This window comes from Physella acuta, unplaced genomic scaffold, assembly GCF_028476545.2.
Source record: "Physella acuta isolate Inbredline_101_S28 unplaced genomic scaffold, ASM2847654v3 ptg000648l, whole genome shotgun sequence".
In the NCBI taxonomy this organism is placed as follows: Eukaryota; Metazoa; Mollusca; class Gastropoda; family Physidae; genus Physella; species Physella acuta.
This window is the reverse complement of record NW_026732167.1, coordinates 148,386-292,564: the sequence shown is the minus strand read 5'-3', so window position 1 is coordinate 292,564 and position 144,179 is coordinate 148,386. Positions and strand designations below refer to the sequence as shown.

At 33.9% G+C, this 144,179-nt stretch overlaps 9 protein-coding genes and 1 long non-coding RNA gene across 10 annotated transcripts in view; 5 read left to right on the top strand and 5 right to left on the bottom strand.

The window, feature by feature from the left end:
* Nucleotides 1-716, top strand: part of LOC131948534 (ficolin-1-like) — a 1,641-nt gene extending 925 nt beyond the window's left edge. The window contains exon 2 of the mRNA XM_059310094.1: nt 40-716. Coding sequence (XP_059166077.1) covers nt 40-710 — 671 coding nt within the window. The 3' untranslated portion in view covers nt 711-716. The remainder of the gene's footprint in view (nt 1-39) is intronic.
* Nucleotides 717-1,852: 1,136 nt separating this feature from the next.
* LOC131948532 (ficolin-1-like) lies at nt 1,853-8,481 on the bottom strand. The gene is made up of 2 exons (XM_059310092.1): nt 8,391-8,481; nt 1,853-3,074 (listed from the first exon to the last, which is right to left on the bottom strand). Exons 1-2 carry the CDS (start codon nt 8,461-8,463, stop codon nt 2,407-2,409), a joined length of 741 nt encoding a protein of 246 aa, XP_059166075.1. The 5' UTR covers nt 8,464-8,481; the 3' UTR covers nt 1,853-2,406.
* Nucleotides 8,482-24,253: 15,772 nt separating this feature from the next.
* On the bottom strand, nt 24,254-26,807 carry LOC131948530 (ficolin-2-like). The gene is made up of 2 exons (XM_059310090.1): nt 26,660-26,807; nt 24,254-24,924 (listed from the first exon to the last, which is right to left on the bottom strand). Exons 1-2 carry the CDS (start codon nt 26,730-26,732, stop codon nt 24,254-24,256), a joined length of 744 nt encoding a protein of 247 aa, XP_059166073.1. The 5' UTR covers nt 26,733-26,807.
* A 6,768-nt stretch (nt 26,808-33,575) lies between these two features.
* Nucleotides 33,576-36,088, top strand: LOC131948529 (ficolin-2-like). Its single transcript, XM_059310088.1, has 3 exons — nt 33,576-33,655; nt 33,782-33,843; nt 35,345-36,088. The coding sequence occupies exons 1-3, from the start codon at nt 33,642-33,644 to the stop codon at nt 36,013-36,015; spliced, it is 747 nt and encodes a 248-aa protein (XP_059166071.1). The 5' UTR covers nt 33,576-33,641; the 3' UTR covers nt 36,016-36,088.
* A 2,320-nt stretch (nt 36,089-38,408) lies between these two features.
* On the bottom strand, nt 38,409-40,224 carry LOC131948537 (uncharacterized). Its single transcript, XR_009388019.1, has 2 exons — nt 40,115-40,224; nt 38,409-40,034 (listed from the first exon to the last, which is right to left on the bottom strand). It is a non-coding gene; the product is annotated as an uncharacterized LOC131948537 (long non-coding RNA).
* A 9,058-nt stretch (nt 40,225-49,282) lies between these two features.
* On the bottom strand, nt 49,283-52,156 carry LOC131948531 (ficolin-1-like). Its single transcript, XM_059310091.1, has 2 exons — nt 52,015-52,156; nt 49,283-50,586 (listed from the first exon to the last, which is right to left on the bottom strand). Exons 1-2 carry the CDS (start codon nt 52,085-52,087, stop codon nt 49,919-49,921), a joined length of 741 nt encoding a protein of 246 aa, XP_059166074.1. The 5' UTR covers nt 52,088-52,156; the 3' UTR covers nt 49,283-49,918.
* Nucleotides 52,157-52,400: 244 nt separating this feature from the next.
* LOC131948556 (uncharacterized) lies at nt 52,401-88,017 on the top strand. Its single transcript, XM_059310145.1, has 9 exons — nt 52,401-52,457; nt 69,962-70,105; nt 72,267-72,358; nt 72,607-72,808; nt 72,933-73,040; nt 73,699-73,710; nt 74,052-74,122; nt 86,192-86,423; nt 87,509-88,017. Exons 1-9 carry the CDS (start codon nt 52,455-52,457, stop codon nt 87,614-87,616), a joined length of 972 nt encoding a protein of 323 aa, XP_059166128.1. The 5' UTR covers nt 52,401-52,454; the 3' UTR covers nt 87,617-88,017.
* On the bottom strand, nt 60,896-62,150 carry LOC131948533 (ficolin-2). The gene is made up of 2 exons (XM_059310093.1): nt 62,058-62,150; nt 60,896-61,608 (listed from the first exon to the last, which is right to left on the bottom strand). Exons 1-2 carry the CDS (start codon nt 62,128-62,130, stop codon nt 60,944-60,946), a joined length of 738 nt encoding a protein of 245 aa, XP_059166076.1. The 5' UTR covers nt 62,131-62,150; the 3' UTR covers nt 60,896-60,943.
* LOC131948554 (32 kDa beta-galactoside-binding lectin-like) lies at nt 69,088-140,923 on the top strand. The gene is made up of 8 exons (XM_059310143.1): nt 69,088-69,291; nt 126,436-126,579; nt 131,358-131,449; nt 131,667-131,868; nt 131,990-132,097; nt 132,781-132,857; nt 134,649-134,871; nt 140,694-140,923. Exons 2-8 carry the CDS (start codon nt 126,448-126,450, stop codon nt 140,799-140,801), a joined length of 942 nt encoding a protein of 313 aa, XP_059166126.1. The 5' UTR covers nt 69,088-69,291; nt 126,436-126,447; the 3' UTR covers nt 140,802-140,923.
* On the top strand, nt 98,494-101,717 carry LOC131948555 (uncharacterized). The gene is made up of 5 exons (XM_059310144.1): nt 98,494-98,598; nt 99,260-99,403; nt 100,937-101,028; nt 101,262-101,463; nt 101,589-101,717. The coding sequence occupies exons 2-5, from the start codon at nt 99,272-99,274 to the stop codon at nt 101,715-101,717; spliced, it is 555 nt and encodes a 184-aa protein (XP_059166127.1). The 5' UTR covers nt 98,494-98,598; nt 99,260-99,271.
* Nucleotides 140,924-144,179: the final 3,256 nt, after the last annotated feature.

Genomic DNA, 144,179 nt, shown 5'->3' with positions numbered 1-144,179 from the left:
ATGTTATCTTAAGCACACATGTTTTTCAATCTTTTGTAGCCACTGGCGAAAATAATAGTTCAACAAGTGCAGCTTTAAAACCATCATGCCATAATACATCCGACACATGCAGGGATGTGGTCAGTTCTACACCCAGACCAGTGGTCATCATGTCAAGTGGACTTGAGGTGATGTGTGACACACAGACAGACGGGGGAGGATGGACGGTGATACAGAGAAGATTCAACGGACAAACAGATTTCTATCGGGGGTGGGAGGAGTACAAGTATGGGTTTGGAGATGTGGATGTCGGAGAATTTTGGCTGGGCAACGAGAACATTCACCGTCTGACGTCACAAAGACGATACGAGCTGAGGGTCGATTTTAAATTTAACAACACGGACTACTTCGCTAAATATTCAAGGTTTCGTGTATATGGAGAGGTGGAAAGTTATAGGCTAAAGGTCAGCGGTTATTCTGGCAACGCTGTGGATTCTTTGTTGAAAGGACACAACAATCAGAAGTTTAGCACACTCGACAGGGACAACGAACTTGACAGAAGAAACTGCGCCCAAAATTTTCACGGCGCCTGGTGGTACTACTTGTGTCACTGGTCAAATCTGAACGGACTTTGGAGAAGCTCTGAATTCGGTAAGGGACTCAACTGGTACTCAACAACAGGCCATTTTGCCTCTGCTACATTTACTGAAATAAAAATGAGGCCGATTTAATGTTTCATTTTGTCACTTACCTTCATTTAAATCACATTTACACATTGATTTAAACTTTTTAACGTATATTAAAATATTTTTAAATACATATTAAAATGTGTTTCTTTAAAAAACATAGTTTTGCAATCTTGTACGTATGTCTGTGTGTATATGTATGTGTATGTGTCCGTAAACACGATAAATTGATTTCCGTTGCAGCTAGGTTGATGAAATTTCATATATAAGTATTATATCAAATTTGTTGATCTGTATCAAATGGAACTTTTTCTACATTCAATTTTTTTAAAAGCCTATAACTTGAGTAATATTTCAGATAGATAAATACAATGTTATATGTAAGTAAAAGTTCTAATTGTCTGCCTCCTGTCAAATTTTGAGTAATTTCCATTGACCGGAAGTAGTAATTTACGCAATTTCCGATTTCACAAAAAACGCATGTGAATTTATAAAGTACTAATAATATTCCGCACTTTTATACACAGCTTGCTTGGCTTTCGTTTGGTGTGCAATTCTTTTTGTACGAGATTCTATTCTATTTTTTTAAAGTAATTAAAAATGGATTAAAAATCATGTTTATACCCCGATGTGTTATTCCCTATAGTGTTATATACGAATATATGAGAAAGTTTAGAGGAGATCACTCCATATTGTTGTTTTTTTTTTTACTTTACTGTATTTAGAGTATACGGGAAGTATTATAATCGTGCAAAAAATGTGTGTCTGTTTGTATGTCTGTGTGTCTTTCTGTGTGGCTGTTTGTGTGTCTGTCTGTGTGTTTGTCTGTGACAACTTGAGTACCGTAATAGCTAAGTTTACGAAATTTCATATATAAATATCATATCAAGTATTATATCAAATTTGTAGTTCAGTATCAACTTTTCAGCGATAAACAAAAGTGCAACTTATTCTTTTTCTAATTTATAACTATGAATTCTTAACCTCAATGTTTTTCCCAGAAGAAAAAAAATTAACTCGATTTAAAGAATATAAAATATGTACTAGCGACCCGAAAATTCCTTCACGCTCCCCCCCTCCCCTCCCCTCCCCTATCTCTTCCCCCAAAATTGTAATGGGTCAGACGAGTTTGAAACATATTCACAGCGACCAAAAAACACAAGAAAAAAAATTGCAACACACGCTAGTCAATATTCTATATGTTTAATAAAAAAATATATCATTGTAATGGATACATTTATTCAATTTTAATTTTAACGTTGAGGCAAGACGAGTTTGATGTTAGGCTTCAGTTTTCGGGTTTGTTTTTCACTATTGGTGGTTACAGCAACAAGAATTTAAAAATTGTACACGTGAGGCTAACTGTATGTATATGATTATATCTGTTTATCTTCTGTGTAAAAAAAACGTACATTATAAAAAGAAACAATAGGCAGCATCTTATACTTTATGTTTTTCTATTGCCTTAATTAACGAAAATAGTTTCGTTTTATTTCGAAATGAACGTTCTTAAGTAAATTATTTATTTCACATTGCGTTTCTTTAGGTAAAAATAAAATAGTAATAAGAATACATTGATTACATTGATATAAACAAATTGTAACTGTATCATAATATAACATTTTGAAAGGTGTTTTTTAAATGTAATTCATTTGCAAAATAGATATTTTATTACACATGTATTGTATAAATTCTGTTAAACAACACATACATTTTTAAAGATCCTTAACACTTTTCCTAACTAAATCGGTCTAATCTTTATCTCTACGGATGTTGCAGTCGCGTAGTAATTTGTTGTTGTGAACCAGGTCAGTCCCTTGCCGTACTCATTGTTTCCCCACAGTCCGTTCAGATTTGAGTGTTGACATCCGCTGTACCACCAGGCACCGTGGAAGACCTCCGCGCAGTTTTTGGTATGGGTGTCGCTGTCTCTGTCGAACGTGCTAAACTTCTGGTTGTTATGTGCGCTTATCAGAGAATCCCCGGCGTTACCTGAGTAACCACTGACCTTTAGCCTATAGCCTTCCAATTCTCCATACACGCTAAACCTTGAATATTTAGCGAAGTAGTCCGTGTTGTTAAATTTAAAATCGACCCTCAGCTCGTATCGTCTTTGTGACGTCAGACGGTGAATGTTCTCGTTGCCCAGCCAAAATTCTCCGACATCCACATCTCCAAACCCATACTTGTACTCCTCCCACCCCCGATAGAAATCTGTTTGTCCGTTGAATCTTCTCTGTATCACCATCCATCCTCCCCCGTCTGTCTGTGTGTCACACATCACCTCAAGTCTACTTGACAGGATGACCACTGGTCTGGGTGAAGAACTGACCACATCCCGGCACGTGTCTGGTGCAGTTGGGATGGACAAAGCTAGAGTTGCCTGCACTGTTTTGTTGTTTGTATATTCTGAAAACATATGAGAAACATTTTAAAGATACAGCAGATTGCTGTACATTAACATAAAAAAACAATTACAAAAAATCACTTTTTAAAGCACTTTTTAATGCAATTATTACATTCAATTTTTTTTTTATCTTTTTTTTAAAATTAAATAAACCATTGTGGAGTTTCAGTTAACAGAGTACATTAAAGCACAATTAAATTTCTAACGGTAAAGACACATTTTCTTGTATAATTTCTAAATGTTACATGCAAATCTAGTGGTAGCATGAAACATTTTTTAAATACATTTTATTAAATTTCTAAAATGATCAATATATTTCTCTCTTACTTTAATTCTTATTTTTTTAATTCCACTTCAGTTTGATGTTTGTCGGTAGTTCGTGTGGAGTTATGTAATATAACCTTTTACAGGTAAATGTAGCGTTGGCAGAACTAGAGAAGTACCCCCCCCCCCCCCCTTTGCAAAAAGAAATTAATCCATATCTTAATTTAATGAATTTAATAGTGAGACAACAAATACCCCAAAAATATGCTCAAACTCATATCGGGCCTTTTAATCCTGTTTTAATTTCGTATTTATTTCATACATACCCGTCAAAAATGGGGAAAAGAGCAACTTCATATCTGGCAAACCGGTTAAAAGTATTCATACACGGAGGCTTGTTAGGTGTTATGGTTTCCCGTGTTCGTTTCATTCTTATGTGTTGGGTTTTTTTTTTTTTTGCATTTATATTAATTGTTTTGAATACATTCGTTTTTATGGATGTGTTTTTTTTTGGCATGCTTACCTTAAATATTAATTAAGAAAATAAATTACATTTTGATTTGCTTAGTACAAAACTATTCAAATGAGCTTTGCCTATCTTTCGCACATTACATTGTAGTTTGTTGTGTCTATGCAACAGTGTTTTTCAGTTACTGTAGCACAAATACTGCTGTAGAAGATTTTTTTCACAAAACCACTGGTCTATTAAGATTTTTTGGCGGATTTGGACCCCTAAACGACCTGGACAACACGGGTGGTGTGTTAAATCCGCCCCTGACTTGTATTCGTTCCTAGTTTGTAGATTAGTTAGATTAGGCTCCGTGTTATTTATTGAATTAGTTCCTATTATTGATTAGTACAACAAGCCTTGGTATTTATCTAAAATTATTTGATTAGCGTAAGCTTATATTTAGTATGTATTTTCTGTTTATTTAATTGTTTGTAGTGATTTGTTTTTATGCAACGTTTTTTTAACTTACCGGACTCGTTCGACTTTAATGACAATGCAAGAATATCACATCTCATTTTAAATTTAAATAAATACTAAATAATCATTTACAAACTGATATAAAGATTACATTATGCAATAGGAAAAGGGGAGAAAACAACAAATTTAATCTCAAGCAATCAGCCTTTTTACCACGGTGTACTGTTTATGAAAGAGGCATTATGCAAAGGCAGATAATTGTCTTTTAGAGATCGCACGTTACTGATCGATTTTAAAGGAAATAATTTTAGTCGTATGTAGTGTCAATTTTATTAAGAAACAAATGACCAAAAAGCCAGCAAAAAATATTTTTTTTAATTTAAAATAATAAAATGTTAAATTCACTTTAAAATAAAAATGATAAAACGTGCTTTCTTGGCCGCTAAAATAGGTGAGCGATTTTATGAGTGACCCTGCTTTTATTACAGAAATCGAGTTCGTTTTATTTTCTTATTTTCAGTGAATTTAAAAAGATTATTATTATAAATGTATTTATATTTTCTAATTTTCTAGGCTGTAAGCATTGTTTGTTTTTTCCAGTGTTTCACACTATTACACTGTCTGAAGTTTGACCTTTTAATTCCAGTATGCTACCGGATTTCATTAGACATTTCGAATATAAAAATATAACATGTAAGGTAGATTGGCCGCTAGAAAATGTATCTGTGTCTGTGCCGCAGGCAAGTAGTTGGTTTTAGTGTTCAGAAAATCGCACTACAAAAAAATTCACTTTAGCTGAAAAACGAAAACTCGACACTAATATAATAGTAGCCTACTTTATACATAATTTTCATGGCATTTTCAATGGATCTTAAGTTACGTGTCAAGTTTTGAATAAATGTGTCGTTAAAAGTGAGTTTCACCCCAGACAAGACGAATCGTGTTGGTATAGTTAAGTTCAAACTTCTTCGCATTTAAATGTAATATTGCTGTGGATTTCCTCCAACACAATGAAGTATTACATGTCAACCTGCTTTGCACCATTGACATTGATGTATCCTTCTCTTTTTGGATGATTTGGATTTTAGAGTTCTCTCTCGTAGATGGATTGCTGTCTCCAGCTATCGACCCAGATAGTCCGGGGGTTCGAGCTCAGGACAGTTCGGTTTAGCAACCATGAGCTTTACCGAACCGATCACAAAGGGTGTAAAAAAATCTTGCACAATCCGAAACAATGAATATCTTCACTACTATTTAGGCAGTGACTCATATTTCATATATATATATATATATATATATATATATATATATATATATATATATATATATATATATATATACAGTGGCGTAGCGAGGTCGGGTGTCACCCGGTGCGGCACTTAATGGTGTCACCCCCCAGAGGCGCAACGACCCTTCCCCGGGACAAACTTTCAATTTTCGATTTACACCCCCCCCCCCCCCCTCAAACTTTCGATTTGCACCCCCCCCCCCCTAAAACCTTCGATTTGCATCCCCCCCACACCTCTTAAAAGGCTATTTAACACTCTAATTAATCACTCTATTAAGTGGAATTATCATTTTTCTCTATATATTTTGCTATTTTTTGCCTTGGTGTCACCCCCCTAAATGGTGTCACCCGGTGCGGTCCGCACCCCCCGCACCCCCCTCGCTACGCCACTGTATATATATATATATATATATATATATATATATATATATATATATATATATATATATATATATATATATATATATATATATATATATATATATATATATAATTGCGATGGCCTCAGTCGCGAATTTTCTGACTCGAAAACATTCAACTTTCTGTTTTTTTAGTCAATCAAAAGCCAGTACAATTACCCATAAAGCCTGAATGATTAAGAATGATTATCGAGATATAATTATTTCAACAAACAGACTATTATTTTTAGTGCTAAAAATCTCGGCGCAAAACAATTCACGCGATATCTCACAGTACACTTTTAATTAGCAACGCAATCGCACGCTGCAATCACACGATTTTAAACACCAAAGCATTCAAAGTCTAGATCTAGATACCAAGTTTAAAAATAGCATTCTAAATCATATATCCACTAGCTTGTGAATAAAAAATAGTTATTTTTTAATTCATTACAAAATGTTTGTCCTACATGTTATTAAACAACAAAATTAGACTTCTTTAAACTTTAATTAAAATGCAAATCGTAGCCTACTTAATTACTTTGACTGTCTTATATTTAGTTGAATGAGTTTTGTTTGATGTATTTTTAAATGTAATTTTGTATACTTATTTCACAGACAATAAAGTCATCCTAAATTATTGTTATATTATAACTCAAGTTACAATTCTTCATGTTAAGTTATCTTCAGGCAAGACTTTTAGGATTATTTGCTGTTGTTTTTGTTTTTTTTGTGTGGATCAAACAGTAATTAATTTTTTATGAATTAATTAAAATTTTCTTAAATGAGTAGGTAGTCCTATCTTACTATTCCGCATTATTATACGCACGTTATCATGTCTGTTCGGTGAGTTTTTATTCATGCAAGTCAATTGTATAATAAATTTTAAAGTACTTAAACTGCATAAAAACGCTGAATAACCAGCTTTTATGTAATAACTAGGCATGCTGCCCAGCTTCGCTTAGGCTTTCGAAAACATTGAGAATTTGAATGCTTAATTAATTCGCCCGAAGGTCGGTCTACGACCTCAAGAGTTATGAAGAGGTTCCTCCGTGGACATTTTTTTTTCGATTTATAGCTCATATAAGGTACCGGTCAGTCGAGGTCAGTTTTGACCCCCACATCGTAGACTTTTCGGCCAACCGGCCCCCGTGTTCTGTCGCACCAAGGCAAGATCATGCCAAATTTGAAGCGCCTGCGGCGCCGGGAAGTGCCCTATCGGACACCCGACAATCTAGATCTAGAATTTTTTTTTAAGTTTAGCCCGAGCATAATAAAAAAGAATACATTAACCAAGTTGACTTGCTGTGTCTCGAACCCGCACCACCTGCGTGGTTTAATGTACACTAACTTCTCCGCTATTTATAAAATACGGAGAATGAAACACGTATTTTAAAATCTTAACTTACGCGAATATGCCTATTCTTTCAAATTAATTTTTTATCCCAAATTAGCCAGTTCCAAACAAAGATTTTGTATAAAATAAATAAGTCTTGAAATAGTTTAGTCCTAATATAGAAATGTATTTTTGGAATTGGTTTTAGAGAAGTTAGAGTCTAAATCTAGATCTTAGCGTCTACGTCTAGATCTAGTTATTGCGTAGATTTAGATTTAGATTTAGTCTAGATCTAGAATCTCTAGATCTAGAATCCAAATACATAAAATAAATTTTATTAGTTTAGACCGGAAAAATTGTAGTGTATACATTTCATAGTGTACGTAGATCTAAATCAAATTTGAATGAAATAGTTCATTTCTTTTCATTCTAAACACGGCAGATGACGTCATTAGTTAATGTATAAGCAATAGTGACGTCACAGTTTTATGCGTTCTTTTTCACATATATTAATGCTTTTCCGGTTGCATAAATAATACTGTTTCTCTACATTCGAATACGCCTTTAATTTTTATTTTTCTTCTTTAACTAAAATTGTGGTTATACATTTAAAACATCTAACATATTATTTTCAACAAAAGTCCGTAAAAAGTTCTTCATATATCGCTGCCGATTCTGACGTGATGTCCGGCGAAAATATTTTGCGGACAGACAGAGAGAGAGAGAGAGAGAGATGTGCGAACGTGGGGATTTATATATTAGGATGCACTAAAAAGAATAAAATAAGCTATTTTCTTTAAATATATTATAATACACTACTATTTAAATTACTATACAGAAAAAGCGTGGTAATAGCTTTAATGTGCGCACAGTTCATATTAAGAAAGTTTATCTATAGACGCTTGATGTAGCATGTAGGGCCTAATCACTAATCAAAATACTAAAAGCATTTTTCTTCTAAGTTTTGCAATTGTTTGTTTTCCATGTCAAGACGCCTTTCAGATTCTAAAATTAATTTTGGAGAACCTCTGTCCAGAAGAAAGCAGACTCAAATATATATGCGTGTGTTAAAGTAAAAACAAAAAATTATCAAGAAATACATACCAATGGCATTGGCTGCATGAATGTTTTGAAAAACTGTGACCAGGCAGCAGATGAAACAAACTTGGAACAACATTTTCAATTTGCCAGTAGCTGGTAGGATCGAGGAGTGCTGTATTGCCAGACTATCGTCACGTTTTATAAGAAAGACCCGGATGTATTTTGCAGCACTGGAAAATACGCGGATGCACTTTATTTAAGCAATTGACGTTTTCTTTAGAGTCATCTTAATATATTAAAACCCAGTAGCGTGCGTGGGGGGGGGGGGGCAATAGGAGCGGCTGCTCCACTTAAAACCATTTTAAGGATAGTGGCGCCTTTTTTGGAGATCAATTAAATACAATTTAAAACAAGTACTGCGACACACAAATAAGAAACAGAGGAAAAAACAACAGCAAACACATTACTGAGACTACGAATTAAAAGCTGTCATGATATGTACCCTAAATATATCATTTTTAATAACTCATCGCAGGTATATCTATAGCCAACTTCTTGGCTTACTTATGGGCGCCTATCTCAGCGTCAGGCATGTGCGTGGCGCTTTTTAATCACAAGTTCTGTCCACTTTAGCGCCAGTAGGTCTGCTGTTTTAGCTATTCCTGCAGGATATAGACCGTCAACAACCTACAGATCGATCTTCATACGATTTTGCTTATCTTTGATATGTCAATACTAGCAGGAAAGGAAACTGCCGGTCCTTTGTCCGTCAGCTTATCTAGAACATTTTCTAAAGGCATCTTGTACAGATGCATATTTTTATAAGTCAATTGTGCTAAAAACTCTATGTAACCATATGTGGTGAGGGGGTGTGAGAAAGCTGAATAAATGTACAGAAAAATAAACACATTCTCAAGTAACTTGAAGCAAGATGATCAGCACGCACACATGCACTTTAATTAACATATACTTAAATACTTCGTGTAAATTTAGTTAAAACAATTTAATATCACTGTGGATAAGAGTAATAATGCCTCCAAAAGATGAATAACCAAATTTTAAATAAAGAATAACTATAGTTGTTTATTTTACAATCAGCATTATAACTTTTGAAACTTATAAAATTCAGTGAATATTGTTTGTTTAGAAATACTAGTAAGAGATGGCTAAGCAATACGGAGATCTAACCTATACCTTATTATTATGTTAAATAATCTCTCAAGAACACAAAAAGCAGTAGTTAATTCAAAAATATAAAGATCTGTATTGCAAGATCAACGATTTAGTCTAAGGATAAAGTTACTGTGGAGCATTATTCAGAACGTTCCACCTGTTAGATTTAGTCTTAAAATCGTTTGAGAAGCGTGATTTTATATAAATTTGTCTTTCACAAAATGTATGATAAAATTATTATTTTTTCTGTTCGTAGACAACATTTTTTGTAAAAAAAAAACAATAGTAATAAGTTACTATATTAAATAGTAGAGTAATTATTCATCTGGTTGAACTTTAAAATTACAGTTAAATCTTTAGGTCTACACTTGTCTCTATAAAGAGAGCGATTATTTCCCCTACTATTGTTCGCTTGTCTTAATTATTATTTCATAATGTCAATTTTTTTTTACAAGATTACAAAACATACTGTGTTACGTTTATTGTTTATGTTTGTACTTTGTGAGTTTTTCTTTCTGATATACGAAATATAGATGGAGTATTGTAAGAGTGCAAAAAACCGAGATTTTTACAAATCTCGACATTTTACACATCACTGTGACGAAAAAACATAGTTTTGCAAATTTTTCTCTATGTCTGTGTGTATGTGTGTGTATATATGTGTCTGTGGACACGATAACTTGAGTACCGTTACAGCTAAGTTGATGAAATTTCGCATATAAGTATTATATGAAATGTGTAGTTCTGTATCAGATTTTCAGCGATTTCCGATAAACGGAAGTGGAACTTATTCTGCTTTCAATTTTTCAAAAGCCTATAACGTGTGTACTGTTTCAGATACATAAATGAAATTTCACAAGTAAGTAAATAATCTCTGCCTTTTGTACAATTTTGAGTAATTTCCGTTGCACGGAAGTAGTAATTTACGCTATTTCCGATTTATCAAAAAAAAAAACGCATGTGAATTTACAAAGTACTAATAATATTCCGCACTATTATACACATATTGCTTGGCGTTCACTAGGTGCGCAATTCTTTTTCTACTAGATTCTATAGAGTTCTTGCATATGACGTCACGGATCGTTCAGTATGTAAACATCCGCCATCGCGGTGTACAGGTCCTGATTCAAAATGGCGATCTGTGCTGTGGAAGGTTGTGATACTCGAATTGGCAGATCTAAAGGGATTCCTTTTTTTCGACTGCCAAGGGTTATATTAAACCAAGGTGATAGAGATCGGCAATCAACAGAACGTAGACATTGTTAATTTTTAGCCAATAGGCCTATTTATCGAAGCAGTGTGAGTGAAGCAGCGGCAAATAAAGGTAAAGACAGTAAACAATAAACTTCATTTCAATTAACTATTAATAAAACACGTATGCTCGGCCTTCATAAATACTAATTGCAATCGACCTAAGGCAAAAGTAATAATAAAATTTGATTGGAATATTTATTTAATATTTAGATCTAGATCTAATGATATTGTAAACGAAATTAAATCTAGATTTAGAGAGACTGGCTACGCTAGGTAGACAGAATCTAGAATCTACCTATTTAATTACATTTAATTACAAAATTAATTTAATTTAACTAGGCCTACAAAATTTACTTCATATTCGTTTAATCGGCCTTATTCGATTCATAATACACTAATTTATTATGAAGTTTCAAATTTTGGATCCGGTTTGAAAAAAAAATTGTGAAATTTAGTGGTCTTAAATTTAAATCATATGCGAATGTACCTTTTAAAAAGCTGTATTGAAAAAAAAAATGTGTGCTCTCTATTATTAAAAAATGTTGTTTTTTTTTAAACCGGAGCCTACCCCTTTAAATATGTTTACACATAAGGGTTGACAATACCTGGCATTAATTGCTTCTGAGAAGGCTTTCGATGGCACACACAGAAAGAACCTTTAGAAATTTTTACGGCGACATCATTTTCTAAAGAAATTCTTGAATACCAGCAATAAGGAAGTTTTGAACAAAAGTTTCCAGTAATTTGTGGTAAGCATTTTGCTGATTCACTTGGGGTTATGGCAGTAGTTTAAAAAATGATGTTTTTTTTTCCCTCTATAGTTGGTAATTGACTGGCTGGCAAAAACAAACTACAGCTGCGTTTTTTTAAATACGTATTACATCGAACACTATCACTTATACCACTAGGTTAGATTACCATGGTTTCGACATAACACAATTAGCTAGAAAATATCAAAATTAAACTAACCTTATGTGTTGTCTTTGTCGAATGCGACTCAAAAAGCATCTTTAAAATAAACAACACACACAGTGCATTTGTTAAAGTACATTGAGTTTCTTACAGATCCAAAGTGTTTGTTACAAGTACCGTGTATTATTTGTTACGGGGATAAAGTATTTATTGCGGGGCTAGAGTATTTGTTACGGGGATAGAGTATTTGTTACGGGGACATAGTATTTGTTACGGGGATAGAGTATTTGTTACGGGGATAGAGTATTTTTTACGGAGATAGAGCATTTGTTACCGGGATAGAGTATTTATTATGGGGATAGAGTATTTGTTACGGTGATATAGTATTTGTTACGGGGATATAGTATTCGTTACGGGATAGAGTATTTATTGCGGGGATATAGTATTTGTTACGGGGACATAGTATTTGTTTCGGGGATAGAGTATTTGTTACGGGGACATAGTATTTGTCACGGGGATAGAGCATTTGTTACGGGGATAGTGTATTCCTAATGGGGACATAGTATTTGTTACCAGTTGATAGACCACTTGTGATCAAAGACCCTCTGCTGAGAAAACACATGTGGTCAAACCCCCTATGGTCAAACCCCCTATGATCAAACCCCCTATGGTCAAAGCACCGCTATGGTCAAAGGTCCGCTGTGGTCAAACCCCCTATGGTCAAAGCCCCTATGGTCAAAGCTCCGCTGTGGTCAAACCCCCTATGGTCAAAGCACCTGTGGTCAAAGGTCTGCGCACCTTTGTTACGGGGACAGTGTATTTGTAACGGGGACAGAGTATTTATTACGATAGAGTGTATTTGTTATGGGGGCAGTGTATTTGTTACAGGGAGAGTATTAGTTATTGAGCCAAAGTGTTTGTTCCAGTTTTTGTTCTGTAAACGGACCTTTGGTAAGGAAAATCGTCTTCTAGTGTTAAGGATTTTATCCGTTTCAAAGCAGAAAAATGATTCGATCATGTGTGGCTTCAACAAAATGAAATCACAATAGTAAATAGTTAATCTGACTGATATGATGGGGTTTTTTATGTGTTAATTACTTCATGGAAATGTGTTGCAAGATAAAGACAATTAACAAATCAAGTATGTATTTGTGATTTAAATGTATTACACACATGCGCACATACACACACTCACAGACGCACATTTAAATATATATATATATATATATATATATATATATATATATATATATATATATATATATATATATATATATATGCTTTATATAGGCTTTATATATGCTTTATATATGCTTTATATATGCTTTATAAATATATATATATTCTCTTCTTGGAGACCCTAGAAAACACCAAGCTGTAAGCGCGCTCCTTACCACCCCCACCCCTATATGGTCTGGTGGCATGTGGTTCACGCTAAATGTTTACAATCGTGACGGCTTTTAGGGGCAGATAATTTAGTTTGAAAGGATTTTAAACTTAGGGGAGGTAACTAAGAGGATCCTGCTGTCACAACGGGGGGGGGGGGGGGGGGTGGGGAAAGGAGGGGAGGGGTTTATCGTCCTTAACGAGCTACTGAAAGTGTTTTAAAGCAAATATATTCAGTGTAAGCATTGGTACTGTCGAATTTGCAAATTATGAATAACTGAAAAGTAGAAAATAAAACAATTAAATAGCGGCGTATGATACGCCGCGGGTCGGCTCTTATAATATAATTTATATATGAAAATTTATTTAATTTTTATCGGAGATTTTTTACAAGCTTTTATTTAACTCGCTTCCTCTGTCGACAGTCTGTCGTCAGTCTGTCTAGATCGAAACGCCGGAGTAAAAATTCTGACACTTCTACTTGACCGTTACGATTCACAGTTAGCACGTGGGTCAAGACATGAAGACAGTGCAATCTGAAATAAAATTTGACTTAATTGGATGCCTAATTAATTTTTTATGAATTAATTAAAATTTGGACCGAATTAGTAGGTATGTCTATCCAACCACACCACACGCGTCATCATGTTCAATTGCTGCGCCATCACGCAGAGGCGTAGCGACCCTTCCCGGCGCCCGGGGCGAACTTTCAATTTGGCGCCCCCCCCCCCCGCTTATATATATATATATATATATATATATATATATATATATATATATATATATATATATATATATATATATATATATATATATATATATATATATATACATGTGTGTGTATATATAAGTATGTGTGTGTGATAGTGTGTTTATATATAAGCTTGTGTGTGGGTAAGAGTGTATTTGTGTGTGTAAGCGTGTGTGTAAGCGTGTATGCTACAGTCCGGACAAGGTTTAATAATTACATTGTATGATTTTCATTCCTTAAAACTTTACGACAATTTAATTCCCATTAAGATGCGTTTAATTTTTTTTGCGAAAGATTAGTAATGTCAGTAAAAAAAAATAAGCCTGATCTGTGTTAGAGGGTAGTTTGTAGCTAACGCTAATATGTTTAAACCAGCCTTTTATGTTCTAGTTTTGGAACGATCTCTGTTGTGATATGGTACATAGTTGGATTCGAAGTTTGTTAGATTAAGGACACACAAGTGACATACAAGAAGAAGTTATCAGAAATATTTATTGTTCACATTGGAATACGACATGGGTATTTCGTTGATTGGTTGATGGTATGACAAAACAAGCTAGAGAAAACAAACTGGAATCCAACGGATGTTAACAGCTCGTAGTCTTGGATTTCGCAGATTTGCCCTGCCTTCTCGCACACAGAGTTTCTTCCAGGCATCTCTTCGGGGGGGGGGGGGGGCGAAGCCCCCCGAAATTTTTTTACCCCCCCCCCCCCCCTCGAACGAAATGAAATTTATATAATTTATATATAGAAAATATATACGTTTAACAGTGTCCGCCCTCCCCCCGAAGAAAGTCTACCGCCCCCCCCCCCCCCTCGAAAATTTCAAGTGACCCCCCCGGAGAAAAAAGGTCTGGAAGAAACACTGCTCGCACAACGTCAACAACAAATGCAGAACTAATTGTATTGATTGAAGAAGCAGTAACAATCAATTTAATGATAGCCCATGACTTCTGATTATAATCAGCAGCAATAAAACGCGTTTTAACACTCTAAGAAAATGTGGAATTCAAATGCATTGTCAAAAAAAATTTAATCTATAACTAAATGTGGTCTCTTTTACTGTATGGCTTGGAGCTAGATTACAGACAGTGGAGAATGAAATACGAGCATGGAAAAAAGTGGTGGTTAGTGGCTTAGGGATTCAAGAATCCGTGATATTTAGTTCTCTTTAATATAGTTCAGTGATCCAGGTAAGATGTAATGCAATCAATCAAAAGTATCTGATCTCTCACGTTGAAGTTGAGAGAATCGTAAGAGTCTTACAAAGAACTAGTCGCGTCTTTTTTTTAAACAAAACTGGCTATTGAAATTGTACATTACGCGTTAATACACTTGGTTTCTTTACTAAGTGTTATTATAGTTATCTACTCACCAATCCAGTACAAATACTTGCGATTTTTGTTAGCGAAAAAAGCGCCCCCCCCCCCACCCCCACACACACTCATCACAACCATCTTGGACAGAGTTTGTAGAGCGGTTTTTAACGTAACTAACTTTTTTTTAAAAATGTTACACAATTATACAATGCACAGTACAATTCGTTTCTTTCTGAGAGCTAAAGGTTGTTTACTCAGAATCCTGTGTAATTTTGCTATTTTATTTAGCCTAAAAGCGCCCCCCTGCACCATCTTGATAAAAGTCACTAATGTATTTTACAGTTCAACAATCGTAGAATATGTTTTAATACAATTGGTTTCTTTTAATAGCGGTAACGTTTATCGACTCAACAATCTAGTGTAAATTCTTCCGTTTTAAGTCTCGAAAAAGCGCCCCCCCCCCATCTAGGAAAAGTTTCAAAGCGGTTTTGCCGGTCACTGTTTCTTAAGAGTATATGTTTTACATTAAGAAATCAAGGTAGAAAACAGTTAAATCAGTATGTAAAGGCGTGTAGCCATTACATTTCTTAACTTAGACAGTTTATAATTCAAAACTGCAGCATAAAATCAGCTTTAAAAATTTTTTCCCACCCCTTTGGGCGCCCCCATAGGGTCGGCGCCCGGGGCGGCCGCCCCCCCCCCGCCCCCCCCCCCCCCTAGCTACGCCTCTGCCATCACGTTCAGTAGGCGCGCAATGGTTTTTAGTCATTTTTAACTCTATTGTAAATAAAACATTGCAAAGTACTGGAGAAAAAATTTCATAAAAAACGTTTTAATAACAAGCTTTTATGTAATAATGCACTAAAAATGCACTAGAAAATAAATTATAGACTATTTAAATAACTATAAAGAAAAGCGTGGGCGTCTTCCTTAACATTAGTAAAGGTATCCAATAGTTACTAAAGTGACCCACGCTTTTCTTTATAGTTATTTAAATAGTAGTCTTTAATTTATTTTCTACTTTTTAGTGCATTATTACATAAAAGCTTGTTATTAAAACGTTTTTTTTGTGAATTTTTTTTTATATTTTGATTTGGAATCAATGGAGACACGGGGAATTTTTCGTGTGAGTACATGATTAGGAAGGAGAAGTCATAGAAACTACCATAGGTCAAGTAAGAAAATACATGAATGGAAGGTAAGATATAACTCGCACATATGATGTCAGTTAAGAAACGCAGGTTAATGTAACTGATACGATAAGTGAAGATTTACCAGTGTATATCTACCTACATCAACCACCCGAAGTTTTGATGCGAAGTTAAAGATTGCGCTCTAATAATTTTATTTAAAACGAGTAACGTGTGAACCAGGATGTGGCGTAAGGCACGATTCTCTTTGTGTAGACTTGCTGTGTCACGATGTCCATTCAGAGAGAACTATAGCAACATTAGTAAGAACTCTTCAGCTTTATCTGTTTTCGGGAAGAAAAAAAAACAAGCAAGGTTTAAAGCCAGGTTTGTTGTTAAAGATTGCGCTCTGATAATTTTATTTAAAACGAGTAACGTGTGAACCAGGATGTGGCGTAAGGCACGATTCTCTTTGTGTAGACTTGCCGTGCCACGATGTCCATTCAGAGAGAACTATAGCAACATTACTAAGAACTCTTCAGCTTTATCTGTTTTCCAGAAGAAAAAAACAAGCCAGGTTTAAAGAAAAAAAAAATGTATGGGTTGTAAGAAATAACGACCCATAACTTCCTCCACCCCCCCCCCTCCACACACACACACACACACACACAAAATAATAATAGGCTTGAAAATTCTATGTAATCAAACTAAAAATAATTAATCTTTAAAAAAATTAAATATGGCAAGCGATAAAGTACAGTTAGATTTGTAAAAATTAACTCTGTTTGGGAACCATTGATTACACCCGTTTGCATATTCCGTATTGAATATTTGCAGTTAAAAAATTTTATCAATTCAATTTAAAAAAAAAAAAAACGTCCTCAACTCCACCTTGAAGTCAACCGTAGTGGTCAGGGAAAGAAAAACAATAAAAGTCACAACAATCATTTTCCATAATAAAATACACAATAGCGCTCAATGGGGTATCGACCACGCCATCCCACAATCATACACATTTATTCCTAATCATGTTAATCAAAAAATGTAACCACGCCAATGCAGTCGCATTAATATAATGGAACAGTTCACTATCATCTAGTGGCCAGTGGCGTAGATAGGATTTGTTATGCTGAAGAATTTTATATATATATATATATATATATATATATATATATATATATATATATATATATATATATATATGTATGTGTGTGTGTGTGCGTGTGTGTGCGTGTGTGTGTGTATGTAAGGGGAGAACCGAGAGGTAATCTTATTTACTCATCCGTGCGCCTTCGTGTGAACGAAGGAGTTTTCTAAACCTAAACAAACCAACCTAATCTAGACTAGGTAAATAAAAAATTAAAGTCAAGAATACCTAAGATATACTTTATTTGGTCGTTAAAAACTCCGCCTAAAACTTTAAACTAAAAGATGGAAAACTTCACAAAAATTAAACCCCAGATGTAGCCATTATAAAACACTCCAAAACATAACTACAAAAAACTAAGAAAAATATGACTACAAAAAATGGCTTAAAAATCGATAAAAACTGCTAAAAAAACACCGCTAAAAATAGCAGCTAAAAATACCCAGCCAAAAAGTGCCGACTACAAACAACAGTTTTTCGAGAATTTGACACTTACACAAAATCTATCAAGATTCCTATTTGAACACAATACTGGCTTCCACAATACACACCGAAATTGAAAATGTATTATAAGCAGAAACCTCCCCAGGAATATTGTCAACATATTCCCAGAGTTTCATGGCGATCATGTGAACGGTGTCACTGCAATTCAGTTTTATTAATTTTTATATACCGTATAAAGAGAAAAATCGCACCCTCCCGTGGCGCCGACCTTGCGAAATTAAAAATGATTTTTTTTTTACAGAACCAGTCCCCAGAGTGTCCTAATTAACTTCCCAAATGCTCATGGCGATCGGATGAACGCTGTCAAACCAAAATCGACTTTTATTTTTATATACCGTATATAGAGAGAAAAACAAATCGCGCCCTGCCGGGGCGCCACACCTTCGAATTTGAAATATTTTTTTTCCCAGAAACCTCACCAGGAATATTTTAAACAACTTTCCAAAATTTCACGGCAATGTGATGAGAGCTTTAGTGATGCATAAAAGACACACACACACACACACACACACATACAGACACACCGACACACAGACATACATTGCTTTTTATATATATAGATTATTATATTGTGTGGGAAACAGTGCGTGAATGGCCCACTGGACAGCGGCTACGGGGTTTCCCTTTCCGCTCAGAATCTTTCTTTTGGCCCGAGGCGATAATGTAGGTCGGGTCAGTTTTCTGTGGACGCACCTCGAGCGTGGAGGTATTTGTTTTTTTTTTTACATGTTTAATTTTCTATGTGTGATTTTTATGAATGCGACTGCCGATGTTTCTCGTTTTCTTTCATTTTCGTCTAAAACGAGATAGTGAGCATCGGCATGTCTGGTACACATGTGGTGTGATCTTTTTTAAATATAATTTTATATTTCCTAAACCCGTGGTGTGTGTTTTTGGACCACGTGGTTTAGGTCGTTATGTTTATGAGGGTTTCCTAAACTGTGTGTAAAATTTACTTGATTATTTTACTTTATTATGTGTATATATTTTACATGCATTTTATTTGTTTTCTTTATTCGTTTCTTTCCCCCCCCCCTTCCAGTGAGGTTGCTTGTGCAACTTGGTTGGGTGTTTTGTATATAGTGTTTTGTACATATTGTTCTCTACGTAATGTTTTCTGCGTAACGTATTGTACGTAGTGGTTGTACGTAGTGGTTGTAAGTAGTGTTTTGTTTGGTGTGGACTTTTGGATGTCGAGAACGGATGAAGGGAGGTTTCTGTGTGTCAGGACCTGGACCATCCTAGACATCATAAGTCGGTGCAGCACCATCAAATAGTCAAACATAATGTTTTGTACGTAATGTTTTTTTCGTAATGTATTGTAAGTAGTGGTTGTACGTAGTGTTTGTTTGGTGTGGACTTTTGGATGTCGAGAACGGATGAAGGGAGGTTTCTGTGTGTCAGGACCTGGACCATCCTAGACATCATAAGTCGGTGCAACACCATCAAATAGTCGAACGTAATGTTTTGTATATATTGTTTTGTCACGTTAAAGTCTGTTTTGTTTAGTCGTGTCTGGAGTTTTTTTAAATCCTTTTTTTAATTTATTCTTTTTCATTTGGTTTTAACATTGGTTCCATGTGTACAATAAATTTAATAAATTGTTCAAGTTTGTTTTTTTATTTAGATTAAGGTTAAGGATAAGATTTAACCACCGTGGGTTTCACCACGGTTCCACTGACCAGATTAGTTAGATAAGCCTAGAAGGGTAGTAGAATATTTATCTCCCATAGCAGCGCTTACATATACAGTCAAAATAAAGAATGTTGACTACTACTTGACGTTACGGACTTATTGAATTGTTCTCTACATCAATTGTGAGACACCAAAATTAAAAGGCAATGTGATGTAATGAAAAAAATTCATTAAAAAACGTTTTAATAACAAGCTTTTATTACTAATGCACTAAAAAGTAGAAAATAAATTATACACTACTATTTAAATTACTATAAAGAAAAGCATGGGTCACTTTAGTACTTTAGTACCTATTGGATACCTTTACTAATATTTGAGAAGAGACCCACGCTTTTCTTTATAGTAATTTAAATAGTAGTGTATAATTTATTTTCTACTTTTTAGTGCATTAGTAATAAAAGCTTGTTATTAAAACGTTTTTTAATGAATTTTTTTTCAGTACTTTACATGTTTTATTTACAATAGTGTTACATGACTAAAAACCATTGCGCGTCTATTGAACGTGATGGCGCAGCTATTAAACCTGATGGCGCAGCTATTGAACGTGATAACGCGTGTGGTGTGGTTGGATAGACATGCCTATTGATTCGGTCCAAATTTTAATTAATTAATAAAAAATTAATTAGGTATCCAATTAAGTCAAATTTAGTTTCAGATTGCATTGTCTTCATGTCTTGACCCACGTGCCAAATGTGAATCGTATCGGTCAAGTAGAACTGTCCGAATTTTCACTCCAGCGTTTCTATCTAGACTGACGACTGACGACAGACTGACGAGGAAGTGAGTTAAATAAAAGCTTGTAATAAAAAAGCGCCCCGATCTTCCCAAATGTTGAAGGAAGGGGGGGGGGGCGCATTTTCACAAACGCGGATAGCTACATATAGACCTAATTTGAGGAGGGGACGCAAAATTAATAGTTAGTTCTGTACATCGAAATAGATCACTACGCCTTTGAATTTTACCCTGTCTATAGTTTATTTAATATATAAAAAGTTATTAATTATTAGATACTTTGTAATAATGGCGATTACACACTTTTGCTCCCCCTACGGAGAGTGCCCCGGGCGACCGACTAGTTCGCCTTATAGGTAGCGCCAGGCCAGAAACGCATTGATGAAACCAACTGAAAATAGTCCGTCAGACTTTTCTTTAACTCAGCGGCAACGAGCGGGGACGGGCACGCTGGTATATATAAGCGTGTTTATGAACGTTTTCAGTTGATGCTAATCATTCTCTGTAATATGGAGGAAGAACACAGCGACAGCCAATGTGTTTGGGGGCTCCAAAAATTTTAATCAAATTTTTAATATCCCCAGAAAATTTTCCGAAATTATTATCAACAACCTTCCAAATTTTTATGTGAATGGGATGAAAAGTGTAGTAATGTAAGATGGTCAACATTAAAAAATACAAACATTCAAGCAACTTTACTGTACAGATCTAAAATGAAGTCGCACCTTAGCTTACATGGTTTTGTGTTTAAAAAAACATCACTTTCCTTTTATAATATTTTCTGAGCTGGAACTTAATGTGCATAAAAAAATAATAAATTATTGAAGCTAACGTCAAATTAATAACAAAGAATTAGAATCACTCGGTTCCGTACATATTTCCCTCTTGCTTTGTGGGAAAATTACAATTTAAAAATTCAAATGAATGCCTTGGTTCCGTGCCAATGTCACTTGACAGGCTGGCTAGCAAGCTTTGGTCTCGGCCAGGACGTCACATACACTTTTGGTTAAAATACTTCGTAAGAATTTTGAAAGAAGCCCAAACTTAACCATAAAGTAAATAAATTTTAGCCTTATTTTAAAATCATATCCTAATTAAACCTATTCCATTGCTAAAATACAAAGTTTGATTTACAATATTTAAAGGCCTGAAATAGTTCACTAAAACTAAACAAGTTAATTAAAAAGTCTAGTGACAATTTTAGCGCAATTTCCTTATGTTATCTAAAAATAGCTCCGTCGTAGCGTAAATCAAGAGCAGGGTTAGTAAAACCATTGGTTAGTTATTAAAACGTTTTTTATTAAAAAAAAAATTTCAGTATTTTACATGTTTTATTTACAATAGAGTTACATGACTAAAAACCATTGCGCGCCTAGCTATTGAACGTGATGACGCGTGTGGTGTGGTTGGAAAAAATGCCTACTAATTCGGTCCAAATTTTAATTAATTCAAAAAAAATTTTGTGACCGAACGAAAGGATATTTTTGAAAACTTTCTTCGGCAATATTGTTTTAAATTATGGCAGGAATCGATTGGTACATGTTTCAAGTCGCTAAGTGGTCTGGTTGCCGAGATATGGGCCAAACACTGCATTTTTTCGAGGTTTTTTGGCTTTTCCGGGAAATCCATGAAAGAAACCCGGAATTTTTATGGCCTATGTTCATCCTCGTAACTTGCTTAACAAAATTGCTTTTGGAACTAGTCACCGATATTGCTTCGTTGAGGAGGAGATACGACTTAAAGCTGCGGACACACATCCATCCATCCATCCATTCATTCATACATTCATACATCCAGAAATGACGGGTTAATAAACGCAATTCTCCAGAATGGAAATTGCGCTAAAAAATTCCTTGTGTTTTATACTTCTTTTTGCTTGTAACAAAGTAGTTTTAGCTTCATTCTATTTTCTTCTGTATTTTTGTATTGATATAAGCAGTTGAAAGGACGTTTGGAATTATTTTATCAATTCAAATAGGCCTACTTAAAATCAAACACCCTCAACCTCTTCATGAAGTTAAATGGAATGGCCAGGGAGAATAAAACAATAAAAGTCACAACAATTGTTTCCCATGATAAAATATATAATAGCGGTCAATGGTGTATAGCCTAGGATTGTATTTTATTAAATAACTAGCCGTCCCGGCCAGGCCCTGCACTGGCCTCTGAAAAACCTATCTGTAAAAAAACACGCATGTGTGTTTAGTAATCAGCATATACCCGGCATTGCCCACCGTAGCCACAACCAACCTAACGAAAACACACAAAAATGCAAACATAACGCAAACACAAACGCAAACACAAATAAACACAAACGAAAAAGCAAGTGAAAAGAAACCAATTTCAAACGCAAACCCAACCATAAACGCAAACCCAACCCAAGCACAAAGAAAACACAAACGCAAACATAAACGCAAAGTGCTCACAGTCTACTATGAGTTTAATATTTCTGGCTAAGATCTAGGTCTACTTCACCAAAGAGCATTTTTCAAGTTGCCGAGTTTTTAACCACATTGCCAGATGGCTGCCATCTTTTTAAAAGAGCTGCGTTCAAAAGGTAGGGTATATTCTTCAGCTAAAAAACATTCAGTTTTCATGTTATTTTGTTATCTCATAGAACGAATGCAACCGGTGTAGGCTGTTCGTTATTTCTACGAGTTGTTCGTCCACCTAAACACTATTTACCGTATCCAGGTAGATGAGGCTCGATAACTGGGGGCAGCAACACATCTAAGAAAAAACTCCAAAATCAAACAACTGCTGCCTTGTAGATTGTTCTTTGGCGGACAAAGTCTATGTAAGCAAATCATAAAAAAAATTCATAAAAAAACGTTTTAATAACAAGCTTTTATGTAATAGTGCACTAAAAAGTAGAAAATAAATTATAGACTACTATTTAAATAACTAGAAAGAAAAGCGTGGGTCACTTTAGTATCTATTGGATACCTTTACTAATGTTAAGGAAGACACCCACGCTTTTCTTTCTAGTTATTTAAATAGTAGTCTATAATTTATTTTCTACTTTTTAGTGCACTATTACATAAAAGCTTGTTATTAAAACGTTTTTTTATGAATTTTTTTCAGTACTTTACATGTTTTATTTAGAATAGATTTATATGACTAAAAACCATTGCGCGCCTACTGAACGTGATGTCGCAGCCATTGAACGTGATGGCGCAGCTATTGAACGTGATGACGCGTGTGGTGTGGTTGGATAGACATGCCTACTAATTCGGTCCAAATTTTAATTGATTCATAAAAAATTAATTAGGCATCCAATTAAGTCAAATTTAATTTCAGATTGCATTGTCTTCATGTCTTGACCCACGTGTTAAGTGTGAATCGTATCGATCAAGTAGAAGTTTCCGAATTTTCACTCCGGCGTTTCGGTGTAGACAGACAGACAGACTGTCGAGGAAGTGAGTTAAATAAAAGCTTGTAAAAAAACAGGATGAAGTGGGAGTCAACGGCCATAATTGGCGCATTACTGCTGTTATATCGAGGAAAAAAGGAACGCGGGCTTTGAGACACTGTTGATTTTGTTCCAGGGGTGATTTGTTTTTAATTTTCAGTCAAGGTAATTTATTTAATGTTTGATTGTATAGTGTAGTATTTTATTGTCGATATATTATTTTTAAGATACCAGATAACCATCCGAATTACAATATAAATAGTAATGTTATAACCCGAGAATCTGGCTTAATTTAATGAGTAACGTTACTTTAAGCTAAATATTTTGCAACATACTTGACCAAATTATGTTGTAATCCCAGTGTATAAGAAAAAAAATTCTTCTCAAAGAAAGAGGTAAAAAATACATTATTTTTAACATTAAAGATTTTGAGCACATAACTATATTTAAATGATAATTATGTAACTATTTTAACATTAAACTTCTTGAAATTTTATTGATTAAAAATATTTTATTTAACTGGTCGTATCTTCATTTCAGTGAAAGTAGCAGACGCTCTCCAGAATGTCGTTGGGTGCCAGTTAAGGCCCACACCGAATTCAGAACTTCCCCATTGTCCGTTCAGGTTTGAGACGTGACATCCATTGTACCACCAGGCGCCGTGGTAGGTTTCAGCGCAGTTTCCGCGGTCTGGATCATTGTCCTTGTCGAACGTGCTGAACTTCATGTTGTTGTGTACAAAAATGAGGGCATCCCCAGCGTTGCCAGAATAACCGCTGACCTTTAGCCTATAACCTTCCAATTCTCCATACACGCTAAACCTGGAATATTTAGCGAAGTAGTCCGTGTTGTTAAATTTAAAATCGACCCTCAGCTCGTATCGTCTTTGTGAGGTCAGACGGTGAATGTTCTCGTTGCCCAGCCAAAATTCTCCGACATCCACATCTCCAAACCCATACTTGTACTCCTCCCACCCCCGATAGAAATCTGTTTGTCCGTTGAATCTTCTCTGTATCATCATCCATCCTCCCCCTTCTGTCTGTGTGTCACACATCACCTCAAGTCCACTTGATAGGATGACCACTGGTCTGGGTAGAGAACTGACCACATCCCTGCATGTGTCTGGTGTAGTTTGGCAGTTAAGGTCAAGAGTGGCTCTCGTTGAAGTTTTATTGCCACTGCCTAGATAACAATACAAAAAAGCGATATATATATATATATATATATATATATATATATATATATATATATATATATATATATATATATATATATATATATATATATATATATATATATATATATATATATATATCATCCAATCTAAGAGACACCAATAAGCGGGTTCCAGAGTGTATTCTAACTATTGTAACAGAAATATAGTTTATATCTACACGTTTATTGAAATGTCTTTGAGGTTAAGTTTTAGCTCCGGACAATTATAATATTTATAACATCATGATGATTAAAATTGTTTGGGCAATACCAGTGTATTATGCATCAATTTTTACAAGCTTTTATTTAACTCACTTCCTCGTCATTCTGTCTGTCGTCAGTTGTCAGTCTAGATAGAAACGCAGGAGTGAAAATTCGGACAGTTCTACTTGACCGATACGATTCACAGTTGGCACGTGGGTCAAGACATGAAGACAAGGCAATCTGAAACTAAATTTGACTTAATTGGATGCCTAATTAATTTTTTATTAATTAATTAAAATTTGGACCGAATCAATAGGCATGTCTATCCAACCACACCACACGCGTCATCACGTTCCATAGCTGCGCCATCAGGTTGAATAGCTGCGCCATCACGTTCAATAGACGCGCAATGGTTTTTAGTCATGTAACACTATTGTAAATAAAACATGTAAAGTACTGAAAAAAATTCATAAAAAAACGTTTTAATAACAAGCTTTTATGTACTAATGCACTAAAAAGTAGAAAATAAATTATAGACTACTATTTAAATAACTATAAAGAAAAGCGTGGGTCTCTTCTCAAATATTAGTAAAGGTATAAGATAGGTACTAAAGTACTAAAGTGACCCACGCTTTTCTTTATAGTTATTTAAATAGTAGTCTATAATTTATTTTCTACTTTTTAGTGCATTAGTACATAAAAGCTTGTTATTAAAACGTTTTTTTATGAATTTTTTTTATTGCTTCCGAAAACTCTCGCCAAAGTTCGAGATTTGTGAATGTTTTGACTTGTGTGAAGTTTAGAATTGTTCAAATAAGTTTAAAAAACTGGGTTTAAAAAATTGTATTAGATGTCTCCGTTTGAGGCGCAAGATATTTTGCTTTGTGATAGCATACGTTATAACGCTTATTTTAAAAACTGCTGTTGTGATTAGCCCACAAATTCTCCCGATTTTTACTTTCTTTGTTTTAGCTATTTTAGATTATGATATTATCGAATTAATTGCACTTTGAGTTTGAAAAAGATCAATCATCCTGTTTTACAAAATGTATCCTAATTTATAAATTATTTTGTATAAGAGTGTGAGCCGTGTGCATGAAACAAATGCCAGGTTATCAGATAAGTTCGTGTAGTTTTCTCAATTGTCACTTCTCTGTTGGCTTGATAATGATTCACGTAAAGAATCCACGATGAAGATATGTTGAAATCAGGCATCACATCTTCATCGTTTAAACTATCGGATCTGGCGATCCTTGAAGAAGTTGAAGTAGAGCTCACTGCAATGGCGTGACTACACTTTAGCTCTACTTATCAGAATTATAGAGACCACATACAGCTGGGTATCAGTACCGCGAAATGCACATTAGCGTGATAAGAAAACAAATGTTGATCTGAAAACATTTAGACTAAGTAGGCGGTGACGTTAAATATGCCCAATCGAAAGCATAGTAACACTTATAAAACAGTTTATTCAAATGTCAATAAAAACCCAACTTACTTTGTGCAACCACACTACAAGCACATAATAGCAGAGCAAAGAGTCTCACGATGTTCCAAACGCTTTTCAACATTTGCAGAAAGTTATGCTAGTAACGAGGTAGTTTTTTTCTGAAAATTTTTTTTTAATTAAAAGTCCGCTTTCAAGTAAAGCAAGTTGTGTTGAAAAGGTTTCATTTAATCTGCCTTTATTTATACCTGCCCGGACACCCTTGTTTACATCAAATTACGTTAAACAAATAGTGTCTTGTATGAAAAGTAACAGCTCTGTTAACTGAACACATAAAATATGCGACTTGTTAATTTATAAAAGATCACTTGACACTGTTGCAAGTCATAAGATAAAGCGAAACATATCATCTGGAACTGCATTTTGACATCCACGTATTTAACGGCCTGACGTAGCCTATATAAGGTCACATATAATGTTTGAAATAAGTTTCCATTCAAGTACCTAAATAAATATGACATACAGCTGGAAGAACTGATAAGTAGCCGGTTGGTAATTATAATCATTAAATACACCACCGTTTATTGGTCTAGCGACTCAATTCTCGTGGTAGATTCATGAAAAGATATGAAACATTTTACAAACTGTGAAGCACTTTTGTTATCTTGAAGTTGTTAAAATAATTGATATAAACAAAACGGCGTAGTTACAATTAATATGGTTATAAAATCCTGCATGTCTGGTTTTTTTCGGACTTTACTTAAGATTTGATGTATCTGATGTTTTTAATATTTTCGGTAACTAAATAAAAATTTAAAAAAAGCAAAAACAATTTGGTTTTCACGTGTAATGGCGACATAAACAATGGCATCCTACTATTCGATAGTCTGCAGTAAATTGTATTGTACACATTGTAAGCTAAAAATAGAAAAACTAGGGCATTGTGTTTAAATTTGCATTGTTATTTAAAAACTTGGTCTGCAAAGTTTTGTAATCAAATAGTTATCGATCACTAAGTTACTGTACAGCCAATCAATATTTGTCTTATGAAAGTGAAACATCCGGTTATAACTTAGGCTTGATGAAAATAAATAGAAATTTAGCCTTAAACTCAACAAATTATTTTCAAGTTCTCTGGATTTACAACTTTTATAGCATTTATTCTAAAAATATAAAATTTCTAAATTAATTTTAGGCTTAAGTTTTTTTTTTTTTTTTTACGGTCTAAATCTAAAAAGCACGTTTTTATTCCATGTCAACAACATTATGGAAGGATTCTCAGTCAACTCGCTGGTGTCCATTAGGAAGAAGACAGCACCCTAGAAATCAAAACAGACATCTCTAAAGCCATAGAATCATTTTAAAACATGCTAAATAAACCCGGAGTGATCTCCACTACACTTTCTCGAATATTCTTAAATAAAACAACAGGGGATGGCAAATCGGAAAATAGACAATATTTTAAATCCATTTTTAATTACTTAAACTTTTTAAAATAGAATAGAATCTCGTAGAAATAAAGAATTGCGCACCAAGTGAAAGCAAAACAAAATGTGTATAATAGTGCGGAATATTATTAGTACTTTATAAATTCACATGCGGTTTTTTTTTTTTGAGAAATCGGAAATAGCGTAAATAACGACGGAAATTACTAACAGTTTGACAGAAGGCAGAGAATTAGATCTTTTATTTATATGTGAAATTTCCTTTATCTATCTGAAATAGTACTCAAGTTATAGTCTTTTGAAAAATTCAAAGTATAATTAGTTCCACTTCTGGTTACCTGAAATCGCTGAAAAGTTGACTCAAAACTACAAATTTGATATAATCCTTATATATGAAATTTCATCAACCTAGCTGTAACGGTACTCAAGTTATCATGTTCACTGACACACATACACAAACACAACACAGACATAAGGAAAAGATTGCAAATTTATGTCTTTCCGAGTCAGGGAGTCGTAAAACGTCGAGATTTGCAAAAATCTCGGTATACGAGAAAGTAAAAGCAACATTTTTCATATTTAAACGATGGCATTCATCTGTCAGGCTTTGGAAAATTTTCTGTAAGGTTGAATAGTTGTATCTTATTAAAAAATGCTTACGTTTTCTAGGCTATAGGGTATTGTATCACCTTGAACATTTTATTAATTGGAAATCAGGATAATACTAGCTAGGAGTAATTTTAACAAAATGTGTTTTTAAAACAATAAGGTAAGTGGTACATTAAAAAAAGGTTAGGTTTCAATGTGTGTGTAATTAATGATTGAAATAGAGTTGGGATGGACATGATGAGAGAGAGTTATGTGGCGTAAAATAATCTGTCTGTATTAAACTCAATTAGTTTGCAAAATCAAAAGGAGTTTAATTTTACAATATATATATATATATATATATATATATATATATATATATATATATATATATATATATATATATATATATATATATATATATATATATATATAAATTACATGTAGTATGTCAAACTTTGTATTTCTAGCTTTCAAACCCAAGTGAGACCGCGTGGTCAAATGGTAGAGCATTTTGGCTAACCCGAAAGTCTAGAGTTCGGATCTCGCTTCGGACTTGTGACTTTTGGACCTCCTTGAGTCCACCCAGCTGTGACGGCAACACGTCTTGTATATTGAGGTCATGAAACATTTGAACTCTACCTAATCTTTTCACATCCATAGCTAAATACCTGGATGGCAATGAAACTGGGGTTTGATATTGTCGACTTTTATGAGTTTAATATATCTGGCTAAGATCTAGGTCTTACTTCACCAAAGAGCATTTTTCAAGTTGCCGAGTAGGCCCTACTTAACCACATTGCCAGATGGCTGCCATCATTTTAAAAGACCTGCGTTCAAAAGGTAGGGTATATTCTTCAGCTAAAAAACATTCAGTTTTCATGTTATTTTGTTCTCTCATAGAACGAATGTAACCTATGTATGCTGTTATTTCTTTCTACGAGTTGTTCGTCCTCCTAAAAACTATTTACCCTATCCAGGTAGATGAGGCTCGATAACTGGGGGCAGCAACACATCTAAGAAAAAACTCCAAAATCAAACAACTGCTGCTTTGTAGATTGTTCTTTGGCGGACAAAGTCTATGTAAGCAAATCATAAAAAAACAGGATGAAGTGGGTGTCAATGGCCATAATTGGCTCATTACTGCTGTTATATCGAGGAAAAAAGGAACGCGGGCTTTGAGACACTGTTGATTTTGTTCCAGGGGTGATTTGTTTTTAATTTTCAGCCAAGGTAATTTATTTAATGTTTGATTGTATAGTGTAGAATTTTATTGTCGATATATTTTTTTAAGATACCAGATCTTGTTTATATTTTGTATCTGATTTTGTTGAGTTTGTTGAGCACCTTGAGTTTGCAACCTAGTATGAGCTGCTGACCTGTTGTTCATGATTTTTTGTTTATTGTGACATAATCTGCAAGTAATGTTCGCTCTGTACTCCCGTCTGCTTCATTAGCTATTTCGAAAATTCCATGAACATAATTGTTACAGGATCCACAAGAATGGGCTGCACTGCATTATTTTTCACAAACTACACATAATCTGTTGACCTATTTATTGTCACGCAACTGGTCAGGACGTTTCGCCATGTTAGCTGAGGATGTTGTTGCATTTATGACAACCTCCATTTCTTGTTCAATGTTCTCAAGATCTTCCTCAGTAACTAAATTATCGAGAGCCTGTCTTGGCATATTTTTGTTTGGCACCTAAACAAGGATTCATATGGCGATTGTTGGATTCCTTACAAGGGTAGCATCAAACATTCTGTCTTGCTGCACGTGGCCGGTGAGGCTATCACACACAGTAGTAGCCCATACAGGGAAACTAACAAGGGTTTAGATTTATTCTGCTAGGTCTGTCTCTTGGTCTGACGGCTCTTTTGGTCTATGGCGCATTGCATATAGAATGCTATACAAACAAGAGCCAAACAATACGTTACTCATAATGAAACCGCACCCTGGATAATAAAAACGTGATCACAACTTAGTCTAGATAGGACATTGGCCATGACATCCCGCCAGTGCGCGCATATGCCGGCCAATATATGAAATACGTTCTTAGTGCTAAGCTTTTCGGGCTTTGGCCAAGAGAGCCGGCCAATGCGCACATTGGCCAGCCAGTGCGTGCTTTGGCCGCACTTGGGGCTTTGACCGTAACATATATATAAAGAAAAGCGTGGGTCACTTTAGTATCTATTGGATACTGTGATGGGGGGTTTATATAACTTTAACTTCTCTATATATTCTGATCTACTACTATTCATACGGCTACTATTATACTCGTGAGGAGGACGGGAATCGCTCTTATTTTCCGCAGACACTTAGACTAATTAGCAATGTCAACAACTTCGTTATGAAATAACAATAACTTTATTAACACACACCTATAGATCATTAGCACAATATAAAAGAATACGTCAGTCTTCTACTATAGCTAACCCCCAACTAACTTCACTGCTGCGTCTTACGTCTTCGGTACATTGTCGCGTCATGCTCACGTCACACTCGCGCCACAAATATTTTATTGAACACGCGCACAATACTCTCGCACCAAATCGTCTACCGTCAAGTTCGTACCGTCCTCCGTAACCTCTACTAGTCTAGTCTAATTCTATATATCTACGCTATGACAGATACCTTTACTAATATTGAGGAAGAGACCAACGCTTTTCTTTATATTTTTAAATGGTAGTGTATAATGTATTTTCTACTTTTTAGTGCAAATAGTGCCAATGTACTGTCCAGATCGGAACGCCAGAGCGAAATGGCAGGCACTTCAAACTGACAGATACGGTTCGTAGTTGGTACGTGGGGTCAAGACATGAAGACAATGCAACATGACATTAAATTTGACTTAATGGTTGCCTGATTAATTTTTGATGAATTTATTAAAATTTTGTCCAAATTAGTAGGCTGTCTCATCAAACTATTCCGCGCTATTAGACATGCGTTCACGTTCAATAGGTGAGCAATGGTTTTTAGTAATGCAACTATATTGTAAATAAAACATGTAAAGTACTAAAAAAAATGTCATAAAAACATTTAATAACAAGCTTTTATGTAATAATGCACTAAAAAGCAGAAAATAAATGATACACTATATTTAAATTACTACAAAGAAAAGCGTGGGCCACTTTAGTATCTAGTACCTTTACTAATATTTAGGAAGAGACCCACGCTTTTCTTTATAGTAATTTAAATAGTTGTGTATAATTTATTTTCTACTTTTTAGAGCATTATTACATAAAAGCTTGTTATTAAAACGTTTTTTATGAAATTTTTAGCAATGGAATCGGTTCAATTGTGATATAATTTAATTCAAAATAATATTTGGCTTGATTTTACTTTCTTTTGGAGGCTAAGTAAAATAATATAATTTCTCTAAAAATGTATCTGGCGGCCTGTCAGAGTCGACAGCATGTCAGACATTTTTTACAACTTTTTATTTAACTCGCTATCTCTGTCTTTCTCTTACAGTGGCGTAGCGAGGTCGGGTGTCACCCGGTGCGGCACTTAATGGTGTCACCCCCCCAGAGGCATAGAGACCCTTCCCAGGGACAAACTTTCAAATTTTCGATTTGCACACCCCCCCCCCCCCTCAAACTTTTGATTTGCACCCCCCTCGAGTTTTTCTCTATATATTTTGCTATTTTTTGCCTTGGTGTCACCCCCCTAAATGGTGTCACCCGCACCCCCCGCCCCCCCCCCCCCCCTCGCTACGCCCCTGTTCTCTTATAAACGTACACAACAACCACAAATTTAGCACGTTCGACAGGAACAACTATTTACGGAGGTAACTGAGCTCAGTTTTTCACGGAGCCTGGTGGTTTTATACGTGTCACAACTTAAATCTAAACCGTGATTGATTTATCTGACATTGAAAATATTCAACAGAAATTTTTCCCCTCTTTAAATTTAGCAGTTAGTGTCATTTCCCCCCACCCCCTTCCCATGTACGCATGTAATAGAAACGATGTTTATTTATACTTATAGTCGGTTAGTAAATCACCTGAATGCAGAATTGTTTTCTTTATAGTTAGAATGCTACTTCGGCATTGTCAACATGTACTTAAAAGACTAATTCACTTTTAATCGTTGATTCAACATGCCAAAAGCATTTTCTTCGCTAAGTTTTGCAATTTTTGTCTTGGTGTGCCCCCCCCCCCCCCCCCCAATGGTGTCTACCGATGCGGTTCGTACCTCACTGTTGCGAAGTGTGTTTCGGTACAGGGTCGACGCTGAACGTGACGAACGAGTTATAGATCGAATATAGATGAGACAAGGTGGCTTGATCCATTTCTATAATTTTATTACATTAATACATACAGCTACATCAACAGCAGACACAGAACGAAGACTTCCTAACACAACCTCACATGACGACGACAAGACGCAGACTGCCTTCTAACTATCCTCATAACAACCAAAACATTCTCTCTTACGTCACATCCTTCTTTATTCACGCATTCATAATCTTTTATTAATACAACTACACACATACTCTCAAACCATCCACAACTTTATTAACTCCATTCAACTACACACCTACTCTCAAACTCATTCCATACACTTAAGTCCATTCACAACACCCACCCCTGCCACTTGTACGCTTCTGCGTACACGTACAGTTAACGGAAATATATACCATTCAATTCAACCTCGCAATTAAAAAAAAAACAGTAGTGGGATAGAAAATAAGATGTGTCAATAGTGTCATTGTTTTTCTGAACTCTCAACGGAGCACTTTATCACGAAATTTTAATTTTAGGTACATCAATAAACTTTGGATGTCAAAACAGCTATAAAGTTATAAATTAGATATGTTGCTCGTGACTTTATGGCGTGGCAGCATTGTAAATTGGCCTTATTCCAAACAAACAAGTCGTATATTTTATGAGTTCATTTATCAAGAGATAGCAGAGATGTGACTAAAACTACAACATAATATTTGTTTAAAGTAATTGGGTGGATACTTTTGTGTGAATCAAACATATTTGATCATGTATAAATTGAGGTAGATAAAGTAATATCACTTCATTTTTACTTTCTATGGTTGAAAACCGACTTTGAACTTAAATATAACTTCCATTAGAAAATCTTTATCTCGTTTTTAACTTAGCCTGTTGCAAATGTTTATCAGATTTTGGAACATCAAGAGACTCTTTGCTTTGCTAATGTGTGCTTACAGTGTGATAGGACAAAGTAAGTTGTGTTTTGATAGACATTTTTATTTACTTTTAATGGGAATTATTACGAATTCCTTTCCAGTAAATTTGCCGACACCATTTACCTAGTTTAAATATTTCCAGAGCAACAAGTATTTTCTTTTTATGCAAGTAATATTTCTTGATATGTATACACCCTCCTTAGCTATTTCTAGGTTTTTTTTAAAGTAGTAAGCCTTTCGTGTAATGAAATTGACAACAGATATATTTTACAGTAGGCTTCGCCTGCTCCTGTGAACTCGATTTATGAAGGGATGTGTACAGCTTATTTTTACATTCTCTTCACGTGAGTCAGGTACCCATAAAAAAATTAGATTTACTTCACTCTATCAGGTACCCACGACGTCACAGTGAGCTCTACGTTGATTTCCCAAAGATCGCCATTTCCAATAGTGAAATTTACTAAACAAATTCATTAAAACGTTTTAATAACAAGCTTTTATGTAATAATGCACTAAAAAGTAGAAAATAAATTATACACTACTATTTAAATAGCTAAAAAGAAAAGCGTGGGTCACTTTAGTATCTATTGGATACCTTTACCAATATTTGAGAAGAGACCCACTCTTTTCTTTATAGTAATTTAAATAGTAGTGTATCATTTATTTTCTACTTTTTAGTGCATTAATACATAAAAGCTTGTTATTAAAACGTTTTTTTATGAAAAAATTTTGTACTTTACATGTTTTTATTTACAATAGAGTTTCATGACTAAAAACCATGGCGCACATATTGAACGTGGTGACGCGCTCTTGAACGTGATGACGCGTGTGGAGTAGTTGGATAGAACTACCTACTAATTCGGTCAAAATTTTAATTAATTCATAAAAAATTAATTAAGCACCCAATTAAGTCAACTTTAGCGTCATGATGCATTGTCTTCATGTCTTGACCCAGGTACCAACTACGAACTTTATCTGTCAGTTAGAAGTTCCTGCAATTTCGCTCGGCCGTTTCGATCTAGACAGACTGACGACAGACTGACGACAGACGACGACAGACTGACGACAGGCAGAGGAAGTAAGTTTTATAAAAGCTTGTAAAAACCAACGAATTGAAAATCGGGTGAATCATTTGGGCTAATCATCACTAGAACTGTTTGTAAAATCTGCGTCTCACTTCTCCAAAAACATATCTTGCCGCCTCTCCAGACATCTTTTTTATAGATCTAATTATTATTTAAACCAAGTGTATATACTTATTAGAACAGTTCAAACCGTGCACATAGCTAATTGTACATGGGGATAATTTATTAAGAAAGCTATAAAGAAATGGATACATCTGATTATTGAATTAAAAAAAAAAATTTAACCATCGCGATCTTACAATTGTTTTAATTATCAAATATTAAAATATGCTTATTGATATATACTATTTCTGTTACAATTTCTAGTCCATCCCTCTACAGCCCGTTTCTTGCTATCTATCAGTTTCAAATAAATATATAAAAAGATTTTTTATTTTTGAATTTTTTTTAGGAAATGGCAACAATAAAACTTTTGCCAGTGCCACTCTTGACCTTACCTGTCAAACTACACCAGACACATGCAGGGATGTGGTCAGTTCTCTGCCTAGACCAGTGGTTATCCTGTCAAGTGGACTTGAGGTGATGTGTGACACGCAGACAGACGGGGGAGGATGGACGGTGATACAGAGAAGATTCAACGGACAAACAGATTTCTATCGGGGGTGGGAGGAGTACAAGTATGGGTTTGGAGATGTGGATGTCGGAGAATTTTGGCTGGGCAACGAGAACATTCACCGTCTGACGTCACAAAGACGATACGAGCTGAGGGTCGATTTTAAATTTAACAACACGGACTATTTCGCTAAATATTCAAGGTTTCGGGTGTACGGAGAGGTGGAGGGATACAGGTTAAAGGTCAGCGGTTACTCAGGCAACGCTGGGGATTCCTTTGCTTGGGCACACAACAATCAGAAGTTCAGCACATTCGATAAAGACAACGACGCTGGTACTGGAAACTGCGCAGAAATCTACCATAGCGCTTGGTGGTTCATTTATTGTCTTGTTGCAAATCTGAATGGAGTTTGGGGAAGTACTGAACAGGCCAAAGGTTTAATCTGGTGGCACACGACTAAAGATTTTGCATCAGCAACCTTCACTGAAATGAAGATAAGACCAATTTAGACATATATTAGGAAAATAAATAAATTTCAGTCAGATCTATTAAGAAAATAAATAAATTTCATTCAGATCCATATTCCCTTAGTTTTTTTTTCTGTGACATATATACCTCGAGTAACTATTTCATTGTTGTGATTAATTAGATTCCCTGTAATTATCAAAGGTGTATAATAAACTGGTAAAGAAGGGTTTAAAAACATGTAGCTAAAACAGTATTCGCCACGGTCCAATTCACACTAAATATATATATATATATATATATATATATATATATATATATATATATATATATATATATATATATATATATATATATATATATATATATATATATATATATATATATAGTTACTATAGTAAACTAAACAAAAAAATATATTGCCAAATATTTATGCAACCACCAATACAATACAATATCTTTAAATACTAAATAAATTACAGGCAAATGTAATATTATTGCCGTTTTCGGCATTTTAGAGAAACCCAAAGCCATAAAAATGTATCGACAATACTTATATATTATACTAATATTTATTTTACATGCTTTTATTTAACTTGCTTCCTCGTGCAGTCTGTGATCAGTATGTCATAATAGATCGAATCGCTCGAGCGAAATTTCGGGCACTTCTAACTGACAGATTCGTTTCTAAATTGGCACGTGGATCAAAGCATGTAAACAATGCAATTTGACATTAAATTTGACTTAATTGGATGACTAATTGATTTTTTGTGAATTAATTAAAATTTTGTCTAAATTAGTAGGCAGGCTTATCCAACCACTATTATACGAGCGTTGTCATGTTTATTAGGTGCGCAAAAGTTTTTAGTCATGCAACTCTATAGAAAATAAAACATTTTTGTTATAGTTATACTTACCTGAACTCCCATGGGTGTGTTATGTCTTTCGTGACCTCCCGTGGTATATGTTGCTTGACCTCCAGTGGGTGTTATGTCTTACCTGACTTCTCATAGTTTCTATGATTTCACGTTCCTGAAGGTGTTCTCACAAAAATACTCCACAGGACACAATTTTACTAATATGTAAAATTTCGACTATATAACTGAAAAAGTACTTAATTTATAGACTTTAAAAAGCCGAAAGCAGAATAAGTTGATACGGAACTACAACTGAAACGGTACTCAAGTTTATGTGTTCAGAGAAAGACACACGGCAGACACACAGATATACAGACGAATTTGCAAAACTAGGTTTTTCCAACTAAGGGCAGAGGCGAAGCGACCCCTCCTGGCGCACAGAACGAACTTATAATTTGGCGCCCCCCCCCCATATTATGTATATATATATATATATATATATATATATGTGTGTGTGTATCTATCTATACACACATATATATATATATATATATATATATATATATATATATATATATATATATATATATATATATATATATATATATATATATATATATATATATGCCTTATTTATTCATGTGTGTATTAATAAATGGTCTAAGGAAATTACCCGGGTCAGTTACATTCCCCCAGTCATTACCATGTGTGTCACTACCCACAGCCAGGTGAAAACCTCACAGATATTACCCAGTCAATTACCTCCCACCTCACCACATGCCCTGCCCCCATGATGAATGCCCCCCCCCCCCCCCATCTATCGAGAACACGTATCATGTTAAAATACATCAGCAAACATCCAGTCCGCTCATGAAAATGTATTTGTTCCTGTTAGCTTTCTCGACCCGGGTATTTTGTAAACGGAAACATTTTTCCCTCAGACAAAGCACTTATCTGATTTTTTGTAATCGTTGCGTCTATAAAAAAACAAATTGGTTTAACAGTGAGGCGATGGTTATGTTCTGATGCGGTCGGTGGAAAAGTTGAGTAGAGCAGTGTTTCTACCAGACTTTTTTCCGGGGGGGGGTGGGGGGGGAGGACACTGCTAAAAGAATATATTTTCTATATAAATTCCAATTCGTTCGGGGGGGGGGAGGGGAGGTAGAATTTCGTCAGGCTCTGCCCCCTCCCCAAGATATGCCTGGAAGAAACCATAGGCGTGTTATGTCTTACTTAACCTCCCATGGGCGTGTTATGTCTTACTTGCCCGCCCATGGGTATGTTATGTCTTACTTGCCCGCCCATGGGTATGTTATGTCTTACTTGACCTCCCATGGGCGTGTTATGTCTTACTTGCCCGCCCATGGGTATGTTTTGTCTTACTTGACTTCCCATGGGCGTGTTATGTCTTACTTGAACTCCGTAGGCGTGTTATGTCTTACTTGCCCGCCCTTGGGTGTGTTATGTCTTACTTGCCCTACCTTCCGCTTTCAGATAAGCTTTCGCAACAATTCCATTTATAAAATATAATTTCACTGACCAGTTTTCTTTCTTGAAATTAATACAAAAAAAAAACCCCGCAGAATTATTATAATTTATTTCAACTAAATTAAAAAATATTCTTGGATTACACAAGCTACAAAGATTGAATATCTAAGTTCACCTCTTTAAGCAATCACTCAACAACAATAATCAAAATAAACATTACACAGCCTTTAAGGAAACTGTTTCTCCATACAACCAAACCTAGTTCATTGGAAATAGTTGGCAAGGCACTAAAAAAAAGAAATGTTTCACCTACACTACATCACATTACAGAATTTTAACATTTAAACTTGGAAGTAATAACACCTAACAGTAAGAAATTTATTTAATGTTATGAATAATTTTTGGGAGCAAGAAAATAATTTTAGATGAAAAAGTATTGAATATATCTGATATTATATAGCATATACAACATTAATTTTTAAAAGGGTTATTATATGATTAATTTAATTTAACATACAGTACAAATAAGTATAAAGGAAAACATTATCTGAAGACCGTGTAGGAGAATAGTATAGTTGACATGGAGTAGAACATTTGAGCACACATTGAGCTTCTAATGGTTGGATTAAATAGAACAAAAGCATTGAATAAATGTGATTGTAGCAAAAATAGACAAACAAATAAATGTAAAAAGATGAGAATCACAATTGTTGAAGATTTCACTTATATCAATAAATTATTTTTAAAAACTAAGCCTTAGTCAAAATTTGTATTTAAAAAAAATTATGTATGCGCTTCCTTGCTTTCTATCCATTACTTTAATTAAATGGATTTTTTTTTTTTTTGCATTGTTCATCAAATGTTGGTTAGTTAAGTTATACGAAAATATCAGGAAATAATTTGAAATTGTAAACGAAGAGGGATACTCAATCTAATAAAATACACTGCAACTCCCTTGAGATCTTGGATTAAAAAACACTCCCAGCTTAGCCAACTGTTATTGGTTGGCTTGAAGGAGATCTACCATTGTTAAACTTGTGACCCTGCCATTCTAGATCCTTCCAGCTGCTAAACCCTGGTAGCCAACTGTCATTGGTTGGCTTCAAGAAGTTCTACCATTGTTAACACTTGTGACCCTGCCATTCTAGATCATTCCAGCTGCTAAACCCAGCTAGCCAAGTAAGATATGTTGCAAGGTTCAAGGTAGATAACTATGTTAAAAAAAAATTTTCCCAATTTCTACCAACAATAATTGTGATGATAATTTTAATCATTTTAAAAATAATTTTTTAAAATGTCTACAGGCAACAAAAACATAATTCATCATTATCATCTCTGCCCTATCTTTCTCAAGTAAAATATAATTATAAAATTAGTTAGCAAATTAAAAAAATAGCCAAATAAAGTTACATCTAATGTTACAAAAAAAATTTGATGACACCATAATTAAAACAACGAAACATTTATTACCATACAGAATCTACGCATGGATTAAACAAACTCAGAAATTTGCATATATGAAAATATAGATTAAAAACTGGTAAATAAAGTTCACTTGTATAATTGTGTTGGCATTCTTCAACGAAAATGCTCCAGTCAAAATGATTAAAAAAAACCCTTCTAGACTCTGATGATCTATTTTCTTTGCAGCCTGACATCGATTAATGAGGGGTGATTAAAGCCAGCATCAACATACGGTAGTCTCCAGACACGTCACCCTAAAAGAGAAAGAGCCGTTTAGTGAGGAGTTATTAGCGCCAGCATCAAGAGACAGTAGTCACCAGAAACATCAACCTACAAGAGAAACTTCCGTTAGTGAGGGGTGATTAGAGCCAGCATCAATGTGCGGTAGTCACCAGATAGATCACCCTAAAAGAGAAATAATTAGTGAGGTTACATCAGAAAAAGGGGAGGTGAGGGGGATTTATAGACAAAAATGAAATACAGGACAATTAATTTTAAGAAAACAGAATATTGTGTGCTTTGTCTAATACATTTCTATTCTACTCACTAAAGAAATATATATATATATATATATATATATATATATATATATATATATATATATATATATATATATATATATATATGGAGAGAGGGATCGATAGACAAACATACATGTACACTTTTATACACTAACGCATCTCCACACACATCACATACACACAACTAACACCTACGCACAAAGACAAGCACAACTACTTTGGAACTCATACACGATCACTAAGTGAAATCAAATGGATACAAACATAATACTAAATTGTTGTTTTATTTTGATTTTAGCCAATGATGTTTCGCTTTAACGATCAACTTGAAGTAAAAAGAATCATAATAATTGCCACTCCAAATTCTAATTATAGGTGAGTTCGAACACATCAAAATTCCTAAGTCAAATCGATCGTTACTTGTTTATGTAAGACCTAACATGAGACTGGAGTGGGGTGGGATGGGGGTATAATTACAAATTACCTCTTAGGACTATCATAAAATTGGATGTTAGTGCAAGCTGTTCAACTCCTATTCCTAACCTAAAATAAAAGATAATCAACTTTCACATTTTATTAAATGATATACAAAACACTGAACAATTTGAAAACCTTATACGTTACACATAAATACAATTGATACTAAACGTAAGGTCACTGCACATTCAAAACATAGCGCAACAAACTAACAAAACACCCATTTATGTTACACAACATAACCTGAAAGATAAATGATAATTACAATTCATAAAGAAAAATGCAAATTAAAATATATAAATACTAGCTGTTATCAGCTACTCGTTACTCCAGCCATATTATATTGCCATGTTCAAATGGTACCGTTAATGCACATATATTTGTTTGTTTACCAAATGTTTTAAGGACAATTAAAGTGCATTGCATAATGCTACGCTAAAAAAAACCACAAGCGCGTGATTCTAAAAATTAATCTTCACATCAGCTTCTATGCCCCGATGTAAATTTTGTTACACAAGTACACCTACAATAAGAGTCAAACCATTAAACAGAAAACTTTTTATTACATACTTTCCCTCTCCTAGTGAGCAACAATCCCATACGATACAATTAAAATATTTAAGAAATATCAGAGAAATATCAAGTAAGATTATATTGCTTTTTATTGCTTTTTACACAGTAAAAGCAAACAATTGCTAATTGTAACATTAATGAAAAATAAACCGGGAGTGATCTCCCCTAAACTTTCACGAATATTCTTATATAACACTACAGAGGATGGTGATTCGGGATATTAACACGATTTTTAAATAAATCGGGAGTGATCTCCCCTAAACTTTCTCGAATATTCTTAAATAACACTACCGGGGAGATCACTCCCGCTATATTATTTCGGATCTTTAACGTTATAACGGCATTTAACTCATTTTAAATTTACCATGCGATGTAAGAAACGGATGTTTATTTCAAGTAAAAAAATATTTTTATTTCACTAAATTAGTTTAAGATGTATTAAGCTAAAACAATTTCACAATGGAATATTATATACAATAAGGAATTAGAAAAAAGACCACCCTTCTACCACACCTTATTAACCTTAAAGGACATGGCAGGAGAGAGCCACCTTTTAAAAAAAATTAAAATGAAAGCCTGACACGACCTTAGACGTTTTAGAACGCTTCAGTGTGATAATAGATCAATACTAACATTTAATATACAGACTCTATGTAAGGTCAATTTAAAAACATTTAATATACAGACTCTATGTAAGGTCAATTTAAAAAAAATTAAAATGCAATTGTTATCAAAAATTATTTACCAATGCCTGATAGTCTTTCAACCAAACGTTTCTATTGTTTTAAGTATTGTGGAAACCTTTGTGCAAAATAAATATATATACATACAAATATGTATTTATTTATCAATAATTTTTTGGTGTGTGACGTAGATGTCTATACGAAAGTGTGTAGGCATGGATAGAGTGTGTGTGAGAGTGGCCTCCCCTTGGAAGTGGTGTGCGAGCGTTTAAACAAGTGTGTGAACGAGGGAGTGTGTAAGCAGTGTGATGAAGCGTCAACACAGTGTACCCAGTCGTCAGTTTTTTCTTCGAGTAAATGTTTTTCTTGTAATTGGTGAAAATTATACTTCAATGTTACAAATTCACTTTGTGGATTGTTTTTTTTTATTATTGTTACACCTAGCCCAAACGAGCCAAAAATATTAGAAAGCCGAGTGTAACAATTTATTTATGTATTTGTTTATTTTATTTCATTTATTTATATATTGATCAATTTATTTATTTTTATTCATTTATTTATTTTTAATTCATATATATATATATATATATATATATATATATATATATATATATATATATATGTAAGCCCTGCTAGGGGGGGGGATACCTATAAAATCTACCCTTCTAGGCTTAACTAACTAATCTACTGTCCGGTCAGTGCAACCGTGGTAGAACCCACAGTGGTTAAACCCTAACCTTAGTCTAAATAATAAGCTACTAAAATAAAACAAAAACTTTTACAGTTAATAAAATTTATTTACCAAGAATGACTAGCATAAAATTTATTCAACAAAATATGGAACCAAAAGTTATAAAAAAAGAATAGGTAAAAACTGACACAAAACAGAACCAAACGAAACAAACTTTTTACATCAAACAAAACACCCAATTTCGGACTTCGTCCAGGACTATGACGAACACAAACACACAAAATAAATAAGGCTGGATGGTGCGAATTTGCTATTCTTTTCACTCGATGACCAGAGAGACTGCCTGCTCTCTTCACCGCTGCTTTCCACACAAAAGACAGAGTTGAACAAGCCGGAAACCGACTTCCACACACCTCACACACTACACGTAAACAAATAGTCCCTAATTCACGGATAACAAACCAAACACGACGAAACATGCAACAGAATATTATAAAAAGACACTTAATATAAACAATGACAACAATATAAACGAAATATATATAAACTAGCTATAACCAGGAACATAAACAGTGAGACAGCGGCGCCATAATACGGGACTACACAACTAAAACGACGAACAATTTACGACATGAAACGAAACGATACATTCGCCTTCTAAGTTACAAATAATAAAAATACACTCCAGCCGCTCACATACACGCCCCTTAAAGCTTGCGGTCACCGCAAGCTAACAAACTTGAAAAAAACAGCCCACAGGGCATAATCATAAATGTAACAAAAAAACAAAACTTTGCAGGAAGAACTTGCAAAAAAAGCCCACCGGGCACAATCATAAATTTTACAAAAAAACAATCTTTGCCAGAAAATCAGCCCACAGGGCATAATCATATATGTTACAAAAAAACAAAAAACTTTGCAAAAGAACTTGCAAAAAAATCAGCCCACAGGGCACAATCGTAAATTTTACAAAAAAACATTGTCAAAAAAAATCAGCCCACAGGGCACAATCACAAGTCTAGCCTACTAGGGACTCTGCGCTCCCTGACCGACCTACGCAGAGGTATGTCAGGTACTGTGGGGTTACCGGCTGCTCTGGTCCCCGGCAATTGGACCTTATAAATTATGTGGCTGTAGCCTGGAGTAGCCGGCGGTATCACTTTGACCGGCCTTGGGGAGGGTGGTTGAGCCCGGGGAGGCACATATCTCCTGATCTGGGTGCTGGCCACCCGGCGGGTGCCAGAAGGGCCATCTTTCTTTTTAATGGCGTAACACCCGCCGGTGATCGGAGGTACTTCGACCACGACGTAAACTGTCGGGTCGTCCAGGTCTGCCATTTTGCGTCTGCCTAGTGGGGGTTGTCTCAGAAGGACCAGATCGCCTATGGCCAGTTCAGCTACAGGTGCCTTTTTGACCTGCTTGTCCTTCTTGCTCGACTCTGTCTGGGGGCATCCCCCAGCACCACCACCCGGTGCCTTAATTAAGGATGGGTTAGGTGGAACCATTGCCTCTAGTTCCTCAGATTGGTCCACCTTTATACTGGTTATGCTGGCGCGTAGGCAGGATGTTGGGCCTGATACCACTGACGGATCTGAGTGAAAAGGTTGGTCTAATGGCTGTACCACCTTGTCGTCCTTCATTCTGGGGTCTCCTTCCGTCGCCTGAATGGTTGGTACACCCTTGGCAGGCACCAGAGTCCTTTCGTGGGGGCGTAGGACCTTGTCCCCTCGCCATACCTTCGGTGTCACTTGATTCCCTTTGGGCACATATTTCTTTGCCATATGGCAATGACGGGCGAGGTGACCCCTCTGGTGACAGTTATAGCAGACCTTTGATTGGACCTCCGTGCGCTTGCGAGGTGCTTGGCGCACATTGGACAATTTGGTGTCCCGCGTAAAGTGCTTCAGCAGAGCAGCAAGCTGCTCGGTGAGCCTGTTGACTTTGTCCTCCAGCTTGGACCTGAACGAACATTTTTCAATGGGCCTGGCATTCATTGCTGCCACATAGGCAGGTTCAGCAAGAGGGACCTCGTCTCCAGACCATCGAATGGCCGCATCCCGTATGGCCAGGAAGGGGATCTTAGGGTCCCGGAAAATCAGCTCCTGCAGATGGCGTCTGACTGTGGCCTGGCTCAGGTTTTCCACAAACTGGTCTCGAAGAAACCCTGCATCAGTCTGTGGGACCTGCAGGGCACTCTGCCTCGTAACCAGGGTCTTGAAGGCCCTGTGCAGTCGGTGCGAGTAGGCCCTCACCGACTCGTGTTGGCCCTGTACAACCATCTGAAACTGGGCCATGAGCTGCGGTACTCTCCTCTTCTCGCCGTACACCTCTCTGAGGAGCCTGAGGGTGGCTTCTGGGTCATGCTGCAGGTCAATACCCCTGCAGCTCAGCTCCTCTCTCACCGCTTCCCCCAGGTACTGCCAGAGGAGGCCCTTCCTCTCTTCTACTGAGAGGTCTCCCCTGGCCCTCCAGAGGGACTGGACCTCTTTGATGAACCGGTCCACCTCATAGCCATGGCTGTCCCCATGAAACTTCCTGATGAGGATCTCCCTGGGTGGAACGATGATGATGGTTGGTGCCACCTCCGCCATCTCGTCCGAATTGGGTGTTTTAAACAACAAACGGTTCCTACACTAAACAAAAACTAAACACAAATGGTTCCATAAAGGGCCTATCAAGAAAAAAATTTATCTAAGCTACACTAGCCCTAGAAAAACAAAAATTTAACTAGACTAAAGCACTGACCCCACTCGTGCTACCAATTTGTAAGCCCTGCTAGGGGGGGATACCTAAAATCTACCTTACCCTTCCCTAGGCTTATCTAACTAACTACTGTCCGGTCAGTGCAAGCCCGGATAAACCCAGACTGGTTAATAACCTAACCTTAGTCTAAATAAAATACTAAAATAAGACAAAAGCTTTAACAATAATATAAAATTTATTTAACAAAATAATAAATATGGAACCAAAAGTTATTATAAACAAAACTAGAATCTAGATAAAATAAAACACTCAAGACATACAAAAAAAAACAGAACTCAACGAAACAAAACACCCAATTTCGGACCACCGTCCATACACCACATAAACGTGACACAGAAACTCTTCAACACACAGGCCTCGACATTCCAGCAGAATGTCCCTCCATGTCGACACACCACATTCACGAACAAAGAAACCAATACTACGAACAAAGAAACCAATGCTACGCACAAGAAAATAGTCCCTAATACAATAATAAGTAACATTCAGGACATAAAGCAAAGTGGAGCAACAATCCAAAACAAAGTTTGCATAAATAATAACAAAATATAAACAAGACACAATAACCAGGCTACAAACCATTGTAAAATCGAAATCATATCAGCGACATAATAGCGGACTACTTAACTAAAAACCACAACAATCCTCAAAGGAACATAAAAAGCGACATTCGCCTTCTTAGTTATAAATAATTATAATCACAGATAAACACACTCCAGCCGCTCACATATCTAAAGAAGAACTAGCAACTTAAAAATAACGTGTAAACAAATTCATCGTGGAACCAATCTTTCCTACACAAGGAGCAGCCCGAAGCCATTGGTCTACATAAACAATATCCATATTGATAACATTAAAGTTAACGCACTCCGCTAAGGCCCCAATGAAGGCAGACACAAAGCAAGCGATACTCAACATGACGTTGCACGAAACAGAACACACATTAATTTTAAACAACCTAAAAACTCGAGGCAACTAAAATATACTAATCTAATTACTGTCTAAAACAACCGACTATTGACTAAGCCAATCCTAGTCAATAACACATCATAAAACAATCAGGTAAATGCACACACGCATTCACACCAGTTTAGGAAACACTCCTAAACACACTGGCCTAAACCACGTGGTCCGAAACACACGCCACGGGTTTAGAAAACATTAAAAATACATTTTAATTCAAAATAACACACCACGTGCATACCAGACATGCCGATGCTCACTATCTCGTTTTAGACGAAAATGAAAGAAAACGAGAAACATCGGCAGTCGCATTCATACAAATCACATAAAGATAAAGTATAAAAAAACAAATACCTCCACGCGTGAGGTGCGCCACGCGCCCACGCAGAAACCTGACCCGACCTACATCTCGCCGCGGGTCAAAAAAAAAGGAAGAAAATCCTCCGAACGGTCAATTTATACTGACCGCTTCGGACGGAAGGGGACCCCGTGGCCATTTCCCATTGGACCACCATGCACTCCCAGATTCGCAACAAATAAAATTAATACAAAATAAATAATCCATTCACCCGCTCACATTCACCCCTTTTTAAAAACTTACAGTCCCTGTAAGACATTCAAATAAATATACAAAAAATATAAACAAGACACAATAACCAGGCTACAAACCATTGTAAAATCGAAATCATATCAGCGCCATAATAGCGGACTACTTAACTAAAAACCACAACAATCCTCAAAGGAACATAAAAAGCGACATTCGCCTTCTTAGTTACAAATATTTATAATAACAGATAAACACACTCCAGCCGCTCACACATGATTTTTAATCAATTTTTAATTACTTAAACTTTTCGAAATATAATAGAATCTCGTAGAAGAAATAATGACAGATGGCAGAAAATTAGATCTTTGACTTACATGTGAAATTTCGTCTATCTATATGATACAGTACTCAAGTCATAGGCTTTTGAAAAACCAAAAGTAGAAAAAGTTCCACTTTTGGTTAACGGAAATTAATGAAAAGTTAATATGAAATTTTATCAACCTAGCTGTAAGGATACTCAAGTTATCGTGCTCACAGACATATATACATACACAAACACACACAGACAAAATTGCAAAACTAAGTTTTTTTTCGACTCCGTGAGGTGTAAAACGTCGAGATTTGTGAAAAATCTTGTATTTTTTTTTTATTTTTTTTTTGCAGGATTTGCAGGACTTCCTCTATACTTCGTATACGAGAAAGTAAAAATAATGTCTAAACGGACCTTTGGCTAACAAGCTTACAGTTAAAGTGAGATAAGAATTCATAAAGTAGTTGGAAGTACTGTAGCATTTCGTTAAATCTACAAACAAAATAATTATACTCTGGGGGCGCTTGTGAGTAATGATGACGCGATAAACAAAAAAGTGTGTCATTTTTTTATTTAACAGGAAATGCAAGCACGCACACACACACATAAACAAACAAATCATGTATATGCTGTATTTCCATGACAACCAAAATTGTTTTCAACACCTTTTTTTTCTTTGCTATTTAATACATATTTTCATGGCCAAACTTGGTAAAAGTATTCAAATTGCTTTGGATCTTAAATTCTTAAAAATAGAAAAAATAAACCGGGAGTGATCTCCCCTAAACTTTCTCGAATATTCTTATATAAAACAACAGGGGATGGGAACTCCATTTTAAATACTTAAAGTTTTTAAAATAGAATAAAATCTCGTAGAAAAAAGAATTTCATACCAAGTAAACGCCAAATGAATGGGCATAATAGTGCGCAATATTATCAGTTCTTTATAAATTTAAATGAGAAATCGGAAATAGCGTAAATTAGTACTTGCGGTCAACGGAAATTACTCAAAATTTGAGAGAAGGTAGAGATTTAAATATTTTACTTACATGTGAAATTTCATTTATCTATCTCAAATAGTACTCAAGTTATAGGCTTTTGAAAAATTCAAAGTAGAAAAAGTACCACTTCCGGTTATCGGAAATCGCTCAAAAGTTGAACAGGATCTACGATTTTAATAAAATACTTATATATGAAATTTCATCAACCTAGCTGTAACGGTACTGAAGTTATCGTGTTTACACACAGACAGACACACAGACAGACACACAGACAGACACACAGACATACGGACAAGATTGCAAAATTATGTTTTTCCGTATCAGTGAGGTGTAAAACGTCGAGATTTGTAAAAATCTCGATTTTTTTTTGCACGATTACAATACTTTCTCTATACTTCGTATATACGAGAAAGTAAAAAACGGAGAATATCCCCTTAACCCCGAAAACTAAGCCTTACTTATTCTAACTATATCAACAGGGTTAATCTCCTAGTGCACATGTTGGGTTGGGGATTAATGGACAGGGGTAATTAAACGGGGCAATACTCTACTTCCAGTGATACGGTGCTTTGTATTCTTCTTAGTCCTCTTTGCTCCTTATGGAGCATAGGGCCTCCACCATTTCCTTCCATTTCTTCCTATCCTCGGCTATTAATTTTGACATCTCCCAAGACATCCTTTGTATATATATATATATATATATATATATATATATATATATATATATATATATATATATATATATATATATATATATATATATATATATATATATAATGTTAATATATAAAAGCCCATGTGCGCAATTCTCTCTCTCTCTCTCTGTCCGTAAAATATTTTTCACAGGCTATCATATCAGTGTCTGCAGCGATATATAGAGAACTTGATACGGACTTTTTTTTCAAAATAAAAGATGTTTTAAATGTTTAAATAAAATTTTATTTAAAGAAGAAAAATAAAAAATAGAGGCGAATTCAAATGTAGAAAAAACATTTTTAATAATGCAACCGGAAAAAGTCTTTATAGTTGTGACAAGAACGCGATTACCAATGATGTCACAAATGTTTACACGGAGGAATGAACACAAAACGATTTTAGAATATAAAGACATGAACTATTTAATTCAAATTTGATTTAGGTCTACTTACGCTATGAAATGTATACAATACAATTTTCTTGACCTAAACTTATAAAATTTACTTTATCTATTTGGATTCTAGATCTAAAAATCTAGATCTAGAGAAAAAACTAGACTTAGTCTTAGGTACTAACGAAAATAACTAAGCCCCTGGAACTTTAAAAGCCCAACCAAGCTAACATAAGTACCTGACAATAAGAATGAAAGGCGGCTAGAAAAACAAAGTACCCACGCCATACCCTCGTATGTTAAAAGTAAAAAAAACGTGAGGACTACTTCTGCTACATTATTGATCGTCAGTTTAGATACGGTAACATTTAAGGTGGGACAGGACAATTGCATTGGATTTTTTCAAGATAATGAAACACAAGTATTGTAAAAAAAAGTATTGGTATTAGTACATTAGGTAAATAATTTTTTTAACATTTTATTCTATAAACATCTTTTATTTATTTTTTAAATTATTGCTTCTTAAATTGGTCTTATTTTCATCTCAGTGAAAGTCGCCGACGCGTAGTAATTTGTGGTAGGGTACCAGGTCAGTCCCTTGGCGTACTCCGTGTTGCCATAAAGACCGTTGAGATTTGAGACGTGACATGTGTCGTACCACCAGGCGCCGTGGTACAGCTCAGCGCAGTTTCCGGTGTAAATGTCGTTGTCCTTGTCGAACGTTGTGAACTTCATGTTGTTGTGTCTAGCTGTCAGTGCATCTCCCGCGTTGCCTGAGTAACCGCTGACCTTTAACCTATACCCTTCCACCTCTCCGTACACCCGAAACCTGGAATATTTAGCGAAGTAGTCCGTGTTGTTAAATTTAAAATCGACCCTCAGCTCGTATCGTCTTTGTGACGTCAGACGGTGAATGTTGTCGTTGCCCAGCCAAAATTCTCCGACATCCACATCTCCAAACCCATACTTGTATTCCTCCCACCCCCGATAGAAATCTGTTTGTCCGTTGAATCTTCTCTGTATCACCGTCCATCCTCCCCCGTCTGTCTGTGTGTCACACATCACCTCAAGTCCACTTGACAGGATGACCACTGGTCTGGGTGAAGAACTGACCACATCCCTGCATGTGTCTGGTGCAGTTGGGCAGGACAAAGCTAGAGTAGCCTGCACTGTTTTGTTGTTGGTATATCCTGAAAAAATATAAGAATAGTTTTAAAGACAGTAGATTTTTATACGTTTGCTTTAAAGAAGGAAGAATTAGTAAAATCATACAGAATTTAAGTCACATTTAAACGCAATTATTACCTTCTTCTTAAATTTTTTTATTTAATTTAATTAAACAAGTTGGATTTTCAATTAACAAAAATTAAAAAATCACAACTGTTTTTCTAACAGTAAAAATGAACATTTTCTTTAAAATATGTAAACATTGCATGCAATTGCAAATCTAGTTTTGTAAAAAATAAAAATAAATCCCAAATAATGTTATTGTTAATTTTTATATAGATCAAAATATTTCTCCCTTACTTATATATTTTTTTTATTTTTTTATTTTTTAATTGTGATTTCTATACTTTTGTTAGCAATTCGTGATTTTGTTTAAATGTCCATTTTGGCGCTTGTGATAACAATAAACACTACACTTTAGGTTGTACGCAGTGTTTATTTATCCATGAGGTCCACACCAGGATGTTACCGAACGTCAGTAGACAGTTCGGATTTAACATTAAATTAAAGCGGATGTAGGCTACCGATAGGGTCGGTAAGTAGGTCAATAAACAGTTCTATGGCTCATGCAGGTTTTATTGAGCCGTAGAACTGTTTATTGACCTACTTACCAGCCCTATAGATGTTATAATTTTTATTCCGCTTGCAGATAGTTAGTTTTAGTGTTTAAAAATCGCTTGACAAAAGAACAGTCACTTTAAATGAAAACCAAAACGAGTCACTAATAGTACTTTTAACAGAATTGTTTTAAAATATTAAATATTTTATTATTTCATTGCATTTTTAACGGATCTTATCTAATGTACAAAGTTGTTTTTTTTTAAATGTGTTCGGTTAAAGTGAGTGAAATATGAATCGCAAGTTTTCACCGCCACAAAACAAGTCGGGATGGTAAAATTTAAGTTCAAACTTCTTCTTCGTACTTAATTGTAATGTTGGTAGGGACCCCCCCCCCAACACAATTAAGTATTACGTGTCAACCTGTACCATATAGGCTGTTGACTCCAATTTCAGCTAGCTTTTTTTTTTATTTAACTTATCTTGTCTCACCAAAAAACAATTACGAGGCAGAAATTGTTTAATTTTGAAATTTTCTCTCCTAGATGGGTTGCTGACCAAGCCGAAGCATTTCAAGAAAACCTGGCAGTGACTTATATTTCACATTATATATATATATATATATATATATATATATATATATATATATATATATATATATATATATATATATATAAAGAAAAAATCTTTCAAGATTTCTCCACAAAAATACAAACCACATTAAGAAATAAATTAAAAATTTTCATTTTTTAGATCATCTGCTTAAAAGCAAGCAGACTAGGATATTTCTGAATGTGTTAAACTAAAATAATATTCAATCGAGAAATACATACCATAGGAATCGTCTGCATGAATGTTTTGAAAAACTGTGACAAGACAACAAATGAAACAAATCTGGTAGTACATTTTCAATTTGCCAGTAGCTGATAGGATCACGGAATGTTGTATTGGCGGACTAACTTCACGTTATATACGTAAATCCCGGATGTGTCTTGCAACCCAGAAAAATATGCGGATGTGCACTACTAAAAAAACTGACGTCATGTTTAGATAATAAAAATTGGATATGTTTACACAACGAAACGATTGGCTAAATCATTGGCTTGTGAATCTAGGTCTAGTAAACATTTTGTTTTAAGTTACTGAAATCCTTATCACGTATAGATAAGATTATTTCTTAGAAAATAAACCTTAGCGTGTCTAGTAAAATTTTTCCTTTGTAATTTACAGAAAAAAACTTACTTTCTATAGATCTAGATAGGATGATTTGTCTATGGTAAGTCTAAGTAAGAGTGTCTTTATACCAGTAGTCAGACTTTGACGAGATAAAAAGTTTAAATTATGGAAATGTTGAAAGGATATTATGAGAAAAGTATAATAATTTTGCTTTGAATCTAGATATGAACACGACGTTCTTTTTACTAAATTTGTAAAATTTATTAATGGGCGAGAAACAAATTCCATGTAGTCTAGCAAGAATACCATATTGATTTAAAAAAAAGTATTCACATAAGGGTTTTGAGTACGATAATACGTTAGAAGGGACTGTGTATTCGTTACTAGTACTTTATTTGTTACTTAGCCAAAGTGTTTGTTGCTGAGCCAAAGTGTTTGTTGCTGAGCCAAAGTGTTTGACCTGAGCCAAAGAGTTTGTTGCTGAGCCAAAGTGTTTGACCTGAGCCAAAGAGTTTGTTGCTGAGCCAAAGTGTTTGACCTGAGCCAAAGAGTTTGTTTTTTACCTGAGCCAAAGTGTTTGTTGTTGACCTGAGCCAAAGTGTTTGTTTTTGACCTGAGCCAAGGTGTTTGTTTTTTACCTGAGCCAACGTGTTTATTGTTGTCCTGAGCCAAAGTGTTTGTTGTTGTCCTGAGCCAAAGTGTTTGTTGTTGACCTGAGCCAACGTGTTTGTTGTTGTCCTGAGCCAACGTGTTTGTTGTTGACCTGAGCCAAAGTGTTTGTTGTTGACCTGAGCCAAAGTGTTTGTTTTTTACCTGAGCCAAAGTGTTTGTTTTGTACCTGAGCCAACGTGTTTGTTGCTGAGCCAAAGTGTTTGTTTTTGACCTGAGCCAAAGTGTTTGTTGTTGACCTGAGCCAAAGTGTTTGTTGTTGTCCTGAGTCAAAGTGTTTGTTGTTGTCCTGAGCCAAAGTGTTTGTTGTTGTCCTGAGCCAAAGTGTTTGTTGTTGACCTGAGCCAAAGTGTTTGCTGTTTTCCTGAGCCAAAGTGTTTGTTGCTGAGCCAACGTGTTTGTTGTTGACCTGAGCCAACGTGTTTGTTGTTGACCTGAGCCAAAGTGTTTGTTGTTGACCTGAGCCAAAGTGTTTGTTGCTGAGCCAAAGTGTTTGTTGTTGTAATTGAGCCAAAGTGTTTGTTGCTGAGCCAACGTGTTTGTTGTTGACCTGAGCCAAAGTGTTTGTTGTTGACCTGAGCCAAAGTGTTTGTTGTTGTCCTGAGCCAAAGTGTTTGTTGCTGAGCCAACGTGTTTGTTGTTGACCTGAGCCAAAGTGTTTGTTGTTGACCTGAGCCAAAGTGTTTGTTGTTGACCTGAGCCAACGTGTTTGTTGTTGACCTGAGCCAAAGTGTTTGTTGTTGACCTGAGCCAACGTGTTTGTTGTTGACCTGAGCCAAAGTGTTTGTTGTTGACCTGAGCCAAAGTGTTTGTTGTTGACCTGAGCCAAAGTGTTTGTTGTTGTCCTGAGCCAAAGTGTTTGTTGTTGACCTGAGCCAAAGTGTTTGTTGTTGTCCTGAGCCAAAGTGTTTGTTGTTGACCTGAGCCAAAGTGTTTGTTGTTGACCTGAGCCAAAGTGTTTGTTGCTGAGCCAAAGTGTTTGTTGTTGTCCTGAGCCAAAGTGTTTGTTGTTGTCCTGAGCCAAAGTGTTTGTTGCTGAGCCAACGTGTTTGTTGTTGACCTGAGCCAAAGTGTTTGTTGTTGACCTGAGCCAAAGTGTTTGTTGTTGACCTGAGCCAACGTGTTTGTTGTTGTCTTGAGCCAACGTGTTTGTTGTTGACCTGAGCCAAAGTGTTTGTTTTTGACCTGAGCCAAAGTGTTTGTTGCTGAGCCAACGTGTTTGTTGCTAAGCCAAAGTGTTCGTTGCTAAGCCAAAGTGTTTGTTGCTGAGCTGAGCCAAAGTGTTTGTTGTTGACCTGAGCCAACGTGTTTGTTGTTGACCTGAGCCAAAGTGTTTGTTGTTGTCTTGAGCCAAAGTGTTTGTTGTTGACCTGAGCCAAAGTGTTTGTTTTTGACCTGAGCCAAAGTGTTTGTTGCTGAGCCAACGTGTTTGTTGCTAAGCCAAAGTGTTCGTTGCTAAGCCAAAGTGTTCGTTGCTAAGCCAAAGTGTTTGTTGCTGAGCTGAGCCAAAGTGTTTGTTGCTGAGCCAACGTGTTTGTTAGTAAGCCAAAGTGTTTCTGAGCCAAAGTGTTTGTTTCATTTGTGTTCTTAAAACAAAACCTTCGTATCCTCCGAAATAACCCGTACTATATTGTTTAAGATTGTATCCATTAAAAATTTTAAATTATTCGATCATTGACGTTTCGCGGGGGAAAAATAATTTCAATCTACATTAGTTAACTTAATTAATTGGTTGGTTTTTTAAGTATTGTAATTGTGCGAAAGAAATCGAAATCGATATTTTCATAAATCTCGACTTACTGTGTTTATGTATGTGTATGTGTGTGTGTCTGTGAACACGATAACTTGAGTACCGTTACAGCTAGTTTGACAAAATTTCATTTATAACTATTAGATTAAATTTGTAGATCTGTATTAATTTTCCAGCGATTTCCGGTAACCGGAAGTGGAACTTATTCTGCTTTCGGTTTTTCAAAGCCTATAACTCAAGTACTGCTTTAGTTATATAGACGAAATTTCACATAGGCCTATATGTAACATTGTGTCACGCGGAATATTATTTATGAGAACGCCTTTAGGAACGTGAAATCATAAAAACTATGAGAAGTCAGGTAAGACATAATACCCACTGGAGGTCAATCAACATATACGGGAGGTTATGAAAGACATAACACACCCATTTGAGGTCAGGTAACACATAACACACCTATGGGAGGTTAGGTAAGATATAACACGTCCAAGGGGGGTTAGGTAAGAAAATACGTGCATTCGAGGTAAGGTAAGACATAACACACCCATGGGTGGTCAGGAATGACATAACACACCCATGGGAATTTAGGTGAAATATAACACACCCATGGGAGGTTAAGTAAGACAAAACGCACATGGTAGGTCAGGTAAGAAAATACGTGCATTAGACGTCAGGTAAGACATAACACGCCCACAGGATGTCAGGTAAGAACGCAGATGACGTGTATCGATACGGTAAGCTACTATGTACTCGAGTTTATCTCTACCACATGTACTACATCAACCCCGGAGGTTTTAATGCGCATGTTGTTTGAGATTGCCGGTCTGATATTTTTTTATTTTAACCCGTTAACTTGTGAGACGCGTGAACCAGGATATGACGCGAGACACGGTTCTCTTTGTGTTCGTGTTGTTTCGAGGTGTCGCGTCGTCGGTTCGGAGAGAAACTAGGGTATCATAATAATCAGAGTTTCTTCCAAGCATTCCGCCCCCCCCCCCCCGAAAAATGTTGACCGCCCCCCCCCCCCCCGAAAATATCAAGTGCCCCCCCCCCCCCCGGAGAAAAAAACTCTGGATGAAACACTGATCTTAAATAATAATTCTTGACCTCGATGTGTTTTTCAGAAGAAAAAAAAGAGCTTGACAGAAAATAAAAATATGTACTAAACGTCAATAGCAGCGACCCGGAATTTTCTTCCCCCCACCTCCTCCCCCAAAATTGTTACTGGTCATAGGACTGTGAAACATATATTCACAACGACACGAAAACACAAGATAAAAAAAAATTTCTCAACACATGCTAGTCAATATTGTATATGTTTAATTAAATAATTGATTTAAACACGGTTGTACTGTGGTATTATTGCAGCATTATACATTTTCCATTAATATATAAATAAACAAAAGCATTTTGTATACTTTAAAAAAGTAATCCACGATGAGATAAATGTAATCATAATCTGGACAGCATTTTAAAAATGTCTCCATAGTCTAATCGTCAATTGGATGATCGTTTTTTTGGAAGTCCAAGCACTTAGCCTGCAGTGTTTCTTTCAGATTTTTATCTCCGGGGGGGGGGGGAGGTCGGGGTCACAATATTTACGGGGGAGGGCGGACTAAATTTTCCGGGGGGTGGGGGCGGACACTGGTAAAAGTATGGACTATATTTTCTATATAAATTCCAGTTAGTTCGGGAAGAAATTCGGAAAGCCTGGGCCATGAGATTAGAAGAGCCAGGTGTTGCCCCTTGTATCAGCCCCCCCCCCCCTCCCTCTCCCCACACAGCTAATTGACCCAAGGGACAGAGCCTGCCGCTACAGCTTGGAATCAGCAGTGTCACAGAAACTTCCGAAAGTAAGTCACATGGGCTAAGGGGCTCTACTCTTTTTATATTTCAGAGTTTTCTCTTGCAGTCCCCAACAGCCGAGCCACATCTGCCTGAAGACTCGAGAACTCGGGTCAATTTGGGTTAGCAATCTTGTGTTTGCCTGCCCGATGGCATTTTATGCGTAACTTAACATACATCAGTAGGCATGTCATCAATCAGTATCATTGTAAAGTATACATTTATTCAATGTTTGGTTTAAGGCTGTGAGAAGACGAGTTTGATTTTATAGTTCAGGTTTTGAGATCGTGTTTCACTATAGAGTCCTTTCATATGACGTCACGTCCGTTCGTGATACCTACGCCCGCCGCCACAGTGGTGTACACCAGACGTAAACACAATCAGCTGTTCGCCAGCGCTGGACGTGTTCACCAGCGCTGGACGCGTTCACTGTATGTAAAGAACCGCACTCGCGGAAAAGGAAAAATACGTTAAAAAACTTGTAGGAATTGAAGATCCTTATACTGTTATTGACAGTTTCGTAGATAATATAAATATGTGGACAAAATTTCTAAATAAAAATACTGTTAGTAATACTGTTTGCGTTTAGAGTTAAAGTAGACGAATCTGATCAAATGCAGTTCTCGATACTTTGTTTCAGGTAAGGACAGTAAAATAATAAACTTCATTTTAATTATAAAAGATAACTATTAATAAAACAAATATGCTCGACCTTCACAAATACTAATAGTAAAAAACAAAGTCAAAAGTAATAATAAGAATAATAAGATCTAATAGTAGGCCTAATACCTGGCTCCGCTGGGTAGACATAGACATAGAATCTAGCATCTACTTCTTTACTTAAATTTAATTACTTTAGATCTACATTCGATTCAAAATACACCCATAATAAATCAAAAGTAGTCATAATAGGCCTAATAAAGCATTTAATTGTCTCTAAGATCTAAAATCTCGCTCTATTATCTAATTATTTTTTTAGCAAACGAAATTTTCTGAAATTGAAATAGATTGTATGACTAGACTTAGATCTAGAATCTGCTACTTAAATTAAATTGTAAAAACTTTATACAAGCATGTAGTTGATATTATTGTAGTTAGGCTTTAATAAATTACTAAGGCCTACCTACTTTGTTTTCTTTTTACAGCAATATGTATCTGATACTGGACTGAGTTTAATTAAATTCAAATTCATATCTAGTAATTGGTCTACTAAGTTTTTGTAGCCTAGTAGTACAATCTAGATCATACCAGCCAACAACAAATAACCACATTATTATTATTTGGTTAATGATTAGGCTAATTTTTTTTTAAATCCACTGTTTATAAAAGAAACAAATCAAGCTAGAAACATTATAAGTGAGATGGTTTAGAATAATAACAATGGACCCAGTCTACAATTGATACAATTGCAGGTCTACATAGGGCCTACAGTCTAGTAGTTTACAGTAGGCACCTAGTGTGTAGCTAGTATACTAGTGTGTAGCTGTCCAGAGTTAAGATTCTTAATGCTTTCCCCTGATAAGCCATGTGTGCTATAAATGACATAACATGACATCGAGGTGAGAAATGTTGAGGGGAGAGCAGTGGGACTTTCTCCTTTGTTCTCCCTGCTGGGCCCTGAGGGTCAAAATTATATAAGAAATACTATCTCTGTGGGGCTGGGTATCACGGAGGTGAGACATTTTCAGGGGAGGGCAGGGCAGACTCCTCTTTGGTTTTATTGTGGGCTAGATACAGGTGGGGGCAGCCATCATGAGGGTTGAACGTCAGTATTAATGTGTCTGATTACTTCCCTGCTGGATTATAAGGGTCTTAAATTGTATAACATGCTACCCAGATTGGTTATTATACCCAGATTGGTTATTACCCATGGATTATATTAGCCGTTGTAGTGTGGGTTTTGTAGGAGTTAAGTGGTCTCACGTTTGCTACAGTAGATAACCTATAATATATTACAGCATTTGATCTGTTTCGTCTACTTAAACTCTAAACGCAAACGGTATTACTAACAGTATTTTTATTTAGAAATTTCGGCCACATATTTATATTATCCACGAAACTGTCAATAACTGTATAAGGATCTTCAATTCCTAAGAGTTCAAGTTTTTTAACATATTTTTCCTTTTCCGCGGGCGCGATTCTTTACATACGGTGAACACGTCCAGCGCTGGCGAACAGCTGATTGTGTTTACGTCTGATGTACACCACTGTGGCGGCGGGCGTAGGTATCACGTGATTTAGGTCACGTGTTTGCAAGGACTCTATTGGTGCACGCTGCAATCAGGGGCGGAACTACAGTGCCGCCAGACCCCGCAATGCGGGGGGGGGGACACACGTCATTTAGGGGCCCACAGCCGACCATAATAAATGTTTTATAGTTAAATTGTTTTTTTTATTTTCTTTCATTTTTTGACTTGATGGTTGTTTTGTAAAAAGATCACCGTAGCTGCGGTTGGATTATCTTTATTCTATAGACATCTTCTCATGCTCTTGTATATTCTTTTTCTCTTTGTTTTTAAACCACTGTGAAAGCCGAGTCCTCTTTCTCCTATAATAAAACTTATCAAAGATAAGCAAACGTTCAAACTACTTTCATGACTTATTTCCCTTCTTTAAATTGTCAATGGGGGGTGCTCATACGATCCTTTTAATAGATTTGTACTAAACAAATTAAAAAACAATTACTTCTCCTTATTATTATTTTTTATAAAGTACTTACTAAAGAATGACATTGTATGAAAAGGAAATGTTTTAAAAATAAATTAATAATATAAATAGGAAAAAAATAAAAATAAACATAACACGAGACACCATTATTTATACAAAGCTTTCACGGTTTATATACTTTTGACCGACTTTAGGTGAAAAGGTCTGATAGCAAAAATAAAAAAAAGACTGATTTTCCAAATAGACTAATGCGCTCACACACATGACAAGTTGATGTAATTTGTTTTAATTGGAAAAAAAAAACTTTTTTTCCAAAACCCGAACAGGCCAGCAATGAGTATCCTATGTTCGTATTTTGTGTTTGTATATATATATATATATATATATATATATATATATATATATATATATATATATATATATATATATATATATATATATATATATATTTATTTATTTATTTATTTATTTATTTATTTATTTATTTATTTATTTATTTATTTATTTATTTATTTATTTATTTATTTATTTATTTATATATATAGGGGGGGGGCTAAAACATTTTTATGCGGGGTGGCCCTTTTTATTCTAGTTCCGCCACTGGCTGCAATGAGAATGTGTAGGTTATATGTATGTGTACCTCTTCTGTATCAAGTACCTACGCTAGACAATAGGAAATAACTTATATTTTGTATTTTTGTACGGCCTGAAAGAAAATAATTTCATTTTGTTTTGAAATGCAAGTAAATTAAGACCGTGCATTTAAAAACAAAACAAGTACATTATTTTTTTTTACATTGCGTTTCTTTACATAAAATATTAATAAGCATACATAGACAGAGTGATTACGTTGATAAAAATCAAATTGTGATTGTAGCATTTTGAAATAAAGCTTCCTGTAATAAGGCTGCTATATTAATATTTTATTACATATGTGTTGTATAAACTCTGCTAAACTACAAATATAATGTATAAGCTCTTCGACATTTTTTCTAACTAAATCGGTCTAATCTTCAGCTCCGTGGACGTCGCACTCGCGTAGTAATTTGTCGTTGTGACCCAGGTAAGTCCCTTGGCGTACTCGGTGTTTCCCCACAGTCCGTTCAGATTTGAGCTGTGACATCCTCCGTACCACCAGGCGCCGTGGAAGAGCTCCGCGCAGTTGCTGATATGGATGTCGTTGTCCTTGTCGAACGTGCTGAATTTCTGGTTGTTGTGTACGTTTATCAGAGAATCCCCAGCGTTACCTGAGTAACCGCTGACCTTTAACCTATAACCTTCCGATTCTCCGTACACGCGAAACCTTGAATATTTAGCGAAGTAGTCCGTGTTGTTAAATTTAAAATCGACCCTCAGCTCGTACCGTCTTTGTGACGTCAGACTGTGAATGTTCTCGTCGATGTTGTTAAATTTGAAATCGACCCTTTGATCGTATCTTCTTTGTGTCGTCATACGGTGAATGTTGGTTTCAAGTAGTTATTAGGATCTTTTTGATAAAAATTGTTTTAACATATTTCGCATTAAATAAGAGTTTTGATAAGTAAATATTATTCAATATTGTAATATAAAAAACATTAGAACATTTATAAGTCAAAGGAAATACGAAATCAACTGGTGGTTATTTATTGACAAATAATAAATAAATAATTAAATTGCTAAACCGGTCTTATTTTTATTTCAGTAAAGGATGCTGATGCTAATGTGGTTGTATCCCACCAGATTACACCGCTGGCGCGTATGGTACTTCCCCAAAGTCCATTCAAATTGGACTTGTGACAATATTTGTACCACCAGGCGCCTTGATTATCTACCGCGCAGTTTCCAGGACCAGCATCGTTATCTTTATCAAACGTGCTGAACTTCTGATCGTTGTGTGTGCTTATCAGAGAATCCCCGGCGTTACCTGAGTAACCGCTGACCTTTAGCCTATAACCTTCCGATTCTCCATATACACGAAACCTGGAATATTTAGCGAAGTAGTCCGTGTTGTTAAATTTAAAATCGACCCTTAGCTCGTATCTTCTTTGTGAGGTCAGACGATGAATGTTCTCGTTGCCCAACCAAAATTCTCCGACATCCACATCTCCGAACCCATACTTGTATTCCTCCCACCCCCGATAGAAATCTGTTTGTCCGTTGAATCTTCTCTGTATCACCGTCCATCCTCCCCCGTCTGTCTGTGTGTCACACATCACCTCAAGTCCACTTGACAGGATGACCACTGGTCTGGGTGAAGAACTGACCACATCCCGGCACGTGTCTGGTGCCGTAGGGAAGAACAGTTCCAGAGCTGCATGCACTGTTTTGTTGTTTACATAACCTTTCAGACAGAGGAACAAAACATAAATTAACGACAAGTTTGTTGTGGCCAGAAAAAAAATGTAAATATTCACCAAAGACAAATACTATTGTTGTCATTGCTTGCAGAATTAAAGTTTAACAAGTGAAAACATAAAAATTGTTCTGTGTTGTACCTATTTAAATTTTATTCTGAAAGCGAATATCCCCAGATATCGAAAGTATGTAACTTAGTCTTATCGTAATACAGTGTAACAAACTGTGACACTGAAAAGATCGAAACCTGAGTTCCAACCCTGCTAAAACTATTTCTTCAAAACATCCATTTATCAATTAAGTTGCGTTTTTCAGTTGAGGACTTTGCAACTAAATGCCTAATTGCATATTAACAAAAAATATTATTAAAACAATTATACAACGTAATTTCAAAACCAGGCCTAAAAAACATGAATATAAAGTTGATCAACGTACCGATAGGGCTAGCTGCACAGATGGTTTGAAAAACTGAGAACAGGCAGAAAACGAAACAAAATTTTACGAACATTTTAAAATGTTAATTCGGGTTATTTTACGGACTAGTTCCAAGCGCTTGTTATATACGTTAGAACCGGATGTTTTTGGCCTACCCAGAAATCAGAGACGGATATGAAATAATTTGTAAATAAAGGATTGACACCTACAGTCAGATTGTTTACACAACTGATATGTCTACACAACTAAATGCGCAGTTGCGTCGCTAGGTTGGATGTTATATATATATATATATATATATATATATATATATATATATATATATATATATATATATATATATATATATATATATATATATATATATATATATATATATATATATATATATATATATATATATATATATATATATATATATATATATATATATATATATATATATATATATATATATATAAAACATATATCGCATTTATATCACATATATATATATATATATATATATATATATATATATATATATATATATATATATATATATATATATATATATATATATATATATATATATATATATATATATATATTTCATATCTATATAACATTAATGATCAAAATGATTAAAATGAATTTTTGTTTTAAAACTTTAAGCTGACAAGAAAGTGTCAACATGTGGCTAGCCAACCAGGTTTATTTATCTGATGATCGCTTTTTTATTGCTTATGGTTTCCATTATTCATGTTCCATTTTTGTCTCTCACATTTTTAAACCTCTATTTATTTACAATAGATAAATACATTGATTTTAGACACATATCACAAAACTTTTAATAGGAATAGAAAAATAACCCATTAAACATATCACACAGCATAGATAACAAATTAAATGTTCAACTATTGTTCTACTGGTGTCAGTCACCTACCTATTTCTACAGTAGAAAAGAAACTGGATTTTCTTTTTTTCTTTTTTTAAATTATTTTTTATAAAACAAATTAATATTCCAATGTAAGTATTTTAAATTAAAAAAAAAATGAAAAGGGCCCTAAATGTGTAGGGCCCTTATGCCTTGCTTACGCTAGTTTTACGGTAGCTTTACGATAGCTACGCCAGTGTCCCCCGTTAATTACTATGAGTCCCACTACCCCCAGCCAGATAAAAAACACCTCCCTATACCCCTTTAATTACCCCACCTACACCACAAACCCATCCCCATGGTAAATGCACACCTCCTTCATCCCCCCCTCCCCCCACCACCACCCAAAAAAAAAACTCGTATCATGTTAAAAACATTAGAAAACATCCAGCTCGATCATGAAAATACGTGGTCTATTCATTTGTTCCTGTTCGCTTTCCGGATATTTCGCTAACCCGGATATTTCGTAAACGGATCATTTTCCCACACATAAAGCACTTATCTGATGTTTTTTTTTTAAATCGTTGCGTCGAAAAAATAATTTGTTTTAAATTAGGTGGTGGATGGTTAAGCTGTTAACAGCTTTAGAGTACATTGTATTTTCACAAATCAGATTTTTTTAAAATGCACATGGACAAATCTATTTAACTCAACTTTGATACAGCCGGGAAGAACGTTCTAGAGGTCTCAATTAAAAATGGATTTTGGATGAACATTATAACAAAACTGGTTTGCTATTATTTATTCTTTTATTTCGACACAAGGCCCTACTGTATATTTTTGGCTGATACAACTAGAAATTATATCGAAAATGAAGAGAACTTCCAAACATTTTTGAAAAATTACAAACATCTTTTAAGTCTAAATTTATTTAATCTATAATTCGCGAAAGAACGTCTAAGCCCCCCCCCCCCCCCCCCCCCCGCCCAACTCAAAAGAAATTTCTTCATCGATACTCTATAATAAAATTACCGCCTAATCTAAAAAGTGGTTTGCTTGCAGTTTCTTTCATGCAAATCTTCGGGTAGTGGCTAAGCGCGACATCAGTGTTTCTTTCAGACTTTTTCTTCTCCGGAGGGGGAAACTTTTTCTAATCTAAAAAGTGTTTAGCGTGCATAGTTTTTTTTTCATGCATCTCTTCCTTTAGTTTGTATGATCTACAAATGCGACCAGTGTTTCTTTCAGACTTTTTCTCCCCGGCGAGGGGTGGTGGTACTTGAATTTTTTTGGGAGCGGGGGTAGAATTTTCTGGAAGGGGGCGGACACTGGAAAAAGTATATAATTATATTTCGTTGAATGGGACGGTAGACATGTTTCGGGGTGTTTGTGTGGTGGGGAGGGGGCCTCCTCCCAAGTAGAGTTGCCTGAAAGAAACTCTAAATGCGCCTTTTGTCATGAATGAGATTAGGTGCATGGTTCAGGGATATGCCTATGACTATATTTTGTATAAACTAAAGTACCGATTCTGGATAAAAATCCGTTTTCAATGTCATTTTTCGTTTCCGGTTAAATTGAATTAAGTTGGTGATTTAGGTTTTGGTTTTAGTTTAGAGAAAATAGACAGCACTATCAACCTAGCGCCTAGAATAATTACAATATGAGAAATTGCAGCGTGTGTAAAAGTTTGGTAGTGTTAAACAAGAATTTAGTTGTAGGTGAAAAAACAAGTCATATTTTTGTTATATGATACGTTCGCTATCCCTAAGATAGACACTGGACGAGCGCAACTTATTCCTACCCAATCATGGCGGATAGGGTTTCTTAACACCAATCGAGGGAGTGTTCTGTCTTACTTGACCCCCCCCCCCCCCATTTGGGCGTGTTGTTGCACTTGACCTCCCATGGGCATGTTCTCTTACTTAAACTCACATGGTCGTGTCACGTTTTACTTGACTTCACATGGGCGTGGTATGTCTTACTTGTCCTCCCTTACACTTTAAGAAAAGCATTTATACTAGTTCAAACTATAAAAAATAATATTAGTGACAAGTTTTTTGTCTTAAATTTATTTTTAAAAATACACAAACGCCACACAAAGACAAACACAAATGCGATGTAATTAGAACCACCGCCGAACAACACTATTTCCCGGGCGTCCGCCCCCAAAGAGAGCCTTTTCCACATTCTCCCATTAAACCATGACTTTAAATTTAAAACCGAAAAAGGTATTTTAAAAGATCATAGAAAAAAAACTATAAAACTCTCTTATGACTAATCAGGAAAAAATGTTTAAATGATCTTCACATAAATCTATTTTAATTATGAGCCTTAACATATATAATAATCAATGCGGTAGGAATAAAACTTTTTTTTACTTAAACAGCAATGTTTAGCGTGAGTTAAATTTCTTATTAAATTACCTGTCCTGTTGTAATTATTAAACATTTTAATTAATTAGCTTTATTCGACTCTATTGTAATTAAAATAAATCCATTTTTTTCTGTGAATCTAAGCGAAAATATCATTTGCATTGTTCTGTTTAAAATGTTTCAGAAATATGCGTGTATTTAATATTTTCTTCATGTTCTTTTGTAGACGAATGCGAAAAAAACTTTGCTGGCTATCAAAAAATTTAAGTCGTTACATAAATAGAACCTACTGTAACATTTGGAATAAGACAAAGCGACGCAAGTGAAATGCAAGGTATAAGGTGTCTACTTTAAAGTTTCTAGGTTTTTTATTGATGACGAAAAGAAGGAAAGACTGACACATTACCAGCCGGCTTATATATATATATATATATATATATATATATATATATATATATATATATATATATATATATACTAGCTGCATACCAGTGCTGCGCCACAGTAAATCTTTTTCAAATGTACCAACTTGGGTACAAGACAAATCTAAACACAACACAAACACAACACAAACACAACACAAACTCAATACAAACACAACACAAACTCAACACAAACACAACACAAACACAACACAAACACAACACAAATACAACACAAACACAACACAAACACAACACAAACACAACACAACACAACACAAACAAAACAAAAACACAACACAAACACAACACAACACAAACACAACATAAACAAAACACAAACACAACACAAACACAAACACAAACACAAACACAAACACAAACACAACACAAACACAACACAAACACAATCACAATAGAAAACACAAACGCAACACACAATCACAAACACAAACACAAAAGAAATAAACCGGGAGTGATCTCCCCTTAACTTTCTCGAATATTCTAATATAAAACTACGAGGGATGGCAACTCAGGACATAGACAATATTTGTAATCCATTTTTAATTACTTAAACTTTTTATAATAGAATGGAATCTTGAAAAAAAAAAGAATTGCACACCAAGTGACGCCTAATAAAATGTGCATAGTGCGTAATATTATGAGTACTTTATAAATTTACATGCGTTTTTTGAGAAATCGGAAATAGCGTAAATTACTACTTCCGGTCAACGGAAATTACTCAAAATTTGACAGAAGGTAGAGAATTAGATTTTTGACTTACATGTGAAATTTCATTTATCTATCTGAAATAGTACTCAATGTATAGGCTTTTTAAAAATTCAAAGTAGAAAAAGTACCACTTCCGGTTATCGGAAATCGCTCAAAAGTTGATACGGATCTACGATTTTGATAAAATACTTATATATGAAATTTCATCAACCTAGATGTTACGGTTCTCAAGTTATCGTGTTTACACACAGACACACACACACACACACACAGACACACATAAACACACACAGACATACGGACAAGATTGCAAAATTATGTTTTTCCGTATTAGTGAGGTGTAAAACGTCGAGATTTGTAAAAATCTCGATTTTTTTTCTTTTGTTTTCACGATTACAATACTTTCTCTATACTTCGTATATACGAGAAAGTAAAAACAAACCCAAATAAAGACACAAATGAAAACACAAACAGAATGCAAACACAAATGCAAACGCAAAAAAATAGAAAGGAAAAAACAAACACAACACTCATAACATAAACACAACTGAAATGCAAACATAACGCTTAGTGCTCAGTCTAACCCGTGGCGCCAAATCGCACCCTTTCGAGCGCCGGCGAACGCGCCTAATTCAGTGAATGACTATAAAACCCCAGCTTGTTCGAAAACCGAAAGATAAAATAATAATTAGTAAACAGTAAGTTCAGTGTATAAAAGGCAGTATCTATCTATATATATATAATTCTCTTATGGGAGACATTCGAAAACAAGCTGCAAGCGCGCCTTACAGTCCCCTCTCTTTCTCTCTATCACTATCAATACCACCCTCACCCCACCCACACATTGTCTGATGAGAAGTGTTCACTCTAAATGTTTACAAATCGTAGAGATGGGTTTAGTTACGGCTATTATGGGCATATAATTTAGTTTGATACGATTTTAAACTTAGAGGAGTTAACTAAGAGGAGGCTACTTTCACGGAGGGGGGGGGTTAGGGTCGGGGTTAGGGGAAAGGGGGGGGGGTAGTGTTTTAAAGCAAATATTTTCAGTGGCAGCATTGGTACTGTCGAATTCACAAATTAGGAATTACTGAAAAGTAGAAAATAAAACAACTAAATAGCGGCGTATGATACGCCGCGGGTCGGCTCGTTTAAAATATTCGTGTTTTACCTACCATATTGCACTTTGTCAATTCATTCTTTTTTTTTTCAGTACTTAAAATGTAAAAAAAATATTTACAATAGAGTTTCATGACTAAAAGCATTGCGCACCTAATGAGCGTGATGACGCGTGTATAATAGTGCGAAATAGTTTATTAAAAATTATAATTAGTAAACAGTACGTTCAGTGAATAAAATAAATAAAAGCCTTTTATTAACCCATGCTAATTATAATATTCCATCAAAATTGTTCTCTTACACATCTGTTGAATTTGATTTCACATTTTGCTTAATAGAGTATTCCAACAATAATTCCCTCTTGGAGATTTTGCATTCACATATTTTTTATTAGCGTGAGTTGAATTTATTTGTAAATTACCTCCATTGGCAAAATTACAAAACATTTTAATTAATTAGTTTTTTCGACCCTATTGTTATTAATATGTATCCACTTTTTCTAGGAATCTAAACGAAAATCATATTTGACATTGATCCGTTTAATATGTTTTAGCAATTTGCGTATATTTATTATTTTCTTCACGCTATTCGAAAGAGTAAAAATTTTAGCAACTAAAAAAAAAAAAAAAACTTTAAACCATCTTAAAATCGATTTTAATTTATGAAATAATGTTTTTTCATAAGACTCTACTTCTAAATAAAACAAAATTTAAATTAACTTTAAAAAATCGATATTTAATTTTTAAAACTATAACATAACCCACAAAAACACAAAGATACGGAGTGACCTAGCTTTAGAGAATTAAACTGCTAACCCATAAGTCTCGAGTTCAAATCCGGGTTTAAGTCATTAGAACGTCCCCGAATCCGTCCGTCCCCCAACTATGATTGGTACCCAACTCACGTAAGGGTACGTATAGGCGGCTGGGTATAGTGCTGACCAAATTATCCGTTCATATACCGAGGTCACAGAAACAGGTTAACTCTACTTCATTCGCCCCATCGACCGTCAGGTTTGGAAGGGGAATTTTAATTACTTTACAAAACCACAATTAAAATGAGCATGAATATATTGTACCTCAAAAGTACTCCATCATAACACTTACTATCCACTCAATAATCTCTACCCTTATCCCAAAAATCAATTCTAATCGCAACATTTATCGCTAACGATGAAGCTAACCCTAACACTTACCCTATCTGTAATCCTAACTCTAACCCTAAACTTAAATTATTATCTTAACTGAAACAACAACCTAAGCCGCAAGTTAAACTTACACCTCGGGCTAAGATTGAGCCAAAGCCTTAAATCTGAAACCTGAACCGTAACTTTTAGTTTAATATAAACATAACCTGAACTTAAACCCTTACACTAACTCAAAACTTAACCACTTCCACCAACCTAACCCACCCTAAGACTATAATTTTCCCTGATTAAAATTCGCGCTTACAAAACCTATCATAGTGTTGAACTTTTAAGACTAGACACACTGCAAAGACGTTGATGTGATCTGGGATTTCGGTATCAGGAATAATTGTGAACAACATCTGCAGATGACGTTACGAGCGTAATTGTCTTCAAGTTCATGATTCACTATCCGCCATCTTTTCTTGTCAACGTGGCGCGTATCTCATAGGTGAGGGAAGCCATTTTGAATTCTCCACAGCCAGTGTGTGCATTAAGAAGTATACAGTAAAAAATGAACTTTAGAATCTGAGAAAATATAATTTATTATGTAAGTGAACTTGTTTCATTAATCTAAAGAAAAATTAAGCCGGTTTTGCTCAATATCAGAATGAAAAATATTTAACGCTAAGCAGACCCCATTATTTATAAGCTTGTTCGAATAGGTTTAGTATTTTAAAATATGTTAAGATGGGGATCGGCCTTACTATCTAGTCAATTGTGATTTCGGTATGTTGTAGGCCTACTGTTAGATTAAGTTCGGCGTGTTAGTGTTCGATTATTGAACAGGTTAATTTTTATGTTTGAACTAAAATTCTTTAAAGCTGGATTATAATGTGTCTGGAGAATTAAAAAATAATTAGACTAATGTATGTAAAACTCAAAGTTTGGATTAGCATTCAGATACTGTTTAGGTATTGGTTGGTTTTAATGGGTGCTAGAATTTAAAACGTATCTAATTTTGTTTTTTACAGCTTACGCATGATTGGTCATGAGCTTGCGAAAATATCTATTATCGCATTAATAAATAGTTCTGTTTAGTGTTTTGCGCAACTAATATTAATATTTCAGAACACTTTGACATGAAAATTGGTCTCATACCTAGCGTCGTCGTCTATTGACTTGTAATGTAGGATAAAAACGATTTCCTTTTCCTATTTAAGCACTTATTAAAACACTGAAAATTATTTGTTTATTTTATATAAAATATTTTAAAATAGGACCAGTGCACCATGTTTAAGCTGGTACTGACGTTTTTTTCTCTACTGGCGAGTTTCTGGTCGGTGCATGGCGGAGACTCTCTACAAATGACGAACCTGGACAACGGCACTTTTCAACATCAAACCAAACGAAGCTCATCGCAGGTCATTACTTTAATGTGCTTATACAGATTTCTTTAATCATCTTACATGTTTTTATTACGCCTTTTCCCCCGTGCATTGTGGTTAAAACAGCACATCAAGATTTCATACGTTTGAATAAAAACAGACATATAGAGGTCAGAATTATGACTAGTCGCCTTTTCCATATATAAGGTAAGTCAAGTGTTCATCAGGACGGTGGGTTCTCAATTCGCGACTTTTAGGTTAATGTCATGCTATCTAGAATCCACCAACTCCACGCCTTATCATTCTCTAATGGGCGAATATAGGCGTGGTGAAGAGAGACATCCCATCCACTCCGGGGGAAGAAATCTGAATACATTTTAGGCGTACCAATAGCAGGGTTTAACCCTAGGTGAATTTTTTTTAATAATTACCACCTATCATACCTCCTGAACAAACTACCATGTCAGGTTTAAATTTAAGTATTTGATTATAACATAAATATATCTTTAAAACACAAAAGTTTCATATCACAGAAATTGTCAATTATAATTAAAAATATTTTAAATCAATTTCCAATTAATTTTACCTACAATGTAAAGCAGGGGTCTCCAAACTTTTCAATCCGAGGGCCGCATTAACTATCAAATTTCCGTTCGGGGGCCAGTTTCTTCCAGGCATGTCTTTGGTTTTTCTGGCCAAAGTTCCTCAGCTATCACCAACAAACGATTTTTTCTTGGACAAAATGATCTCCGCGGGCCGGATGAGAGGACTTCGCGGGCCGCATCCGGCCCGCGGGCCGTAGTTTGGAGACCCCTGATGTAAAGGTATGTAACGTGCAGAGGCGTAGCTAGAGGGGGAAGGCCATCCCGAGCGCCGCCCCTAGTGGGTTGCCAAATGGGGTTGGAAAAAAAATTAAAAGCTGATTTTATGCTGCAGTTTTAAATTATAAATAGTTGAGAAATGTAACGGCTACAAGCCTTTACATATTAATTTTACTGTTTTCTACCTTGATTGTCTAACTGTAAAACATAACCGTTAAGAAAAAGAGACCTAGCTGGGGAGGGGCGCATTTTAGCGACTAAAATCAGAAGAATTTACTTTAGATTGGTGAGTTGATAAACATTAGCACATAGAGAAGAATAGTATTTTAAAGCGTATTGTACTATTGTTTAACCGTAAAAAAAGGTAATGACTTTTAACAAGATGCTGCAGGGATTTACATTGGATTGGTGAGTAGATATTCTTTATCAAAGAAAAGAAACTAATAGTACTAAAGCGCATAGTATAATTGTTTATCATTTTAAAAATAGTTAGTTATGTTAAATTCAGCTCTACCGAATTTGTCCAATATGGTGTGGGGGTGGGGCGCTTTTTCGCGACAAAAATCTCAAGTACTTGTACTGGATTGGTGATAAAATACCTCTTTTTTACCACGTTTTCTTTAACTTGCTTTTGCGTCTTTCCAATCAAATCTTGCGATCGAAATTTCGGGCACTTCCCAGTTAGCTAGCGCGCTGAAATTTTCAGGGAAGCTTTGTTTCCGATGACAATAGAATATTCAATTGTTATTATTACTAAATTGATCCATGGAAACATTTTATTGATCATTTTAGACCGCTATATAATTGTACAAAAAAACGTGGGGGGAAGGGACATAACCCAGTAATTGTAATTTGATGAAAACAAGGTTCGGTACTCTCCCTCTTTTTGCTTACTGAGTAGTGTTCACGTGGTGTTTGTGTACAAACAACCGGAACAACTGGTGGCCAGTATGGGGGAGACGATATGGTCGAGTGGTGGGGCACACGATTGCTACTTAACAGGTACGGTTCGTAGTTGGTAAATGGGTCAAGACATGAAGGCAATGCATCATGAAATTCAATTTGACTTAATTGGTCGCCTAATTATTTTTTTTATAAATTAATTAAAAATTTGACCTATATAATATTTGATTGATGTTATTATGAAAGCCCTTGCAGTTCTAATAACCTTGCGAGTAATAAGTTTACGAATATTCCATCAATATTTGTGTGACATGAAATTACTCCATCGTATAAATTTAGGCCCTAAGCATTTAACTTAACAGCCAATCATCTATTAATTAATCATTCTATTTCTCAAATTTTTTTTGAAAACTTAAGCGAAGCTAGGCAGTATGCCTAGTATTTGTATAAATAAATAAATCAAATGTCCACAGTATAGCGCCTCTTACACTGATGAGATTAGACATCCAATGTTTGATGGTAAAGAAATTCACATCGAGGCAACTGTTAAAACAACGGACAGCAGGTTATAACGGCTATTTTAAAAAGGAATGCACATATTATTTAGCAAAAATAAAAATTTGAATTCTAAATGACATTGTCATGCCTTAGTAGGCTAGTTTACAAAACAGTTTACGTTAATTGCCTTAAGTAACAAGCTATTAATTAATCGGTATCTAGGCATACCATTGAACTTTTTAAGATTTTTCAAACGTGTATAATCCTCTTAATTGCCTAAACGTCTAAAAAAAAGTTAATCAAATCTCTGTCTAGATTGACTATTGAACTGTGTGAAAAACAAAACTGTCTTGTGGACATCGAATTTCAAGCCGATATTCGTTTTAACATTAGGACACTCGTCATGAATTATAAGAGAAACTTACAATTTGGACAAGCAACTACAAGAGAGGGAATACCATTGACATCTGAAGGTCCAATTCAAATAAAAATAGTAATAAACCCCCAAGAATTCAAGGTGATGTCAAAGTGTGCACTTTGTGATTTGGATTTATAAATTTAACTTTAGTTATTTTTTTTTTCGAGCCTAAACTTAAGATTATACTACGTAAATGATTTTTTTTAAAATTATAATTCACTAGATCTATCTCAACAACACATCGTATACTTTTACAACAGTGGTTAGATTGACAAAGTTATGGTATATAAGGATTCGTGGGACGCCTCAAATTAATTGGATCTTGTATTCAGTAAGAGATTAACTTAGTTAATTTAAGTATTAAAACATAATAACAACAAACGTGAATATATGCATTTCAAAATATTACTCAATCATACACACTCACACACACATATGTATATATATATATATATATATATATATATATATATATATATATATATATATATATATATATATATAATTTCACGGACAAAAGATACCAGAACAAAATATATTAGGACAAATGATACCATGTACAATAGATCTCAGACAAAATATCTCAGAGAAAATATTTCACAGTAAAATTTTAATAGTGTATTGGATGATTTTAGTTTATCTGAACATTGCGATCGGATGAAAGGTGTATTAATGCATTATGGACAGACAGACATATACACACACATACATTGCTTTATATATGTATATGTATATATATATATATATATATATATATATATATATATATATATATATACATATATATGTATATATATATAAGTATATATATATGTATATATATATATATATAGGCCTATATATATATATATATATATATATATATACACATGTGTATATATATATATATATATATATATATATATATATATATATATATATATATATATATATATATATATATATATATATATATATATATATATATATATATATAAATTCTGTTTCAGTACAAGCGACCAGTAAGTAAATAACTATATAATATAAAGGAAAAGTTAATTAACGCAGCAACACTTGCTGTCCATTTAAATTTTTTACAATGTACTACATAATTTTATATATTTTATTTTTATTTTATATATATATATATATATATATATATATATATATATATATATATATATATATATATATATATATTCTTGTCACTTCAATACGCTCATGCATTCCACACACATGACATAGCAACAGACACACACATACACACACACACGAATAATCATTTAAGAAAACATACACGATCACTAAGTGTATCAGAGATATACAAACATAATTCTAAATTGTCTTTTGATATTGGTTGTAGCCAAAGATGGTTCGCTTTAACCAACAACTTGACGACAAAAGGATCATAATAACTGGCACTCCTACTGAATCGTGAGTTCTAACACATCACAGTTTCAAAGTTAAATCGTTATTTGTTTATGCAAGGCCTAATATATGACAGGAGGTGGGTGGGAAGGGGTATATAATCATTAAATACCTCTTTGGACTATTATAGAGTCGTGCGTCAGTGCAAGCTTTTCAACTCCAATCCTCAATCTAACAAAATAATGATAATCAACTTATACATTTTATTAAATGAAAAAATAATCATCGAACCATTTGAAAACTTAATACGGATAAATACACATACAAAACAGCGCAACAAAATATCCATTCAAGTTCACAACGAAACCTAAAAGAAAAATGATAATTAAAAGTCAAAAAGAAAAAACATTAAAAGAAAATACATAAATAATAGCCGTTATCAGCTAAACGTTGCTCCAGGCATTTTGTAATACCATGCTCAAATGTTAACGCTAATTCACATACATGTGTTCATTTACAAAATATTTTAAGGACAATACAAGTAAATTACATAATATTATGCTCAAAACAGCAATAACACACGATTCTAAAATTTCATATTTTCATATTCTCATCACCTTCTATTCCTCGATGTCACCTCTTGTTATACAAGTACTCCTACTATCAGAGTCAAACCATTAAACAGAAAACCGCTTATTCATACTTTCCCTCTCCTTATGAGCAACAACACCATACGATAAAATTAAAATATTTTTAAAAATCAGAATAGCATCATGTATGACTATATTGCTTTCTACACAATAAAAGCAAACAAATGCAAAATTGAACATTAACATAAACAAAAACAATGAACATAAACTGGGTTTGATCACCGCTAAACTTTCTCGAATAATATTATATAACACTACGGGGGATGGCAACTCGGAATATAGACACAATTTTAATCAATTTTTATTTACTAAAACTTTTGAAAATAGAATAGAATCTTGTAGAAAAATAGTATTTGGCAAAAAGTGAGCGCCAAATAATCTGTGTATAATAGTGCGGAATATTATTGGTACTTTATAAATTCACATGCGTTTTTTTTTTTTTTTTGAGAAATCGGAAATAGCGTAAATTACTACTTCCGGTCAACGGAAATTACTCAAAATTTGGAAGAAGGCAGATAATTAGATCTTTTACTTACATGTGAAATTTCATTTATCTATTTGAAATAGTACTCAAGTTAAAGGCTTTTGAAAAATTAAAAGTAGAAAAAGTGCCACTTCCAGTTTTTTGAGAAATCGGAAATAGCGTAAATTACTTCTTCCGGTCTTATTTTTTTTCAAATTTCGTACATCTTCCTGTAATAGTAGTCAAGTTATAGGCTTTTCAAACACCAAAAGTAGAAAAAGTTCCACTTCTGGATACCTGAAATAGCTGAAAAGTTGATACAGAACTAAAAATTTGATATAATACACACACACACACACACACACACACACACACACACACGGACAGAATTGCGAAGCCCGTTTCCTTTTTTACTCGATTACGCATAGAACGCTGAAACTTTGATAAATCTGCATATATTTTTTTTTGCCCGATTAAAATAAGTCCCTTATACTCCGTTAGGATGTAGTATTGAGGTTTCGTGTGTTTCTTTGCACGATTACAATACTTCCTCTATACGAACAAGTTAAAATCATAGAGTGTGTAATAGAACATTATACAAATACAACATACTCTATGTGTACTAGAAAAATAGTATCCCTTTCAATGACGTAGATCTAGAACAATTTAGTCTCGATTTGTGTTGGTCACAGATTCATTGTGAGTCGATAGGGAAAACTCGCAGCGACGCTTTAGATTTTTTTTTTTGGTGGGCATAAGTGAAAATTAAAAAATTATTCTCTCCCGGAGCATTTAATCATATACTAGAACACCTGTTATCCTTGGAAAACTTTGTGTTTCGACGATCATCCATAAATGACGTCCCGCTAGGCGACTTGTATGATATGAAAATATATAAATAAAGTATTTGCAAACAGACTCTGCATGCAGACCACTTATAAGATTAGACAAATAAACTCAGTGAGAATGTAAGTGTCTTTATTACCAAGTATCGATAGAGTCATTATTATTGTGTATTTTTACACATGAAATTTTTAATTTTATATTTTTACTTCAGAATCAATTACGTCATTTTATTGTGTGTACTTTTCCGGGATAGTCGCGGTATAAGGTTTTAAATTTTGAGAAAATAAAGTATTATTCTAAACTTTCATAATTAAAGGGATGTTACTATAAATGAATATATAAATAAATTAAGTATCGTCTTTAAATAAATACGTGGAAATTTGTGGAAATAGAACATTATTCTCTACTTTTTACAGTTCTAAATTCAACGTTAGTACAATGTAGATTCATATTTTTCAGAGGCCTTTAAACTGAAATGTACTCTCTTCCAACTCCATAATGTAATTAAAAAAGCATTTATATATACAAATTAGAAAAAAACAACAACCTGAAAGCGTATTAAGTGGTCGTTGATATATAAGGAAGGTAAACGAATTAAATGTGAATGTATTATAACAATTTTGTATTTTATGATGAGAGGTTGCATGTGACGTCACGAATAAGTCCTCTGGTAAACAACCGCCATTTTAGGTCTACGCAAAAATCAAAATGGTGATCTGCAGTGTGATATGTTGTTGTACTCGAAATGGAAATTCGAAAGAATTTCTTTACGTCGACTGCAAAAATTATATTATACCAATCAGCAAGAGAGCGTAGACGCAATTAATTTTCTGCGATTATTTATCTAGTTGGTGTGATGTAAACGACTTTACCAGAATGCGAATTTATAATTTAGTTTCGTTTCAACACGATGTTTCAATCAGGTAAGGACAGAAAATCATAAACATCATTTTAATTATTAAATTAACATAGATCTAGCTAGAGCTAGATTCTAGATCTAACAAAACTTTAAATTATCTAGGCCTACTCTAGCCTTGAGGTATGGCCTATATTTTTAAAAATTAGTATTAGTTTCTACAAATTTAAATAAGTAAAGAAGAAAAAGTAGGCAAATATTTTTTTTTAAATTTGTATCTGATAGCCTACATAGTATAAAATTATTTATAAATATGCACTACTACTTGATTTAGTAATTAAGCTACTAATAGTGCCTTTGATAAATCTGCATATATTTTTTTTTGCCCGATTAAAATAAGTCCCTTATACTCCGTTAGGATGTAGTATTGAGGTTTCGTGTGTTTCTTTGCACGATTAAAATACTTCCTCTATACGAACAAGTTAAAATCATAGAGTGTGTAATAGAACATTATACAAATACAACATACTCTATGTGTACTAGAAAAATAGTATCCCTTTCAATGACGTAGATCTAGAACAATTTAGTCTCGATTTGTGTTGGTCACAGATTCATTGTGAGTCGATAGGGAAAACTCGCAGCGACGCTTTAGATTTTTTTTTTTGGTGGGCATAAGTGAAAATTAAAAAATTATTCTCTCCCGGAGCATTTAATCATATACTAGAACACCTGTTATCCTTGGAAAACTTTGTGTTTCGACGATCATCCATAAATGACGTCCCGCTAGGCGACTTGTATGATATGAAAATATATAAATAAAGTATTTGCAAACAGACTCTGCATGCAGACCACTTATAAGATTAGACAAATAAACTCAGTGAGAATGTAAGTGTCTTTATTACCAAGTATCGATAGAGTCATTATTATTGTGTATTTTTACACATGAAATTTTTAATTTTATATTTTTACTTCAGAATCAATTACGTCATTTTATTGTGTGTACTTTTCCGGGATAGTCGCGGTATAAGGTTTTAAATTTTGAGAAAATAAAGTATTATTCTAAACTTTCATAATTAAAGGGATGTTACTATAAATGAATATATAAATAAATTAAGTATCGTCTTTAAATAAATACGTGGAAATTTGTGGAAATAGAACATTATTCTCTACTTTTTACAGTTCTAAATTCAACGTTAGTACAATGTAGATTCATATTTTTCAGAGGCCTTTAAACTGAAATGTACTCTCTTCCAACTCCATAATGTAATTAAAAAAGCATTTATATATACAAATTAGAAAAAAACAACAACCTGAAAGCGTATTAAGTGGTCGTTGATATATAAGGAAGGTAAACGAATTAAATGTGAATGTATTATAACAATTTTGTATTTTATGATGAGAGGTTGCATGTGACGTCACGAATAAGTCCTCTGGTAAACAACCGCCATTTTAGGTCTACGCAAAAATCAAAATGGTGATCTGCAGTGTGATATGTTGTTGTACTCGAAATGGAAATTCGAAAGAATTTCTTTACGTCGACTGCAAAAATTATATTATACCAATCAGCAAGAGAGCGTAGACGCAATTAATTTTCTGCGATTATTTATCTAGTTGGTGTGATGTAAACGACTTTACCAGAATGCGAATTTATAATTTAGTTTCGTTTCAACACGATGTTTCAATCAGGTAAGGACAGAAAATCATAAACATCATTTTAATTATTAAATTAACATAGATCTAGCTAGAGCTAGATTCTAGATCTAACAAAACTTTAAATTATCTAGGCCTACTCTAGCCTTGAGGTATGGCCTATATTTTTAAAAATTAGTATTAGTTTCTACAAATTTAAATAAGTAAAGAAGAAAAAGTAGGCAAATATTTTTTTTTAAATTTGTATCTGATAGCCTACATAGTATAAAATTATTTATAAATATGCACTACTACTTGATTTAGTAATTAAGCTACTAATAGTGCCTTTATCATATTACATATTAGTAGTACTACTAGATCTAGTCAGACGATGTTACAAGTAAGCACATTATTGTAAAATCTAGTATGTTTTAGTTGTCATATTTCTACTATTTGGCTTAGCTTATTGTTAGGTAAATCCACTTTTCATGTCTAATCTTTATTTATTTGTTATTTCATTTCACCAAGTAGATTTGAAAACTTCCAACGATGAAAACAAGCATCAACTAGGCTCCCTCTCTTTTCCTTTGAAAATGATCATATTGCTTTGCGAAAAGTAATCAGTTGAAAGACACACAATTAAACGATTAAACGAATATCAAGTGCAGCTGTAATCAGGCAATCAACACTTCCCAATTGGATATGGGTGTAGGTAATACAAGCAAATATTCAATGCCGCTGTCTTCAGACCCTCAACACTTCCCAATTGGATATGGGTATAGGTAATACAAGCAAATATTCAATGCCGCTGTCATCAGGCCCTCAACACTTCCCAATTGGATATGGGTGTAGGTAATACAAGCAAATATTCAATGCCGCTGTCATCAGACCCTCAACACTTCCCAATTGGATATGGGTGTAGGTAATACAAGCAAGTATTCAATGCCGCTCTCATCAGACCCTCAACACTTCCCAATTGGATATGGGTGTAGGTAATACAAGCAAATATTCTATGCCGATGTCATCAGACCCTCAACACTTCCTAATTGGATATGGGTGTAGGTAATACAAGCAAGTATTCAATGCCGCTCTCATCAGACCCTCAACACTTCCTAATTGGATATGGGTGTAGGTAATACAAGCAAATATTCAATGCCGATGTCATCAGACCCTCAACACTTCCCAATTGCATATCAGATGTTAAAATGAAGAGGATGGCACACAAGCTGTCACTACCAGCAAATGTATATATAACATAAGCCGGTGGCTGGATTTTGTGATGATAATTGAGCAAAGGGAGGTAAAAGAACTAGATGTGAATGTACCATAACAATTTTGCATTTTCTGATGAGACGTTGCATACATACAAGTTATTAAGTAATGACAGGACTGTTTCTTTGCAGTTAAAAGTTATGTTTCTCTTAATTTTTAACACTAGATATCTGAGACTTTTCACAATAGATATTGCCTGTGTATATTGTAAGAGAGAGAAAAAAAGATCAGGATTTATTATGCGACTAGAGATTTTTGTTTTTTAACTGCTCTATTTAGAACTAAGTGTAAATAATGTAGAGTTGTTGTTTTTGTGTCAAATTTTACAAAAACTATATTGGCATCTTACAAAGACTACATTTAAGTGCTGTTTTTTTAACGGCCGCATTTGCTTTATAGCTTTTAACTTGTGATATGAATCCTATTATTTCTTTTTTTCTTACCGATATTTTGTAACCTGTCCTTAATCTAATCGATATTACCAACGTGATTGTAAGAATTTGATGAATAACGTTGCAAACTCTCAGCCCCCAAAAATGGACTCATTAATTTGTTTTATATTTTGCTGTTATTTTTTTATTAGTACTAATAATTGTACCGTCTTATGTAATAGAGTTCAACAAATAAGTGGGTCTGAGTAAACGATTCTACCGGAAATGTGATAATGTACTGATAACCCAATAAAAGAATAAGGTGTATATTTAATACAAATATTTATAAATAAATAAATATATATATATATATATATATATATATATATATATATATATATATATATATATATATATATATATATATATATATATATATATATATATATATATATATATATATATATATATATATATACAAAGCATGTCTTCGTGTCCTGTATGGAAATCCAACGCCGGAACGGATCGGATTCATCTTTCCTACATTGGTGCATTTTAACACTTGAAGTGTTTGCGCGCATCATCTCGCTAAATTCAGTGAAAATTTTGAAAAAATCAACTTTTAAATATTTGTATAGGCTATATTTGTATGGGCTATTTGTATAGGCTATATTTGTATAGGCTATCTGTATTGGTGACCTCACTTATATCATTATATTTTGCATTTTAAAGCGAGGTCATGAGCTATGCAACATAGTATCCATGACACTGCGTATGGAGAATTTTTATATTTGTGATTATAGGGATTCTCCTTATTAAACGAATATCCGGATAGTCTCCCCAACTTTGCTGTAAGGGAAAGTACAGGCAGCTGACTGTAGTATCAATTCAAGAGCATAATAGGATTTTACTTTTTAATTTAAAAGAAGAACGAAGCTGCATCGTTTACTACAGTGGTCTCCAAACTTTTCAGCCCGAGGGCCGCATTAACTATCAAATATCAGTTCGGGGGCCAGAGTTTCTTTAAGGCATCCATTCAGGGTCGTGGCGCCCCCCCCCCCCTCCCAACGAAATATAATTTATATAGAAATATATACACATTTCAAGTATCTCTAAGGAAGTCATTTTCTTGCAATTCAATGACCTCCAGCTGCAGTTCATCTTTGCAACTGGCCACTTTTGTTTCAAATGGGCTTTGAAACAGTCTCACTTCTTCTGCCTATGAATCCAAGTCAGAAAACAGCTACTGAAACTGCAGCTGGAGGTCTTTAATGATCTCGTATGTAAATGACGTGGGGAACTCAGTGGTTGTTTCAGCCGTAAAGACCTTGCACTGCTGAAAGTGTGTCAAGTTGTTAGCCTGTACTTGTTCCAAAAACATGACAAGTTTGTATCTAAAGGCCTTTATGTGGGTGTACAGATCAGAAACTAGATTTCACTCTCTTGCCGTTTTAGGTTCAGAAAATTTAAATGACTAGTTATGTCTGCAGCACAGAGATCAATTTCTATACCCACTCTTCATCAGACACAAATGGCTGTGACTTGCCTTTACTATCAGGAAGGCACCTATTTCTTTTCTTAAATACTCTGCTCAGATTTTTCTCGCAAAATTAGCAATCTTACTTATGTGAAATATGGTAAATCTTGCGTTTTTGTGTTTGTCTCTGAACTATCTATGTTTAAATATCCTCTCCGGTAACAGTGTCATACGTTATATGTAGGGAAGCCAGCTCTTGTGTTATGTTTAGGTCTTCATCCACACCTATAATGAACACACGAAGTTGAGAGGTGGAACAGCTGCCCAGCGAATCATCCATTGCAATTGAAAAATGGCTGAACTTACTTGAATTTTTCGCTATTAGAGTCACTATGTTTTCACCAATGTTTGCAACACAGCGAGTAATTGTATTTGCACCCAAAGCTACATTTTCAAATAGTTTTGAATTTTCTATGCAAAGCTCCTCAGCCACCTCCAACAAACATTTATTCAGTGAACAACAAGATCGTCGCGGGCCGGATAACATGACCTCGCGGGCCTCATCCGGCCCGCGGGCCGTAGTTTGGAGACCCCTGGTTTACTATAACTAATTATAAGTTTTAGGCCGTAATTAATACAGTAACTTAAGCTGCGTTAGTGTTACGATACGTTCATCATCATCACTCCTTTGTGGCCCCTGGGGAACAAAGGGCTGCAACCACACATCTCCAGCGGACTCGGTTTTGGGCTGCTCCTCTAATCTGTGCCCATGAGAGCCCAGCTGTCCTCGCCTCTTCCTCAACCGTTCTCCTCCGTTTTTTCCTTGGCCGGCCCACCCTCCTTTTCCCCTGGGGATTCCAGTCCAATGCATATTTTGCGTTGTTTTTTTTTCTTTTCTTCACGTGTGTCCGTTACGTTACGGGTGGATTATTTTATTGTTTTTGTACTTTCAGGGTAATTATTGTTTCAAATGGATATGATACTAAGATTTAATTTAGATTGGGTAAGTGTGATTAAATTTTGAAACCTTTACAAATTACTTCACTTTACGTGTTACTGAGCATTAAAATTACAAAAGAACTAATTTTAATTTGTGTTTACGTTTACGTTTTCACAACCAACTTTAAATTAACAATATATCATGCGAGGAAAGAAACGTATGTTTAATTGAAGTAATTTTTTTTTAAATAAATTATTTCATCAATCGAGTTTATTTAGATGTATTAAGCTAAACAGTTTTCATAATAGAATAATATACACAATGACAGAACAAGAAAAGTCCACCCTACCCCAACTCCACAACCACAAACATAAATATGTTATATATATATATATATATATATATATATATATATATATATATATATATATATATATATATATATATATATATATATATATATATATATATATATATATATATATACCAGAAAGATGCGCAACGGAAAAAAGTGCAAAAGAAAATTTGCGCACTCAGAAAATGCTTAAAGAGAAAAATGCGCAACCAGAAAAATGCGCAACCAGAAAATTGCATACACAGTAAAATGCGCAAATAGAAAAATGCTCACACAGAAAAATGACAAACAGATTTGTCATCAATTATGAGTGTGACAATGTGTGTATATATCTGTAAAACTGTGTGTGTGTGTATTTATGCTTGCATGTTTAGTAGGTCTATGTATGTGTATATGTGTGTATACTTAAGATAGACGTATATATTTTATTCTCATTTCTCTAAACTTTAATTTGTAAACCAGGGCTGCGTAAACACAGATGAAATGACCAAACTTGGTTTGCACGACTACGACTACACCCACACCTACACCGACGTCGACCGACCGACGAGCCGACCGACCGACCCTCCTACTCGCGTATCTGACTGTCTGTCTTTCCGTGCATCCAGCCGATCAAACACTATTTTCTATATAAGACTCAAAGAAAGTATCCATGAGTCAATGATAACTACCGCTCTCTTGGATATTTCTCTCGAGAAACTCAATAATAAGGCGTTATTAGTTATAAAGAAAGAGAGAGAGAGAGAGAGAGAGAGAGAGAGAGAGAGAGAGAGAGTTTATCAAAACGGAAATAAGTCAATTCGTTTAATTAATAAAGCATTAAACGTAATTATTTATTCTAAATTTCTCAGTGATTGATACAATTATTTAGGGTCATTAAACTATTTTTTAAAATATAGAACCTTAATCGTCGTTTATAATTTATTAATTAAAATAAGATATTTTTTAAATAATTAAAACATGCCTTTTTACTATATTATTTGAAAAAAAAACTAATGGATATAATAAATAATTTTAATTATTTCTTATTCTAAACCTATCGAATAAATATTTTATTTCTTTTTCGTATATACGAAGTATAGAGAAAGTATTGTAATCGTGCAAAAAAAATCGAGATTTTTATAAATCGACGTTTTAAACCTCACTGATACGGAAAAACATAATTTTGCAATCTTGTCCGTATGTCTGTGTGTCTTTGTGTGTGTGTGTGTGTCTGTGTGTCTGTGTGTGTAAACACGATAATTTAACTACCGTTACATCTAGGTTGATGAAATTTCATATATAAGTATTTTATCAAAATCGTAGATCCGTATCAACTTTTGAGCGATTTCCGATAAACGGAAGTGGTAATTTTTCTACTTAAAATTTTACAGAAGCCTATAACTCGAGTACTATTTCAGATTGATAAATGAAATTTCACATGTAAGTAAAAGATCTAATTTCCTATCTTCTGTCAAATTTTGAGTAATTTCCGTTGATCGGAAGTACTAATTTACGCTATTTCCGATTTCTCAAAAAACGTAAGTAAATATATAAAGTACTTATTAAATTGCGCACTATTATGCACATTTTCTTTTGGCGTTCGCTTGGTGCGGAATTCCTTTTTCTATGAGATTCTATTCTATTTTTAAAAGTTTAAGTAATTAAAAATCATGTCTATATTCCAAGTTATATAAGAATATTCGAGAAAGTTTAGGGGAGATCACTCCCGGTTTATTAATGCAAGGTAATCTTTTATAGAACCTACATAATTAACTTTTCTTCTAATAATAAAAAACTCTTAATAAAAACTATTAATCCTACAAATATTAGAGTAGTCTCTCTTGACATTTTCTATTCGAATGTATTTTGTGTTGATTTGTGTTGTGAAATACAGTTAACTTTTAAAATCAATTATATAAGAAAACAATCTATCTCTTTGTATGTTCATTTTTAAAAAATACTATTACAATACTTAGAACACGTGTTTCTGGTTAAATAGCAATTATTAAATTATTTATCATCCTAATTCTTTGGCTATCGAGTTTCATAGGTTTTTATAAATTTAAGATTATGAACACATTGGCTTGACGAAAATGATTATATACACTTAAATACATAATAAAATGTACTTTTATTAATAAATCTACACTATTATATGCACGCACACAAAAAAGAATATTTTAGCGGCAACGTCAAAAAAAGGAAACCCCTTTATACTGAATAGTTCTACCTAACAACAAAAATGTAAAAATACATAGTCCTAGAGCACACTAGCACATACATATATAAATACGAACATATGTGTGTAAGTAGGATGTGAGGTAGGCAGACAGGCGGGGTGGAAGGAAAGCAGTTAGGCAGGAATAACGGCAGGTAGGAAAGTTGGTAGGCAGGCAGCAGCGAAGGCAGGTCAGTAGATAGGTAGGTAGGTAGGCAGGGAGATATGTATGTATGTATGTAGGGGGGCCTAGGTAGGAAGGCGCCTCACTCGGTATAGTGAGCGATTATAGTAGCTTATCGAATTCATAGCGTTTCACAATTATTAAAACGAACGAAGGTACCATAGTTCTCACGGGAGCTAAATCGAACCCTGACGGAGCGTCACCAAATCGATTTTTTTTTCGCAGAAACCATCATAGGGGTATTAGCAATGGCTTCTCGAATTTGAATGACAAACGAATGAAATGTTAGGTAATGCTTAAACAAACTAACCCACATATTCGTTTTTGGGGCGTGGGTTTGTCCACACTGCCGCCAAGACGCACTAAGGCGTACTATATGAAAGCCTTGAGTGCGTGTTAATCAACCTCTGTAATAGTGAGCTAGAACACAAATCGGCTTAGTCAAGCAAGTCACCAATGGTCTAACCCTATTGACCAACACCCGCGGTGAACAAACTATCTGTGGACAACCCATGGCTGTGGTCAAAAAACTTGTGGGCTTATCACATTTGGTAAAAAGCAACTACAATTGAAAAATCATAGGAATTTATGATTCTATTTATTTTAGAAAATAATGCCGCATTTGTTATTAAATAACAAATATACAGACTTTTTTCCGTTGCGAACATTTTTATGCGCTTTTTTATGTTGCGCTTTTTTCCTGGGAACCAAATAATCATATATTATAGTATAGTATTATAGGTTACTGTCTAAGACTGTTGGTTTACCTGGGCGCAGAAAAGAAAAAAAAATGTTTTTGTTGTATGTATTGCGTTGTACCGTTTTTTTAAAATACCTAAGCGATTTTTTAATCATATCATTTAATAATTCTTGATATTTTTTTAATCATTAGATTTACAATCAACCTAAAGAATTGGAATCAACATGCAAATCATTCAAATTGTGAACATGGAATCGTCGCTTTTCATATGAGTGTTAGGTTTTGGTATTGGGATAAGCATGTAGTCTTTGATTCTAAGCCCTTGGGTGATTCGTGGAAAATCAATCGCAAACTCGGACGTTTTCCATTTGCAAAGCATGTTCAATTTAAGTTACAAATCACAATACGCAGAAATAGATATGAGGTAATTATATATATATATATATATATATATATATATATATATATATATATATATATATATATATATATATACTAGCTGCATACCCGTGCTCCGCCACGGTGAATCATTTTTAAATGTACCAACTTGATAACAGAACAAAACTAAACACAAACGCTTATACCCGTGCTTCGCCAAGGTGTGGATGTGGATATGACCTCAGAGTTTACCGCACTGCGGTCACCGCATTGGGGCGAATATTCCTTCAGCGGATGTCGGTAGCACTTTGCTGCGAATATGGGGTCGTGCGCGGATGGGTACCCGCGTTCGGACGAATATTCGTAGCACTTTGGTGTGAACATGGATATTCACGAAAATTAAAATGCCGTTTAAAAAATTGAGAGCCAAAACAAGCTTTTATGTACTAATGCCCTAAAAAGTAGAAAATAAATTATACACTACTATTTAAATTACTATAAAGAAAAGCGTGGGTCTCTTCTCAAACATTAGTAAAGGTTTCCAATAGGTACTAAAGAAGAGAAGAGACCCATGCTTTTCTTTATAGTAATTTAAATAGTAGTGTATAATTTATTTTCTACTTTTTAGTGCATTAGTACATAAAAGATTGTTATTAAAACGTTTTTTATGATTTTTTAAATACTTTTTTTAACAAGTATTTTTGGTTTAATTATATTGTTCTCATCGACAGCTTAACTCTAGTTTTTACCTTTAGCTAGATAAATTCATTGTATTCTTGAATTTGAAGATTTCGCAACAGTATGTTATTGAAAATTGTCTCTAATTATGGAAGCTAATGGATATTTTTAAAAAAGTTATATTTTCAGACCAGGGCTTGAGATTTCGCTAAAAACAAGATTTTTAATAATAAATGCAGGCTCCTTACAAATGTGTTTATATATATATATATATATATATATATATATATATATATATATATATATATATATATATATATATATATATATATACAGAGAGAGAGAGAGAGAGAGATATGTGTGTGTACGTATATGTATATATACATATATGTTTAAGATTGTGATTGTGTGTGTGAAAAAGAGAGGTTGTAATTTTTTTTCTTTCTTTCCAAGCTTCTCTTTGGCGATGGCAGTGTTCACAACTGGAATCTCGCAAATGAAAACGTAGATATGTTGTGCATTAACGGTGATCTGACAGTCCACAACATTCTGACAACATAAAAATCACTGTATTAACTTCAAGCACAGCGCAGGAGAGAGCCGCCTTTTAAAGAAATTTAAACATGAAATCCTGACACGTTTTTTAAACGCTTCAGAGTGTTAAATAAATCAATACTAGCATATAGTATAGAGACACTATGTAATGTCAATTTTTAAAATATTTTAAAATGCAATTGTTTTTAAAAAGCAATCACCAGTTCCTAATAATCTTTCAACCAAACGTTTCTTTTGTTTTAAGCATTGACTGTGGAACATCGGATTAGAAATCATATCACCGTGCAAAAGAAGTAAATGTACACACTAATATTTATTTATTTATAAATTTATTTATTTATAAATTATATATTTATTTTATTTATTGATCTATTTTTTTTTAATTTATTTGTTCATTTTTAATTCACACACACACACACATATATATATATATATATATATATATATATATATATATATATATATATATATATATATATATATATATATATATATATATATATGTATATATATATAGGGCCTATATATATATATATATATATATAGGCCTATATTTATTTATTTATTTATTTATATATATATATATATAAAGATATATATATTTATTAAAGCCCGGGACGCAAAACAGCACCCTCTCTGGGCGCCAGAGGACGCCCAGATTTGATTCACTTAAAGACTATAGTAACCTTTCTTATCCAATTGTTTCTTTGGTTGTAAAACTTTACGCTGCTAAATGTACTGTTAAAAAAGTCTGCTTAAAAAAAGGTACGCACTATGATGACGTAAAAAAGACAACGTTCATCATGGTTGGTGCGACCGACAAAAAAGTGCGTAAAACAGAACAGACAAAAAATAATGCGCAAAACAAAAGACACAAATAATAACCTGCGGGGATTCTTGTTTCCGAATAAAAATGTCTTTTTTTTACGTCACCGGACTCTTTGGTTAAGAAATAATGATTAAACAGTACGTTCAGTGTATAAAATAAATAAAAGGCAGTATTTAAAATACCTACCACGTGCACTTAATCAATCCGTGCTAATTATGTAAGTCTTTTTTCCAACACCAAAACAAAATAATAAAAAGTATTTTTTCCCCTGATGTAATGTTTTTTTTATAAAGGGAAGTAATTGTGTTTTTTTTCCGAATTCATCAAGGGACTAATGAGTGCTAAAAGATTAAATGTAAATAATTTTGTGAAAGGTGATTTTTTTAAATTTTGTTTGATGGACATACCGACAATCTAATATATAAAGTTCAATTCTGCATGTTTGTTTGTAAAATGTGTGTTTGTAAAATGTTTGTCGTGGATAATTCGATGGATATAAGTGTTAGATTGTTATAGTGCCAATGGTCTAAATTTATGAGTTAAAAAATTACTATTGAAAGTCTTTTAAAACAATTTTCGTTTTATATACTTAGAATAATAATTTTCAATTATGAACATTACATAAAAATTTTAGAAAGTGTATCAACGTTTATAAAATTTCTAAAATTGTGTCAGAAATGTATGTGCATTTTGTCCTTTAGTTCTCATAACGTCCCTTGATTTGAAAAAAACACTGTTACTTCCCTTTAAAACCCCCATTGAAAATGGGAAAGAAAGAATTTACTTTTTATTACTTTGTTTTGGTGTTAGGAAAAAAAATAATTACATAATTAGCGTGGATTGATTAAGTGCAATGTCGTTGGTATTTTTAATACTGCCTTTTATTTACTCTATACACTGAACATACTGTTTACTAATTTTTTTATAATCAATATCATTTGATAAGCCAGGTCCTACAAATCCTATATGTTTATTTTTTTCCATTTACGGATAAGCTTGGAGTATTATATTTTTGTTCACTAAATTGAAACAGGCGCGTCCGCCGGCGCCCCTGCACGGTTCGATTTGGCGCCCTGGGCTATCATGTGAGCGCTATGCTGCATAATTTTGTTTTAAACAGTGCGATAGACTATGAATAAGAAAGGTTATTATAGTATTTAAGTGAATCAAATCCGGGCGTCCTCCGGCACCCCGACAGGGTGCTATTTGGCAACCCCTTCTCGTGTACGCTTTGGTACCTACGTTCGCGTAAGTGAGTTCAAAAGACTATGAATAAGTTGGGTACTATAGTCGTTTAATAAGTTGAATCAGGCGATTACGCCGCACGTCGTCATGGTGCGATTTGGCGCCACGGGCTAGACTGTGGACACTTTGAGTTTATCTTTGCGTTTGTGTTTTTTAGTGTTTGAGTTTGGGTTTGCGTTTGTGGTTGTGTTTGGATTTGGATTTGGGTTTGGGTTTGTTTTAGTTTGCTTTTTTTCTTTGCGTTTGTGTTTTCGTTTGCTTTTTTGTTCTTTGCGTTTGTGTTTTCTTTGTGTTTGTGTTTTCGTTTGTGTTTGTATTTGTGTTTGTGTTATGTTTGCGTTGTTTTTTTTTTGTGTGTTTTAGTTTTGTTTGGTTGTGGTTGGGTTTGTGTTTGCGTTTGGATTTGTTTTTATTTGCTTTTTTGTTTGCGTTAGTGTTTGTGTTTTCTTTGTGTTTGTGGTTGGGTTTGTTTTTGCGTTTGTTTGTTTGTGTTTTCGTTTGTGTTTGTTTTGTGTAAGTGTTATGTTTGCGGGTTTTTTTTGTGTTTTGATTGGTTGTGGTTAGGGTGAGCAATGCCGGATAAATGCTGATTACTAAACACACAAGTTATGGTCCTTTACAGATACGTTTTTCAGAGATGCCAGTGCATGGCCTGGCCGGGACGGCTAATTATTACTATAAGTTTAAATAAACCGGGAGTGATCTCCCCAAAACTTTCTCGAATATTCTTATATAAAATAACAGGGGATGGGAACTCGGGCTATAAACATGATTTTTAATCCATTTTAAATACTTAAAGTTTTAAAAATAGAATAAAATCTCGTAGACAAAAGAATTGCACACCAAGTGAACGCCAAATAAAAAAAGTGCATAATAGTGCGCAATATTATTAGTACTTTAAAAATTTACATTAGTTTTTTGAGAAATCGGAAATAGCCTAAATTAGTACTTCCGATCAACGGAAATTACTCAAATTTGACAGAAGGTAGAGAATTATGTTTGTGGTTGGGTTTGTTTTTGCGTTTGTTTGTTTGTGTTTTCGTTTGTGTTTGTTTTGTGTAAGTGTTATGTTTGCGGTTTTTTTTGTGTTTTGATTGGTTGTGGTTAGGGTGAGCAATGCCGGATAAATGCTGATTACTAAACACACAAGTTATGGTCCTTTACAGATACGTTTTTCAGAGATGCCAGTGCATGGCCTGGCCGGGACGGCTAATTATTACTATAAGTTTAAATAAACCGGGAGTGATCTCCCCAAAACTTTCTCGAATATTCTTATATAAAATAACAGGGGATGGGAACTCGGGCTATAAACATGATTTTTAATCCATTTTAAATACTTAAAGTTTTAAAAATAGAATAAAATCTCGTAGACAAAAGAATTGCACACCAAGTGAACGCCAAATAAAAAAAGTGCATAATAGTGCGCAATATTATTAGTACTTTAAAAATTTACATTAGTTTTTTGAGAAATCGGAAATAGCGTAAATTAGTACTTCCGATCAACGGAAATTACTCAAATTTGACAGAAGGTAGAGAATTAGATCTTTTACGTACATGTGAAATTTCTTTTATCTATCTGAAATAGTACTCAAGTTATAGGCTTTTAAAAATTCAAAGTAGAAAAAGTACCACTTCCGGTTATCGGAAATCGCTCAAAAGCTGATACGGATCTACGATTTTGATAAAATACTTATATATGAAATTTCATCAACCTAGCTGTAACGGTACTCAAGTTATCGTGTTTACACACACACAGACACACAGACAGACAGACACACAGACATACGGACAAGATTGCAAAATTATGTTTTTCCGTATCAGTGAGATGTAAAACGTCGAGATTTGTAAAAATCTCGATTTTTTTTTTTTGCACGATTACAAGACGTTCTCTATACTTCGTATATACGAGAAAGTAAAAATGAAAATTGTTTTACAACCACCACAACACCCTGACTCTACTATGAATCCACATTGAAAATAAAAGTGTTAGATAAATTACTTTTTTATAACTAGTAACTATTTGTTTGAATATTTCTAGCTTTCATAAAACCGGAAGTCTTTTTGCAATTATTTCACACATGTTGTAAGATATTTAATTTTGGTTGAAAAATGTGCTTTCTGGCAACAGCCATATGGAAATAGCTTTCCAAACCTATTGACAGTAGACACTACAGCTAACAAAAAAGTGTATGACCGTTGGAACATTAATCTTATTTGAAAACATATACAGGAGAGTAAAACTAGTTAAAGGCAAGTGGGAAGTTTGCAAAAAGCCTTATAATCGCAAACACTTTACCCGATCCCAAAGGAAACTGTTGCATAAAAAATTGGTACTTGACTTACAGAAACAATACAAATAAACAGCCGTATATTTTATGAGCTTATGAGGTAAAAGCGCTGAGACACGTCATATCATTATCAGGCAATGTTTACTTTGGTTACTGGATAAAAACAGATGAGAAATTTCAAGCGCGTGAAGATCTAAAACATTTACTGAAATAAAAACAAGGCCGATTTAATGTTTCAGTTTGTCGCTTTCCTTCATTTAAATCAAATTACACATTGATTTTAGACTTTTTAACGTATATTAAAAATATTTTAAAATACATATTAAAATGTGTTTCTTTAAAAATATTCTTATAATAAAAGGTTAATGCTTTTACTTTGTCTAATGACCTTACAATGTTTACAACCTTTACGTTAGCTCACTGTCTCTGTCGTCAGTCTGTCTAGATCGAAACGCCCGAGGTAAAATTAGGGCACTTTTAACTGACAGATACGGTTCTAAGTTGGTATGTGGATCAAGACATGAAGACAATACAATCTGAAATTAAAAATGGCTTAGTTGGATGTCTAATTCGTTTTTCGTAATTAATTAAAATTTTGACCACACTAGTAGGCAGTCTTATGTGTGTGCGCGCGTGTGTGTGTGTGTGTGTGTGTGTGTGTGTGTGTGTGTGTAAACACGATAACTTGAGTACCGTTACAGCTAGGTTGATGAAATTTCATATATAAGTACGAGCTGACCCGCTGCGAATCATATGCCGCTATTTAGTTGTTTTTTTTCTACTTTTCAGTAATTTATAATTTGTGAATTCGACAGTAGCAATGCTGCCATTGAAAATATTTGCTTAAAATCACTAACCCCCCCCCCCCCCCCCGAGGCGTAGCGACCCTTCCCGGCGCCCGGGGCGAACTTTTAGTTTGGCGCCCCCCCTAATATATATATATATATATATATATATATATATATATATATATATATATATATATATATATATATATATATATATATATATATATATATATATATATATATATATATATATATATATATATATGTGTGTGTGTGTGTGTGTGTGTGTGTGTGTGTATGTGTGTGTGTATGTGTGTGTGTGTACGACAGTCCGAAAAAAAAGAATAATTACGCTGTATGTTTGTCGTTCCCTAAAACTTCACTCGACGCCGAAAAAAATTCCCCTTAAGATGCATTATCCTTTAAAAAATGATGATTAGTAATGTCAAAAAAAATAAAAATTGTAGCAGGTGCTAATTCGTTTAGGACAGTCTTTTTATGTTTTATCATTGGAACAGTCTCTGTTATGATATAGTACATAGTTGGATTATAAATTTGTTAGATTAAGGTTATACAATTGACATTCAATAGCAAATTATTGTTCACATTGGAAAACGATATGGGTATTTCGTTGACTGTTTGATTATATAATGAAACAAGCTAGAGGAAACAAACTGGAATCCAACGGACACAACAGCTCGAAGTCTTGTATTTATCAGATGTGCGCTGCCTTCTCGCACACAGTAAACAACAAATTCAGAACAAATTGTACTGGTTGAAGAAGCTGTAATAGCCGGTTTAATGATAATAGCTGACGTTCTTATTAGAATCAGCAGCGATAAAATACGTATTAACATTCGATGTGGAATTCAAATGCATTGTCAAAAAAATTCAACAGTAAGTGTTAATACAATTGATTTCTTTTCTGTATTAAAAGAGTTATCTAGTCACCGATCCAGTACAAATCCTGCGCTTTTTGTTGCTGAAAAAGCGCCCCCCCCCCCACCCCACACACACCATCTTGGACAAAAATGGTAGAGCGGATTTTAAACGTCACTAACTCTTTTTTTATGTTACACAATCGTAAAATACGCTTTAGTACAATGGGTTTCTTTTCTGAGTGATATCGGTTATTTATTCCTTAATCCGGTGTGATATTTTTCCGATTTTAGTCTTCGAAAAAGCCCCCCCCCCCAATCTAGGAAAGCTGGAAAGCGGTTTTTCCGGTCACTGTTTCTTAAGGATACACCTTTTATAGTTACACAATCAAGGTAGAAAAACAGTTAAATCAGTATGCAAAGGCTCTCAGTCGTTAAATTTCTTTACTTAGACTGTTTATAATTCAAAACTGCAGCTTAAAATGAGGTTTTAAAATTATTTTCTACCCCTTTTGGCGCCCCCCTAGGGTCGGCGCCCGGGGCGGCCGCCCTCCCCTAGCTACGCCTCTGCCCCCCCCCCACGTGAAAGCAGCCTCCTCTTAGTTACCTCCTCTAAGTTTAAAATCGTTTCAAACTAAATTATCTGCCCCTGATTGTAAAATGTAAACAGAGTGAACACCGCTCACCAGATCATGTGGGGGTGGGGTGGGGGTGGTAGTGATAGTGATAGAGAGGAAGAGAGGGGACTGCAAAGGCGCGCTTGCAGCTTGTTTTCTAACTGATCCCAGAAGAGAATTATATATATAGATTATATCAAATTGTAGATCCGTATCAGGTTTTTAGCAATTTGGAGTGGAATTTTTTTTTCTACTTTCAATTTTTCAAAAGCCTATAACTTAATTACCCTTTCAGACAGATAATAATACTGTCAAATTTTGAGTAATTTTCGTTGACCAGAAGTAGTAATTTACGCTATTTCCTATTTCTCAAAAAATGAATGCGAATTTATAAAGTAGGCTACTAAAAATATTTCGCACTATTATACACATTTTGCTTGGCTTTCGCAATTCTATTTTCTACGAGATTTTATTCTATTTTAAAAAGTTTAAGTAATTAAAAAATCATTTCTATATCCCGAGTTGCCATCACCCGTAGTGTTATATAATATGAATGTTCGAGAAAGTTTAGAGGAGATCACTTTCGATTTATTAGTCATGCAACTCTGTTGTAAATTTTTAAAATTTAAAGTAATGATAAAAAAAGTTTTAATAACAATCTTTTATGTAGTAGTCCACTAAAAAGTAGAGATAAAATCATACACTACTATTTACATAACTATCAAGAAAAACGTGGGTCACTTTAGTATCTATTGGATACCTTTACTAATATTTAGGAAGAGATACACGCTTTTCTTTAATGATTTTTTTAGTTTACTTATTTTGTCCCACCAAGAACAAATTACGAGGCAAAATATTGTTTGATTTTGGAGTTTTCTCTCCTAGATGGATTGTTGACCAAGCCGACGCCTATGTTCAAGAAAATCTGGCAGTGACTCACAATTCATGTATATATATATATATATATATATATATATATATATATATATATATATATATATATATATATATATATATATATATATATAATATGAATTGTGAATGTATATAAAACAATCTTTCAAGATTTCTCGGAAAAAAATACATAGCACACTACGAAATAGATTCCAATTATGTTTTTAGAACATCTATCCTAAAGCAAACAGACTAGGATATCTCTAAAATATTATTCATTCGAGAAATACATGCCATTGGAATCGTCTGCATGGATGTTTTTATATAAAACGTGACTAGGCAGTAAATGAAACAAAACCGTCAGAATATTTTTCAATTAACGGTTGTTATTACCTGGCATTAATTGCTTTGGAGAAGGGACTAAGTATTCTTAAAAGGGAAATTGCATTTGGTACTTAGCCTACGTGTTTGTTGCTGAGCCAAAGACCCGGAAAGTCCTCCCCCCCTCCCCCAAAATTGTAATTGGTCAGACGAGTGTGAAACATATTCAGAACAACAACAAAATATTCAATAGTCAATATTCTGTATGTTTAATCACAAAAATATATCATTGTAATGGATACATTTATTCAATTTTAATTGTAACGTTGAGACAAGGCGAGTTTGATGTTAGGCTTCAGTTTTCGGGTTTGTGTATCACTATTGGTGGTTACAGCAACAAGAATTTAAAAATTGTACACGTGAGGCTAACTGTATGTATATGATTGTATCGGTTTATCTTCTGTGTAAAAAAAAACCTACATTATAAAAAGAAACGATAGGCAACATCTTCTTCTTTGTGCTTTTCTATTGCTTAATTAACGAAAATAGTTTCGTTTTATTTTAAAATGCAATGTGTTAAGTAAATTATTTTTTTCACATTGCGTTTCTTTAGGTAAAAATAAAATAAAAATAAGAATACATTGATTACATTGATATAAACAAATTGTAACTGTGTCATAATAAAACATTTTGAAAGGTGTTTTCTAAATGTAATTTATTTGCTAGATAAATATTTTACTACACATACATTGTATAAATTCTGTTAAACAACAAATATAATTAAAAAGATCCTTAACACTTTTCCTAACTAAATCGGTCTAATCTTTATCTCTACGTAGTAATTTGTTGTTGTGAACCAGGTCAGTCCCTTGCCGTACTCATTGTTTCCCCAATGTCCGTTCAGATTTGTGTGTTGATATCCGCTGTACCACCAGTCGCCGTGGAAGACCTCCGCGCAGTTTTTTGGTATGGGTGTCGCTCCCTCTGTCGAACGTGCTAAATTTCTGGTTCTTATGTGCGCTTATCAGAGAATCCCCGGCGTTACCTGAGTAACCGCTGACCTTTAGCCTATAGCCTTCCAATTCTCCGTACACGTTCGTTTAAGTGAGTGCAAAAGACTATGTATAAGTTGCGGTACTATAGTCCATTACTTAGCTGAGACAGGCGTTTCCACCTGCGTCCCAGAATGATGCGATTTGGAGTCCAGGGCTAGACTGTGAAAGCTTTGCTTTTATGTTTGCGTTTGTTTTCTTTGTGTTTGGGTTGGGTATGCGTTTGTGGTTGAGATTGTGTTTGCGTTTGGATTTGGTTTGTTTTCGTTTGCTTTTTTGTTTGCGTTTGCGTTTTTTTTTTGTGTTTTCTTTGTGTTTATGTTTATATTTGTTGTTGGGTTTGTGTTTGCGTTTGTATTTGTTATTGTGTTTGCGTTTGCGTTTGTGTTATGTTTACTTTTTTATGTTTTGGTTTTGGCTGGTTGTGGTTAGGGTGGGCAATACCGGGTATATGCTGATTACTAAACATACATGTCATGATTCTTTACAGATAGGTTTTTCAAAGAGGCCATGGCATGGCCTGGCCGGGACGGCATATTTACTACTAAAACTCAAGTTTGTTTACAAGTTTAAATTTTTTTTTTGTCTGTTTAGTTACATGAGAGAATCTGCACTATGTGTAGAGCTGTGAAATACGTATTTAGGTGGAGAATAATATAATTTTTAACCAAACTGTTAATCACAAATTAATTTAAAGACGTTTATTAATTTATTGATAAAGTCATTGGTAGATATATCACTTTAATTACAAAAGTTCAGAACAATGATTTTACTTATAGTGTCGTCACATAATTTTTTACAAGAGTAAAGGCGGCCTCCGTCGAAGATTTTTGTTGCCCATTCAAACGTTTAACGCATTATAAAGCTAATATTTTATGTCGGCTATAACTTTAACGATACGTCCGTTTGCTATTTTTATTAGGTTCCAATACTATTATCAATTTTCAACAGCTCCTCTAATTTGACTATACAATAAATTTCTCTAGATAAACATATCAGCTGTCGGAGTAATGGAAAGTCATTCCCAGATCTAAAATCTAGATTAAGGTCATACCAAAATTAATTAGTTTAAAATAAAAACAATAACACACGATAAATCATTGAGTTTCTTTATTAAAGTATTTTAGTCCTTAACTATTTCATATAAATCTTTGCGTTTTAGCTTCACGGATTATATAATTTGAGAATACAGGGGATTTATCATTAGATTTATCTATCTACGTACTAGATCTAGATCTAGAACTACGGAAAGACTAGACTTAAGCCAAACTAGTCGTAGAATCCAGATCTAGAAAATTCTATCTTGATCTAGAATCAATGACAATAAAGGGTTTCTATACTAAACTATTTCAGACCTTCATCATTTAATCTAAATATTTCTTTGTTAGCTATGGGATTGGCTAATTTGGGACAAAATTTAATTTGAAATATTACTAGGGCCTATTTGCGTAAATCAAGTTTCTTACGCAGTTGCTAACCCTAACCCGGTGCGGCACTTAATGGTGTCACCCCCTCCCCCCCAGAGGTATAGCGACTTTTCCCGGGGACAAAATTTCAATTTTCGATTTGCCCCCCCCCCCCTCAAACTTTCGATTTGCACCCCCCCCCCCCCCTCGAACTTTCGATTTGCACACCCCCCCCCCCCACTTAAATCTCTATATATTTTTACTATTTTTTTGCCTTGGTGTCACCCCCCTAAATGGTGTCACCCGGTGCGGTCCGCACCCCCCCCCCCCCCCTCGCTACGCCTCTGTTCCAACATCTGTGCTTGTTTGTTTTGCATGGTGACATATACATTGTGAATCGCGTGATTTAAATACGCGCTTACGAAACCTATCAAAGTGTTGACCTTTTACAAATTTTAAAACACTGCTAAGAGGTTGATGTGATCTGGGATTTCGGTGTCAGGAATAATTGTGAACAACATCTGCAGATGGCGCTACGTGCGTTATTGTCTTCAAGTTCATGATACTCATAGGTGAGGGGAGCCATTTTGAATCCTCCACAGCCAGTGTGTGCATTAAGAAGTATACAGTAAAAATCATCATTGGAACCTGAGAAAAGATAATTTATTAGGTAAGTGAACTTGTTTCATTAATCTAAAGAAAAACTAGGCCGGTTTTGCTGAATATCAGAATGAATAATATTTAACGCTAAGCAGACCCCATTATTTGTAAGCTTGTTCGAATAGGTTTAGTACTTTAAAATATGTTAAGATGGGGATCGGCCTTAGTGTCTAGTCAATTGCGATTTCGGTATGTTGTAGGCCTACTGCTAGATTAAGTTCGGCGTGTTAGTGTTCGATTATTGAACAGTTTAATTTTTTGTGTTAGAAACAAATTCTTAAAAGCTGGATTATAATGTGTCTGGAGAATTAAAAAATAATTAGACTAGTGTATGCACAACTTAAATTTTGGGTTAGCATTTAGATACTGATTAGGTATCAGTTGGTTTCAATGGGTGCTAGAATTTAAAACGTTTCTAAATTTGGTTTTAAAGCTTAGGCATGATTGGCCCTGAGGTTGCGAAAAAAAACTATTATCGCATTATTAATTATTTTAGTTGATTGCTCAAATAACCTTAATATTTCATATCACTTCAATGACGAAAAAATTAGCAGCGTCGTGTAGGCCTATGGCTGGTAATGTAGGATAAAAACTATATACTGTTCCTATTTAAACACTTATTAAAACACTGGAAATTATTTGTTTATTTTATATAAAATATTTTAAAATAGGACCAGTGCACCATGATTAAGCTGGTACTGACGTTTGTTTCTCTTCTGGCGAGTTTCTTGTCGGTGCATGGCGGAGACTCTCTACAAATGACGAACCTGGACAACGGCACTTTTCAACATCAAACCAAACGAAGCTCATCGCAGGTCATTACTTTAATGTGCATATACAGATTTCTTTAATCATCTTACATGTTTTTATTACGCTTTTTTTGTACATTGTGGTTTATACCGAAGATGAAGTTTTCACATGTTTGAATAAGAACAGGCATATAGAGATCAGAATTAGTACTAGCCGCCTTTTCAGTATGTAAGGACGGTGGGTTCTGAATTCGAGACTTTTAGGTTAGCTGTCATGCTTTCTAAAATCCACCCACTCCGCCCCTTATCAACCTCTAATATGCGGATTAATGCGTGGTGAAGAGAGACATCCCACCCACTCCGGGGGAAGAAATCTGAATAAATTTTAAGCGTATTTAGGTGATTGTTTTCTATAATTACCACCAATAATTCCTTATGAACAAATTAACCCATCATGTTTAAATTTAAGTATTTGGTTATAATAAAAATATATCTTTAAAACACAATTTTTCAAAATTATTTTTTAATCCAATCCCAATTATTTGTACTGCAATGTAAAGGCATGTAACGCGGTCAGCCCCCGGCGAAGTTTTACACAAGATGCAGTTACAGTTATAGCATACAAATATTTATAGTTATAATAAAAATAAACCGGGAGTTATCTCCCCTAAACTTTCTCAAATATTCTTATATAACACTACGTAGGATGGAAACTCGGGATATAGACAATATTTTTAATCCACTTTTAATTACTTAAACTTTTTAATATAATCTCGTAGAAAAAAGAATTGCACATCAAGTGAACGCTAACCAAATTTGCATAATAGTGAGGGCTATTATTAGTACTTTACAAATTCACATGTGTTTATTGAGAAATCGGAAATAGCGTAAATTACTACTTTCGTTCAACGGAAATTACTCAAAATTTGTAGAAAGCAGATACATATATTTATGACTTATGTGTGAAATCTCATTTATCTATCTGAAAAAGTACTCAAGTTATAGGCTTTTGAAAAATTGAAAGTAGAAAAAGTTCCATTTCCGGTTATCGGAAATCGCTCAAAAGTTGATACGGATCTACGATTTTGATATAATACTTATATGTGATATTTCATCAACCTAGCTAAAACGGTACTCCAGTTATCGTGTTTACAGACACACATACATACATACGTACACACACACAGACATACGGACAAGATTGCAAAAATATGTTTTTCCGACTCAGGTAGGTGTAAAACTTCGAGATTTTAAAAAATCTCGATTTTTTTTTATTTATTTTTTTGCACTATTTCAATACTTTCTCTATACTTTGTATATACGAGAAAGTAAAAATAGTAAACTTAATATATGTTCACGAAAAATCACTCATATTTCCCAACTCAGCGGTTCAAGTGGTTAATTAAAGAGTAAAACTTACATTTAGAAATGTCACCAGTATATTGATCAACACAACTGCATACATGTTTGTTTGTAACAAAGCAAAATACTCAGCATTCATAGCAAATATATTAGCTTTTTCCATACAATTCCATCGACAGAGTCAGAGAAGTTCAGTTACACTTTTTCAATATTTGTATAACTAATAAATGTCCACAGTATCAATTGCCTTACACTGATCAAATTAGACATCCAATATTTGATTGTAAAGAAATTCACATCGAAGGAACTATTAGTTCAACGGACAGCAGGTTATAACGGCTATTTTTAAAAAAAGAATGTACATATTAATTAGCAAAAATAAAATTTAAATTCTAAATGATTTTGTCATGCTAGTTTACTAAACTTTTTACATTAATTACCTTAAGTCATAAGCTAATAATTACTCGGTATCTAGAAATACAATTGAACGTAGTCTTTTCAAATTTGTATGATCATCTTAATTGCCTAACTGTCTAAAAATTATTAATTAATCCCTACCTAGATTGATTATTGAACTGTGTGATGCACAATCGTGTCTCTTGGACTACGAATTTCAAGCCAATATTCGATTGAAAACCAAAACACTGACCATGAGTTATAAGAGAGATTTACAATATGGACCGACAACAGTTAGAGAGGGAATACCATTAAAAACTGAAGGACCAATGCAAATACAAATAGTAATATGCCCTCAAGAATTCAAGGTGATGTCAAAGAGTGCACTTTGTGATTTGGATTTACACACATAATTTCAATTAGAGTTTTTTAGAAGCATACAATTAAGATTGAACTATATAATTGATATTTTTATTAATTTATATTTTAATAGTTCTATCTCAACAACACATTGTATACATTTACAACTGTGGTTAGATTTACAAAAGTAAACTATTTGAGGATTCGTGGGACGTCTCATATTAATTGGATCTTGTATTCAGTAAGAGATGAACTTAGTTAATTTAAGTAATCAAACATAATAACAATAAACATTAATATATGAAGTTAAAAATATTGTTCAATCGTACACATACATACATACATACATACATACATACATACATACATACATACATACATACATACATACATACATACATACATACATACATACATACATACATACATACATACATACATACATACATACATACATACGTACGTACGTACGTACGTACGTACGTACGTACGTACGTACGTACGTACGTACGTACATACATACATACATACATACATACATACATACATACATACATACATACATACATACATACATACATACATACATACATACATACATACATACATACATACATACATACATACATACATACATACATACATACATACATACATACATACATACATACATACATACATACATACATACATACATACATACATACATACATACATACATACATACATACATACATACATACATACATACATACATACATACATACATACATACATACATACATACATACATACATACATACATACATACATACATACATACATACATACATACATACATACATACATACATACATACATACATACATACATACATACATACATACATACATACATACATACATACATACATACATACATACATACATACATACATACATACATACATACATACATACATACATACATACATACATACATACATACATACATACATACATACATACATACATACATACATACATACATACATACATACATACATACATACATACATACATACATACATACATACATACATACATACATACATACATACATACATACATACATACATACATACATACATACATACATACATACATACATACATACATACATACATACATACATACATACATACATACATACATACATACATACATACATACATACATACATACATACATACATACATACATACATACATACATACATACATACATACATACATACATACATACATACATACATACATACATACATACATACATACATACATACATACATACATACATACATACATACATACATACATACATACATACATACATACATATTGTCACAGACTGTATTATTATGTATCTTTATTATATTGTGTTTTGCATGAATGAAGAGTACCTGGCTAGCGGAAGGACTGTCTGAGCGATCGTCATGTGTTTTTCCGTGTTTTGGGTGAGATCGCTCATTGACGTAAGGGGAGAGAAAGTGGTAAAAAAAAGGGAGAGAAAAAGGTGAACGGGTGTTGTGTGCTAGGACTTGGGACTGGAACGATGGCAGTGAATGTAAGATGTCTCCATGACTTGGAGTCGTGATTATTATTTGTACCTATATCAGTTGATCTTCAAATATGGATGTACCACGGATTTATCTGTACATAGTGTAAATAAAGTTGTCATTTCAAGTTGCCACTGTTGCTCGTGTTCCTGTATGAAACCCACAACAACAAAGAATACATGTTGTTACATATGGTGTCAGAAGTGGGATCAACACCTGTTGCTATGGTGTCAGAAGTGGAGGCAATAAAGTGATGTTGCTACATTGTATTACTGTTACTTATGATGTCACAAGTGGTTGAAGAATTGGTGCTACATATGTCAGAAATGGAGATATTACAGTCTGTGGTCTTCCACTGTTTACCAAGTACGTCAAGTTCTTGAAAGTCATCTATCTACACTCAAGTCAGAAGGGTTGCTGTAGTCAAGTCAGACGTTTTGTTCAAGTCAAGTCATCAACGTGATAATTTTTATCACCTTATTTCGATATTGTCTCACCAATGTCGAGTAAATATCGTCTGTGTGTTTTTTCTGTTTGGATTTAGCCGATCAAGTCTTAGTGTTTCTTTTCTACTGTTTGGATTTAGCTGTTCAAGTTTTTTCTATATGGATTAGCTGTTCAAGTTCTTCTACTGTGGATGAGCAGATCTAGTTTATTAATTGTAAACTGTTCCTAAAGATGTCTTATCTAAAACTGGACACATTTCTACTCTGTAACAGGCTACTAGAACTATTTTGAATTTTTTCAACTTTTTGGAATCAACAAAGTGAACTAATTTTGGACGTATATATGTACTATGAACTTTTCTTGGATTACCAGATGTCTGTAATCAACTAAAACAAGCGAGAAACCAAGAAAGGGTATTGTAAATTAATTAACATTTATCTATTGTCAACTAATGAATTTATATTTTATGTCATAGAAAATATATCAAAATGTTATGTTTTGAAGAATATCTAGCACTAGCGAGGGCGCAAGGCATTAAGAAGATGAAGAAGCAGATAGCCTGGGCAAACACTCGATTTGACAGAGACATAGAAAAAGCATTAGAAGCATGGGACGAAGAAAATGAACAACCCAGACTAGCTCATGGAAAAGTAATAAGAGAGTTAGATGGTGAGACAGAAATAGTGCGTAATAAATCAAGAGGTATTACAGAAATGCAAGAAGAAGAAAAAATGTCAGATGGAGATAAAGTAGAGGAGACTGTACAACCAAAAGGAAAGAGAAAAAAAAGAAACAGAAAACAGAGAGCAGATAATAGGGCTGAAACTATGGAAAAACAAGTTGGCCTACATGAACTAGTATATAAACAAGAACTATTAGAAATGAAAGCTATAACAGACACAAATGAAACAAAATTAGAAAGTGAACAGATAGAATTTAAAGCAGAACTTGAAGAAGTAAATATTGGCAACCTTTGGAATGAAGAACAGAGTAACATAGTCCAGGAAGAATTGAAACCCAAGGAAAAAACAGAGGGTGAACTTAATAATGATTTAAAGGTGACAGATACATTAGAATGTCTTAAGATTGACTCTTTATTAAATGATACGCAGGTACACACACGAGAATATTATTGAAAGTTGTATCACAAGTCCATCAGAGAATGGCAGTCAAAATGATTTAATAAGCCCATCAGTGAACAAGTCCATCAGAGAATGGCAGTCAAAATGATTTAATAAGCCCATCAGTGAATGGCAGTGATGATTTAATAAGTCCATCGGAGAATGGCAGGAATCATGATAAACTAATGATGATTAATGAATCAGTGAACTTAATAAGCCACAATGAAGAGAACGTACCTATTGAAGATTTACTTCGAAAATTGGAGTCAAACTATAAAGAAGATGTACTAGAACTCAAGGATAAATTTAACAAAGAAATGGAGAAATTAACCCAGAAATTTATGTGTGAATTAGAATCAATAAAGAAGCATAAGGAAGTTAAGAAAGATGAAACAATATCTACAAATTACAATGTTAATAAAAATGCACAGAATGAAAGTAAAAGAAATGTAACAAACTATGAATACAGTCAACATGTTAATAAGAATGTCATTAATGTCATTAATGCACAGAATGAAAGAAAAAGAAATTTAGCAAACTATGAATACAGTCACCATGTTTATAAGAAGCCAAAATCTAGATGTTTTTACTGCGGAAAAACAGGTCATTACCAAAATCAATGTTGGCATAGGTTGGCAAATCAGAGAAGAAACAATTATGTACACAGAAAGTCATGTGAGAAATACAGTAATTCAAGGAATAATGTATCAAGTTCAAATCAGAATAACAAAAGTGTAAATAGGTATACTAAGGGAAGTTACCGACGCAACACATATTATGAGAGGCCAAAGCAATGCCATAATATTTATATTGAGTTGGTTGATGAACCAAACCAACATACACAAAGCAAGATAACCACTGACGTTGTTCAGAAACCAGAGGAGAATATCAAAACAAATGAAGTAACACAAGTTACACGAAATCTAGGAAATGATTATGGTAGCACAGCTAAAAGCTACAATTTGAGGGAGAGATGGCATACAGGTCATCGTCAACTGCACGAGAACGATTACTCATGCTATAGAGGATGCTAAGATAAATTATCAATTGACAGTTTATTAATATTATACAGTCTGTAACTGTAATATATAAATATCAAATAATGTGTTTGAGTAAACATAAATTGTGTACTATATCTAACGAATGTAAACTGTATTATGTTAAACCTATTCTATACTATTAATTAACAGTGAATAAAGTAAATAAATAAAAGTTAGAGACTATTTATTCCGCATAACAATAAGACGGAAGTCTCAATGATGTATTGTGTATTAGTCAATACCTGTGTAAGGCAAGAATGTGATTGTGTTGTGACCTAGATTTGTCTGAAATGGGTCAACTAGGGGAGACAACAAAGTATATTAATCATGCGTCGTAATAACATGCCTTGATGATAAGGAAGTTTTTTTTACCACATAGGATATAGTTATTTAAATTATGAGTTGAATCAAGTCTTTGATAATTTCAACTATGTATTATAGTTTGGTAATTTACTAAACTCATTGATCTTGTTTATACTACAATTACTGGGTAATTGAAATGTTTTTCCTTCTCATATTTGAATATATTACACATAATGCTTGTGCATTAATCTACAAAGAATGTATTTTCCATGTTTTTGAGATGTATAAAAATTTTTGTTGTCTGGCACATGGTCCTGCCCTACCAATATTGTATTTATAAATTTTGTTACACAAAATTTTATTCGAAGGGGGGACGTGTCACAGACTGTATTATTATGTATCTTTATTATATTGTGTTTTGCATGAATGAAGAGTACCTGGCTAGCGGAAGGACTGTCTGAGCGATCGTCATGTGTTTTTCCGTGTTTTGGGTGAGATCGCTCATTGACGTAAGGGGAGAGAAAGTGGTAAAAAAAAGGGAGAGAAAAAGGTGAACGGGTGTTGTGTGCTAGGACTTGGGACTGGAACGATGGCAGTGAATGTAAGATGTCTCCATGACTTGGAGTCGTGATTATTATTTGTACCTATATCAGTTGATCTTCAAATATGGATGTACCACGGATTTATCTGTACATAGTGTAAATAAAGTTGTCATTTCAAGTTGCCACTGTTGCTCGTGTTCCTGTATGAAACCCACAACAACAAAGAATACATGTTGTTACACATATATACATACATACATACATACATGCATTCATGCATATATATATATATATATATATATATATATATATATATATATATATATATATATATATATATATATATATATATATATATATATATATGTATATATATATATATATATATATATAAATTCTGTTTCAGTACAAGAAACCAGTAAGTAAATAAGTATATAATATAAAGGAAAAATTAATTTACGCAGCAACACTTGCTGTCCATTTAGTTTTTTTACAGTTTTATATATATATATATATATATATATATATATATATATATATATATATATATATTAATTTTTTTATTTTTTTAATTTATTTATTTATTACACTTAATACACTCATGCATCTCCACACACATGACATACGAATAGATATTTTAGAACACATACACGATCACTAAGTGCATCAGAAGTATACATACATAATACTAAATTGTCTTTTGATATTGATTTTAGCCAAAGATCGTACGCTTTAACCATCAACTTGAGGATAAAAGAATCATAATAACTGGCACTCCGACTGAAACGTGAGTTCGAACACATCACAGTTTTTAAGTCAAATCGTTATTTGTGTATGCAAGCCCTAATATATGACAGGAGGTGGGTGTGAAGGGTGATATAATCATTAAATATCTCTTAGGACTATTATAGCGTCGGGCGTCAGTGCTAGCTTTTCAACTCCTATCCTCAATCTTATAAAATAAAGATAATCAACTTATACATTTTATTAAATTAAAAAAATAATCATCGAACCATTTGAAAACGTAAAACGGATAACTAAACTTACAAAACATAGCACAACAAATTATCCATTCAAGTTCACAACGAAACCTGAAAGAAAAATGATGATTAAAAGTCAAATGGAAAAAAATTAAAAGAAAATACATAAATAATAGCCGTAATCAACTAGGCATTGCTTCAGCCATTTTATAATGCCATGCTCAAATGTTAGCGTTAATTCACATACATTTGTTAATTTACAAAATGTTTTAAGGACAATACAAGTAAATTACATAATATTATGCTCAAAACAGCAATAACACACGATTCTAAAATTTCATATTTTCATATTCTCATCACCTTCTATTCCTCGATGTCACCTCTTGTTATACAAGTACTCCTACTATCAGAGTCAAACCATTAAACAGAAAACCGCTTATTCATACTTTCCCTCTCCTTATGAGCAACAACACCATACGATAAAATTAAAATATTTTTAAAAATCAGAATAGCATCATGTATGACTATATTGCTTTCTACACAATAAAAGCAACAAATGCAAAGTTGAACATTAACATAAACAAAAACAATGAACATAAACTGGGTTTGATCACCGCTAAACTTTCTCGAATAATATTATATAACACTACGGGGGATGGCAACTCGGAATATAGACACAATTTTTAATCAATTTTTATTTACTAAAACTTTTGAAAATAGAATATAATATTGTAGAAAAATAGTATTGGGCAACAAGTGAACCCCAAATTATCTGTGTATAATAGTGCGGAATATTATTGGTACTTTATAAATTCAAATGCGTTTTTTGAGAAATCGGAAATAGCGTAAATTACTACTTCCGGTCAACGGAAATTACTCAAAATTTGGAAGAAGGCAGATAATTAAATCTTTTACTTACATGTGAAATTTCATTTATCTATTTGAAATAGTACTCAAGTTATAGGCTTTTGCAAAATTAAAAGTAGAAAAAGTGCCACTTCCAGTTTTTTGAGAAATCGGAAATAGCGTAAATTACTTCTTCCGGTCTTATTTTTTTCAAATTTCGTACATCTTCCTGTAATAGTAGTCAAGTTATAGGCTTTTCAAACACCAAAAGTAGAAAAAGTTCCACTTCTGGTTACCTGAAATAGCTGAATAGTTGATACAGAACTAAAAATTTGATATAATACTTTTAAAATCAATTATATAAGAAAACAATCTATCTCTTTGTATATTTATTTTAAAAAAATACTATTACAATACTTAGAACATGTGTTTCTGGTTAAATAGCAATTATTAAATTATTTCTCATCCTAATTCTTTAGCTATCGAGTTTCATAGGTTTTTATAAATTTAAGATTATGAACACATTGGCTTGACGAAAATGATTATATACACTTAAATACATAATAAAATGTACTTTTATTAATAAACCTACACTATTATATGCACCCACACAAAAAAGAATATTTTAGCGGCAACGTCAAAAAAAGGAAAATCCTTTATACTGAATAGTTCTACCTAACAACAAAAATGTAAAAATACATAGTCCTAGAGCACACTAGCACATACATATATAAATACGAACATATGTGTGTGTGTAAGTAGGATGTGAGGTAGACAGACAGGCGGGGTGGAAGGAAAGCAGTTAGGCAGGAATAACGGCAGGTAGGAAAGTTGGTAGGCAGGCAGCAGCGAAGGCAGGTCAGTAGATAGGTTGGTAGGTAGGCAGGGAGATAGGTATGTATGTAGGGGGGCCTAGGTAGGAAGGCGCCTCACTCGGTATAGTGAGCGATTATAGTAGCTTATCGAATTCATAGCGTTTCACAATTATTAAAACGAACGAAGGTACCATAGTACTCACGGGAGCTAAATCGAACCCTGCCGGAGCGTCACCAAATCGATTTTTTTTCGCAGAAACCATCATAGGGGTATTAGCAATAGCTTCTCGAATTTGAATGACAAACGAATGAAATGTTAGGTAATGCTTAAACAAGCTAACCCACATATTCGTTTTTGGGGCGTGGGTTTGTCCACACTGCCGCCAAGACGCACTAAGGCGTACTATATGAAAGCCTTAAGTGCGTGTTAATCAACCTCTGTAATAGTGAGCTAGAACACAAATCGGCTTAGTCCAGCAAGTCACCAATGGTCTAACCCTATTGACCAACACCCGCGGTGAACAAACTATCTGTGGACAACCCATGGCTGAGGTCAAACAACTTATGGGCTTATCACATTTGGTAAAAAGCAATCTACAATCGAAAAATCATAGGAATTTATGATTCTATTTATTTCAGAAAATAATGCCGCATTTGTTATTAATTAACAAATATACAAACTTTTTTTCCGTTGCGAACATTTTTATGCGCTTTTTTATGTTGCGCTTCTTTCCTGGGAACCAAAAAATCATATATACGCGTATAGTAGTATAGGTTACTGTCAGAGGCGTATCCAGGTTTTCGTTGTAGGGGGAGCGAAATGAGCAAAAAAAGGCGCCGAAGTTTGAACACGTTTTACATACGTGTATTATATATATATATATATATATATATATATATATATATATATATATATATATATATATATATATATATATATATATATATATATATATATATATATATAATTACTAGCTGTATGTCATTACTTCGCTATGATGTAAAATAAATTGTAAGAAGCACTTGTAGAAGTAAGAAAAAACACACAATGTAGGCCGACAAAACAAAAAAATGTATTAATCTAAACAAATATATATATATATATATATATATATATATATATATATATATATATATATATATACTACAACCAAAAACAATAAAGGCAACACAATCTGTTTTGTAATTCTTGTAAAAAAATATTTTACATAATAATTCCTCGGACATTAATTAAGACAAGCGAAATAGGGGAAATAATCACGCTCTTAATATAAATATGTATATATCTACATATGTAATTACAAATGTCAAAACAAATCAATTATTACTTAAGAATGTCATAAAGTTGTTTAACAATATTCGTGTTTACAAAAGATTTTGGTCTACAATCAGAATTAAATATATTGTTATCATAAATGCTAAAGTATTACAGCATAATGAAAGTTTTTTAAATCAGAGTTGGTATAAAAACAAGCTTTAAATAAAATAGAAAAGCATTCGGAATAATAGCATACATTTAACTAAAATATCGGTCATTAGTTCAGATCACACATCTTTTCATTAACTAATGCTTTTGTGTTCTTAAAAGATCATTTTTTAACATAGTGATCAGGTATGGGCTCGATCACTGTATTGATCACACACCTTTTTACTGGTATTTGCAAAAACAATATTCACAGAGTTTTACCTGTTCCAAAAGCTATGATTCTGGCGGCACGGTACTTTGGTACATCGTTACGCGTTTTTCCAAATATACTTAACAGATCAGTTCGGGTTGGGTTGGGGGGTGGGGGGTTCAACTTCATTCACCACTGTCCGGTCACTTTAGGTCAATTATCCAACCCAGTGTACACCTAGGTGTGACACTAATGTCGCTCTACACAATTGTGGTGGTGAGGTGTGTGTGTGGGGGGGGGGGGGGTGGGAGATAACCAACTCAGAGTGAACATAGCGTCAGTTTTTAGATGACTGTTCTAAACATACATATTCAATTACACATATATACTGATTCAGAAATAGATTTAAATAAGTAGCAGTGGTATTGTGACAGAACTTTTTTTTACAGAGAATCCATGGGGGGGGGGGGGGTTGTATTTGTGTCAGTTGTATTTGTGTCTGTATTGTAATTTTTTGTTAATTAATTACACGATTAAAACTGTATATATAAAGTAATTATGTGTGAAGATTTATGTATCGTAGTGGTTATTTTTAGAATGGCAAACTGATGCAGCTGTTAATGCGTGTTGTAAACGTAGACGCTACTAGACTAGTACAATAATGCTTGATTGCTGCATGAAAAGAAATCTTGTGATTTACATAGATGTGCCGACTAAAAATAATTTGTTAAAAAAAAATTGTTTAAAACTTTGAGTTTAAAAAGTTTCCAAAAAGGCGCCACTTTGCTGAAAATGGCCGCTCCCCCTGCTCCCCCCCCCCCCCCCCCCCCCCCTGCGTACGCTACTGGTTACTGTCTAAGACTGTTGGTTTACCTGGGCGCAGAAAAGAAAAAAAAAGGTTTTTGTTGTATGTATTGCGTTGTACCGTTTTTTTTTAAATACCTAAGCGATTTTTTAATCATATCATTTAATAATTCTCGATATATTTTTAATCATTAGATTTACAATCAACCTAAAGAATTGGAATCAACATGCAAATCGTTCAAATTGTGGAGATGGAATCGTAGCTTTTCATATGAGTGTTAGGTTTTGGTATTGGGATAAGCATGTAGTCTTGGATTCTAAGCCCTTGGGTGATTCGTGGATAATGAATCGTCACCTCGGACGTTTTCCATTTGCAAAGAATGTTCAATTTAAGTTACAAATCACAATACGCAAAAATAGATATGAGGTAATTATATATATATATATATATATATATATATATATATATATATATATATATATATATATATATATATTTAGATATATATATATATATATATATATATATATATATATATATATATATATATATATATATATATATATATATATATATATATATATATATATATATATATATATATATATATATACTAGCTGCATACCCGTGCTGCGCCACGGTGAATCATTTTTAAATGTACCGACTTGATAACAGAACAAAACTAAACACAAACGATTATACCCGTGCTTCGCCACGGTGTGGATATGGATATTACCTCAGAGTTTACCGCACTGCGCGCGGATGGCTGTCACCGCATTTTCCGCGAATATTCCTTCAGCTGATGTCGGTAGCACTTTGCTGCGAATATGGGGTCGTGCGCGGATGGGTACCCGCATTCGGACGAACATTCGTAGCACTTTGGTGTGAGCATGGATATTCACGAAAATTAAATTGCGGTTTAAAAAATTGAGAGCCTACGCTATCACGAACATCCGCCCAGATATCTCTCCTCCCTGAACCCGCGTCGTCATCTAAACCGCCGCCGAACAACACGTTTACCCTGCCGTCCGCGCCCAGGGAGAGACTTCCACGTGGTTCCAAAATTTATAGCGATGACTGTCTGACACAATACCACAAGCGTTATATATATACTAGCTGCATACCCGGACTCAGCCACGCTGAATCTTTTTCCAATTATACCAACTTATGAACCTAACAAAACTAAAAACAAACGCTTAAACACCGTGCTTCGCTACGGTGTCGATATCGCCACGGTGTGGAGTTTACCGCGCGGGTGCGGTCTCTATATTTGGGGCTTCTTATACCCGTGCTTCACAAAGGTGAGGTTATGGATATTACCTCAGATAGGAGTCCCAGCATTGGGGCGTACATCCCTTCCGTGCACCGCGCTGCGCGCGTGTGTCGGTAGCATCTTTTGGTGCGAATATAGATATTCACAAAAATGAAACTACGGTAAAAAAAATAATTGATGTCCGCCCAGACATCTCTCCTCTCATACACACGCGTCGTCATCTAAACCTTCGCCAAACGACACGTTTTCCCGGCCGTCCGCGCCCAAGGTGAGACCCCCCAAACAAAAGCTATAGCGATGACACAAGGAAGGAATGAAGGAATGAAGGAATAGGACTGACACACTAACAGCTCGCTTATATTATACATATATATATATATATATATATTTATTTAATATATCTGTCTACCTGCCTGCCTGCCTGCCTGCCTGTCTGTCTGCCTGCCTGCCTGCCTGCCTGTCTGTCTGTCTGTCTGTCTGTCTGTCTGTCTGTCTGTCTATCTGTCTGTCTGTCTGTCTGACTGTCGGTCTGTCTGTCTGTCTGTCTGTCTGTCTGTCTGTCTGTCTGTCTGTCTGTCTGTCTGTCTGTCTGTCTGTCTGTCTGTCTGTCTGTCTGTCTGTCTGTCTGTCTGTCTGTCTGTCTGTCTGTCTGTCTGTCTGTCTGTCTGTCTGTCTGTCTGTCTGTCTGTCTGTCTGTCTGTCTGTCTGTCTGTCTGTCTGTCTGTCTGTCTGTCTGTCTATCTGTCTGTCTGCCTGCCTGCCTGCCTGTCTGTTTGTCTGTCTGTCCGTCTGTCCGTCTGTCCGTCTGTCCGTCTGTCCGTCTGTCCGTCTGTCCGTCTGTCTGTCTGTCTGTTTGTATGTCTCTCTGTCTCTCTGTCTCTCTGTCTCTCTCTGGCTTTTTGTCTCTCTGTCTCTCTGTGTCTGTGTTGTATGCATTACTACACTTTTCACCCGATCGCCATGAAACTTTTGGAAGTTGTTGAGAATTTATATATATATATATATATATATATATATATATATATATATATATATATATATATATATATATATATATATATATATATATATATATTCAATTATATATATATATATATATATATATATATATATATATATATATATATATATATATATATATATATATATATATATATATATATATATATATATATATATATATATATATATATGTGTGTGTGTGTGTGTGTTACGGTCAAACCCCGAAGTCGGCCAATGCGCGGATTGGCCGGCCAATGCGCGTTTTGGCCAATATCGTCTCCCATTGGACGGTCAAAGTCCGAAACTTTGCTTGATTTCGGCCTTTGGCCGGCCAATCCGCGGACTGGCCATGGTTGACCGGCCAAAGTCTGAAATGGCTCTTGATTTCGGCCTTCGGCCGGCCAGTCCGCGGACTAGCCATGGTGGACCGGCCAAAGTCTTTATTAGAAGATCATCTGGCTAGGGGCGACCGGCCAAAGTCCGAATTAGAAGATCAGGAGCAGATTTTGGCTATTTTTTTATGCCGTAAGGATCATGAAATTAAGTATTTATTGATTATTAATTAAAGTAAATGACAGAAACATTCACATTTTTTATTGTACTATAGTCTCAATCAATCAATATTATCATTTGTTACAACAAGTTGAACTTTTATGGCATTTAGAATTACATAGTAGCTTGTTATTTTTTACACTTGCGGGGATTTGTTGTGCACTTGGTTGTGCAATTGCAGCGAGTGTAACCTTGGCGCCCAGTCAATGATTGTGAAGATGCGATGGTTCGTAGTGATTTTTCCTAAGTGCCACTGACGACAATAAGAGCAGTTTTTCGTGAAGAATTGAAAACTCACTTCTAGCATACAGTTGATTTAGAACACCATGTTCCGTTCCTAATTTTTAGAAACCGCTCTCGACTCTCATGACAACTGCAATCACGCTTCGGGGATCACCGCGACCTCTGTCAACATCTGGAACACGGATGCGTATATTGTCACCCACTTCAGCATCTTTAAAATTTGTATTTGATGTTTTAAGCATCTTAGCACCTTGAGTTTGCAAGCCAGTATGAGCTGCTGACCTGTGTTCCATGATGTCTTGTTTGTTGTGACACAATCTGCAGGTAATATTTCCTCCGTACCCTTCGTCTGCTTCATTGGGTATTCCACAAATAGCATGGACATCGTTGCCACAGGATCCACAAGAATGAGCTGCACTACAATGTTTTTCACAAACTATACAGAATCTGTTGGTCACATTATTGTCACGCAACTGGTCTGAACGTTCCGCCACGGCAGCAGATGTTTTAGCTGAGGATGTCGTTGCATTTATGGCAACCTCCATTTCTTGTTCAATGTTCTCAAGAAATCTGGAATGCAAGGAAATTCTGTCGGTATTTATCATGGAGTCCAGTCAAGGCGCCGTGATAGGTCTGCTTAATTTGGTATTCTCCTTTTGTTGGGGAAATATGGTTTCTGACGCCCACGCCATGTCAAGTCGCTTGGACACTATTGTCCAACTAACAAGGAAAGTCTTTTGAACGTTCCGTCTTGTTGCACGTGGTCGATGACGCCGACTGTCTGATTTTGTTCTTTGATGATTGTCATCATGGAGGAGGCTGTCACATACAGTTGTAGCCCATATATAGAAACTAACGGATTTACATTTTTCTTTTGACAGCCATCTGCTATGTCTGTCTCTTGGTCTGACGGCCCTTTTGATCCATGTCGCCTCGCATATAGAATGCTATACAAACAAGAGCTAAACAATACGTTACAATGAAACCGCACCCAGAATAATGAAAACGTGATCACAACTTCGTCTAGAAAGAACATTGGCCATGACATCCCGGCCAGTGCTGCGCATTGGCCTGCCAATGTACAAAATACGCTGTCAAGTTTAAGCGCTTCGGACTTTGGCCAGTACGTCCCTGCCAGTGCGCGCATTGGCCGGCAAATGTACGAAATACGATCTTAGTGCTAAGTTCTTCGGGCTTTGGCCAATAGAGCCGGCATTGGCCGCACTTCGGGATTTGACCGTAACATATATATATATATATATATATATATATATATATATATATATATATATATATATATATATATATATATATATATATATATATATATATATATATATATATATATATATATATATATATATATATATATATATATAAGAAGCCCATAAAATGTTTTCGGATGTTGCACTTTTTACAAGCTTTTATTTAACTCACTTCCTCGTCAGTCTAGACCGAACGCAGGAGTGAAAATTCAGTCAATTCTACTTGACCGATACGATTCACATTTGACACGTGTTTCAAGACATGAAGACAATGCAATCTGGAATTAAATTTGACTTAATTGGATGCCTAATTAATTTTTTATGGATTAATTAAAATTTGGACCGAATTAGTAGGCATGTCTATCCAACCACACCACACGCGTCATCACGTTCAATAGCTGCGCCATCACGTTCAATGGCTGCGCCATCACGTTCAGTAGGCGCGCAATGGTTTTTAGTCATGTAACTCTTTTGTAAATAAAACATGTAAAGTGCTGAAAAAAAAATTCATAAATAATTATCATTAAAAAAGTTTTTAAAAACCCACGTTGTCTGATTGAACTAAAAAGTAGAAAATAAATGCTATACATCACAATAATGCAAGCGATCACTCTTCTATAAGCGATAAAAAAAGTGGGGCGCCGAAGTAAAAGTTTTTTATCGGTCATTGTTAATATAAGATGTAAAAGTTATATTACTATTGATTAGATAATACTATTGCGTTTTATTAGGGAGCTTGTAGAGAGTCAACAGTATTAGAAACTGTAAGAAAAAATTTATTTTCTTTCTAGTTATTTAAATAGTAGTCTATAATTTATTTTCTACTTTTTAGTGCATTATTACAAAAAAGCTTGTTATTAAAACGTTTGTTTTTACAAGCTTTTATTTAACTCAATTCCTCTGTCGCAAGTCGTCAGTCTAGATCTAAACGCCGGAGTGAAAATTCGGACACTTCTATTTGACCGATACGATTCGTAGTTGGCACATGAAGACAATGCAATCTGAAATTAAATTTGACTTAATTGGGTGCCTAATAATTTTTTTTATGAATTAATTAAAATTTGGACCGATTTAGTAGGAGTATCTATCCAACCACACCACACGCGTCATCAAGTTCAATAGCTGCGCCTTCACGTTCAATATGCGCGCAATGGTTTTTAGTCATGTAACTCTTTTGTGAATAAAACATGTAAAGTACTGAAATTTTTAGCGCAATTTCCATTCTGGAGAATTGCGATTATTAACTCGTCATTTCTGGGAATGGATGGATGGATGTCCGCAGCTTTAAGTCGTATCTCCTCCTCAACGAAGCAATATCGAGGACTAGTTCCAAAGCAAATATGTTAAGCATAAGATTGTGGGCAAAAAAATTACCGGAATTCCTTCCTGGATTTCCCGTAAAAGCCAAAAAACCTCGAAAACATGCAGTTTTTGGCCCATATATCGGCAACCAGACCACTTAGCGACTTGAAATTTTAACAATCGATTCCTGCCATAATTTAGAACAATATTGCCGAAAAAAGTTTTCAAAAATATCCTTTTGTTCGGTCACAATTTTTTTTTTAAATTACATTATACATAATACATTACAGTACTATATAGCAAAGAAGGCAGTGGAAGGCGAAGGAGGAGGAGGGTAAATCATGTGACCTGGCTGGCTTAGCAGCGAACTGCGCGAGCAGTTCTATATAGCAATATAGAGAGCGCGACAAATTATTTATTTGCTGAATATATGATTTATCTCGATTTAAAATTGTTATGGATAACATAAGGAAATTGCGCTTAAATTGTCACTAGACTTGTTATTAACTTGTTTTTCATAAAAAAACGTTTTAATAACAAGCTTTTATGTAATAATGCACTAAAAGTAGAGAATAAATTATACACTACTATTTAAATTACCATAAAGAAAAGCATGGGTCTCTTCTCAATTATTAGTAAAGGTATTATAATTATTATTAAAAGGTTTTTTTATGATTTTTTTCCTAGTTCACCACTGTTTTATACTTTTTTTTAACAAGTATTTTTGGTTTAATCACATTGTTCTCCGACAGCTTAACTCTAGTTTTTACCTTTAGCTAGATAAATTCATTGTATTCTTGAATTTGAAGATTTCACAACAGTATGTTATTGAAAATTGTCTCTAATTATGGAAGCTAATGGATATTTTTAAAAAAGTTATATTTTCAGACCAGGGCTTGAGATTTCGCTAAAATCAAGATTTTTAATAATAAATGCAGGCTCCTTACAAATGTATATATACATATATATATATATATATATATATATATATATATATATATATATATATATATATATATATATATATATATATATATATATACAGAGAGAGAGAGATATGTGTGTGTGTACGTATATGTATATATACATATATGTTTAAGATTGTGATTGTGTGTGTGAAAAAGAGAGGTTGTAATTTTTTTTCTTTCTTTCCAAGCTTCTCTTTGGCGATGGCAGTATTCACAACTGGAATCTCGCAAATGAAAACGTAGATATGTTGTGCATTGACGGTGATCTGACAGTCCACAACATTCTGACAACATAAAAATCACTGTATTAACTTCAAGCACAGCGTAGGACAGAGCCGCCTTTTAAAGAAATTTAAACATGAAATCCTGATACGTTTTTTAAACGCTTCAGAGTGTTAAATAAATCAATACTAGCATATAGTATAGAGACCCTATGTAATGTCATCTTTAAAAAAAAATTAAAATGCAATTGTTTTCAAAAAGCATTCACCAGTTCCTAATAATCTTTCAACCGACGTTTCTTTCGTTTTAAGCATTGACTGTGGAACATCGGATTAGAAATCATATCACAGTGCAAAAGAAAGAAATTTACACACTAATATTTATTTATTTATAAATTTATTTATTTATAAATTATATAAATATATTTATTTTATTTATTGATCTATTTTTTTAAAATTTAAACTGTATTGGTTCATTTTTAATTCATATATTCATATATATATATATATATATATATATATATATATATATATATATATATATATATATATATATATATATATATATATATATATATATATTTATTTATTTATTTATTTATTTATTTATTTATTTATTTATTTATTTATTTATTTATTTATTTATTTATTTATTTATTTATTTATTTATTTATTTATTTATTTATTTATTTATTTATTTATTTATTTATTTATTTATTTATTTATTTATTTATTTATTTATTTATTTATTTATTTATTTATTTATTTATTTATTTATTTATTTATTTATTTATTTATTTATTTATTTATTTATTTATTTATTTATTTATTTATTTATTTATTTATTTATTTATTTATTTATTTATTTATTTATTTATTTATTTATTTATTTATTTATTTATTTATTTATTTATTTATTTATTTATTTATTTATTTATTTATTTATTTATTTATTTATTTATTTATTTATTTATTTATTTATTTATTTATTTATTTATTTATTTATTTATTTATTTATTTATTTATTTATTTATTTATTTATTTATTTATTTATTTATTTATTTATTTATTTATTTATTTATTTATTTATTTATTTATATATTTTATGTATATATATATATATATATATATATATATATATATATATATATATATATATATATATATATATATATATATATATATATATATATAAAGAAATATATTTATTTATCTTTAATGCTTTTAATTTATTTTATTTTGTAGGGGGAGGGTAGGGGCGGGAGTGTTGCGCGACAAATATGATCTAAGATATGCAAAGCAGGCATTGTTTACATTTAAATTACTCAGTTTTAGAAATCAATGCCACGCGTCTAAGAATAATGGATTAGTAGAGCATTGATGAAACCCTCTTAAAATATTTCGTCAGAATTTCTTCTAGCTTAATTGCAACGCGCGTGGAAGGGCACGCTAAGTTATTTATAAACGTTTAAAGAAAATGTAGCCTGATAATTGCACAGTAAATAAAAGCTTGTAAAATACACTATTTCAATAGCTTTTAATATAAGTTAAGATAATCGGAATGTAAAGATTCTTAAAGTAATAGAACACTTTTTTTAAAATTTAATTTAATAAGATTTTAAATGCACTGAAAATAAAGAGCCTAATTTATCTTAATAAAAAACTTGGGACGCTAAAATGTCTGATGCTTTTATGGTCGACCAATTCTTTTGTTAAAGAAAGTGTGCTTAGATTGTTTTCTTATTGTCGCTGCGTTAAATTTAAGGCTTTTTATTGTGAAGGGTATTTGTATTTCTTTTATATTGTACTTAATAGTAATTTTTTAAGATAGATTAATAGGAGAAAAAGAAATACAAAGCATTTTAGAACTAACTGGAAAAAGAAGGCGCTAGATTTGACACGTTTTCAGAATGTGTTCAGATATCACAAAAACTTTTATCTTTTAAAAAGATGGCAAGCGATAAAAATTATAGTTACATTTTAAAAACGTTTTCGTATTTTTGTATTGAATATAAGCAGTTGAAAGGACGTTTAGAATTATTTTATCAATTCAAATATTTAAAGGAAAACATGTCGTGTGTGTTTAGAAATCAGCATATACCCGGAATTGCCCACCATAACCACAACTAACCAAAACAAAAACACAAAAAACGCAAACATAAAGCAAACACAAATACAAACACAAACGAAAACACAAACGCAAAAACAAACACAAACCCAACCACAAACACAAATACAAATACAAAGAAAGCACAAGCGAAACATGAAACGAAAACAAACCAAATCCAAACGCAAACACAACCACAAACGCAAACCCAACCCATACACAAATGGAGCACAAACGCAAACATTAGCGCAAAGTGCCCACAGTCTACACTTGGGCGCCAAATCGCACCATGCTGGGGTGACGGCGGAACGGCTTGTTTCAGCTAAGTAAACGACTATAGTACCCCAACTCAATCATAGTCTTTTGCACTCACTTAAAAGAACGTACGCGCATATCGAACACGGGAAAGCCCGGGGCGCAAAACAGCACCCTCTCTGGGCGCCAGAGGACGCCCAGATTTGATTCACTTAAAGACTATAATAACCTTTCTTATCCATGTTGACGAGATTCCTTCCATAATGTTGTTGACATGGAATAAAAACGTGCTTTTTAGATTTAGACCGTAAACAAAATTAAAAATAAAAACTTAAGCCTAAAATTAATTTAGAAATTTTATATTCTTAGAATAAATGCTATAAAAGTTGCAAATCCAGAGAACTTGAAAATAATTTGTTGAGTTTAAGGCTACATTTCTATTTATTTTCATCAAGCCTAAGTTATAACCGGATGTTTCACTTTCGTAAGACAAATATTGATTGGCTGTACAGTAACTTAGTGATCGATAACTATTTGTTTACAAAACTTTGCAGATCAAGTTTTTAAATCACAATGCAAATTTAAAACCCCATGACCTAGTTTTCTATTTTTAGCTTACAATGTGTACAATAAAATCTATGGCGGCCTATCCAATAGCAGGATCCCATCGTTTATGTCGCCATTACACGTGAAAACCAAATTGTTTTTGCTTTTTTTAAATTTTTATTTAGTTACCGAAAATATTATTAACATCAAATACATCCAATCTTTAGTAAAGTCCGAAAAAAAAACGAGACAGGCAGGATTTTATAAACATATTAATTGTAACTACGCTGTGCGTGATTTTCAAATGAATTTATACACCTCTCAAATACCTTTGAGACTTTTCTCGCTGGTGTCCATTGTTTCTTCGGTAGTAAAACTTTACGCTGCTAAATGCACAGTTTAAAAAGTCTGCTTTAAAAAAGGTACGCACTATGATGACGTAAAAAAGACAACGTTCATCATGGTTGGTGCGACCGACAAAAAAGTGCGTAAAACAGAACAGACAAAAACTAATGCGCAAAACAAAAGACACAAATAATAACCTGCGGGGATTCTTGTTTCCGAATAAAGATGTCTTTTTTTTACGTCAACGGTCTTTGATTAAAAAATAATGATTAAGCAGTACGTTCAGTGTATAAAATAAATAAAAGGCAGTATTTAAAATACCTACCACGTGCACTAAATCAATCCGTGCTAATTATGTAAGTCTTTTTTCCAACACCAAAACAAAATAATAAAAAGTAATTGTTCCCCTGATGTAATGTTTTTTTATAAAGGGAAGTAATTGTGGTTTTTTTTCCTAATTCATCAAGGGACTAATGAGTGCTAAAAAACTAAATGTAAATAATTTTGTGAAAGGTGATTTTTTTTTATTTTGTTTGATGGACATACCGACAATCTAATATATAAAGTTCAATTCTGCATGTTTGTTTGTAAAATGTTTGTTTGTAAAATGTTTGTCGTGGATACTTCGATGGGTTTAAGTGTTAGATTGTTATAGTGCCAATGGTATAAATTTATGAGTTAAAAAATTACTATTGAAAGTCTTTTAAAACAATTTTCATTTTATATATTTAGAATAATAATTTTCAATTATGAACATTACATAAAAAATTTTAAAAGCGTATAAACGTTTATAAAATTTCTAAAATTGTGTCTGAAATGTATTTGCATTTTGTCCTTTAGTTCTCATAACGTCTCTTGATTTGGAAAACACAGTTACTTCCCTTTAAAACCCCCATTAAATCGGGGAAGAAAGAATTTACTTTTTATTACTTTGTTTTGGTGTTAGGAAAAAAAAATAATTACATAATTAGTGGGGATTGATTAAGTGCAATGTCGTTGGTATTTTTAATACTGCCTTTTATTTATTCTATACACTGAACATACTGTTTACTAATTATTTTTTAAATCAATATAATTTGATAAACCAGGTCCTACAAATCCGTTATGTTTATTTCTTTCCATTTACGGATAAGCTTGGAGTATTATATTTTTGTTCACTAAATTGAAACGTATCTGAAAAGTTTGAACGAAATCGCTGCATTAGAAGTGGATTGAAATAGAGTAACAGGATTAGCTACCAATCCAAAAACAAAAAACAAAAAACAGACGTTGCGAACTAAAACAAAAGCTTATAAGATGCTTGTAAACAGAATAGAATTCCGCATTTTAAAAAATATATCATCGGAAATGGTTCAAAAATTAATACAAAACTTAAAAATCAATATAATTCCTAAACATGCAATTTCATCAAAAATTGTTGCACGATTACAGTACTTTCTCTATACCTCGTATGCGAGAAAAAAAGGAAACAGGAATGGCCACACGAATACGTTAATGCGCAGAACACAAAACTTGTTGGATAAGAACCCAATTGTTTATATAAGAAAATACGGCATCTGGACAAATCTGACGACACTGAGGGGTTTTGCCGACGAGAATAATGTTTCTTTTTGTTACCCTCCATATATACGAGCCGACGCGCGGCGTATCATACGCCGTTGTTTAGTGGTTTTATTTTCTACTTTTCCTTAATTCATAATTTGTGAATTCGATCCGGGGAAACGGACGTATATTATAATTGATCATACACATTCAAGTAATAAGTAGATTCCTCTTTCGACCTAGCGATCCATTGGGCAGATAAAGTTGAGTTCATGTTTCTTGATCTCGGCACATAAAGGAATGGTTGGCTCAGCACTTTGCCCAGCCGCCTTTGCATTCCCCAACTTGTCAGGTACCCATCAGGGCTGGATGTACTCAATAACATCAAACAGTTAAAAGGATAATGCCTTTGAATTTTTAAATTCTCATTTTCCCAATTTAAAAATATTGGTGCTGTTTCAGATGGTTAAGTGAACATTATAACAAAACAGGCTTGCATTTGTTTATTCTTTTAACTCGACATAAGGCCTCACTTTGTATTTTTGTCAGATACAATTAGAAATTGTATAGAAAATACAAAGAAAACCCCAAACATTTTTTGAAAAATTATAAACATCTTTTAAGTCTAACACTGACATTGGACAAGTGCAACTCCTTGTTACCAAATCATGGCAAATTATTTGATGGTTTCCTATTTATTTCTCTGAAAGCATGCGCTTTTTTTTTACCCGGATAGGTACGGGAAATTAGAAACAATCATAGGAGAGTTTTGTCTTACTTGACCTACAATATGGGCGTGTTGTCGTACTTAACTTCCCATGAACGTGTTCTCTTACCTGACCCCCATTGGCGTGTTCCCTTACTTGAACTCCCATAGGCGTGTAACATTTTACTTGACCTCACATGGGCGTGTTAAGTCTTAATGGACCTTCCATGGGTGTGGAATGTCTTACTTGTCCTCCCTTACACTTTAAGAAACGCATTTGCAACCATTCAAACTATAAAATATAATATAGGTGACAAATTTTCTTTCTTAAATTAATCCCCCAAAAAATACGCAAACACAAACGCCACACGCAAAGACTAATCTTTCTTGATTCTTTAGCGATGACGAAAGGAAGGAAAGACTGACACACTAGCAGCCGTCTTATATATATATATATATATATATATATATATATATATATATATATATATATATATATATATATATATATATATACAGACAGACAGACAGACAGACAGACAGTCAAGCATACAGGCAGGCATGCTAGCATGTAGAAAGTCATGCGGACAAAAGATAACAGAGGGTGGGTTTTGATTAAATTATTCGATCAGATAGTTGTTGACCAGCCTTTTGTGTAATCAAAAATTTTAAAAACATCTTAAAATGGATTTTAATTTACTCAAACTAATGTCTTCTATAGGTCTCTACTACTAAATAAAACAAAATTGATTTTAACTTTTAAAAATCGATATTTCATTTTTAAAACTCTAACATAACCCCCAAAACCACAAAGATACGGAGTGGCCTAGCGGTAGAAAGCTAGACTGCTTATCCGTATGTCTCGAGTTCGAATCCGGGTTTAAGTCACGTTAGGGTAAGTATAGGCGGCTGTGTATAGTGCTGACCACACTATAAAATGAGTATGAATGTATTGTGTCTAAAACACTACTCCCTCATAACACTTACTCTCCACTCAATAATCGCTACCCGTATCCCAAAGATCAATCCTAATCGCAAAATGTATCATCTAACGATGAAGCTAACCCTAACACTTACCCTAACCTTAACACTAAGCCTAAACTTAAATTATTATCTTAACTGACACCACAACCTAAGCCGCAAGTTAAACCTAAACCTAAGGCGTAGATATGGGACGGAGTGGTCTAGCGGTAGAGAGCTGAACTGCTAAACCGTAAGTCTCGGGTTCAAATCCGAGTTCAAGTAAGTAGACCGTCCCTGAGTCCACCCAACTCTGATGGGTACCTAACTCACGTTAGTAAAGGCGGCTGGGCATACATAGTGCTGACCACACTATCTCTTCATATGCCGAGGTCACAGAAACATGTGAACTCTACTTCACTTGCCCCATAGGGAAACTTTACTTTACTTTAAGGCTAAGATTCAGCCAAAGCCTTAAATCTGAAACCTGAACCGTAACATTTAGTTTAATATAAACGTAACCTGAACTTAAACCCTTACACTAACTCAAAACTAAACCACTTCAGTTTACCTAACGCACCGTAAGGCTATAGTGTACCCTTATTGAAAAAAAAGCATTTAATTTTTAATTACGCGCTTACGGAACCTATCAAAATGTTGACCTTTTAAAACTAGACACGCTGCAAAGACGTGATCTGGGATTTCGGTATCAGGAATAATTGTGAACAACATCTGCAGATGACGTTACGTGCGTAATTGTCTTCAAGTTCATGATATACTGTCCGCCATCTTTTCTTGTCAACGTGGCGCGTATCTCATAGGTGAGGGGAGCCATTTTGAATTCTCCACAGCCAGTGTGTGCATTAAGAAGTATACAGTAAAAATCATCGCTGGAAGCTGAGAAAAAATAATTTATTAGGTAAGTAAACTTGTTTCATTAATCTAAAGAAACACTAGGCCGGTTTTGCTGTGATCAAAAGGAATAATAATTAACGCTAAGCAGACCCCATTATTTGTACTGTTGTTCGAATAGGTTTAGTACTTTAAAATATGTTAAGATGGGGATCGGCCTTACTATCTAGTCAATTGTGATTTCGGTATGTTGTAGGCCTACTGTTAGATTAAGTTCGGCGTGTTATTGTTCGATTATTGAACAGGTTAATTTTTATGTTAGAACTAAGATTCTTTAAAGCTGGATTATAATGTGTCTGGAGAATTAAAAAATAATTAGACTAATGTATGAACAACTTAAATTTTAGGTTAGCATTCAGATACTGTTTAGGTATTGGTTGGTTTTAATGGGTGCTAGAATTTAAAACGTATCTAATTTTGTTTTTTACAGCTTACGCGTGATTGGTCATGAGCTTGCGAAAATATCTATTATCGCATTAATAAATAGTTCTGTTTAGTGTATTGCATTAATATTTCAGAACACTTAATGGACTTGAAAATTGGCCTCATACCTAGCGTCGTCGTCTATTGACTTGTAATGTAGGATAAAAACGATTTCCTTTTCCTATTTAAACACTTATTAAAACACTCAAAATCATTTGTTTATTTTATATAAAATATTTTAAAATAGGACCAGTGCACCATGTTTAAGCTGGTACTGACGTTTTTTTCTCTACTGGCGAGTTTCTGGTCGGTGCATGGCGGAGACTCTCTACAAATGACGAACCTGGACAACGGCACTTTTCAACATCAAACCAAACGAAGCTCATCGCAGGTCATTACTTTAATGTGCATATACAGATTTCTTTAAACATCTTACATGTTTTTATTACGCTTTTTTTGTACATTGTGGTTTATACCGAAGATGAAGTTTTCACATGTTTCAATTATCATTTAAAAAATATTTTAAATCAATTTCCAATTAATTTTACTGCAATGTAAAGGTATGTAACGTGCAGAGGCGTAAATAGAGGGGGAGGCCACCCCGAGCGCCGACCCTAGTGCGTTGCCAAATGAGGTTGGAAAAAAATGTAAAAGCTGATTTTATGCTGCAGTTTTAAATTATAAACAGTTAAGAAATGTAAGGGCTACAAGCCTTTACATACTGCTTTTACTGTTATCTTCCTTGATTGTCTAACTGTAAAACATAACCCTTAAGAAAAAGAGACCTACATGGGGGAGGGGCGCATTTTTTCGACTAAAATCAGAAGAATTTACTTTAGATTGGTGAGTTGATAAACATTACCTCATAGAAAAGAATAGTATTAAAGCGTATTGTACGATTGATAACCGTAAAAAAGGTAATGACTTTTAACAAGATGCTGCAGAGATTTACATTGGATTGGTGAGTAGATATACTTTATCACAGAAAAGAAACTAATAGTACTAAAACAGATAGTATAATTGTTTATCATTTTAAAAAAAGTTAGTTATGTTAAATTCCGCTCTATCAAATTTGTCCAATATGGTGTGGGGGTGGGGCGCTTTTTCGCGAACAAAAATCTCAAGTACTTGTACTGGATTGGTGATAAGATACCTCTTTTTTTAACACTTAAAAAAGAAAACAATTGTATTCTAGCGTATTGTGTAACATTAAAATAAGAAATAAACCGGGAGTGATCTCCCCTAAACTTTCTCGAATATTCTTATATAAAACAACAGGAGATGGCAACTCGGGATATAGACATGAATTTTAATCCATTTTTACAAACTTTTATTTAACACACTTCCTTGTCAGTCTGTCTAGATCGAAACGCACTTTCTAGATCGAAACGCACTTTTACTTGACAGATACGGTTCGTAGTTGGTAAATGGGTCAAGACTTGAAGACAATGCATCATGACATTCAATTTGACTTAATTGGTCGCCTGATTAATTTTTTATTAATTAGTTGGCAGTTCTATCCAACTACTCCACACGTGTCATCACATTCAATAACACGTCATCACGCTCAATAGGCGCGCAATGGTTTTTAGTCATGAAACTCTATTGTAAATAAAACTTGTAAAGTACTGGAAAAAAATACTAAGCATTCAAGCAGTGGGGTAGCCAGGGTCGTCTCATGGAAGGTTCAAATTTTTCCATCAATATATGTATATATATATATATATATATATATATATATATATATATATATATATATATATATATATATATATATATATATATATATATATATATATATATATATATATATATATATATATATATACTAGCTAGCTGTATGTCAGTGCTTTGCTATGATGTTAAATAAATTGAAAGTTGTACTCTGAAGAAATAAGAAACAAAACACCATCTAGGCCTACAAAACAAAAAAATGTATCACTCAAAAACAAAAACAAAAATACACACAATACAACCTAACACAATGAACGCAACACAATCTGTTTTGTAGTCCTTTAAAAAAAAATTCACATAATTATTTCTGGAATATTAATTAATAAGACAATCGAACTAGGGGAAATAATCACTCTCTTAATATAGAAATGTATATGTCTACACATTTAATGGTAAATGTTAAATCAGATCAATAATTATTTTAGTATGTAATATATGAGCTTAATACTATTTGTATTTACAAAAAATATGTTGTCTGCAATTAGAATAAATATATTGTCATCATAAATGCTAAAATATTATACCATAATGAAACTTTTTAAATCAGAGTTGGTATAAAACAACGCTTTTCAATCAAGCAGAAAAAAATAAATTTAATAGTTGGAATATCTATATATATATTTCTCTTCATGGGGACCATGCGAGACACCACGTATACGCACGCCGTTACACACCCGCTCTCTAGGCATATAGCTATCACCTCACCCCCACCAGTCTGGTGAGCTGTGGTTAACACTAAATGTTTACTATCGTAGAGCCAGGTGGCTATTAGGTGCAGATATAATTTAGTTTTTAAACGATTTGGAACTTAGGAAGGTAAAAACAAGTTCTGTTTGATCTTTTCATTGTCGTCTGTAAACTGTCGTCACGGAGGGCTTCTTTCAAGGAGGGGGAGAAAAAAAAGAGGGTGGGGATAATTATCCTTCACGAGCTACTGATAGTGTTTTGAAGCAAAATATTTTCAGTCGCAACATTGGTATTGTCGAATTCACAAATTAGGAATTACTGAAAAATAGACAGTAAAAATAGTAAATAGCGGCGTATACTACGTCGCGGGTCAGCTCGTATATATAATTCTCTTTATTGGGACCATGCAAACACCAAGATATAAGCTCAACAGACCATATCACTACCACCCTCAATCCGACAAGTCTGGTGAGCTGTTTACAATCGTAGTGACGGCTATTAGGGACAGATAATTTAGTTTTTAAACAAATTGAAATTAAGGGGAGATAATAAAATGTTCTGATTGCTCTTTTTATTGTCGCCTTTAAACTGTCGTCCCAGACGGCTGCTTTCACGGAGGCGGGGTGGGGGGGGGGGGGGAAGAGTGGACTGGAATGTGAGGGTGAGGATAATCGTCCTTTCTTAGCTACTGATAGAGTTTTAAAGCAAAATATTTTCAGTCACAGCATTGGTAGTGTCGAATTCACAAATTATGAACTACTGAAAAATAGGAATTAAACTAAAAAGCGGCGAATGCAACATCGCGGGTCAGCTCGTTCTAAATAATAGCCTACATCAGGAATTGCCAATTGTTTTTGCTCGAGGGCCACTTTGTGGTAGCGGGTTTTAGCGGAGGGTCGCACCTTTTGAAGTTGACCTGCTGTCTGTCAAAGTGGACCTGCTGTCACTTTACCCAAGCTCAACCACCTCCCACTGTTGTGGTAAATTACATCTTAATAATCTACCCCCCATATCCCCAAGAATTGATTTGAATTATCATTGGTTGAGTGCCTTTGCTCTAATTATGTTAACCACGCTTACAACAGGTTTTGTCATATATAGTTGTTTCGTGGTGTCGTTTCAGATTGTACTCGTTAAATACGGCAATCATTTCATGACACAGTAAACATTCTGCTTTCGTGCCTGTATTACCAAAGAAATATTTGTGTGTCCATTCTTCATTATAAAAACACGGGATTCATCACCAATTTTTCACTTTTTCGGAAGGTTTATGGTTTCACTTAATTTGGTCGCGGACATGAAGCAAATCGCAGTTCAAGACGGACGGGGTCTTCTGAGTGTCTGGCGGGCCACAAAAACTCTGTGGCGGGCCGCATGTGACCCGCGGGCCGCACTTTGACCTCCCCTGGCCTAATTGTAACTAAATTATAAGTCTTGCAATGCATATCATACATTTTTAAATTAGCTACTACTTTTTTTGTTCTGTAAAGATCATTTTTTAACATAATGATAAGGTATGGGTTAGATGACTGTATTGCTTACGCACCTCTTTACAGGTAATTGCAAAAACAATATTCACAAAGTTTTCCTTGTTTCAAAAGCTATGATTCTGGCGGTTTGGTACTTTGGTACCTCATTACGCGTTTTCGGGGTGTGTGTGTTTGGGGGGGTCATCATCATTCACCACTGTCCGGTCACTTTAGTTCTATTATCTTACCCAGCGTATACCTAGCTGTGACATTAATGTCGCTCTACACAAATACGGCCTGTCCAGCTCTGGCGGTGAGGTGGAGGGGGGGGGGATAACCAACTCAGAGTAAATTTTAGTTTTTAGGTGACTATTCTAAACATACATATGTAAGCGGCTGGTGAATTATTTAATTATTATTTTATTACAAAAAGGTGATTGTCGCTTTTTGTGTCCTTTTGAGGATTGTTGTGGTTTTTAGTTAAGTAGTTCGCTGTTATGGCGCTGATATGATTATGATTTTAAAATGGTTTATAGTTGATTTGTCTTGTTTATATATTGATGTTATTATTTATGCAAACTTTGTTTTGGTGTCTGGTTACACTATGTTTTATGTCGTGAATATTAGTTATTGTTGTATTAGGGACTATTTTCTTGTGCGTAGTATTGATCTTTAGTTCGTGAATGTGGTTGTTGGACAGGGAGAGACATTCTGTGGGAATGTCGAGGCCTGTGTGTTGAAGTGTTTCTGTGTCGTATTTCTGTGCTGTTTGTACTGTGTCTGAATTTGGAAGTTTTGATGTTTTGTTGTGTTGAGTTGAATTTTGATTGGTCTGTTTTAAGTGTTTTGTTTTGGCTGGTTTTTTTATTTAGATCTAGATCTATATCTTTTGATTAAATTTTGGTTCCACATTTTTTGTAAATAAATTTTATTAAATTGTTAAAGTTTTTTGTTTTATTTTTAGCAGGTTCTTATCTAGTCTAAGGTTAAGATTTAACCATCGTGGGTTTTACCATGGTTGCACTGACCGGACAGTAATTAGATAAGCCTAGGGTAGATATTATTATTAAATATCCCCACCCCCTAGCAGGGCTTAGTGTAAGCATATTCATATACATTTATACTTATATACTGATTCAGAAATAGATTTAAATAAGTAACATGGTATTATGACAATAATCATTTTTCTATACATTCAAAGTCTTTCCTTCGACAGAGTGAGATAAGTTCAGTTGCACTTTTTAAATATTTGTATAAATAAATAAATCAATGTCCACAGTATGGCACCTCTTACACTGATGAGATTAGACATCCAATGGCTGATGGTAAAGAAATTCACATCGAAGGAACTGTTAAAACAACGGACAGCAGGTTATAACGGCTATTTTAAAAAGGAATGTACATATTATTTAGCAAAAATAAAAATTCGAATTCTAAATGAAATTGTCATGTCTTTACAAAACGGTTCACGTTAATTGCCTTAAGTATTAAGCTAATAATTACTCGGTATCTAGGCATATAATTGAACTTTGTAAGATTTTTCAATTGCCTAAAAGTCTAAAAAAATGTTAACTAAATCTCTATCTAGATTCACTATTGAACTGTGTGAAAAACAAAACTGTCTTGTGGACATCGAATTTCAAGCCGATATTCGATTTAACACTAGGACACTCGTAATGAATTATAAAAGAAACTTACAATTTGGACAAGCAACTATTAGAGAGGGAATACCATTGACAACTGCAGGACCAATTCAAATAAAAATAGTAATAAACCCCCAACAATTCAAGGTGATGTCAAAGCGTGCACTTAGTGATTTGGATTTATAAATTTAACTTACGTTATTTTTTTTCGAGCCTAAAATTAAGATTTTACTACGTAAATTATTTTTTTTAAATTATAATTCACTAGATCTATCTCAACAAAACACCGTTTACTTTTACAACAGTGGTTAGATGGACAAAGTTAAAGTATATAAGGATTCGTGGGACGACCCAAATTAATTGGATCTTGTATTCAGTAAGAGATAAATTTAGTTAATTTAAGTATTCAAACATAATAACAATAAACGTTTATATATGCATTTCAAAATATTACTCAATCATACACACATGTTTATATAGATAGATATAGATCATTTGTCCTCTCACTATATATATATATATATATATATATATATATATATATATATATATATATATATATATATATATATATATATATATATATATATATATATATATATATACATTACTGAAAAAATCTGTTTCAGTACAACCAACCAGTAAGTAAGAAAATATTTAATATACAGAAAAAATTATTTATTGCATCAACACTTGCAGTTCATTTAATTATTGGCAATTTACAATACATTTGCCCGTCGATCTCTCTCTTTCTCTCTCTCTCTCTCTCTCTACACACACACACATATATATATATATATATATATATATATATATATATATATATATATATATATATATATATATATATATATATATATATATATGGAGCGAGGGAGCGATAGACAAATATACTAGTACACCTTTATACACTAATGTATCTCCACACACATGACACACACACAACTAACACCTACGCACAAAGACACGCACAACTACTTTGGAACTCATACATGATTACCAAGTGAAATTAAATGGATAAAAACATAATACTAAATTGTCGTTTTATTTTGATTTTAGCCAAGGATGGTTCGCTTTAACGATCAACTTGCGGTAAAAAGAGTCATAATAATTGGCACTCCTAATTCTAATAATAGGTGAGTTCGAACACATCAAAATTCCTAAGTCAAATCGATCGTTATTTGTTTATTCAAGCCTTAACATATGACGGGAGTGGGGTGGAATAGGGGCATAATTACAAATTACCTCTTAGGACTATCATAAAATCGGATGTTAGTGCAAGCTGTTCAACTCCTATCCCTAATCTAAAATAACAGATAATCAATTTACACATTTTATTAAATGAAATACAAAACATTGAACCATTTGAAAACTTTATACGTTACACATAAACACAATTGATACTAAACCTAAGGATCATTGCACATTCAAAACATAGCGCAACAAACTAACAAAACACCCATTTGTGTCACACAACATAACCTGAAAGAAAAATGATAATTACAATTCATAAAGAAAAATGTAAATTAAAATATATAAATACTAGCTGTAATCAGCTACTCGTTACTCTAGCCATATTATATTGCCATGTTCAAATGGTACCGTTAATGCACATATATTTGTTTTTACCTAATGTTTTAAGGACAATTAAAGTGCATTGCATAATGCTAAGCTCAAAACAGCAACAACACGCGATTCTATAAATTAATCTTCACATCAACATCTATCCCCCGATGTAGTTTTTGTTACACAAGTACACCTTCAATCAGAGTCAAACCATTAAACAGAAAACTTTTTATTACATACTTTCCCTCTCCTAGTGAGCAACAATCCGATGCGATACAATAATAATATTTAAAAATATCAGAGAAGTATCATGTAAGATTATATTGCTTTTTATTGCTTTTTACACCGTAAAAGCAAACAATTGCTAATTGTAACATTAATGAACAATAAACCGGGAGTGATCTCCCCTAAACTTTCAAGAATATTCTTATACGAGCCGACCCGCTGCGTATCATACGCCGCTATTTAGTTGTTTTTTTTTTCTACTTTTCAGTAATTTATAATTTGTGAATTCGACAGCACCAATGCTGCCATTGAAAATATTTGCTTAAAAACACTACCCCCCCCCCCCCCCCCCCCCCCCCAACGTGAAAGCAGCCTCCTCTTAGTTACCTCCTCTAAGTTTAAAATCGTTTCAAACTAAATTATCTGTCCCTAATAGCCGTCACCAAACCCGTCTCTGTGATTGTAAAATGTAAACAGAGTGAACACCGCTCACCAGATCATGTGGGGGTGGGGTGGGGGTGGTAGTGATAGAGAGGAAGAGAAGGGACTGCAAAGGCGCGCTTGCAGCTTGTTTTCTAACTGATCCCAGAAGAGAATTATATATATATAGATAACACTACAGGGGATGGCGACTCGGGATATTAAAATGATTTTTTTTTAATCGGGAGTGATCTCCCCTAAACTTTCTCGATTATTCTTATATAACACTACGGGGGAGATCACTCCCGCTTTATTATTTCGGATCTTTAACGTTATACCGACATTAAACTCATTTTAAATTAACCATGCGATGTAAGAAACGGATGTTTATTTCAAGTAAAAAAATATTTTTATTTCACTAAATTAGTTTAAGATGTATTAAGCTAAAACAATTTCACAATGGAATAGCATACACAATAAGAAATTAGAAGAAAAAAAACACCCTACTACCACACCACTACCACAAACGCAAATATATAATATGAATATTATCATATTATATATATATATATATATATATATATATATATATATATATATATATATATATATATATATATATATGTATGTTATTATACTGTCTGAGACTATTGCTTTACTTTGCAATTTTTGTTTTATTATATAGTTTAACTAATCTCACTTTTTTTAATCAATAGATTTTCAATTAACCTAAAGAATTGGAATGAACATGCGAATCGTTCAAATTGTACATATGGAAATGTCGCCTTGCATATTGATGTTAGGTTTTTTCAGTCAAGGGTTATCATTGACTCTAAGGGCTCTAAATGGACTGGTGAACCAAGTGTGCTCGGACGTGCTCCATTTGCAAAAGATTTACAGTTTAAATTACAAATCACAATACGCAAAAACAGATATGAGGTAATTATATATATATATATATATATATATATATATATATATATATATATATATATATATATATATATATATATATATATATATATATATATATTCTTACGGGTGGGGGTGACACCATTAGGTGCCGCACCGGGTGACACCCGACCTCGCTGTTTGAAAATCTAAATCTTTCCTTTGCTATCAAGATTTCTAATTCAAAGTGAATGAAAACGAGACTTACAAGCCCGATTAAAAATTACGCGTTTTACATCGTCGATTCATGCGCTGAAGCGATCACTGAATCAACATTAAAATTAGATAATAATATAAAAAGCTCAACTGAATTATATACAGTCAAAATAAAAAATGTTGACTGCTACTTTGCATTACGGACTTTAATTGTTTTCGACATCAATACTGAGACACCAAAATTACGTAAAAAGCGCCCCGATTTTTCCAAATGATACGGGGGGACGCATTTTCACAAAAACGATAGCTACATAAAGGCCTAATTTGAGGACGGGGCGCAAAATGTATAGTTAGTTCTGTGCATCGAAATTGATCACTACGCCTTTGAATTTTAACATATAAAAAGTAAATAGTACCTAATAAATTATTAGATACTTTTTAATAATAGCGATTACACATTTTTTCGCCCCCCCCCCAACGGATAGCGCCCTATGCGACCGCCTAGTTCGCCTTATAGGTAGCGCCAGCCCTGGAACGCATTGATGAAACTACCTGAAAATAGTCCGTCAGACTTTCTGTTATATATATATATATATTTATATATATATATATATATATATATATATATATATATATATATATATATATATATATATATATATATATATATATATATATATATATATATATACTAGAGTACCCGACACGCACGCTACTGCAAGCTGACCCAACATAAGAGTGTTTTATGAACGTCTTCAGTTTATGCTAATCATTCTCTGTAATAGGGAGGAAGAGCGACCGCCCATGTGCTTGGGTGCTTCGCCACTCAAAAAAAATTTAACCACTTTCCCCAGAAAACTTTCCGAAATTATTATCAACAACTTTCCAAAATTTCATGTTAATGGGATGAAAAGTGTAGTAATGCAAGACGATCAACATTAAAAAATACAAACATTCAAGGCAACTTTACTGTACAGATCTAAAATGAAGTCGCACCTTAGGTTACATTGTTTTGTGTATAAAACATCACTTTCCTTATATAATATTTTCTGAGCTTGAACTTAATGTGAATAACAAAAGAATAAATTAGTGAAGCTAACGTGGGAAAATTACAATTAAAAAATTCAAATGACTGCCTTGGTTCCGTGCCAATGTCACTTTACAGGCTGGCTAGCAAGCTTTGGTCTTGGCCAGGACGTCACATACATTTTTTGTTAAAATACTTCGTAAGAATTTTGAAAGAAGCCCAAACTTAACCATAAAGTACATAAGTTTTAGCCTTATTCCATTGCTAAAAAAACAAAGATTGATATAAAATATTTAAAGGCCTGAAATAGTTCACTAAGACTAAATTCCGTGTGTTTTTATACTTCTTTTTGCTTTTAACAAAATAGTTTTGGTTTGATTCTATTTTCCTACGGCAGCTTAAATGTAGTTTACAGCTTTAGCTGGATACATTCATTCCATTCTTGAATTAAAGGATTTGGCAGATGTATGGTATTGAAAATTTTCACTAATGAAGGAACATAATAGATATAACAAAAAGTTATGTTTTTAGACCCGGGCTTGAGATTTTGCTAAAAAGAAGATTTAAAATAAGGAATGCAGTTTAACTTTTGGAGTTTTAGTTTATATTTATGAGTTCAGTTATGTCTTAAGTTGGACGTACACAAGCTTATATAACAATGCATTTATTTTTCCATTTTTTATTCCGTGATGTTCTATTAGGATTAAATGATCAATAATTTGTACAGTTGACTAAATATAAAACTTTTCAATGGGCAATATTGGGCGGCGTGACCTAACGGTAGAGCGCCAGAATGCTATCCCTAAAATTTCGAGTTCGAATCCTGGTTTAAGTCATTAGAACGTCCGTGAGTTCACCTAGCTCTGATTGGTATCTAACTCAATTTATGGAGAGTACAGATGGCTGGGCATGGTGCTGACGACACTATCTCTTGGTATGCCGATGGCACAGAAAAAGGTGAACTATAATTCACTTGCCCCACAGACCGTCAAGTTCGAAATAGTACTTTATTTTAATCAATATATAACAGGTTTTTTATAACGTTGTGACTCTCATGTTTATTATTTTAAAACATCTAAAATACTTGGCAGATGATGTGGGTTTCGTGCTAAAATCACGTAAACATTTTTGTATTGCTATGCTGAGCATAGCTTTATAAATTGCTCTTTAAACCATGTATTTTTTTTTAATTTAAACACCCATATATGTTTGAGTCCTTAATTAAATTTAAAATTACATTTAATGACTGAAGCAAAGCCAACCCTAGGCTCCTACAAACATTATATATATATATATATATATATATATATATATATATATATATATATATATATATATATATATATATATATATATATATATTTATTTATTTATTTATTTATTTATATTTATATATATGTTACGGTCAAAGCCCGAAGTCGGCCACTGCGAGGATTGGTCCGAAACTTTGCTTGATTTCGGCCTTTGGCCAGCCAGTCCGCGGACTGGCCATGGTGGACCGGCCAAAGTCTTAATTAGAAGATCATCTGGCTTGGGACGACCGGCCAAAGTCCGAATTAGAAGACCATAAGCAGATTTTGTTGTTTTTTTTTATGCCGTAAGGGTCATGAAATTAAGTTTTTATTGATTATTAATTAAAGTAAATGACAGAAACATTCAAATATTTTATTGTCTCAATCTATCAATATCATCATTTGTTACAACAAGTTGAACTTTTATGGCATTTAGAATTACATAGTAGCTTGTTATTTTTACACTTGCAGCGATTGTTTGTGCACTTGGTTGTGCAATTGCAGCGAGTGTAGCCTTGGCCCCCAGTCAATGATTGTGAAGATGCGATGGTTCGTAGTGATTTTTCCTCAGTGCCAACTGAAGACAATAAGAGCAGTTTTTCGTGAAGAATTGAAAACTCACTTCTAGCATACAGTTGTTTTAGAACACCATGTTCCGTTCCTAATTTGTAGAAACCGCCCTCGACGCTCATGACAACTGCAATCACGCTTCGGGGATCGACCTCTGTCAACATCTGGAATACAGATGCGTACATTGTCACCCGCTTCACCATCTTTAAATTTTGTATTTGATGTTTTAAGCATCTTAGCACATTGAGTTTGCAAGCTAGTATGAGCTGCTGACCTGTGTTCCATGATGTCTTGTTTGTTGTGACATAATCTGCAGGTAATATTTCCTCCGTACTCTTCGTCGGCTTCATTGGGTATTCCACACATAGCATGGACATCGTTGCCACAGGTTCCACAAGAATGAGCTGCACTACAGTGTTTTTCACAAACTATACAGAATCTGTTGGCCACATTATTGTCACGTAACTGGTCTGGACGTTCCGCCACGGTTAGCTGAGGAAGTCGTTGCATTTATGACAACCTCCATTTCTTGTTCAATGTTCTCAAGATCTTCCTCAGTAACTAAATTATCGAGAGCCTCTCTTGGTAAAATTGAAGTGCTAAGTCCCACTTTTGCTTTGCATCCCTACAAATCTTCGTATGGCAATTGTTGGATTCCTTGATGAAAAGAACGATTTTTCATAAATTGAATGAGTTTGAGACTCTCAGCCCAATGAGCTGATTAATTTGTTTGCATCCATGTCATCATCATGTTTTGAACATCTTGGTTGGCACGTTCGACTGAACCTTGGCTTTGGCTATGCCTTGGTTGTCTGTGAACTAGTTTAAGTTCAGGCCACATGTTCTTTAGTTCAGAAATAACTTGGTTAACAAATTCTCTTCCATTATCTGATTGAAGCACACTTGGGGCACCAATAATCGTGAAGATATCCAGCAGCTGGTAAGCAACTTATTCTGCTCTTTTGGTTTCCAAAGCTCGCAACAATATGAACTTGGTGAAATGATCCTAGTAACTGAGTATGCAGTTGTATTGTCCGTCTGGGTTACTTTGCATATCAATAAGATCAACTTGACATCTTGAATTAAATTCTTTAAATATCAAAGGTTTTGTTGGGGAAATATGGTTTCTGACGCCCACGCCATCTCAAGTCGCTTGGACACTATTGTTCAACTTACAAGCAACGCGGCAAAGTCTTTTGAACGTTCCGTCTTGTTGCACGTGTTCGGTGACGCCGACTGTCTATGATTTTGTTCTTTGATGATTGCCAGCATGGAGGAGGCTGTCACATACAGTTGTAGCCCATGTATGGAAACTAACATGGATTTCCATTTTTTTTCTTTTGACAGCCATCTGCTGTGTCTGTCTCATGGTCTGACGGTCCTTTTGATCCATGTCGCCTTGCATATAGAATGATATACAAACAAAAGCTAACCAATACGTTACAATGAAACCGCACCCAGAATAATGAAAACGCGATCACAACTTAGTCAAGGAAGAACATTGGCCAGGACATCCCGGCCAGCGCGCGCATTGGCCGGCCAATGTACAAAATACGCTGTCAAGTTTAAGCGCTTCGGACATTGGCCAGTACGTCCCGGCCAGTGCGCGCATTGGCCGGCTAATGTACGAAATACGATCTTGGTACTAAGTTCTTCGGGCTTTGGCTAAGAGAGCCGGCCAATGCGCGCATATATACCCGTGCTCCACCACGGTAAAACTTTTTTTAATGTACCAACTTGGGAACAGAACAAAACTAAACACAACACAAAACAAACACAAAACAAACACAAAAGAAACGCACACGCAGTTTGCGATTGCTTATAGTAGAGTGATCGCTTGCATTATTGTGATGTATAGATTTATTTTCTACTTTTTAGTTCAATCAGAAAACGTGGGTTTTTAAAAACTTTTTTAATGATAATTATTTTTATTAGCGCGAGTTGAATTTATTTTTAAATTACCTTCCTTGGAAAATGACAAAACAGTTTAATTAATGCGTTTTTTTGACAATATTGTCACAAGCCTTTTGTGTGTGACTGGGTTCACGATATAAACTTGTCACAGGCCTTCCTCCTACCTTTTATATTACACATGTGAAATCAAAAGACAAGCCTTCTTCTTGCAAGTTCTCATATTTATTTTGTTTAACACAGGCATCGTGTCCACACCGACCTAGCCATTTTTCCGCCTCCTTCCCTCTTGTTCCTTTCGCGCATGCGCACAGCCCCTGTCTCCCTGATGCAATACACACACACTCCCAAGATACAATCCACCAATATTTCACTGTTATAAATATTATTATTAAAATGTATCCACCCTTTCTATGAATCTTATCGAAAATGATATTTCACATTGATACTTTTAATATGTTTTAGCAATGTGCGGGCATTTAATATTTTCTTTACATTATGCAGAAGAGTAAAAACAGTAGCAACTATAAAATAAATTTAAGTCGCAATATAAACAAACCCTACTCTATTACTTATAATAATACACTGCTGTGCAAGTAAAAAGCACGACATGTGATGAGTATACTCATGGTTCTATAATCTATAGCGATGACGGACTGACACACTACCAGCAGCGTTATATATATATATATATATATATATATATATATATATATATATATATATATATATATATGTATATATATATATATACTTATATATATATATATATATATATATGAGTGTGTGTGTGTGAGAGAAAGTGAGAAACTGTGTGATTGTGTATATCGTTTTTTTTTTCCTTTCTTTTCAAGATTCTCTTTGACGATGGCAGTGTTTTCAACTGGGCTCATCTAACTGAGCAAGTAGATATGGTGTGTATTAATCAAGATCTGACAATCAAAAGTATCCTGACAACATAAAAACCAATTTATTAACCTTGAAGGACAGGGATATTGTTTTCAAAAAGCATTTACCAGTGCCTGATAATCTTTAAACCAAACGTTTCTATTGTTTTAAGCATTGTGGAAACATCGGATTAGAAATCTGTGCAAAATAAATAAATATACATACAAATATTTATCATTTTTGTGTGAGTGGCCTCCCCTTGGAAGTGGTGTGCGAGCGTTTAAACAAGTGTGTGAACGAAGGAGTGTGTAAGCAGTGTGGTGTAGCGTCAACACAGTGTACCTAGTCGTCAGTTTTTTCTTCGTGTCAATGTTTTTTCTTGTAATTGGTGAAAAAGGGCTAACTGGACACCCACCCCACTCGTGCTATCAATTTGTAAGCCCTGCTAGCGGGAGATTACTAAAATCTACCCTTCTAGGCTTATCTAACTACTATCCGGTAAGTGCAAGTCCGGCTAAACCCAGACTGGTTAATAACCTTAACCTTATTTTAAATAAAAACAAAAAACTTTAACAATTTATTTTATTTATTAAATGGAACCAATCAAAATTTAAAAAAAAAGAATAGATAAAAAAAAAACTACAGACACTACTAAACAAAACAGACTATAACGTGACAAAACAACATATACGAAACAATTTACACTAAACACCCAATTTCGGACTACGTCCAGGCTTACAAGGAACAAATTCACTAAACGCAAAAGTTCAATGGCGTTTCCCTGACTTTGATGCCTCGGATGGTACAGGATCTCAACTTCCTCACCTCATCCATACGACATACCAAAGTGAATCGAACATCACGCCGGAAACCGACTTTCACACACCTCACACACTACACGTAAACAAATAGTCCCTAATTCACAGATAACAAACAACATACGACACAATTATACAAAAAGACACCTAATATAAACAGTGACCACAATCTAAATAGAATATACACAAACTAGCCGTAGACAGGGACATAAACAGTTACACAGCGGCGCCATAATACGGAACTACACAACTAAAAAGTACGAACAGTTTACGACATGAAACGATACATTCGCCTTCTAAGTTACAAATAATAATTACACACCCCAGCATGTTACTGATTCACTTTGTGGATTTTTTTTCTTATTATTGTTACACCTGTCCCAAACGAGCCAAAAATATTAGAACGCCGAGTGTATCAATTTATTCATTATTTATACATTTATTTATTTTATTTTATTTATTTATAACATGTATAAGACTGGAAAAGTCTATGTAATCATACTAAATTTTTTAAAAAAATTATTTTTTAAAATATGGCAAGCGATAAAATTATAGCTACAATTTAAAAAATTAAAGTCGATTAGGAACCATCGATTACACTCCTTTTCAGATTTTTGTATTGAACATAAGCCGTTGAAAATGATTTTGAATTATTGTATAAATTTAAATATTTAATAAAACCGCCCTCAACCCCACCTTGAACTGAACTGAAGTGGCCAGGGAGTGTAAAAAGATTAAAGTCATAACATTTATTGTCCATGATAAATACGGACATGGTGATCCAAGAAAACAAAATGGCGAACAAGGGAATATTTTCATTTCGATTCAGGCTTTAAAAATTCGTTTGTATTCCTTTTCATTATAGTTGGCTTATTTTTTTATGACTGTTATGCTCAGATTACTAATATCTAACATTATTCTTATTAATTGTTACCAATGTTTTTGTAGAATGTTTTTAACGCATGTTTCGTTATTTTTGTTAGAGTTCTGTGAGTGCTCTACTCTACTAACTAAGCTAGAGATCTAGATCTAGATCTAGAATCTAGCCATAAGTTTCTAGATCTAGACCTAGATCTAGATCTAATCTAAATCCCGCCCTCCCCTAGCTACGCCTCTGCTTAGTAGTAGTCTAGTATGCCTGTGATTGGGTAGGTATTTAGTATTTGTATGTAAGTTAAGCAAAGTTAACTAGGCTTAATAAGGCTACAATTTTAAACTGTAAAAATTACATGTAGCCTAAATAAAAGGTTACAAACTAGTACATTAAATAATATCCAAAATTTAAGTTTAATCTAGATTAGTAGTCTAACAGTAATTTTAGGCCTCTAATAATAATAGTAAAAGTTACTGAATAGAAGAGTAGGCTTATTAGTAAATAGCTGTCTTATTTTAGTTCTACTTAATTAACTTAATATATTAGTCTACTCTTAGTCTTATGTAGTGATCTTTAGAATTTAAAATGCAGAATAGTTGATAAAGCCAAAAGGTGTCAATTGTCATAGATGGATTAACTTACTTATCAAATTAATATAATTATCCTAATATTTATTCTAGTATGTGTATGAATTAATGATAGTTATAGTAGTCTAGTTTGAATATCAATTTTCAACTAATTCCTGAGGTCGCTAAACATAAGTAGTAGATCTTTATTGATACCTTTTTCTTTTTTTAAAATGATATATACATGACTTTTGGACTCTTTTGAAGGCCTATTGTATTTTATGACAAACTCCTTACATTAAAATATTAAAAGTAAACTATTAGACCTATATTTTTAATGAATGGTAATGGTTAGATAGCCCATACAATCCAATACATATATACACATCATTGCTTTATGATCTTTATAAGACAGACACATATTTTTATTTATAACATTAAGAGTTGAAAGTATGTAAACATAATGAGTTTAATATAACAGTTTATGAAATTTATTTATGTTTTTTTAGATACTGTGGATTATACAACTGCATACAGAGAAGAAAAAAAGTGAAGATGAAGCTCAATTTAAAAACTGATCCAAGGATACATGTTGGACCCAAGAAAACTTGTTCATATTGAACAATTATTTTTTTAATATTCTGAATGAATATGGTAATTAAAAAAAGAAAATATAAACTTTGTTATGTTTTTCTTTTTCAGCACTGGTAGTGTGTGCTGGTGTATGCGGAAACTAATTATTGCTACCTTTATTCAATAATTAACTTAAACTGGCAAACTATAAATAGTTTTTAAGAATATGGTGCTGAAGTAGATTTCACCTAGTTTTGTTGCCCTTCCATATTAATAAATTGTATAGTCAGCAAAATGTCAAACAGCTTTTACTAAGTTTTACTGTCCATAACCAGTCAGGTACCAGTTAAAGCTGCTTTGAATTTGAATCAGAGACAACCTAAAGGATTAAAATTTCAACTCAAGAACTTGTGCTTTAGCAAATGTGTTCACAAATATGTAGCCCCACTATAAATCTTACATTTGCATATATCTATCATAGCTGTAAAACATAATGATAAAGGAAGAATCAAGAATATGGGTTTTTGTCAATTCTAGCCATACCAGCATATAAATGTAGACCAGGCTTAGTGAAGCATGGCTGATAACTAACCATCAAACACAAATACAACAAACTATAAT

Coding starts and splice junctions, on each gene's coding strand:
- LOC131948529 (XM_059310088.1), top strand. Junction 33,844..35,344: donor TTACAGTGTGATAGGACAAA/GTAAGTTGTGTT, acceptor AATTTTTTTTAG/GAAATGGCAACAATAAAACT.
- LOC131948533 (XM_059310093.1), bottom strand. CDS start 62,130: ATGTTCGTAAAATTTTGTTTCGTTTTCTGCCTGTTCTCAGTTTTTCAA. Junction 61,609..62,057: donor CTGTGCAGCTAGCCCTATCG/GTACGTTGATCA, acceptor TCTGTCTGAAAG/GTTATGTAAACAACAAAACA.
- LOC131948531 (XM_059310091.1), bottom strand. CDS start 52,087: ATGTACTACCAGATTTGTTTCATTTGTTGTCTTGTCACAGTTTTTCAA. Junction 50,587..52,014: donor TCATGCAGACGATTCCTATG/GTATGTATTTCT, acceptor ATATTTTTTCAG/GATATACCAACAACAAAACA.
- LOC131948530 (XM_059310090.1), bottom strand. CDS start 26,732: ATGTTGAAAAGCGTTTGGAACATCGTGAGACTCTTTGCTCTGCTATTA. Junction 24,925..26,659: donor TTGTAGTGTGGTTGCACAAA/GTAAGTTGGGTT, acceptor ATTGTTATCTAG/GCAGTGGCAATAAAACTTCA.
- LOC131948555 (XM_059310144.1), top strand. CDS start 99,272: ATGATTAAGCTGGTACTGACGTTTGTTTCTCTTCTGGCGAGTTTCTTG. Junction 99,404..100,936: donor CCAAACGAAGCTCATCGCAG/GTCATTACTTTA, acceptor AAATGTCCACAG/TATCAATTGCCTTACACTGA. Junction 101,029..101,261: donor ATTAGTTCAACGGACAGCAG/GTTATAACGGCT, acceptor ATCCCTACCTAG/ATTGATTATTGAACTGTGTG.
- LOC131948532 (XM_059310092.1), bottom strand. CDS start 8,463: ATGTTGTTCCAAGTTTGTTTCATCTGCTGCCTGGTCACAGTTTTTCAA. Junction 3,075..8,390: donor TCATGCAGCCAATGCCATTG/GTATGTATTTCT, acceptor ATATGTTTTCAG/AATATACAAACAACAAAACA.
- LOC131948556 (XM_059310145.1), top strand. Junction 72,809..72,932: donor TAAACCCCCAAGAATTCAAG/GTGATGTCAAAG, acceptor ATAATTCACTAG/ATCTATCTCAACAACACATC. Junction 86,424..87,508: donor TACGCAGAAATAGATATGAG/GTAATTATATAT, acceptor TTTCTTTCCAAG/CTTCTCTTTGGCGATGGCAG.
- LOC131948554 (XM_059310143.1), top strand. CDS start 126,448: ATGTTTAAGCTGGTACTGACGTTTTTTTCTCTACTGGCGAGTTTCTGG. Junction 131,869..131,989: donor TAAACCCCCAACAATTCAAG/GTGATGTCAAAG, acceptor ATAATTCACTAG/ATCTATCTCAACAAAACACC. Junction 134,872..140,693: donor TACGCAAAAACAGATATGAG/GTAATTATATAT, acceptor TTTCTTTTCAAG/ATTCTCTTTGACGATGGCAG.